This window comes from Perissodus microlepis, chromosome 5 (assembly GCF_051167445.1).
Source record: "Perissodus microlepis isolate ML-2025 ecotype Zambia chromosome 5, ASM5116744v1, whole genome shotgun sequence".
NCBI classification, from domain to species: domain Eukaryota; kingdom Metazoa; phylum Chordata; class Actinopteri; order Cichliformes; family Cichlidae; genus Perissodus; species Perissodus microlepis.
In genome coordinates, this window is record NC_140465.1 from 6,056,335 (window position 1) to 6,200,513 (window position 144,179).

Consider the following 144,179-nt stretch of genomic DNA (forward strand, 5'->3'; position numbering starts at 1 on the left):
TGGATTGGTATTTCATCTTTCTAATGTTAATTTCCTGTTTATATCAAAGATTTCCTGTCACTGACTTTACAGATACCAGAACATTTCCCTGTGATTTTGCCCTGATGATACCAATGTACCCTGTCAAAATGATGCCAAGCAGCCGTGCTATCGAGTCAAACAACACTAACACTGATATGGTAACACGCTGACAGTAAATGACAGCAAATTAATGTTAAGCAGGTATAATATTGAGTGATGTGTGTCCATCTTTGTAATTTATGATAAGCCATGTACAGCATAGCATCCACAGGCTGTATGTGAAGATTGATGCAACCATTGTAATCACCTATTGGTTTTCGAAGGCACAAATTGATTATTTTGACTCTCACAATCTCTGTTGTAAGGGTGGCTGTAGCTCAGGAAGTAGAGCAGGTCATTTACTCGATCCCAGCCTGGTCCAGTCTGCATGGCAAAGTATTAAGTAAGATACTTAACCCCAGATTCCTCTCAATGCAGCACATGAACATGGTTGACTGAGGAATGTTGTATAAAGCAAGACATGGATCTGACGATGTAAACAAGGCTAATACTACTACTGCTAAGGCTACTATGTTAGCAACATGTAAATTTATTTCACTCACAAAATGAGCATCTGTAAGGCTTTAAGGTAGCAACTGAGACCGTAAACCCATCAGGGTTAACTGAGGTCATGGGTGAAGTGGGCAGTTGGGACATTTTCGTGTAGACTTCTATGCAAACAGACTTATTTTTACAGTAACAGGATTCACCCCCTGCTGGAAATACTGCAAGTTTTAGGCACTCCCTTATTGGCTTCGCTTTTCAGATCTGTGTTTATAAGTAAAATTTCATGATTGATCCTTGATGGGTGGCATTATTTTTGATAATAAATCAAAGAATGGACTCTTTACAGGATGTAGGACCTTTTAACATCAGCCTTTTGGCCTCCGCCATGTTGTTTCTTAGAGCTGCAAGTGAATGCTAAGACTAGCTAAGACTAGCATACTAGTGTTAGCTAATCAGCAAACACCAGTAACCAGTAACCTTTCTCTAAAGGACAACAAAAAAAAAAAACCCTCCACACAGTAGAGGTCAAACAAGGCACTTTATGCTGTCTTGCACATTGTCATGTCAGCCAGTCCACGAATACATGTTTCTGTACGACTGGCTGCAAACACAAAGCCGATGCTTTTACATTATTTGGTGGAGAATCCTTGAATGCACGCACACACACACACACACACACACACACACACACACACACACACACACACACACACGGTTTCTATATTTAAAAAGCATGCAGCTCTCTAGTATCTGCCATCACACCATGTAGGTCACTTAATATTTTAACACTTACTGTAATCCTGGCACATTAGCATGAAATATCGATACGGTTTCTGTCTGTGTCAATGGGTGCTCTTCAGAATAAACTGGATGTGAGTAAATCTCAGTTTGAGTCCAAACTGATTTCTCAGTGGTTCATAGTCTAAACCCGAGGCTTGCTAATTCTAAAACACACAGATATCATTGAAGGGCACTGCAGTCACAGAATTAGAAAAGTTGCTATGCAGAATCATAAAAGAGGTTCGGCCTCGTATTGACAGGCTTCCTCCCACCGAGGTTGTAAACTGGTCAGCGTATCAGCCAGCGGAAAAGTGCAGTGAATATCAATCAGTATTCGCTGGGCCAGCAGAATGATAGCTGAACACACACAGAGAGACATAAAGAAAGCGAGACTGATGGGGGTGGATTGAGTTTTTTTTTTAATCGGAAACAGTTTACAATAGAGAACTCAGAGAACTGTGGAGAACTCACAAACTTTCACATTTGATAGTTTGCCATGCACTGTAAAAGTTTTACAGTTTTTTGCTTATACAGCTAAACGCCTACAAACACTTGCAAAGATCTATTAATGTGGAAAGCTGTTATAAATCATTCTCAGCTTTAATTTGCAATCCGATTATGTTGTCATTTAACCGAAAGAGCTCAATTATCTGTGTGTGATATTATGAGATATTTGAAAATATATGCACTAGAGTGTACTTTGTACAGTACGCTGACTGCTGCTTCTGATACTTAAAGCAACACTTACAGAAGAAATGTCAAAAAACAAAAATATTTGAGAAGTTTTATAGTTTTATTTTGCATTATACACCCAGCCTGCTCAGGGGTTTTGCTGCTACAGCTCACACATCCAACACAGCCAGTTTATAAATAATTATTTACATCAGCAAAGCAGTAACAAGTATGCATGATCCAAGTAAACTCATGTTTTTTTCATGTAATCAGTGTTGCTTAAGCCACTACTCTTAATGGAATTGTAATATCTATCACAGCTTTCAGAAGCTATTAGTTTTTCTGTATTAAAATGAGACAATTGAGGTTGAAGTTGCGACAGCATTCATCTGGAGGCTCTTATGCAGGATTTGGTATAATGCTACCTCCGGGAGTATTAAACCGAAGTATAATCTGAATCTCTCAGATTGAGTGATTACATGCAAAATGGATGCAAGTAGTTGATACACAGACTCATCTTAACCCTGGAGCATGAATGAAAGTGAAGACACAACAGCATGAGCTGGAAATGTTTTTGTTTTCTTGTTTTTTGTTTTGCTAAAAAAAATGCTCATTCCAATGCCGTGCTGCTCCGATTTATAAATATACAAAGACACAAAGAAAAATGAGAGAAACTTCAGGAAACTAATAGAAAGATGGCCGCTAACTTTCTGCTTCTTAATTCAGATAAAACTGAGGTTATTGTACTCGGCCCTGAAAATCTTAGAAATATGGTATCTAACCAGATTCTTACTCTGGATGGCATTACCTTGGCCTCCAGTAACGCTGTGAGGAACCTTGGAGTCATTTTTGACCAGGACATGTCCTTCAAAGCACATATTAAACAAATATGTAAGACTGCTTTCTTCCATTTGCGCAACATCTCTAAAATTAGAAATATCCTGTCTCAGAGTGACGCTGAAAAACTAGTTCATGCATTTATTACTTCCAGGCTGGACTACTGTAATTCATTATTATCAGGATGTCCAAAAAACTCACTGAAAAGCCTTCAGCTAATCCAAAATGCTGCAGCAAGAGTCCTGACAGGGACTAGAAGGAGAGAGCATATTTCTCCTGTTTTGGCTTCCCTTCATTGGCTTCCTGTTAAGTCCAGAATTGAATTCAAAATCCTGCTCCTCACATACAAGGTCTTAAATAATCAGGCCCCATCTTATCTTAATGACCTTGTAGTACCATATCACCCTATTAGAGCACTTCGCTCTCGCTCTGCAGGCCTACTTGTTGTTCCTAGAGTATTTAAAAGTAGAATGGGAGGCAGAGCCTTCAGTTTTCAGGCCCCTCTTCTGTGGAACCAGCTTCCAGTTTGGATTCGGGAGACAGAAACTATCTCTACTTTTAAGATTAGGCTTAAAACTTTCCTTTTTGCTAAAGCATATAGTTAGGGCTGGACCAGGTGACCCTGAATCCTCCCTTAGTTATGCTGCAATAGACGTAGGCTGCCGGGGGATTCCCATGATGCATTGAGTTTTTCCTTTCCAGTCACCTTTCTCACTCACTATATATTAATAGACCTCTCTGCATTGAATCATATCTGTTATTAACCTCTGTCTCTCTTCCACAGCATGTCTTTTATCCTGTCTTCCTTCTCTCACCCCAACCGGTCGCAGCAGATGGCCGCCCCTCCCTGAGCCTGGTTCTGCCGGAGGTTTCTTCCTGTTAAAAGGGAGTTTTTCCTTCCCACTGTCGCCAAAGTGCTTGCTCATAGGGGGTCATATGATTGTTGGGTTTTTCTCTGTATCTATGAAGCGCCTTGAGGCGACTTTTGTTGTGATTTGGCGCTATATAAATAAAATTGAATTGAATTGAATTGAATTGAATTGAATTGAATTGAATTGAATTGAATTGAATTGAAAGAACCTGGACTACTCCCGCTTCATGAGATAGATCAAAGCAACCATAAATTATTTTTTACCACCCACACATAAAGAACAGCTTTATCGTAAGGCTAAAGCTTTTCAGGTATCTTCTACAATTTCTCTACTTTGTAAACCTTTAAATTAGGTGAGGTTGTTCCATTATGTACAATGTGAAGGTACAGTGCCTAAGACAGTTGCTGTAGGTTTGAGCTCATCTGGGGCATCGATGTTCCTGCCTGGGTTTCTTCCAAGTGCACTGGTGATTTTGAAGGTGCAGTAGGTGTGCATGGATGTTTGTTTCTTTGTGTGAGGGACTGGTGACCGGCCTCACTCTCTCCAGATGCTGCTGGGATAGGCTCCAGCTCACCCAAAGCCATATGTTGGAAAAGTGGTGCCTCAAGGTGTCCTTCAAACCCTTAAATACCTTTTGAACATCTGTGAGATGGATTTAAAAAGTTGTTTGCCGTAAATTCAAAAGAACTTATTGAAAAAAGGCAACAAAAAAAGTTCAGTAGAACTAACGCAGGGGTAGCAGCCTAAGCCCAGACCTGCCTCTCCCCAGTCATCTTCTTCTACTCTTGTATTTTATGGTGAGAGGCCTGAAATAAATAGCCCCCCTGAAAAAACAGTGTTGCGTTGACCCATTTAGCCACCCCGAGCTCCTCTCTACATTGAATTTATATTTTTGCCATAATCTTTTGCTCTTGTTATAATTTCTGCGACCACCAGAAGATGATGCCATGTGTAACAGGTGCTGTCTTGTGATGGTATGACAGTCTTGAATCATTTGAATTAACTTTTTGTTGTTGTCTGACCACACTGTGGGTGTTGTCAGCTTAATCTTATTAATATATTTGGTAGTAACACAGTCAAAATAGTTGCATTTAGCACAATTCATGAAATATTTCACATTCTGTGTGATAACATGTCATGTGTACCTCAAGTTTAGTCATACTGTTGGAATTTCTACGGTTGCTAAAAAATACATTCCACAGTATTGATAACATCTTGGAGGTTACAGGAATATCATGATAAATTTTCACTTCCCCAATTGCTCGTGCCTTGGCGGGGGCTTGTAAGCAAATGAATGTTTGTCAGATATCAGATATTGTGTTCTGTGAGCTCCGCTGCACTCTATGATGACCTGAGTTGTGCTGATGCAGCGGAGACGAGGGATCCTCAAATCAATGGTTCAGTGTGTTGGGCATAAAAAGAGCAATGTGTCCCAGAGAGAAGGGCTGTCTGTGCCCCAGCGCCATGCAGCTGCGGGACCCGGGCACCCATCCATGCACTCTGCTCCATACGCTGTTAGACCTCCGTCTATGGCCAAAACACTGAGCTTTGGAAATTTTTCAGAAAAGAACCGCATTTTAATTACATCTGCTTCTGCAATGCAACGTCGCATATCTTTGAAAGATGTCCGTAAAACACAAGTTTGAAAGTTACTGACTCATAAGCTTAATGTTGCACTCGTAACCTTGCAAACCGTGCCCACTCCTTTCAAAAATTATCCATGACCGCGTATGACAATTGAATTTAACTTGTGTTTGACTGTTTTTCTGCACAGGCTGCTTGCAAAGGCCCAGCGAAGCAGGAGGAGGTGGGTGGGAGACATAATTTAAAATCTGGGGTTTTTACAGTTGTTTCGTCTGTTTAGCACGTATTTGAAAGTTCACTGATCTCTAAAATCTGTTTTAAGCTTTCACAGAATGTGAGGCAGAGCAGGGGCTTTCTTGTGACCACAGGGCTTCATGCTCAATAGCACACACATTAAGGCCTCTTTATTTCCCTGTAAGGCATGTGTGATTTTAGATATTAGACTCTCTGCTACACCCTATTTATCTCCTGTTGTTGTGCAATGGGGCGGAATTATTTTTCTTAAAAAAGAAACACACCAACTTCATTTTTCCTAGCTGGTGACAAAACAAACACAAACATGGTTACGGGGAGACCACATCCAACTTCTCCACGGCAACACTGGCTTTTTATGTCTATTCCACTGAAAAAACAAAGAATCCAAATGGACTTGATCACATGTTTGATGAGACAAACTTTAAACCAGCCCCAAACCCATAAACTGCACTATTGTACGTTGACTGGCGCTTTATTAGGTATGCCTGATCAAATGCTCATTATTGCAAATATCTAATCAGCCAGTCACATGGTAGCAACTTAAAGCAATTGTGCATGAAGACCTGCTGAAGTTCGAACTGAGCATTAGTTTTAGGACGAAAGATGATTTAAGTGAATTAGAATTTGGCTGGTTTGACTCCCAAAAGGTTGATTGTTCATCTGGACGTAGCGTAACGTTTTCAGTGGGAGAAACGTTTCTTCAGTCTCGGCTGACTGCAGGTTTCCCCAACCTTACAAACAGCACATTTCTCCCACTGAAAAACGTCCAGATGAACAGAAACAGCCTTTTAGGATTTACTTACAATAAGTAGGCGACAGTTATCTGGGCCAAATATGACGTCAGGGGAGACGGGCAGACTGCTTCAAGGTGATGGGAAGACAACAGTAAGAGTCAACAAACCACTTGTTACAACTAAGGTATGCAGAAGAGCGTCTCTGAACACACAACACGCCTTAGTACCAATTGAAAACTGTGGAAACTATGAAATGCCACAAACTTCCACACAAAGTGTTGCTGACCATGCCCATCGCTTTATGACCACAGTGTACCCATCTTTTGATGGTTACTAGGAGAAGCCGCCTTCAAGAGCAGGGCTAAGGTATAACTAATAAACTAGGCAGCTGTTTTAGGTTCTCACAAGCAACAGATAAACAAAATAAAACAAAAATAATGATTTCCATAAAGATAGATTAGTTATGGTTTTTATCATAAGAGGTCAAGCGCCAACATTGCTAGCTCCTTTGTTTCCCTTTATGTTAACATTGGCGGTATTCTTTAACCAAATCTTGCAAGCTTCTTTCCCATAATGAGAGAAACGGATTACTCTTGTATCAACAAGCTGAAACTGACAATGAATGATTTACTTATGAGCACTTTGGTAATGTTTCCCTTTAAACAACGCTTACAAAAAAGAGCTTTACAGTTGTTTCCTTGCTATAGTCGCAATCACTATCATTGGGTTTTGTGGCTTTTTTGCATCTTTTGATGGCTTCAACATTTGTGGTGCATGACAAAGGTAGTCTAGTATATGTGAACGTCTTTTGTTGACTGAAAATCCTGAAACTTAAAGTTGCATCTTTGAAACGGTGGCTGTTGCACTGGCTAACTAGGCTGAACCCTTTTTCTTTTCTAAAATAGAACTGCTTTGACCCAACGGGCGTTTTCCAGAGCTGAACAATGAAGCCAACGAGGAAGTGAGAAAAACCACAGTTCCTCTTTGTGCCACTTGAGGCTGATCTAAAAGAGACACAGTCCCCATGAATCCCATGAATGACCAGCGTTACAACATTAAAATTGTTTTTTCAAGCTGGTACAAACAAACAGCTCTCGCCAGAAGCCACTGAATTTTATAAATAGTTCCTAATAGGTTCACCATAGTAAGATTTTAATTTGACAGAATGTTTGAAAACAGATAAGAAATGCTTAATGCCAGGCTCATCATATTGTCAGCAGAACAGATTTATAAGAGTAAAAACAGTGAAGGGAATAAAATTAGCTTTTACATAATGAAATGCCTTCGCTTCCTTCATACTGTGAGTCAAATGAGAAAGTTACGAATAAACTTTAAATCTGAGGATAATTATGACATATATTACATACAACATTAGCACTGAGTCAGTCTCTGTGGGAGCAAATAGAGAGAGAAGAAGCACTTAGAAGGCTGTGCAGTTCATTTAAGCTTTGCGCAACACTAATTCAACCATAATTCTCTCTTGTGCGTGTGTGCATGCATGCGTGTGTGTGTGTGGACTTACTGGATATGGATTTGCATTTTAGGTTTTTACCAATAACCAAATTATTAGACCACTTATTTTTTATCCATTAGCCACACAGTATATATTATCCTCATCTCTCTGGACTGGCTCACAAGGAGCCGTTCATGCATATACAAATACGATACATTTCTATACTGCGAGTACACATTTTATTGTCATTAACATTAAATATTACATTTGTTCTTGCCTACAAACCTACAAACTACAGTGACAGACTATATTCAACAGTGTGAAATAAGCAATTCTAAAACTCATATTCATATTTATATTTTTTTAGACTTACCACTTTAATTTCAAATGTAAAACAGGAGCTAAAAAAATGATATTTTTTAATAGTAAATATTAATATTTTGTAATCTTAATAGCCTTGAATTTATGCAAAGTGGAGGCTAACTTGCATCATTACTTACCCCACGTAGTAGTTAGCTAATATGAAATTGTGTAATGATAATAATTATGTATTAATAGGTTTCACAGCTGTCTGCTGAAGAAATGTCAGAACATAGTGAGTGAACATCAGATTCTGAATAGAAATAGCCAGAATGGCTAATCATGTTAATTATAGATGAGTTGCTTTTAAAATAAAGGACAAAATTCAGGGAACTAATTTCTATGAATGTTTTTTTCCTCTCCTTTTCTTCTTAAAATTCCAATATGGCTATGGATCAGTAAATGCAGCAAGTTGTGTATGAAGCCTAATGTGCCGCATTATCTTCTTGTCCCAGTGGGAGTTGGTTTTTCCAACTCCCACTGGGATAAGGCACTACTCTGTCATTAAACACCAGCCATTTTATTAGGCGCTCCACCTTAATACTGACATAGACCCTTCTAGACTGCCTTAATTCTTCATAGCACAGATTCAACAAAGTTCTTGAAATATTCCTCAGAGATTTTGCTCCATACATGACAGCATCACAGAGTTGCTGTACATTTGTTGGCTCCACATCCATGATGCATCACACCTGTTCCACCAAGTCCTAAAAGCGCTCTGTTGGGGACTGGGGGACTGTGGAAATCATTTGAGTATTGTCATGTTCAAGAAACTATTTCAGAAGATGTGCACAATGTGGTCATAGAGGGACAGCAGTAATATTCAGGTAGGCTGTGATATGCCAAGAAAATACCCCCACACCATTACAGCACCAGCAGCCTGAACCTGAATCTGTTAAACCTTCAGTCAGTAGTGGCATAGATGCACAATGATCTGCATTGTATGTCAATTGTTGTTGTTTTGATGAACAGAGGTGAAGGAAGATACAGGATGTCATGGTAGGTTTCCTGTGCAGCTGCAAAGGAGCTGTGCTGCCATCTGCAATCATCAGGGCTGTCCAGATGCACATGCATGGTGGAGCATGACAGGCGGGTTCCCGTCTGACCCTCAATGCAGCACAGATAGTAGTAGAAAAAAAACAAAGAGACAGTTTCACCCATAAAACTGCAGATCAGCACCAGATCGCATCATAGTTGTTGAGTTAACTGAATTAAGATGGAGACCTTCAGTGCCGCAGTGAGTAGTTTAGACAAACCATGTTAATTAGACAAAGCTGTACGAGCACCTCCCGACAAAAACAATTTATTCACACACAGTTACATTAATTCCTTGTTTGTATTTGATCTATTTTCGTCTGGCAAATTGCACTTGAAATGTAACCTTTTAAATTTTTCTGTTTTAGAGACAACACACGGCTGCACAGAGAAAAAGGTCGTGTGGTGGTGGAACAAATGAAAAGAAGGAAATAGCCAACTGATAGCAGGGGAGGACGGTGAGGAAAAAGGATCAGATCGAGAAGAGACAGGATGCTGCAGGTCTCCTCTGAGTCTCTTCAAAAACACTGTAAATCACTTGGACGGGGCCACTTTATCATTTCATGCCAGACTTTGTCACACAGGGAGGAAAATTGTTCGGGATGTGACTGGTTTACATAAACAGATGGGCTTAACTGGTAACAGTGAGCATAATAGATAAAGTGGGATATTTTCCCAGGTGCTGTGCAACACACAGCATGTTTATGGGCATTGTTGCACAACTATAGTTCAGGCAAAGTTAATATATGGTAGAAGCTCAGTGGGAAGAACAGAGCATGAAGGACCCAGATTTCATTCCTGGCCTATGTGGACGTCTGCTAAAACAGCTATTACAGTTTTCCTGAAGTGAGCTGGTGGTGAATTGCTCAAAGAAAAAAATGGAAACGTGTAAATGATTTTAGAATTATTTATTACTCTTTTGTTGAGCGTTATCAGCAGACAGGCAGCAGACAGACTGAGGAGAGAGTATTTTATAAAATATAAGTTTTAAATAATTATTTAGAAGATTTAAGATGGCTTCACTTCACTAAATTGGATAAATAAAACATCTTTTTGAAATTATTTCAACTATAAATGTTCAACATGAACATGAAGTTCATACACTGCGCTAAAATAATTTAGAATGACATTTGTTGATGGGTGAGATAGATGAAGGTACGATATAGCCCAGAACATCTAAAACGCTCCGAAGACGCATAATGGAATTATCAAATAATTTATAGATTTTTCCCGATAATTTAATATTGAAGAAAATAATTTATTGTTTAATCTAAAGTAACCTATAGTTAGCCTGATAGATTTTGTGCTACATGAGAGTAAGTAAAACCCAAATCTGTCCAGTGATCATATGCAGGAACTGATGTGTTAGCTAGTTTTAGAAAATTGCTAACTAGCTCTTAGCCAGCAATGTTCTACTCCACATTGTCTTATTGTTTTAGATGTGTTTATATTAGTACATATAACCACAGTTGAAACTACTGCTAGGTATGAGCTGACATCTACTAAAACTAAAGCTAACTCAGTTTTAGCCAAGGTCAGCTATTCATTCAATTTTATCCATGATAGCTAATCATGGTACATGCTAATACCCCTTTGTACTGGCTTTCATTCTAAACACGTGTTTTAGACATCTAACCAATGGACATCAGTTAATGGCTTAAAATGTTACTAAATGTTGTCAGTTAGTGTTTCTTAGCAATAGTCACAGTCGACTGACTGATAAGAAATAGGCTGCTTAGCTGATGCTATAAATAAAAACCAAAAAAGAAAGAAAGGGGGGAAAAGACATGCTAGACATCATTAAGCCTAATGCAATACTTTTGTTTTACTTGTAAGCCCTAGCTTACTGGTTTTGAGTTCCTTGATCTCTACCAGCAGCCAGAGATCAAGGTTCCTTCACCAAATTTTATTTTACCTTTAAACTGTACAAACTGCACTCAGCAAAATCATAATCAATAGGCTGTGTAACTAGCTCATTATAGACTATGCTAACATTTCACTATAACAGAATTCATAGTAGTTTTGAACAGAGCAGATGAGCTGAGATAAGAACTCTACATGAGGTCAAGGTAGATGGATGGGTTGCCAGATCAGAAATCAGACTTTAAAGGAGTCAGCTGTTTGTTTCCTGTTTTAACCTGATGATTTTAATCCTGTGTTCATTATTTAAACTGCGCTGCCTTTTTGTTAGTTTTTATTTCAAACAGATTAAATTTTCAGTAATATTTTTTCATAACATCTTAACCCTCTGGAGTTCTGGAGTCAGACACCTCGGCACGTCCAAATCACGACTGATTTAAGTTGACCTAGTGGCAAGACGGATCCTCGTCTCCGTATCAACCACATTTGAAAGTGCGGACTTCAGACTATATACCAGATTTTTGTATCAGTGCAGTCATGTGGATATTATTGACAGTTTGATGCAAACAAGTCCCACACTAAAAAATAGGCTGACAACAACAAACTAACCATGCTCATTGTCTATGTTGTGGACACATCTTACTACACAGGAGCCTTTTAGATGTTCTATGATGTGACAATGACACTGTTAAACTATTTAAAATAATATATACAGAAATGGCATGAATAACATTTAGTGTCATATTTTAAAATAACCCAACAGATTGGATTTGGGATTCAGGTATTTGTTTGAGTTTGATATTGCAAAGCTTTTCAATGCAATGCTTGGTGCTGCGGGTTAGGGTTAGCACGTATAATGATTTAGACCTCAGAGGGTTAACAGAATGATTTTAACAAAAGGGTCAAAAGGGTAATTATATCTGTAAATAATCTGTAAATATATTAAAAAAAAATGTCTGTTTTATATGACATCATGCATGTTGGTTGTCCTTCTTAAACTAAACGTCTTTCAAAATACAGGATGAGGGTAAGGGGTTAACACCTATGACTTCTACCTCAGAGGGCTCAGAGATCGCTACCTATTACCACGTCTGTGACATGAGTAACAATGAATATTTAATTAAAGTTATCCATTTGGCCAGTGAACACTCTTCCTATTATTTATGCTCTTTTGGTCTGACAGCCCTTTGAAGTTAATTTGAAGACAGTGTATTTCAGGGACTCTTTTAAGTTTGGTTGGAGACTCTACAGTGCTCTGGCTCAGTATGGGCTCGAGCATCTGTCTCTTTGTGTTAATCGTGCAGTGGACTACCTACCTGTGTCTCCCTGCCTTCCATGCAGTGCGTGCTTTGATAAGAAACTTTGCCAGTGGGAAAGGAGAAGCACTTAATGAAATAAATATGATGTTCTTTGCTGTTAAAAACATCACTGGAAGCAGCAGATGCCAGAAACCACGCAGCATCCTTGCTTCACATTGAGTATTCGGCTTGTCTTTGATTAGCAGCCTGCAGCTAACAGCAGATTCCAATAAGAATCCTAAAAGCTTGTCTGTTGGACCTCTCATAGATTATCTATCAGCTCAGATTTTGGGAAATTCTGGCCTACGCTGACTTGGCACTATGATGAGCTGGATTAAAGGTGGAATAACACGGTGGACGTGTAACCGGCGTTTGTGTCGTTTCAGCTGTTTTTCTTGTCCGCAGTGCATGTGCTATCCTGCCAAGTAGATGTTTGCTTGGGGCCAAACAGATCCTGCTTCCATGGAGTCGTAAACCGAGCTAGTTTAAACTAAAGCATCATTTGGATGCAGCAATAGGTCTGCGCCTGCACAATGGAACTCAATTTCTGCCGGTTTCAGTGGTTTCATCATTTCCAAGCGAGTGGGGGAAACAGATCTCTCTCACCTCAGCACAGCGTGAAGTAAAGTGAGTGCTGCATCTTCGGTTTCGGACATTTACTGATAATAGGTGACACAGACACCTTCTATATGAGGCCAAAAGGTGTGCGGGGGCAGGGGGTTCAGGATGCTATTAGACATGCAGCCAGGACAGAGCAGAAATCCAGTTTCAGCTCTAAGACTTAAATATGCTGTTGGCCTCTCACAAGTTTGGTTTCCCAATTTTGGGGAACCCACTGGTAGAATCCAAAAAGGTGATTGCAGTAGGCAGCAATAATACTGAGCTAGGCAATGTGAGATGGATGAGCCAGAGGAACAAATAATTTGCACCAGTTCTCACCAGAATTGCCGTTTTGTTTCCTCACAGCATGTTAGAATAATTGAACTGAGCTTAAAACCCTTTTCATCCCAGGATAGCAATTTAAGCAGGAAAACAATTTCCAGCACTGCCACCGATTTATAAAAAGTACATTTAAAAAACAAATACGCACAAGGTGAACTGAGACAATCTTCTGGTTCTAATGACTTTAAATTAGTCTTGGAAGAAATGTGGAATTAAAATACACGACTGCTAATATAGCCCTAAAAATAATATTTTAGAAAAAATATTCTGGCAGCTTTTTCCACAATTTCAGAGTTTCTCATAAAGATGTTAATGAAAAGCAGATCATTATGATCATCATTACAAAGAATAATTGCTACCTCATGTTTCAAAGGGAACATTAAGGTGATGGTTGAACCTCAACCGGCAGCTCTGACTCATGTTTCTGTGCTTACTCAGCCAGTTTGGATAATTAAATTCTAAGCAAGGGACTGGAGCCCGGGATCAACTTATTAACATTCTGATTGTCTATGAATATGCATTACTGGTGTGCTATGTCCATCCCCGTGTCTGTTCCACTTTCCTCCGAGGCCATCGTCTCACTTCACTCTCTTCTGAAGAGCCATTATGTTTCCCACTGCAGAGGAGATAGATGCTTCATTATTAAACAGGCTGCCTTTGAAGTAGTTCGGATTGATCTGTCCACCCGCAATTTAAACAATCCTGCGTGTGTTAAGCAGAGGCGAGCGGCAAGGATCAATAGCTAAACACTTATAGTAATTTCATTTTTGACTTATAGCTCGGCGCATCGTGCATGCAGATCTGGCCGGCTTGAGCTGGAGTAACGGAGGAACACAGCCACTTAAACCACTCTCAGCCTCAGAATACTTTCACACAGAACACATGCTTGTTTTCAAAGTGCAACAACACTTTTATCTCTCACTGACTTTTAGGCTGTCTCATCTACTATTCAGTTCTCTCAGTGGAAATGTCTTAATGATGCAACTTTGGGAAAAGACGATAAATTTACAGACGGGTTACAAATGAAGAGGAGAAAGCTGAATAAAAAATGGAGAAACATAACACTGGATAAGTACGAACAAGGACCGAGCGTTGCCCCCCCGGTTGCGTGCATCAGAACAAAAACAAGCTTCTAAACCCCTTTGATACTACACAGCACTACATGTACACATTTTTGTACATGAAGTGGTTCAATCTATCGATCAGTATCTTAGAAAACATTTTAAATTATTACAGAATGGCAAACGTAGCATCTTACATTACCTATTACATCACTTTCTAGGTTGTGAAGATGCCAAAACATTGCAGTGATTTTAGCTGTACTACAGCAGGGATTAGGTAACATTTACCAATTATGTCTAACTTTATTTCAATAAAATATTGAAGTGCTTCTGGCTTTGTTTTGTGTTATGGAACAGCTGTGGTGCTATTGGTAACAAACTGTCAAGATCAACACAAATTTTAGCAAATAGCCATTAGCACCCACCTGTTACTTTAGGTACACCTTGCTACTACCAGGCTGGATGCCCCTGTTTCCATTTAGAAGTGCATTCATAGATAGATCACAGTGTTGGAAACATTCCTCGGAGGCTTTGGTCCATATTGACATGATAGCATCGCACGGTTGCTGCAGATTTGTTGGCTGCACATCCATGATGTGAATCATTCATTCCACAAAATCCCAAAGGTGCTCTATCAGATGGATCAATGCTTTCATGGTGTATGCGCCAAATTTCTACCCAACTGTTCAAATACTGCCCCATATTTAGGACCCATCGGACCAGGGAACATTTTTCCAGTTTTCTGTTTCTCTGACGAGGCCATGCAAATTATAGCTTCAGTTTCCTGTTCTTAGCTGACAGGACTGGCCCCCGGTGTGCTCCCATGCTTCAAAGTTGGGAAGGTGTGCATTCAGACGTCGTCTTCTTCATAGCTCGGTTGTATTGAGTTGTTATTTTTGAGCTACGGTTGCCTTCATATCAGCTTGAAGCAGTCTGGCCATTCTCCTCTGACAACTGACATCGTCGAGGCATTTTCTCCCAGAGAACTGCTGCTCACTGGATCTTTTTTTGTGTTTCAGACACAACCCCAGAGATGGTTGTGCAGAAAAATTCCACTAGATCAGCAGCTTCTGAAATACTCTGCCCAGTCCATCTATCACTAACAACCATGCCGTGTTCACCTTTCTTCCCCCATTTTTGATGCTCAGGTTGAAATCCAGCATGCCTGGATGTCTTGAATTGTTGCCATGTAATTGGCTGATTAGATATTTGCATTTGTGGGTTAAAAAAGGGTACTTAATTAAGCGGCCAGTACTCATAAGGGCACCTGCAGTCAAGTTCTAAAGATAATAAGTGTGTAATTACAGTAACCTGTTACTAAATAGCCACGCTCGATACTTTCAAACATTAGAATTTGACTGAATATGCAATAAGGCTGGTGACAAACCATTCCCACTAAGTGAAGTAGAACCATACTGGGAGCACAAATTAATTCTAGCATGTGGAATGACTTTAAACCCCTGAAATGCACTGCTGCTGCTGGAAACAAAGCCCAGCAATACTGCATTAAACAGGTGAATAAAGTCATGTGCAAAGAAAAAACAAAGGTCTTAAATTTAGATTTAGCTCACAGGTCCAAAACATATTCCAAAGTAAGGCAGTGGATTCATTTTAATATGCAGCCCAAACCAAAATTACACATCAAAGTCTTTACAGGTGTAGGGAAGTGGTACACACAGACTACACAGACTGACATATAGTTGCAAGAAATGTCTCGACTCAGTTTGTGCTAATGAAATAATAAAAAAAAAATCTGGGTTTTGGAGTTTGAGTGAGCTTAATCTGTTCCTCTGCTCTGCTTGAGGCTAGCAGCTCAAGGCTTCATTAGCTCCATAACACACAGAAATCCCAGATGGAGCCGTTGGTGGTTAAGTTGTGTTGAGAGTAATGCAGGCATGAGGTTTTTACAGAAAAAAACACATTTATGGTAAATGATTTAGGCTACATGTTCTTTGATACTGACCAGCTTTTTAATGAGACTGTCATGTCCAAGCTGGACTCTTCTCCAGTGCATCGTTTAGAGCTGTTTTGTCAAAGCATGAGGTTTCTCTTCATGTCTGTGCCCTGATGCTCTGAGTTAGCGAGAGGGAACTGTTACTCCTGCTCTTGATGTGTCAGTGAGCATGTTTTTTTAGTGATGCGCAAATCATGAACGAATCGTTCAATACTCGAGAATCACTTTACTGACTCATGAATCATGATTCACAAGCCCAACTGACTCACTGACTCATCCCTGTTGCTGTTAGCAGCAATGTATCTAGCTTATAATTAAAATTGTGGAGAAAAACACAACATCCAGTATCGTAACAAAAAAATTTCTGCTCTGAACTGGAAGAAAAAACCCTGAGTAGAAGCTCACATCAAGAAAATAGCTCCTCGGTTCACAGTAGCATCGCTCTGCTAACATGCTAACAGCACATTTGAGCTACTCACCCCCTCCCTTCCTGTGCTGAATCGTAAGCGTAAGCGAATCACTCAGGACTCACTAACCCCCTCCCTCCTGTGCTGAATCATAGAGCGAACGAATCACTCAGGACTCACTAACCCCCTCCCTCCTGTGCTGAATCGTAAGCGTAAGCGAATCACTCAGGACTCGCTCACCCCCTCCCTCCTGTGCTGAATCGTAAGCGAATCACTCACTCACTCACTCACTCACTCACTCACCCCCTCCCTCCTGGCTCACAGCTTCTTCTTCTTCTTGGTTGGCAACCAATGTTAAGGCGCATTACCGCCCCCTGGCTCACAGCTCAGTGGACATTTAGATGAGAAAATATATATTTAACACATTTAAGGAAAATACTAATAAAAAATAAAATAAAATAAAATAAAATAAAATAAAATAAATGTTTATTAAGCAATTTTGATAGGAAATTGCTTAATTTTAGAAATGTTTTTGCTCTTTTTTGCTCTATAAAATAGTTGTTTTCTTTTAGAATCATTCATCTTAGCAGTAGGATTTACATGAAAAGAGAAACAAATTAAGTTTGAGTGAAAATGTACATTTTTTGCACTCTCTGGTCAACTGACTCAGTGAATCAAATGACTCAAAAAACACGATTCACTTTGGTGAGTGACTCATTAAAACTCGATTCAGTAAAAAGAATCAAATTTACCATCACTAATGTTTATTGTTTGAACGTGCATGTTTTAACCCAAGCCATGACCGTTTAAGTGCAAAAATATAACCAATTAGCACCAAGAGCAAACTTGGCAGTTTTCAGATCAACAGTCTAACCATTTTGTTTTTGGAGCCTAAACCCAAGCAGCGAGTGGGAAAACTCAAAAGGTGAAAAACACAAATGTCCTACTGGGACAGGAACAGCGACCTCCTGGCAAACAAACTGCAACCTTGGTACTAGATTATCTGACTGTAAGAGTTTTTAGGAGTGTGCCTTGCTAGTAACCCTGAAAGTAAATATAGTGTATAGAGTCTCATGGCAATCTTACACACTGTCTGCAAGCTTTCCCAGCATATTGCAGCACTGCAGCCCTGGCTTTCTGAGAACAGGAAAGGATTAATCAAAACAGCCTCAGCAATATCTCATCAGTGATTAATTATATCTAACTCGGGCTCTCAAAATAATAGCCTACCTTGTTAATTTAGCAAGCACAATAGGGAACTGATACCTCCGTATTATTGCTTTTCATGGACACGCTCCCATTATTTTTATTTACAAGAGGGGGCTGAATGAGGATGCCCTGCCCTTTGGGCCAATAAATCCCATCATCTCTGTATGCAAAAAGTGAGGGAGTCAATAGGCTGTGTGCTGTTAGCTGTTGACTTGGTGATGAAATCAGAGAGGGGATTGTGCCATCCTCATCCTGACGACACTACAAGAAATAAGAGCAGCTCCTCGCGCAGTTAGGGTTTATTATATTGGCTTATTATAAGACATATTATATATTTGATTGCACGAGAAGCTGGCTAAAAAAAAGAAAAACATTTAAAAGTGTTTATGTGTCACACTGTCATGGCACACAGGGGTACGTGAACGTAACAGCAGTGATAAGAGATGGTGTCACCTCGCTGCTCCATTTCCCCTGCTTTTTTATTCAGATGTGATCACTTGTTGACAGAGAGGGGCTTAAAAATGTTCTTGCTGGATTGACACCAGCGGTTTTTTCCCTTTTTTTCCTTTCTTTTGCGCACTTCCCCCTCAGCACGCGGACAGTACAGGCTATGTGCCCGAGCGTGTCTTCCTCCCTCCTCCTGCCTGCCTCCCTGCATCTGACAGCGTCCCTCCCTCTTTCTCTCTCCTCCACCTCCCTCTCTCATTACGCCTTTCACCGGCAAAACTCCAACACACACATACACACACACATAAACACACAGACACACACGCCACCTTTCCCTTAAACCGGGAAATAAACACGAAGCGACGGCAGGAGCAGGACCGAACTCCCCCGGCCCGCACCATCCATGGTCCTCCCCTGGATGTCTGTCTGACAGGAGGGTATGTTGACTATCGTCATCTTTTTTTTTTAATTAGCACACTGTTGGTTTTTATTTGAATGTCGCGCTTTGCTGCTTCCTTTCTTTTCCACACGTAATTGTATGATCACGGCTTCTTGTTACGGTCTTTTTGTGCTGCAGTGGGGCGGGAGGGGACGGGGGCTTTTATCCAAGCTGCAGCTACTTCACGTAGAAGCGATCATTGTAGAAGGCGCACGGACTATGCCCGCTTGCCTGCGCCGTCCTCTGCCGAGGGATGAATAGCATTGTGGGAATGGAGCAGGGGCAGGAGCGAGTTGTTTGCGCCCGCTGGTATCAGAGCTGCAAGCCTGCAGCCAGGCAGCCCCTCCCTCCCTCTCTCTCTTATATGTACGTGATGTTTTCATCCTGAAGTTGAAAGTTGCTGCTTTAAGAACAAAATCGCCTTCTGTGTTTGTGTCTCAGCCTGTCAGGGCAAACTGGATCTTCTCTTGTTTAAGTCTGTCCGTTCTCAAATGCACCCATCAGCACTTATGCAACAGCCACCCTGACAAATGCACACACACACACACACACACACACACACACACACACACACACACACACACACACACACACAGAGGAGTTACTTGCACAATGTTGCCTCCCATCAACACCTCTGGTTTGCCCACACAAAGCAGTTATATTTAGCTTCCAAAACAAAGTGGAGGGGGTGTACAGTGCATTTCATGCTGTAAAATCCACAGTGAGTGATTCTGTCAGTGCTGTGGCCTGAAACAGTGACTTTAGTGAAAACTGTGAAGGCAGTTTGGCCGCAGAGGTGAACACTGAGGCTGGTCACGTTATGGAAGTGACCTCACCTTCGCCCCCCTGCCCTCTGGCTTTCACTAGTTATGTGGACTTGGTTGGAGAGTTGGAAGGACTTGCCTTCAGGATGCTTTAGTAGGAATCTTTCAGCATTTGCATGGCTTTCCCAATGACATTTGATAGCTTTGATGTTTCATGCCGATTGAGTTGTTAAGAGCTGATGCAAAGGGACATTTCCAAATGTTTATAACCTCTTCCTATTGATTTTGTCATCCTTAAATTTGTGCAAGTCAGACAGTCCCCTCGGCAGCGTTCTGGCCTGCTCCCTGCCCCCATACAGGTGTGCTTATGGCACTTTGTCAACACATTTCTTCAGGCCGCACATGCACCGTCAGCCTCAGCTGGCAGGCCTGCTGTCACACCGCATCTATGTCGTTAACATCAGACACACTCCTGCTCCTGCTGTGTCAGCCTTGCCTAATCAGCCTGCCAGCCAGCCTCCCTCCGAGCATCACCTGATGCTTCTTCTCCTCCTCCTTCTTCTTCTTTTCCTTCACCAAACACCCCCACGCCTCCTACCTGCAGGGGAGCCATTACCTCATCTCAGCACCAGTTTCTGCACTGCTAGCTCATCATTATTTTTGCATCAAATTGCGATCATACGAAGTTCAGACATGGGAAAGTGCTCCAAACTCAACGATTCTCTGTGGCTTGTCTTTTTTACTGTAGTGTACACACAAAGTTTCGCTACTGATGTGCACACGTTGGTGTTTGTGCGTGATGCCCAAGGGTACTGCTGGGATTTCACAGCCCAGCATGCTGCCTAACAACATTTGCAATTCAAATGAGTTTGTATGAGGCATCTGAAGCAGCCCTCCTCTCCTCTGTGTCTCTTTGGAGGCACTTGCGGATGAACTCAGCCATTTCTTATTTCAGTGTTACGTCTCTGTTGGAAAAAGAGGGCAGTTACTTGCTTCTCAGAGCCACAGAGGAGGAATATTTTAAAGTAGCCATCTTCCTTCAGCCGTGTTTTAGTTTGCATGTCCTTTAGCATTTGGTACAGGAACATGGAATGCTGCATAATTATGCAGGGTCACCCTGATGTTACAAACATTAATAAACAAGGCACCAAGGCTGTGTGGGTCTGTGTGCGTGCGTGCGTGTCCTGCACTCTGGCTGTCATTGCTGTTGGCCTAGCTAAATGTTTTTTGACCCGTCGTGTTTTTGTAGCTTGGCCAGTGTGGTCACGTCTCTTCCTGCCTGCTGAACTCCAGGGACCAATCCCAGACACACACACGCACACAGAAATGTATTTGCACTTCTGTGTTTGTGTAGACTACCCTGACCCCGACCCTACGCGTCTCATCTAAATGCCTCCTTCTCTAACCTTCAGTGTTATAATCTTCACAAGCATGGATGCATCAACCTTCAGTGTAACAGCATCGATATTTGCGGCTGTGATTCTTTGAGCTGTTCAGTGTTTGCATTCTGTAGATGCTTCTCTGTGTAGTTGTTTTCACCAATAGTGGGGCTGCATTCAAATTGCATTTCCCCTCCACAAGGGCGCACAATGTATGCATGCGCAAGACGTGATGTGGAAGACAAAAGTTTGTCTAGTCATAGATTACGGATCTGATCATTAGTTATCATTTTCCAACAATATCTTTATTGCGTTTCAAAATTACATACAGAAATTGGAGTACTTCCACAGCAAAGGAAACATCCAGGGCAGCTAAATCATTGTATAACAGTCAATCGCCCTCCCTTGCAAATCAGACACTTATAAGATGTTAGAGAGCAACATTTAAGTGGAAGTACAAACTATATGACCTGTAAATAATAACTTAGTCAAACAAAGGAAAAGGAAAACACAACCCCCCCCCCCCCAAAAAAAAAACATAATAATAATAATAATAATAATAAGAAGCTTCTCTATTTCCAAGGGTTGCTCAACATCAACTCGGTTACACTATTGTGCATGGTTCAAAGTTACAAACCAAATGTACAATTCACACAGCATTAAAGATCAAGTATAAAAGAGATTAATTTAGGAAACTGCAGAGGACCACCAACATTTACACCCCATCTGCCCCATCCACCATACTGCCAAGATCCATATTTCCCATATATTGCATAAAGGGACCCCAGATGTTTTGAAAAAGTGGTAGTTTCCCCTTGATAATGTAAGTAATTTTTTCCATAGGTAAAGTTGTGGACAATTCCTTAATCCAGTATTAGTTATCATTTAATAATAATAATGAATAATAATAATGGATTGCATTTATATAGCACTTTTCGGGGCCCTCAAAGCGCTTTACAATGCCACTATTCATTCACTCTCACATTCACACACTGGTGGAGGCAGCTACAGTTGTAGCCACAGCTGCCCTGGAGCAGACTGACAGAAGCGAGGCTGCCATATTGCACCATCGGCCCCTCTGGCCAACACCAGTAGGCGGTAGGTGAAGTGTCTTGCCCAAAGCCGGGGCTCGAACCGGCAACCTTCCAGTTACAGGACGAACTGCCAACTCTTTGAGCCATGCTTTACCACAAGCATGACTGTCATTATTAAAAAAAAAAAAAAGCTGCACAAAGAGTCGTCTCAGTCCTCATTTGGAGACATTTGTGCCTTTCTCATTATTTCTCATTATGAAAAGATTTGCTGCACCCACAAGTAAAAGCAAATAAGCTGAGATTGAAATGTAAAAGCATTGCTGTTGTGATTCATTATTACAAAATAATAAAGTTAATGAAAACAAAATATTCAAACCAGAAGCAGCAAATGGAAAGCGGTGCTAACTCTCCTACGTTTTCAGACATGGAGTACGTCAGATAGCTTCATGCTAGTGGTGCTTCCTATCAGTGAGTCTGCAAGGGTTCAAGTGATGCAAATTCCATCATCAGAGGATGTGTAAGATGTTCTATATAGAACCATGATTACAGTGTTTCAAGAGCGATATCGATAGTTAGCGATGTTATTTTTCTTTTACACACAAACATCAAAACACATTTTCCTAGCATTTATTTTGTGTAGTTATTTATTTACTAATTTATGCGCATTTACTGTGCTCGGATCAACTCGTTGTTGTTTGTAGGGAACAGGGAGTGCCCACTGGTGGACAAAATATGCAATGTCAACACTCAGAACATGGTTGAAGGGTGTTTCTTCAGTTTCTTCTTTGCGTTTTACATTTTCATTTATCAGTCACCCAGATCAGCAAATAGCTTTAATCAGATGATAATATCAACACCCCATAAATCAGTTGGGCGATAGTTCTCTTGAAGATTAAGAATGGTGAAAATGCCACGTATCCCTCAGAGTTTTATTAAGTGCAGTTTGATGTTTTCCTGCACAATTTCTGAACGTTGGTCTGACAGTTACTTTGTAACTACTTAGTTCAGAGCAGCTGTCAATCACTGCTGTCAGTCATGACAACATCAGATGCTTTATAATATCAAATAAATGATGCAAAGTAAAATTTGACATGAAGTATATAATAAGAAGCCCTTAATTTGCAGTGTTTTTGATTTGGATTCTATTGTGGAGAAAGTAGTCTGGCAGGAGCTCACGTGCAAGCTACAAATTATTGGTTGAAATGTGCTTTCGAGCAACAATGTTAAATGGGAAATAGTATGTGACAAATATTGAATCAGTAATGCAATCTTCCTCTTCAGTGAGTCTCTGTACTCCAACTCCAAGGTCGTGGACTGCAGCTGCCTCTCAGCGAGTGCACCATAGTGGCACATTAAGCCATTCCCCACCTGCTAGATTGAGTGAGTGGCCATGCAGCTCACAGCTGATCTCCAGGTCAGAGCGACATCTAGCATTCTCACGTCCACGGGTTATCAGACAGGAGAAGGATATCAAGGACCACCTGAATAGGTAAATGGTTAGTAGTGACTGAACTTTCAAAATAAGAGCACACAACTGTCTACTAGTGACTCTATAGTGTTGTTCTTTCAGACAGATGAAAGAAAAAAAGCCTAAAGGCTGCTAAAAAATCCAAGGAGAGCTCTATAATAACGTGAATCTGATATGTAAGAGATCATGTTTGGGGATTTATTTTCTCATGTCTCGTTGGCTCAATAGAGAGAGGTATTTATGACCTATAATACAACCAGCCAAAAGGGGCACAATCAAGATACTTTGGCTTTGCTACTGGGAGGCTGTCATTTTTGTCCAATCTCAAGCCTATGCTGACTAGAATGCTGACTACTTTCACATGCAAATCGAGCATAGCCTACACACCGTGTGTCTAATGCCTGATACCTGATAAGAGATGAGTAGTGCTGTGTTACTGATTGTGGGCTGATACAGCTGTAATTTTAGAGTTTCAGCAGTAGCTGCAGCACTCTGCAGATGTGTGTTTGTTTAGCCAATATGCACAGAGAGGGAATCTTTTCCTGTTTTACACAGTCTTTTGTCAGCTTTATTTGGGGAAAAAAAACAAAAGAGGATAACACAACATTACTGCCACTGAGTCTGACAACATAATTGCAGTGGTTGCGTGATTTGTTTTTTTAATGGGGATCGAATTAAGCCTCATCAGATTGTAGCGTCCACTGCAGTCCTGTCAGAATATTATTAGGGTTCAGACTGGAACATCATTGTTTCACAGTCTGTCTCGGGGTTGCCAGCAGCAATGTCGACACTTATTTGGTCGTCCCCCGTCTTTGTGTCATAGGTCTCATTTTAAGCCAGTTATATCCTGCTGCTGTCTGTCTGATCAAGGCAGCGTTTTTTAGCTTTCTACAGCTTCTAGCGATTTATTTCCTTCTTCCAGTTGCATCATTCTGTTGCCCTCAGATGTGAGAATAGAGAAGGAGGAGCTATTTCATGCTGTAAGACAGTTTTATGTCGCTCTTCTGTTTCCCACCTTCGGTCACATGTGTCCTCCCTCCCCGGCGATGAGAAGCATCACTTTGTCCTTCTAAAGGGGGTGGGGGGGGGGATTCTTAGCTTCACCCTGAGCAGCTGTGGCTCAGCTCGCCTCAGCCTCATGATTACAGTGACTCAGCAGGTTGTCCTTCTTTTTGCTCCTTTTCCTCCTCTTCTTTGCATACCCGCGCTCGTCTCCCTCGATCCCTCTTCGCTGCCGCCTCCCTTGAACAAATCCCCTGCCTCTGAAGGATGAGACTCATCATGTTGTTGTCTGGCTTTGATCTGGCTCACGATATCCCATAATGCTGCTTTTTCTTGCCTCCCCACAGTAAAGGAAAAATATATTTTACAGGCAAAGTTGGTTCATGTGGGGCGGTGAACAGCAGCCGCTTCTTTTCAGGTTGATTATTCCGCCTTCGCTGAGGTCTGCTGTGGAAATACTTTTATCCAGCTATTTTGGCCTCTTCCAAAAAACCAGGCCAGCAGCTATTGTTTCCTTTTGGCCGCTTCACCTAATTAGAGCCGTTGCATTCAACAGTTGTGGAGGAAGGCTAATTCCGCTGTTGATCTTTGTTCATTTCTCCCTGTGATTGCTGAGCGGGATCGTCTGAGTTTTCCATGTAAAAATCCGGTAAAACGAGGAAAAAATAGTCGGTGCCAAGGTCGATCTCTGTGCAAACTGTTAATAAATTCATAAATCAAGACCTAAAAAGAGGATTAGGCGAGATTAGGGTTGCAAAAAGTAAAAAAAGAATCACAACAATAGCCTGCTTACTGCTGCTTAGCAAAATACAGATGAGGCGATTTGCATAAAATAATTTTCGAGCATGATTAAGTTGCACGTTGCAGGTAAAGTAAGGCTGCATTTGGCCCAAGTGCTCAGTGATTAAAATGTTGCTGCTGCTGCTGCGTGGTTAACGAGATATACAGCTCAGCTAAGGACAGTAGGTACACTCTGATGTCTACATTATATTTCACTGGTAATTAAACTGAAGAGGATTGTGCACCAAATGCCTAGTGAAGCAGGTGGGTGTAGTCTGCAGGCAGGCTGTGTTTGGCTGTCTTCTTGCTGGATATCACCCAGTGGTCCTCCATGCTGGAAAATATGTTTACTGAGGGTCTTGCTGCTGCTGTTTGTTGCAGTGGTCTGTGGAGGAGTACAGTAGGCGCACATACGACTCCCACTGCCTTCGGGCCCATTGTGTGGCTTTTAAACTGGTCGGACAGGTCGGAAGGCAGATCCAGGCACAGTCATTACTCTGCACTGTGTACAGTCATGCTTGGTTACAGAGTGTGTGTTTACACTTCTCAGTTTATGCTGCGGAAACACGTGACACACTTGTGTGTGTTTTTCTGAGTTGTTCATACGTTTGTTGCACCGACTTGTTTGTGTTGCTGCGTTTGGAGCTTCGTGAAGGATCAACTGTACTGCGCTTGTACACACAGAGAAAATCTGTGGCAAAGCATGCGAGCTGTGTACTTATTCTTACATCAAATCCTATTCATGACGTCATCTTTTTTTATATCACAACCGAGAAACCTCTTCAGCTTCACATATTTTCTTCTGTCACAAATCCTTTTTTACCTAATGGACTTTTTGTAGAGTCCATTCGGTAGCTGTTTGGACTGTGTCGTGTGATTAATCATGCCAAATTATTGGTATTGGCTCATGTTAGTCCCGTTTAACCTCTCACGTCAATTGTAAACTGGCTAAATGTTTAGAAACGGTATCATGACAAGCTAAAACATTGACAAGCTAAAACTGTTTTTTGGCATGAATGATAAATATGTAACAAAAATATTAGTATCTGAATTGGCTATTGGCCAAATGCACTGCTTAAATGAAATGAAAGGATTTCATTTCATGTCAATCAGAGCCTATCATCAAGTTAGTTAACTTTCTGTGATATTGATCTGGTCAGTTAGCACGTGGCAGACGTGAAAGGAGCCGTGGAGAATGTTATGCTGCCTGTAACATCATTTAGCATGACCGGTGTGGTGTTGGGTCAGTGATGGTCAGGGGAGACCTTTTCAAAGGACAGACAGAGAGAAGTCTACAGTCTAGGCAATGGCACCCTGACTGCCATTAGGTCAGAATTTACACTGGTCCTGGGTTCCTTCTGGTGCACGACAATGCCCAGCCTATTGCAAGAACGTGCAGGCAGCTCTTAGAGGATGAAGGAATTGATACCATTGAATGAATAGACTGTGTAACTTTACTGACTTAGTCTGTGACTGAATCAGCACAATCTAACCCACAAGTAGTAACCTACCTACCAGGAGCCTGCTGGATGCTAAAAGGCTAAACAGCCCAGAATGTGACAATCATACGGTCAGATGGTGAGGTTTTCCTTTTTATTATTTCTTCTTGAACTTTCAATCAGAACTTTGAGCTATTAAACATGAAACTAAAGGCACCGAAGGACTCAGACTACTTGAAATTAGAACATCTTAACTTTCATCTGCAAAGGAAGACTTTGTGATAAAACGGAAAGCTATAAAACAACTCTAAATGGACCGTATGATTAAATTGTTTTGCCATCAGTCATTCTATATTTTACATTATTTTTGTCAGTTTGCTACAAAATGTGTAAACTTTGTATTTACGTTGCAAAGCGTACCATATTTTAAATTACTCAATGCATGAGTCACATCTTCCACGCAGCCGTCAGTAACAGTAACTTATGCACATAATAAAATGATCGGCTTTTAGACCTAAAATGTAGTTACCATGGAGAATCCATCACAGTGAGTTTTGTGACTGTGAGCTTAAGTATGACTGCCTTGTGGCATGCAGTGGGAATAAATGAATAGATAAGTGCAGTTTATATTGGCTGTACTGCGAAGCTGCACTGACGGATGTAGCAGACTCCTAGTAGGAAGTTGTGCAGATCTTCAGAGCAAATCCATTAAGAGTTTTGATTTTTTTTTAAAGCAAGAGTAAACACCATCCTACACTGAGACATGCAGGCACTTCATATGGTCTGTCTACTGCTTTCCTGACACATTTAAACAGGCAAGGATTTTGATCTCTTTGAAAAAAATTGCACAAAAAAGTTGACACACATTTTTTTAGTCACTTAAATACATAAAAAGGCAAAAAGACCAGTAACTACAGCAAAAGACACAAAAAGAAATCTCCAAAAGCCCTAAAACATGCCAGGATCTACATGTAACTCTTGCAGCAGTTGGTATCAAAGTGTAAACGACTGCTCAGATTTGATCTGTGTGGCGAGCCAGCAGTCATAGCTGTTCAAATGAAAGAAATCTCAAAACATAGAGTTGTTTGACCACAGTAATAATAGACTGTGTTTGCACAGAGGAAATACAGCTTTCCAGGAGAAGGAACTCATGATAACTGTGAAACATGGAGGTGGGAGCGGCCCAGTCAAACACTGGGAGCGAGATGCGATGAGCTATGCATCAGATCAGAAAGTGCTTAGACCTTTCAAAAGGAAGTTGATCCAGACCGCACTAACCCGTCGAGGAGTGGCTCTAAAAGAAGAAATGGAAGCTAATGGAAAGGCTCAAAGCCCTGATTAGAATTGATCATTGGGTGGAGACATACAGTAAAACCCTTAAACATCTGTGAACTGATAGAATTATACATGGAAAAAAGTTACAGGTTATGAAAAATTGTAGCTTTTTCTGATAAAGGGGGGTCAAGCGTATTGCTACTTTTTCCACAAAAGAATAAGATATGATATTAATTTGCTGTTGAATGACGTACAGAAAAGGACGTTTTCCTTATGACTGTTTTCAAGCACACCTTTACAGGTAGGTATTGTTTCAAAGAGGATCAAGTGTCTACTTGCACAACTGTGCTGAAAAAGTGGATACATTCTCCTTAAGTGTTGGCAGTGCTTACTTTGAGCTTTTTCTTTATCTCCCACCCACCTTTTTTTATACAGGTGAAACACGTTTCTGCACATACTGTGAGGATTTATGAGTCACAGTGTTCATTTTATGACTGCTTTACCTTCTCTTTGTATTCTGACATTACTTTGTAACCCAGTTGTTGATTAATTCAGTCCAGATGTTTAGTCTGAACTTTATTCTAGATTGTTATGTAACCAACAGAGAACTTAGACAATACCTATATAATAATATTCTGTAATGCCTTTAATATTTTATTCATAACAAGGTAATTGTATAGTTGAACATGTATAAAATTACATGCACTGATGTGAATGAAACAAAAATAAAAAAAGCTGGATGGGGTATTGTTGTCTATCGGGCAGCAGTACTGGAGGAGGAGAGTTAGCATAGCATGGAAAAATGCTAACAGCAAAGATATTTCACCTGTGCTGCACCGGGAGTTCTTCTTTGTCACATTTGATTTTTTTACTTCATCACAAACTGCTGTTTATCTGGTTGCAGCACAATGCCACCCCTCACTGAGCCTAGCGAGGTGTCATTGTGTTAAAAGGGAGTTTTTCCTTCCCACTTTCGCCAAGTGTTTTGCTCACATGGGGTCATCTGATTATTTTAGAATCTTTACCTTACAGTATAAATGCTTTATGGTAACTGTTGTTGTGATTTGGCAGTATATAAATAAAAATTGAATTGAAATTGAGGGCTGACATGCTTTCTCTCATTGTGTTCAATCTTATACTTGTCAGGAAACCTACATTTTTGGTTACAAGAAACGAGGAGGTAGCGTGACTGTAAATATCAGCAATGTGCACTAATGACTGTCACACTAAGCTAAAATGATAAAAGTTCTAATAAGTTTGTTGAATGACATGAATATACTTTTTCTTTATCTTGAGCCTGTTGTCATGTTTTGTGAAAAATTCACTAAAATTATATTCCTGCGTATACTTACATGCTACATTTTTTACTTTTGGTTTGAGTAAAGAAACACGAAACTGATGTCTCCATTCAGTCTCATCATTACAGTATAACTTATTAACACTGGTGTCGTACAGGAACAAGTCAATTTTTACTTAAAGATTCTTTAAGCTCAGGGTTAGCTTAATTAACTACCTAGTTAAGCTAATTTCTAGCTTTGAAGTTTTAGCTCTTAGTGAGGTAACTGTAAACTTCTTCTATTACTTCTGCCTGTCCAACATTGCTGATTGAGTGCATGTTCTTTAATGTAGTTTCCTGTCTTGTTCCTTGGTGTGCTAGTATGGCTCGCACTTCTTTAATATTGTTGTTGATTTATAATCAGCAGGCACTCCAGTCTGTAGCGGGCCCATCTCTGCAGCAGTTATCCGTGTCCGTCGGTGCCAAACTCAGAGTACAGCAACTACTCCTTGTCATTCTGTTCAACAAGCAGCAGCGTTTTGTAAAGGAAATGAAATGTTGTTGTATTTTAGGGTGGTCCACTCCTGCTTGAAACTGCTGTGCGTTGGCTTTTGATCACTCATGCATTTGTATCGTTATCTCTCCCTGCACAGCACTCTCACTTCTCTCCCCCACCTGCATTCATAAAGTTGTAAGGCTGTTCCTCAGTAATGGAAACCTCTCACTGTTTTGGCATCAGCAGCTCCCTCTGTGATAGTCAGAAAGTGTTTTTTATATAACTGGAGGCTTTTCTTTCATTCTTCCACAGTTTCAGAGCTTTTTGTTGTTGTTGTTTTTGCTGGCATAATGCGTTTGACTCTGCACGTACTGATCATTCATGGATTCTTTGTCATCCATCGATTTATTTTCCCTCTGTTGTTTTTATGTTGGCAGCGGTAATGAGGGGCTCGTTTATAATTGATGCTATGTTCTTTGTCCCTTTGGTAGCAGTTTTCATGCTGCAATCTCACCAGGCACTTCTATGCCAACAACACGCACAGCCCTGCCAAAAACTCCGGTGTACAGATTAAGACGATTGGTGTTGGCTTTCAGCTGCCATTTAGCAAACCACACTCTATTGTCTGCAAAGTAGCAGTCTTTAGCAAAAGGATGATTCTGGCTAAAAAAGTTTTAAAGACAAGTCTAAAATGTGTGCCTGTATCTCTGTGCCTGTCCCTGTCTATACTTAAACAAATAGCACTGAGCGCCTTGTTCAGCATCTTTACAAACCTTCTGACACTGACACCAATAACAGAGAGGAGTCCTGTAGTTTCCTTTCAGCCTTAAGACTGATCCTAATAAGGAGATGAATGGCTCTATACAAACAGTAGAGTTGAGCTGGGGACTGGATGTATGCCCACTGGTTCTCGCTTTTTCTGGGTGAAATTCCTTTTTCAGTCCCTGCTGATCTTGTGGCCCTCCACTGAAATGGTCACTGCTCAGTGTAAGTGTGAACAGAGGGGAAAGCTCCCGTAGCACCTGGGCTGGACAAGGTTAACAACCCGAACAGTGCACATGAGGGAGTTGTACGAACAGAGAGGAAGTGCTCAAACAGGTGACCATGGCACAGTATCATCCCTGCAGGTGTTTCTTGCAGATAGACTGATGGGATTGATTGAACAATCATTTTCAGGACTTGTTAAGTTTGTTAAATACAGTATTAGTATTTGTGGCAGTACTTAGAAGTCATCATTGTCCACAGTGTAAAAAATGGGCCATAAGGATCATCTATAATGCTGTTTATTGATCATACAAATTCACTATTGTTAAAATCAAAAATATTCAAATTCACTAATGTGGTTCATTTTTGTACCACAAAAATTATGTATAAAAGAATAAAGAACCCACTTTCCAACAATATTCTTAAATCATTTTCTAAAAGTGATGGGGAATACAATTTAAGGGGGGACATATTTGAAACATCCCTGTATCTGTACAAAACTAAGTTTTTCCATCACATACATATATATACATACCCTTTTTGGAATTGTATATTTAAAGAAAGTATAGTATAGTATACAAATCAATGAACTGTCTTTCTGGATAGCGCAAGATTGTATTAGATAGAATAAAGTTAAGATGAATGCTCGGCTCATGGCAAAGAGAGATGCCAGTTTTGCTGAAAAGCACAAACCACATTGTGTTTGTTTACGTTAGAAAATATATTTTTCAAGTTCTAATGACTCTCTCTTTAGATTACCTAATGTTGCACAGTTCCACAGGGAATATGTAGCATGTCATTTCCTAACGGACTAACACTGCACAGGGATTTGATTTCATGGCTTAAAATTAAAAAGGGTAAAATTAATCAATTAAACCATACCTCCCACTCCTTTGAAAGGTTTGTTTTGCCAGCTGATATCAGTACTGATAACTAACTCTATTTAGAAATGTGAGATAAGAAAGTAAAAATGCTGTTTTTAAATAGTTTTACAGTCTTAAGTAATCTTAAGTAATCCTCCACAGTACAGTTAGTTCTGTGCTTAACCCTCTGCCCCCTGCTTTATCTATCCTGCACTGTATGACACCTTCCCTAAAATTGTTTTTTTGATAAGATCTCCCCTCTTAGAATTAAGGCCACTTTTTGCAATAATGACCCATCCTGTACTGGACCACTCTGAGCCTGTCTCACTTTCAGTCCTAAGTAATATCTTTATAAGTCAACAACTATTACGTATAAATCAGATAAGTTTTCCTCTCATCTGTTTTAACAGGTTTCTACATAAGAGGGTCATCAATTTGAACAATTATAAATACTTGTTTAGTGACAGGGACAGTGCCAGCCTACTCTCTCAACATGCAACAGTCCTCTCATAAGGACAACACATTTTGACCTTATAGAGCCATCATATTTTACCCAGCTCTTTCTTTCTAAAGTACTGGACAAAATCTGGGACTCCCCACCATTTGACCTTAGAACTGAAGAAGCTTCTCGGATGAGAGGTGAAACGTCTTCAAGCAACTTAAAGAAGTCCAGACGCTTTTCTTTGCAAGCTCCTTTTGACTACGATGACCTGGATGACTGAGAACCTTCACAGACATACTGGACAAAATGTTTACCTGCAGCTGCAGACTTTCTTATATAAAAACAATATTTTTGAGATTTTTCAGTCTGGTTTTAAATTTCATCACAGCACAGGATCAACTCTTTTAAGAATTTTCAAAGACCTTGCGTGAGTCATTGACTCTGTTGTCCTCATACTTCTGGATGTCACTTGGTTTATTTAGTACAGTGGAGCACAAATCAGCCTTGAGTGATGTAATTGTATTTCTGCCATTACTTGGTTCAAGTCTTACCTTACTCATGGCTCCTTTTTGTCAGCATTCACATCTACTCTCCTAACAGCACCTTCTCCTTAACCTGCGGTGTACCTCAAGGTTTAATTCTGGGCCAGTTTTGTTTTCACTGTATAAACTATCATTTTGGACTATATTCAAAAAACGTTGTGTTGCTTACAACTTTTATGCTACCTGCCACTTAAACCAGACACCAGCTTCTCAGGCAGGTTGTTAAACTGTTGTTCAGCTGAGGTTAAAACTTGGCTCTCACAATGTATCCTTAACATGTATCAAAACAAAAATGAAGTTTTAGTGATTCAGGTCAGACAGTTAGTTGTACCAAAACTCAAATCTTATTTTTAACATTTTAAACCTCAGGTAAAGAGTATCAGTGTTCTTTTTAATTCCTTTTGAAAAATTTGACTTAAAGATCAAATCAGTTACTACAGTCTTTCAGGTTTTTGTCTGTTAACAACCTTGGAAAAGTCATTCATGCTTTTATTAACTTACTGCAATTTGTTAAATGTTGGACTGAGCAAAGCACTAATATTACGCTTACAGTTGATTCAAAATGCTGAATGGTGCATGGAAGCATGATCATAGTTTGCCTGTACTTAAATCATTACACTGACTCTTTATGAAGTATAGGATCGATTTGAAAATGTTGTTGATCACATGTATGGGCTTGCTCTGGTCTATCCATCATTGTATTCCTATTTTCAGTCCTATGAAAAAAATTCCAGGCATCCTCAGTTGCAGTTCCAAACCTCTGGAATTCCTTCACTCTTCACATTAGGTTATCTACCTTTGCTATCAGTATTCAGAGCCCTCACTGGCCTTTTCAGTTTCTATTTCACTCTCTGTGTCATTTTCCCCAGTGTATTTTTTGTTTCACTTTTAAAATATTTTTTACATTATTACTTTTATTGGTAGTGCATTATTTGTTAAATGATGATGATGATGATGTGCAGCACTTTGGTCAATAACTGTTGTGTTGAATTTTGCTATATAAACACATTTATCGACTTGACAACCACAAAGTACGTAGTTCTCGTAATGGACAGGAATACAATATAGTCCTAGTGGATTTTGTTACAGATTGTCAGTGTAGCAGCAGGGGATTGGCACTGACTGAAATGCTGTTAGTACGAATGAATATTATGTGTGAAGGAAAATAGAGAAGGAAAAAAAAAAATATATATAGGATGTGTAAAGATGCCCCTGAGACAATCCAGCACATAACAGCAGGGTGCAAGATGCTAGCTGGCAGGGCATACATGGAACGCCATAACCAAGTAACCGGCATAGTGTACAGGAACATCTGTGCCGAGTATAACCTGGAAGTCCCAAGGTCAAAATGGGAGACGCCTCCAAGGGTGGTGGAGAATGACCGAGCTAAGATCCTGTGGGTACACAAGATACAGATGGACAACATAATGGTGGACGGCCGTAGTGATCGATGTAGCGGTTCCAAATGACACCAACATCAGGAAGAAGGAACACGAGAAGCTGGAGAAATACCAAGGGCTCAGAGAAGAGCTCGAGAAGATGTGGAGGGTGAAGGTAACGGTGGTCCCCGTGGTAATCGGAGCACTACGTGTAGTGACTCCCAAGCTAGGCGAGTGGCTTGAGCAGATCCCGGGAACAACATCGGAGATCTTTGTCCAGAAGAGCGCAGTCCTAGGAACAGCTAAGATACTGCGCAGGACCCTCAAGCTCCCAGGCCTCTGGTAGAAGCCCCGAGCTTGAAGGATAGACCGCCCGCAGGAGCGAGCGGGAAATTTTATTTTTGTTAATATTTGTTGATTATTTTGCAATTGAAGCCACATTTCAGCTGCAGAGAGAGAAACATTTCAGTGCTTCATTCTCAGACTAAATGGTTCCTCAATCCTCCAGACTAAGTTTGACGCAGGAAAGGAGCATCAGTGTTTTTCAGATAAGGTATGTTTCTTCTACGTTTTTGTTAAAGCTGGCAGGTGTTTTATTCGAACTTCCACTTGCTTGCAAATGTGGAAAAAGATAAGAAGAGAAGAAGAAAAAGAGGAAGCGGTGGAAATTGTTAGTGTAGAGGAATATGAAATTTGAAAACAATAAAAATTCAGAGCAATTTATTGCTCTGAACTGAGTGCTCACTCCACACATGAGTGCTCACTGTGGTTTGCATGTTGCATAACAGATGTGGGAGTGAAGCAGTGCACCGTCACAACATTGCTAGAATTATATGTGTTTTTTTGTTCCTTGGTAGCAGGCGGTGTTGCTTTTTACCAGCATATCCACATATTTAGTCCCTTACTTGTTTACAATGAGAACAAATCAGGCGTGACTTTTTTTCCTCCAAAATATAAAATTACTCTCCCCCACAGGGCAGGCTTTACTCAGAATGAAACTCCTTGGAGCTGATCGGGAAACAGCAGCAAACAACGTAAATCGAGGGTTTAATTCAATCTGACACCTCTTATTAACAGCTTCTTTCAGCTTTGACGGAGCAGCCCAGGCTAATGTTTGTTTAGCGATTTGGACAGCATTTAAGGCTGATAAGTCAGTGCTTCTGGTCACTTACTGTTTTTGGACACTTACTGTTTTGGGAGCTGCTTGATAAGGCTTATTCCGTGTCTGGAGAACTGCTGCTAACCATTAGTCAAGTTAATTCTACTTTGCTTGTTAACAGCGAGTTGACAGCATCCTGATTTGAGCCACTAGCTGTCTGTCAGTGTCACTGATTCGTTTTCAAGCCTGTAGCCTGTAGTTTCAGGAGCTTTTCTCAAGAAGCGGGTCATCATTCACCAGCAGAAGTAGCTTAGTTTCCCAAACCGTGGAATTAGTGTGACAACAAGCTTGGACTATCACTCACACCTCTGAAGAAATACAGAAAAATATGATCAATTTATCTACAAAATGTATTTTTACACTTGTATATCAAGTTTCTTCACCACTAATGGGGGAGGTATGGCAGAAACATCATAAATGTGGAAAGCACAGCAATCTTCCTCAGCTTATTAATACACCAACTACACACATGTGCAAAACCTTTTCCACCAAAGAGCCGTAGTTTCTTCCACCTATAAAAGTATGGGGCTAATCCCGTTGTGCCCTCGTTTAGTATCCTCTCAAACATGAATGCATAACTAAGAGCAAGTTGGATTTATTAGCATAAATGAGGAAATAGTACATCGTGCTCTGTCCAGCTGCAGCATTTTGATTAATTGCCATTAATTATGATTGCTTATGATTAATTACCAATAAATAAAATTACAGTTACAATGAATTACAATTTGGAAGTCAAAAGAATGAGATGAGGTTACTGCCCATTAACTTTTCAGCAATGTGCTTAACGAACTATTAAGCAATTTAAATATCACACCACGGTGTAAAAAAGGATCATATTGTGTCGTTTCCCACAGAATTAGACCGTATTTGTCTCTGCAGTGTGAAAGGAGGGCCTTCAATATTTTCTTGAACAGCCTGCACTTATATATGGAACGCCATAACCAAGTGGCTGGCATAGTATACAGGAACATCTATGCCGAGTTTGGCTTGGAAGTCCGGATGTCAAAATGGGACACAGACACTGGCATGGTTGAGAATGACTGAACTGTGATCCTGTGGGATCTCTACATACAGGCTGACTAACTGGTGATGGCTAACCAACCAGACATAATATTGGTGGACAAGCAGAGGAAGATGGCTGTAGTGATACATGTAGCTATACAAAGCAATAGCAGCATCATGAAGAAGGAAAACATGAAGCTGGAGGAATACCAACGGCTGAGAGAACAGCTTGAGAAGATGTGGAGGGTAAAGGAAACAGTGGTGGACTGGGGGGACTGACCCCGAAACTGGGCAAGTGGCTCCAGCAGATCCCAGGAACAACATCCAAGATCTCTGTCCAGAAGATACAGCGCAGGACCCTCAAGCTCCCAGGTCTCTGATAGAGGACCTGAGCTTCACAGATAGCCGCTAGAAAACATGTTCTCATCCCAACGTGTAACATACCGACGAATGTGATGCGTTTGGAGGCGCGAGATCTGGTTGGAATGAATCTATAAATGTGTCTCACATTCTGATCCTGAATCACTTTGGAAAACACTTTGGTTATGGTTAAGGTTAAGGTTAGGGTTAGGGCTGGAATGTATGGCTGGAGCCTCTGCTCCAAGTGTGTGTTACTGACGTGAGCAGCATTATATGGGATTCAATAAAACCCAGAGTGTTTCATAAGGACGTGGAAGGGTACTTTCTGCATTACTATGAGGCGCCTAGGGGCGTGACAAATCGTCGCTATGTTACGTGTTGGGAATGATAATGCTCTGCGCTAGCAGGGCGAATTGATTATCAAAGATAACCCAAGTAAATACGATGGAGTTTTAAAATAATAATTTAATTTCTTAAGGGAAAAAAGATGATCTAAACCTAGTTGTGAAAAAAATAATTGTCCCCTAAACGCAATACTTATTTGCGCAGTTCTTGTGCCACCCTTGGCAGCAAGAACTACTGTCAAGCTTTTTCTACAGCTAGCACTAGGTCTTGTGTGAATACACACAAACACACACTCACACACACCTATATATTTGGCTGTTACGAAGCTAAATTCTTGCACTAGATTCTTCATGCAGATGCCAGTTTCATCACCTAGTGCTCATATTGCTAAACTCATATATCAGTCTGGGTGTACAGCACAGCAGGCCAGTTGTATTTTCATTTTTGGTTAAAGTTTTACAATATGTGATTAATGAGACATATGTCTTTATCAAATATATGGGGCTGTATATAGTTAAGTGTTTTTTCTTGTAAAATAAGGGTCTAATCCAGGCGTGCGCAATCTCAGTCCACGAGGGCCGGTGTCCCTGCAGGTTTTAGATGTGTCCTGAACCAACACAGCAGATTTAAATGGCTAAATTAGCTCCTCAACATGTCTTGAGGTTCTCCAGAGGCCTGGTAACGAACTAATCATGTGATTCAGGTGTGTTGACCCAAGGTGAGATCTAAAACCTGCAGGGACACCGGCCCTCGTGGACTGAGATTGCCCATCCCTGGTCTAATCTCCAGACGGTGTTGTTGCTGTTCCATCCGCCTCCACATAGTTTTAGCTCAGATTTTCTGTGTTGCTATTAGAATGTTTAAAAAGATAAACAAGTTTCCAAAACAAGGGGGAAAAAGGCAGAGTGCTGTCTGGATGACATTTCAGAGCGATCGATACACCCTCACTGTGGTTGCAGCCACATGCACAATAACAAATGTACATGGGTGGTTATAGCAGGGCAGGGCCATCATCATTCACTCTTCTGTGTTGCTTTGTGTCATCACTTAATCCCTCAGCGCTCTGCCTGAAAACTCGATTCATAATTCATATTTATTACATCAACATTTTGAATATTTCATGTCTCAAGTGCCATTTTTTTCTTTCATTGAAGAAATCTTTCTTGGCTCGAAGTGTTCATATTTAATTTGACTCTTGAAGCATCAGGAAAAATGTACCATCAGAGAGGCTGGATGAAACGGCGACGGATTTTTATCAGGAAGTCTGACAAGGATCTGTGTTTGTGTAACTCTAATTCATATTCACGTCCAGTCATCATGCTGCAGCGGGAATAGATGCGCTAATTCAGAGAATGAGCAGCAAGTTGACTCAACCGGGACATTCAGTCCGATTACAGTGATCGTATACTTTTACTTTTCTTCAACTCACCCTGTTGGCTGCTCTTTTTTCATTTTTCATGCCCTGGTGTCAGAGGTTAATAGAGCCTGTCCTTCTACTGTGTTCTATCATACCAGCTCCTTTACTGCTAGTAAACTGTTCATGTCTCTGCCTGTTGTTGACCAACCTTTTCATTTTCCCCCAGCCGAGATAGTTACACTAAGATTACCTATTTCTTGTGTTTTGAAGAACTTCTATTAAAGTCACAAGCAAAATGATCTACACGTCATTGCATTCAATGCAAGTTTTAAGCATTTATTTGAACAACAGCACAGTATTACACAGTCAGTGCCTGGGACCATGCTCGAAGGTTGGGCCGGCTGATATGATTTGTCTAAGCTTAACACGTTCATGCTGAAGTCCTGAGACTGAGGAGAAACCGCTGGTGGTCCAGCCGAGGACGCTGCTCACAGCAAAGCACGGACGGTGGAAGGTGGAGTCGAACATTTTCTCTCCTGTTCAGTTGATGTTGTGAAAGTTGCAGTTTTTGCACACTTTTTTGAGTTCACAAGGAATTTTCTTTGCTAAACTGAGTCTAACAAGTTCCATGAGCAGTGTTGTATAAATAATAGGTGGGCAAACGGGATGTAGGCATAGCTGTAGCCTTGGGGTAAGGAAAGTACACTTTACCAAATTGAGGCTAGATGCTGGCATCGCTTCTCTCTAAGCTTACTTCTTTTTTTTTTTCTTTTTTTTTTTTGGTATATTATGCTTCAGAAGCAGGAAGACGATGTGTGTGCAGTCTGAGCCATCAGAGTTTATAGTGTATCGTCAAAGACTCACGAACACAGCGAAAAGAAGACGAGAGCAGCAGCTGACTTCAAAGGCTGGCTGTAGGCTGCCCACCGGATCAGAAACAGGAGTTAGGAGAGTATCCCCATGTTTCCATTTGCTGTACTTTTTATTTTGATTGGGTGCAACAGTGACATTTGGATGAGCTGAGACCACCCGTGCCGATAGCTACTTCACTTCTGGATTCAAACCTCTTATCCTTTTAAAGATATGTTCCAACTATCAACATAAAGGCTTTTCTTAATCCTGTAACGCCAAATGTATCATATTTGATTCATGAGTTTTTGTGAGTTTTAGAGACCTCTACATCATTTTTTTTCTGCTGAAGAACAACACACTAGATTTTTTACAACTTATTTTTTATTATTTTGCCAGAAGGTTCAATAAACACTCCAGTTTAAAAAGAAATTAGAATTTTCCGTCAACTCTTTCATGGTTTAGGCTTTACAGGTTAAGCGATCTTTGTCTTTCAGAAAAGAAAAACAAGTTCAAACACACACGATGAGATAACTGTGTTTACAGAAATACAATTGATATTGAGATTTAAAGTTGGCAGTGCTATTGGACTGCATTAACTGGAAATTGCCTAATGCAGGAAGTCAGATAGGATTTTCTTAAAGATTTGGTCATTTCTAGGTGTGGCTACGTTCGAGCTGTTGTAATCCTGATAATTCTTGGCGCAGATATAGCCCACTCTAACCCCACCTTAATATTGGCTATGCATGCAGATTGTGCCTCACCCATCAGCCAGTCTAACCTTTTAGCCCAGTGCGCCTTTTCCACAATTAACATGCAAGAAGCCACACACAAAGTGTCAGAAACGAGCTGTGAAATATTAAACGTTCCACTCAGCCACACCACCCCGTCTAATGCTGATCCAGGTTTGATTCCTGTGAGTTTTGGCTCTGTGTGGTCATTTGAAAGCAAATGGAATCTCTTTGCTGTTGAAAGACCCAACGGGCTTTGTGCCAATGCATCTGTGTGGCCTTTGGCCAGTCGTGGCCCCGTTCAAGATGGCAACATTATGTCATTGAGAATTTGAACAACAAATTAAATGGCTCCAGTCTGATCTGGATGGGCGATGTGGCATTTCACTTGGATCAAAGCAGCTTTCCTCTGGTCACAGCGCCATGGACTGTTTTCAGATGGAACGCTGAAGATGAATGAGCTCAGCGGGGCATCCACCTCTTTGCGTGTTGGCCCATGTACATCATTTATTCCCTTATCATTGCTCGTCATGCCCACATTCATAATTTACACTTATTATACTTTCAGATTTTTCATATTTCATGGTTGAGGGTGATTATCCATTTTTCAACAACCCCTGTCCACCGCAGCTTTGTTGTGTTTGTATGAATATTTAATGTCTAGAGATGGAGAGTACATGGCTGCAGCACATTAAATATTGTCATCAGATGATTGGTGATAGAAGGAAATTGCAGCATTCGATTAGTGCTGATCTGCTCTGCTCCTGCCTTTGAGCGGTGTTCAGTGCAAAATTAAGGATGAGCCATTCATCTAATTCAAATAATTATATCTTCAAATTTCTTGCTTCAGAAGTTCTGCAGAAAGTCTCTCTCCGTGTGTGTGGCTGCAAGAATGTGCCGGCAAAGATTATTGCTCTCCAAAATTGTTTTTCTTTCCCATTTTTTGGAGAACTTGAACTGCCTCTCTTTCAGATTGATAATGATGCAAATTGAAAGAATATATAATTGATTTAAAATTCATTTTCTGAAACCCAAAAGCGAGTAATGGGCTGTGAAAGCTTTTCAGTTCTGGAAATAACTTGAATGTAAAATAGAAAATATTTGAGTTGCTAGGGGTTCACATTATTTAACAACTGAGCTATGATGTCAGGAGGACAAGATTAGCATGTTTTTCATATCTCCTAAATCAGCTTTGATTCTTTGGACCAAGAATCCTCCTCATACCCGCACTTCTCTCTGGCAATATGCCGTCTCTGGCAGGTTTGTAAAATAAATGAAAGTTGACTGAAACTGGACTTGACAGACCTTGACTGACTGTGAGTGCCCCCAACACTTCATTCAATATGTAGCTCATATTATCTTGCCACATCCACTTTAAAGCATCACACCTACTAGGAGTGTAAAGCATATGGAGATACTGACATTAAGGCACTGCTGTCTCAATAAACAAACAGTTAGTCTTCCTAAAGGGAAAAGGAGCAAATAAAGGAGTTATTATATAAGAAGGTGGCTCAATGCCTGACAGCTGTGTATAATATATGTGGTAGGTGGATCTGTTTGCTTGTTATAATAGGGATGTAGGCAAGCATAGTTTTTAACTTTTCTTGGCTTACAGTGAAAAGAGTTTGTATTGCATGTAGTCCTAATTCTTAGGGTTTGTTATGTTAGTATTGCATTATATGGTTGGCTTACCTGCTCAAAGAGTGGGTCTGAGAAGGTAAGCTGACCCAAGGCCATCTAGAAGTTTACTTTTTGTACAGGAGACTACAAGGAACGGAGAAATGAGTGCCATTTATACATATGTTACGGGCCCCAGGAATCGTGCCACAATAACAAAGGTGAAACCACACATTTTGGGTGTGCCACATATTGAGAACATGGGGTAGAAGGATCAGTGACACAGATAACAGTAGCAAAAGCTCAGTAGCGCAAGAGTCCAGTCAGGTAACAAGATCAGGGTTTGCACATAGCAGAGTAAAACAAGGGGTGATTGGCTCTGCCGTGTCAATCTTCTGCACTGGAATGTGCAGATGTGCTGTTCATGTCTCTCTGAAATGAGCATCAGTAAAGCTGTAACGCTGTGAAACAATACACATGTGTTAGTATAACCTGTGTCACAACCCGGCTCAAAGGATGTGACAAGTAAGTAGGAGACCACACAGGTTTTTAAGGCTGAAAGATATTTTAATGAAATATAAAGTAAAGAAACTCAAACACAGGTTAAATGATACAACAGCCATAAATGAACATAACCAAAGGAGCACAATGAGCTCCAGATGAAGAGAGGTTCAGTCAAGGTGGTTTTATATACTGGGACTGGCCTTCTCGGGTGTGCTCTGTCTATAATTGGGTCAGCTCCACCTACCACATACCTGAAAGACACAGGCAACAAGAACGCCGGCCCACTGGCTGTCACACCTGCAAGGGATCAATGACCACTGAAAATCAAGTAATGCAGATCTTTCATTTGTTTATTTAGACAGAGGCATCAGAATAACCTTAAGTTTGCTGCCAAGTTATTTAAAACTTGCTATGGTTGCTATGGAGGGCTTAGTCAGTCGTGTTCATGGAAGTATTATTTCAAGTTGATTTGCAGAAAGAGCTCGACAGCGATTGCCCAGTTTTTTAAGAACTTCGACTCCAGAAGTGAATTTTGTGTTAATTTCTTTTCATTGAATTTTCAGAAGAGTCTTCTATAAAGAGTTTTAAACCTTGAACCGAGCCAACCAGCTACGACGTAAAAGATTTGATGGGGATCAAAAAAAATTAAAGGAAAACAAAATAAGGGCAAAGGTGAGGACAGTATACATCGCAGCAATTCCCTACCTTCTCTAATTAATTCCTTTTTATTATTATAGTGTTGTCTAATAATTCAGTTTCTATTGTGTGTGTGTAGTGAAATATAGCTTATTGTAATTGTCAATTGTACAATGAGAAAAGCCAGTTTTTGTCACATTTATGCTAAGTATACATACACTCTGTATGCCAGTAGCTTCTTTAACAGCCCATGCTGTCTAAACAGTGTGAAAACATTGCCTATGTCATTGTAGGTTTAGGCAAAGGCGTTCAGTATAATTCATCCTGAAACTGAAATGAGCACCAAGCAGGCAAAGAAAACATAGTTTGCCTTCCAAGTAAAAGTTGCATCTTTTGAAACCTGCGGCTTGTTGCAAAATAAACTCACAAACGTCAGTATGAAAGTAGGAAAATACCCCCAGAACTGGCATTTTCCCATTATAAAACTGCAAAGACCATATTTGTCAGTCTGTCCTAATGCAGATGTTGGGTTGATGAACTAGTGAGCAGACTCTCAGGTTCTGTGCCGTCTCAGAGTTTTTGTAGAAGTAAATGAGTTGCGTCTTTGATGTGGCAGTCCATACAATATCATAATACTCGGTCCTTGACAGTTTTCCCTTGGACACCCATTTCGGTTCCCAATTTTGTTTGCGGTAAGGGCTTTTGCAATTTAGCCTGTAATTTACACATTTTTTTGATATTCAAATGAAAGCAGGAGAGCGGGCCAGCTCGCTTGTGGAAGAGGAAATGTGTTCTGGTCCCTCAGCTGAAGCTGTTTATGCAGCACGAGCGGTGAACTGAATCATCAAGAATCAACTTTTAACAAATTTGGTGTCAATGTCCAGCCCTAAATATGACAGACTTCTTAATAAAAAAAAGACTCCTGAAAAGTCAATTTAGTCCTTAAATTAAAGTTACTACCAAATGACTGTGATTTAAAAGGGATCAAGTTGCACTTGATTTGTTTTGAGAATATTCCATCCAGCTTTTGTCTCTCAGCATTCATCCATCCTCTCCTTTTCCCCCCCACGTCATCCATACCCTCTCTGGCCATCATGCCTCTTTAGTTAAAGCTCCAAACTTCCGCGACTCTTGTATTGGTCTTATGTGAGTATCTTGACCAGACTTTCAGGGAGCATTGATTAAAGAGGGTGACAGGTTATTAGCCATCTCTTTTGTTTACTCATCTGAGCAGTCTTCAGCCAAAGTCGAATGTAGGAAGCAGAGCACAGATTAATGTTAGATTTGAAGAGGCTTTTTATCACAGGCTTGTGCCACTGACTCATCCGTCATACTTATTTGATAGAATCTCAATTTAGCCGTCTTCTCAAGGTTATTACAATACCTCTTCAGCGGGTGTGCAAAATTGTCGTCAACATCTAAAACCGCATCAGATTGTCCACGGTGCCATCCTTCATGTGTCAGAGCTGTTTATCGCAGTGAGTCCACTGAGGGTGTGTGACTGATTTTATCTGTCAGCTAAAAAAAAGTTTTGACCCCAAGGATGAATCTGTCCTCTGGATTTGACCCATTCTCAATTCTTAGGAGCAAATACAGGCGGTCTTTACTGGCAGGGGATTGACTCTAATTTAGTGCCCAAGCCAACAGCGATGGCAAGATATTGTTAATATAGGACATGTATGACTTTTTGTGTGGGAGGAAACCAGGCCAGCCAGAGGACACCCACAAATAAACATCAATTTCAGGCCAATTCCACACAAGAGCATGTCTGAAATGTTAACCCAGGCAGCTCTAATAATTTACCGCTTTACCGTGGTGCTGCCAGGCTAATGCATTTAATCTTAGTGTTTCTAAATCTGACAATTGTTACAGCAGATAGATAATAAGAATGATGCAAGGAGATGTAATAACATCATTCTGACTCCACTAACAGCAATGACTGTTAGATCGACAAGACAGTTTTCTGTGATGCCACAAAAGAATAAGGAAACACTGGCACAGGCATTAGCTTTAGCGCTATAGAAGGGCAAACATACGCACTTGGAAAAATTGGTGCATTTTTAATGTGTAAAGTGGATAAAGTGGCTTACATTGGCAAGCCTATCAAAAAGCACTGCCCAGGTCTCCACAGTGTGTTTTGGTTTTACAGTCTGCAAAAACCTTATTTGTGTTCACTCTCAGCAAGTGCTTAGCAGAGTTAGCAATGTTAGCGGCTAGCTGCTAGGCACAATAAAGCTTTTAGCAGCCAACACACAAACAAATTTCTGAAGTGGCTGCAGAAAGCAGTAAGAATATTGGACTTTTCAGATAATCACCATTTGTGAGCTCGCCACAAATATGGAAAAAAAAGGAGGAATGATGTTTTTGAATAATGTGTAAATAGGTGATCTTGTTAGCTAACAAACAAAAGATAAATGCTACAGTACTGTACTACTTCATGCAGTACCTGAGAGCCATATACATAAATATAATAAGATAATATATATATATTATATTTATAAAATATAAACAACATAAAACTTTTAAGGGTTAAAAAAGTAACATAACATTAAATTATTATTAAAATATCAAAAACCGTCGTTTGAAAAAAGTGTTTGCTGTCGTTCTAAAGAGTAAATTACTGGTACTTCTGTGTTTTTGCTTCAGAATTCATTTAGGGTTGTTAACATTTGCGCTAACGAGGGAATGAATAATTGAATATGTGAGTGGATGTTAGATGGCCCTATCATTCAACCTTTCCTATGGTTTTCTGTCTTGCCAGTTAAATTACTTGTGAACTGGAATTTAGTCCAACATGTGGTGGACAGTTATTGATTTCATGTTTTCAGCTCCTTGTCTCTTTTACACATTTACACATTGCACTGCTCAGCCTAGAGCCCGACTGACATCTTCTTTAACCATACATGTCTACACATATTTATCGTGATGTATTGAGATGTGACTTTGAATTAAAGCTTTGCTTTGCAGTGCACTCATTTCTGATTAAAGATGAAGCCTGAAGCCAATCTTGCATTGGGCATTCAGTTAACAAAAGAGCATTTAAATTCTGGTTATTACTTAACTAGAATTCTTTATTTACTTACGTTCTCGTATAGATATAATAGAAAATTTTCTAGGCCAGTAAAACTGTAACAATGTAAACTGCTTTTGAAATTTGTTAGTAAAGGAACAGCACATATTAGAGAGGTTGATATGGGATTTTTAAGGTTGATACTCATATTTTTTCTCTTTCAGACACACAGAACATAAACAGATATCCTTAACACAAGTTCTATGTACTTTTTTATTTGTTCGTTATCTATTTACTTGTTTACCTTCTGCCCAGCAGCTGGTTTCTCTTTATGTGTCATTCCAAACCCAAGTGCTGCAGAGTTGCATAGTTAACCTCTGTTGGACAGACTATTCACCCTCAACAGTCATAACACGGCTGAAGGGTGTTTCTCTCGCTTTCTTTACTTTTTAAATTTTCATTTATCGACCATTAAGAATGCTGGTACAGATATTTTGGCAAATCCAACAGCTAATGTCAGGCAGGCTTTTGCACATACATATTTGAGTATATTATACATAACATTAATACATTAAGGAGTATTATTAACTAATTTGATAGGTCTATGTTTTGAAATAATAACAGTAGCCAACATTATTACTCCACCCCTAATTTATATCCCAGTCATGCAGCTTTGAATCATATTTTTCAGTCACATTGGCAGACGCTGCCTGGAGAAAGGTCTCTAGATTAAGCGTGGTGAGGCAGAAAAAATGTCCACTTAAGTTATTGTATTCTTTTTTTCTCCCAGCTGGACTCAACGGTTCACAACTCAAGGACCCACCACTGAACATTGTTTCGTGTGCACAGAAGTATGTGACTGTGAGTGAGAGTGTCCACTACATTTGGTCCCTCCACGAACAAGGCAGATAGGACAGATAGCCATTTACTTACAGAGTGCTGGGTCAGCACATTCGGCCTCTCTTATTTCAAGGCCTGCCAGCCACCCCATGAAAGGAAGGAGGAGAGAACTGAAAGGTGTTTTTGTTGTGGTCCGCTGCTGCCTCTTCTCACTGTATGACTTCTACTGCTGTATGTTCAGGTGACATACAGTCCGCTTTTGTCCTCGATGCTGCCGCTGCTGTATTCAGTTGGCAGATAGTGATGAGTACTAAGCAGTGAATCCTCTGCAAGGTCACAGACTAAACCAGCATTCATGTGCTTATACAGGAAGCACCTTTTACTCCGATTGTGCTTTTTTTGAAACATTTTTAATCACACTGTCAGAAAAGTACTGTATGGGCAAAACGCAAACTTTAGTGTACTACTTTACACCGAGTCATCCAATATTAATGAGAACCCTCCACTTAACTCTAAATTCAGAAGGGTACAAGTTAAAGTTGGTTTTGGGTTCATTTTTGTGGAAAAGCATTCAGCATTAACCTGAGGGTGAGAGATGATGATGAGGACTAAAAAGCCTATTGCCTACCGTGCTTTAAAAAGCACAATTATTTCAGATTAGGCTATGCATGTACACTTCTTTGGACCCTCTGAGGTCTAAGTCAGCATCAGTGATGAACCCTAACCTGATATTTAGACGGAGGCAAAACGTTTGTTTTGGAAAAAAATGCAAACAGCTTTTAATGTGCGTCAGTTATAAGGATTACTTTCTTTGCGCCAGCACAATTCCAAAACTACTGATAGCACAGTGTTTGTGTGATGACCAATGAAAATGTACTTTCAGCTCCACACTCAAAAAAATATCCTTGCCCAAAATGCTCACTTAAAGTAATTTGATTACATGTAAAATTCCCATGAAGTTTAGTTACATAGGTACAGTGTAAAAATTTAACTTAAATGGAATCTTATTGGGATATATTGAGTCTATTTTCCTAATTATTAATGATTACTTATTTGAATAAGTAAATCTTTGACTTAATATATTTTAGGTGCATTTCACTCAGAATATCATGCATGTTTATCATAGAATCATTTTTATTTTTTTGCATGCATTGCTTGTAGCTGTCATCATCATCTTTGTGTGAAAGTGCTGTGGAATATCTTAGGCCATGTCCACACTAATAAGTTTAAGTTTGAAAACACATCTTTTTCTCTCCGTTATGGCCTTCGGTCCACACTGAGACGGCATTTTTCGTCAAGGAAAATTGAGCTTTTTGAAAACGCTTTCCAAAGTAGATACATTTGAAAACACAGTTTTCGACGATGCATTTTAGTCTTATAATGCAGTCATGTGACCAATTCAACAAAGATGGCGGACGGCATTGTACAGCAGTTGTTTTGTTTGCTCTCAATTTTGACAGCCCTATTGAAAGATTAATACCAGTTTGCACATGCTTCAGATAAAACTCGGCACTTTTCCCCAACATTTTGCCGCGACGTTTCAAAGAGCCGCAAAGTAAATAAACGGCAGACGGAAATGACGCAGGTCAAATCGTCTTACGTTTCACGTATGCGCAATACAGCAACGTAGCGTTTTCAGTGTGGATGAAAACGATTGAAAACAATAGTGTGGACGTGGAGCGTTTTTAGACGAAAACCCCTTTTTCAAATTTATCCAGATTAGTGTAGACGTAGCCTTAGTAACAGTAATTTTATTAGTACTTACATGGGTGGTTTTCACATTTTTACTGACAGTATTTACTTCGTCAGTAACTCTAAACATTTACTGCCTTTATTATAGAAACGTGAGAAAACTACTACCCTTTATCGGTGTTAATTACATAAAACTGTTCAGGTACAAACAGGAAATATTTTAATCCCTCTATACACTTTAGGTGGCAGCAAAAAATCCAATCAGTTGGAAAAATGCATCAAATTTATTAGAATAATTTGTACTGTAGATGTTGCCAAGTTGTGAAATTGGGGGATATACTTGTATGTACTGAATATTATGTATGATGAAAAAAATCCCATTATTAATACCTCTGCGCTCATGCTTGAGGTGCAGCTGGTTTCTTATCTTATCTTATTATCAGCCAATTATGTTTACTATGGATTATATGCCGGATTACCCTCAGGCCAAAGTAGCACCTTTGCACTTGACTTTCTCCTTCTCCGAGCACAATGCTGTAGTATGAGTGTTTTTAGAGTAATTAATCAGAATTTCAGTAGACTGTAGCTTTATCTGAACGCACTCTTTTGATGAAGGCTGAGTCAAAAGAGTGCAAAAAGAGCCTTCTTCTAGCATTAGCCGACTTTCTGTGTCTAACGCTCTTTGGAGGTGTCACGGGGCGGCTCTTCATGTCTTAAGGACGACATAGAAGTTGGCTTTAAGTAGAAGCATGCATTATTCATCCAGTTGCACATGGGAAAAGTAAGGGGGGAATCATAACCAGCAAAGAAGCTCCTGATCTGAGTTTCCTCTGATAGCTCCTCATAAACAGAGCCAAGCATCAGTATGAATGTGGAGCATTTTAGAAAAGGGATTTAAACATCGAGAGTTTGTGTGACATGACAACTTTGTTACGCCAAGTTTTCCCGTAGTTAACTCAGAGCTTTTGACGATGGAGGAGAATCATGGGTAGCGTGCCTGTTCTTCAATTATTCATCCGCTCTGGTTCCAGGTCAGGCCTTGTTTAGCACAGACTGATAGATTTTATAACTGGCAGGTTTTTACTAAAGGTTCCAATTATACTCCAGGCTCAGGACAGGCATATTAAACAGGAGATTATGTGCAATGCCTTCTGCTATCGATCTGTGAGGGTCTCTGAGGTGACAAACAGTGCAGGAGAAGATCTTGGTGAAACACACAAACTGTTGCACACATACGCAGTGCTGTCAAGCCCAGATTTAGGCTGAGGGAGCAGTTTGTGCTGAATTAGAGGCCGTGCGCCGAGCTAGGGCCGACCTTCAGGTCACCCTAATTGAACCGAATGTGAGTTCAGCACAGATTTGTGTGTTTTAGATGTTCTACAGAGCTGCAGCAGAGATATGTGTGTGTATGTGCTTTGGGAGTGTGTGTCAGGTCTCTAATGTGGTGCAATTACCTCATTATCTCCTGATTACCTTTGTTCTATATAAACCTCGCTTTTGATTCACTTTCTCGAATTCCTGATTTGCCGTTCTGTTCGTGTTGCTCTTGTATTTTGAAATTGAATTGAAATTGAATTGAAATTTTTATTTCAGTTAACAACAACAACAACAGATTATAATTTTACATAAAAGTACTCAAACAGAAACCGAAAAAGGAATAGGCTGAAGCCTTATGGCTTATACTTATCCTATCCCTTACCCCCATAGAAATAATCAAATCCTTAACCAAGAAAATAAATAGCATTGATAAATAAGTTGTATAACAGTTTGAAAACAAATCAATGATAAATCAAGAAATTAAATCAACACAAAAAAATTTTAACAAACCAAATTTCTATAACCTTGTATAATACTAATTTTTAAAATCTTCCTGAAGAATGACAAAGAAAAACACATCTTCAGTTCATCATTAAGTCCATTCCATAATTTCACTCCCAAAACTGACACACATCTATACTTAACATTGGTTCTCACTTTAGGCATTTTAAACTTATAAGACCCCCTTAAATCATATTTTCCATCTCTTAGTTGAAACATACTTAAAATACAAATTGGAACATTCTTTTTCATCACACGATATATCATTTCTAAAGTTTTAGAATATATAATGTCCATGAATTTTAACATAGATGATCCTACAAAAAACTGGTTGGTGGACTCCCTATATCCAACTTTATTTATTATTCTAATAGCTCTTTTTTGCAATTTAAATATTGAATCCAAATATGTTTTGTATGTGTTCCCCCAAATTTCTGCACAGTAGGTCATATAAGGCAAACAAAGGGAAGTATACAATAAATAAAGGCAGTTCTTATTCAAAAAATCTCTTGTTTTATAAAGAATAGAAATAGACTTGGATAATTTTCGTTTCACATGTTCTATGTGGGGCTTCCAACAAAGTTTATCATCAATAATTACTCCTAAAAATTTTGTCTCATATACTCTTTCAATTTCAACATTATTTAAATTCAATTTTACTTTAATATTACTTTTACTACCTCCAAATAACATAAATTTTGTTTTACTTTCATTCAGTGATAGTTTATTAAATACAAACCATCTATTTAACTTCATGAGTTCTGTTTCCACTGTTTTCAGTAATTTCTTTATGTCTTTTCCAGAGCAAAATAAGTTTGTATCATCAGCGAACATCACATATTTTAAAGTATCACTGGCTGTACAAATATCATTTATATAAAGTAAAAATAACTTAGGTCCCAAAACAGATCCTTGCGGAACTCCACAAGTTACTTTTCTAAGTTTAGATGTCATGTTAATAATACTCACATATTGGAACCTATTATTCAAGTAACTATTTAACCAAAATTGTACAACACCTCTTAAACCATACCTTTCACACTTCCGTAAAAGTAAAGAATGATCTATCGTATCAAAAGCTTTACGTAAATCAATGAACACACCTATTCCAAACTGTTTTTCATCCACAGCCGTTGCAATATTTTCAATAAATTCCATCACAGCTAGAGATGTTGAGCGATTTCTTCTGAACCCATACTGATGATCATTCAATAAATCATATTTATCAATAAAAGAATCTAGTTTGTTTGCAAATAGTTTTTCAAGAATCTTTGAAAACTGAGGCAGTAAAGATACCGGTCTATAGTTTGACACTATCTGTTTATCACCAGTTTTATATAGTGGGATCACTTTGTCAATTTTCATTTTATCTGGAAAAATTCCAGTTTGAAATGATTTGTTACAAATATATGTTAACGGCTGAAGGACACTATGAAGAACTTCTTTAATTAGTGACATGTCAAGGTCGTCACAATCCATGGATTTTTTACTCTTGAATTTACTCACCACTTCTACAATGTCACTCTCACAGACTCCACCAAGAAACATTGAGTTACATTTACAAGAAGTAGAATCTACTTCATCATTTCCTCCTGGTACAGAAATCTCTTTTGCCAAGTTGGGACCTACATTAACAAAGTAATCATTAAATTCATTAACTATGCTCTCAGTATTCTCAATCACTACATTACCTCTTGTTACAATACGTGTTGGAGAACATATATTATGTTGATTTTTTATTATCCTATTTAATACACTCCAGGTAGCCTTAATATTACTTTTATGTTTTTGAAGCAGCTGTTCATAATATCTTTTCTTTTCATATCGCATAATAGATGTTAATTTATTTTGATATTTCTTATATTTGTCTTCATTTTCCTTTGTTCTATGTGTCAGAAAAATCCTGTATAACCTATTTTTCTTTTTACAGGCTCTTTCCAGACCTTGTGTAAACCATGGTTTTTTCTTTTTATAATTTTTAGAAAACTTTTTAATTGGACAACGGCTGTCATAGATTGACAAAAATATATCCAAAAACGCATTGTATGCATCATTAGTGTCTTCGACATAAACTTTTTGCCAGTCATAATTTTCTAAGTCTGTTTTAAAAGCCGCAATTTGTTCTGGTGTTTTTATTCTACCACTGTAATCCATTTGCTTTTCCTCTTGAAAATGAAGTTGATTGTTCATTTCAAACACTGAAAAGACAGGCAAGTGATCACTTACATCTGTGACTAACAGTCCACTATGTATCTTGCCGTTTATCTTATTGACAAAAATATTGTCGATCAAAGTGGCACTATCCATCATTATTCTGCTCGGCTTTAGAATCAACGGATGGAATCCAAAACTAAACATTGTATCAATAAATTCTGAAGTCTTATTATGGTCGTTTGCCTTCAATAGATCGATGTTAAAATCACCACAAAAAAAAGTCACCTTCTCCTTGTGTTTTTCCAATATTACAGAAATTTCTTTAGTAAACTGATCTATACAGGATGCAGGTGTATGATAAATGCAGCTAACGAATATGTTTTTCGATCTTTCAACCTGAATTTCAATGGTTAAACATTCCATCAAGTTATCAATCACAGCAGTCATGTTGTTAACAACTTTACATTTAAGATGTGAAAAAACAAACATAGCAACACCTCCTCCTCTTCTATTTTTCCTATTTTGCATGTTATAGCATTTGCTTGCTTGCAACCCTTGATCTGATTTTTTGGGTACTGCATTTATGTAGACATTCACACTTTGTAAGCTAACATTTTCATGCATAAAAGTCAAGCACAGCAGTATTATGTACAGTCATGTTTTCAGATATGTAATTATTCACAACTGCAGTGACATACAACAGACAGCAGACACGAGTCAAATGTCATATATGTGGATACAGCAGCAGGCGAAGTGCTCGTCCCTTGAAGTGGATCACGATATGTTGGCTGGACTTACTTTAGATTTAGTCCAAATGATGTTAAGCAAGAAGAAATCACTTGCAATGAATGCAATGCAGCTGACTTATTCTGCGGTTGAATAAGTTCATGACTGCAATTACACTGCAGTTTAATTACAGTTAATTAGATTGCAGTGAAATTAATGAACAAAGGCTAAGAAAAACAGTGTTGCTGATCCACTGTCAACTCAGCAAGCCTGTACAGCACATCCATCCAGCTCACAAAGACTCACTGAAATCCCCAACACAATCTTATTCCATTGGACCAAACACAGTGAGTGACTAAGACTTCAGGAAAATAGTCGACGTGCTGGACAATTGATATCTTATCACCTTGTGCAATTATTTTTCCAAAGTGACAAGCCTACGCTGTCACAGGGGAAATAGAGAGGGAGCTCACATGCCTGCCTAGTACATACAGGTGTAATGAATACATTTCTATTTTGCTTCTTGGAGATGAATAAACATTTTTCTCTACAAAGATAAATTAATTTTAAAAAAGTCAAAAATTCATTGAGTAATCCTGATAAATAATCCTTATCTCGGTATTGGTCAAAATAACTGTTTAATGAGCCCCGCTGAATGATTGCTCTTTTTTAGCATTAGCTTAAAACATCTGAAGCTAGTTAGCTGTAGCAAATTATTGTGACTATCTGAGTTACTATCCATCAAACTCCTGCTTTAGTTATTGTCTAATTGCCTGTGTTGTTAGAAAAGACAAGAGAGACTCTGGTGTTTTAAAAGACCAGCTGATCCGTTAGCTTATTGCATATCGTTTCACACAGCTAGCTTGTAGCAGTTGAGTATACATTTCAAACAGCTTGTGCAAAGTGAACACTAATACAATAAAGGCTGTGTATTATATTACATGATGTGAGCTATCAGCAATATTTTTCCAGTGAAAACAAGTTAGAGCTACTATCCACTTAGGGTTGACTTTGCTTTGAGTGCTGCTGTTATAAAAGAAATTATGTTTTAGGTGGTTCATTTCATACTGAAACCAGTTAGAGATTATGCTCATGTTCAGTTTATGAAATAATTGCAGGTTAAAATTCCAGCATGTTATTTTTGTAATGTGCTTTAAAGTGAGTCTTTTTTATACGCCATGTTTATTATTGCCATCGCAGTACACGAGGTAAAGCATGGTTGCTTGCTGCTTGACAAGAAATGCACCTCTCTGCCCCTTCTAGCGCATGCGGACTGATGCAGCCTCCTTCCTGTGCTGCAGTGGTTCCTGCCATGCCCTCAGTGGGAGGATAGCAAAGATTAGCTGAGCATTCGTGTCTTTGCCTTAATGTGTAATCTGCAGTAACAAGGTCGTGTCAGTCAAAGTGTGTGGGCGGACGCTTATGTTTGTGTGTGTATTTTCCCCTCAAGTGAACAAAGTCGCATTTAAGTTGCTTTAGCCTCAGAGCACGAGCTGTGTGTGTATTCCACGGTGCGTGTGTGCGTCTGTTTGTGATTCCCCCGTGTAATTTCCTGGTAGGAATGTGCGCCCATGCAGGCATGGAGGAGTCTGCCGGGCGTCCCATTTTGAACTCCAGCCGTATTCAGGAGTAACCTCACATAGCATTAATGCATCAGGGGGCTTTTTCTCCCTGTGGCTTTACACTTGGAATGTTGTTGATCTCTCTCCCGAGACTGTAGAGCGCACAACAATAGAGTACTAAAGCGCATGTGTAATAACAAGCGGAGTGAAATATGGTTCTAAACAGGACACGATTATTTGGAAAGAGGCTGGCTGGCACTGTGGCAAAAGTATGAGCCGGGCCTGTCACTGTGGAAAATGCAGGAACGAGCCTTAAGGCGACTTTGAATTCATTCATAAAGGGATTGGTATGTGAATTAGGGGAAACTCTGCCCATTCCGTCTTAACTTGTCAGGCTGGAGCGTCATCTGTGGGGACGTCTAACCCTGTACATCATAGGAGTCAATAAAAGAAGGCTCGCTCCTCTTGCTAAATGTCTCCAGCTTGTTCGGGGATGCCTCTCTTGCTGCAGCAGTGACAATTTAATTCATGGAATTCATGGATACGTCTGGCTTGAAGCAGAACCAAATGAGATTCAAATGCCATCCGAACTGTTAAGTTTCATTGATTCCTCAATTGAATTTGGGCATGGTGGTGCGTGTTTGCAGGGGTGAAATTGGTGTGTGAACTATTTTGAATATGTTTCGAGAACTCTTTTTGATTTCAGTATTAAAGGTTAGATTTAAAACTCAATAAACATGGAAAAAAATATTTGTTGGCATTGGCAAATGCCCTGTTTTGATCCAGCTCGTTTAAGGCAAGAGTCGCTATTGTGTTTTGATATTCTTCACTGGTATGTCTGTGAAGGTTCTCAGTCATCCAGGTCATCGTAGTCAAAGGAGCTTGCAAAGAAAAGCGTCTGGACTTCTTTAAGTTTACTTGAAGACGTTTCACCTCTCATCCGAGAAGCTTCTTCAGTTCTAAGGTCAAATGGTGGAGAGTCCCAGATATAAACCTAGTGGGAGTATCCCCCCACAGAGGGACAAAAGGACCCCCTGATGATCTTCTAATCGCCTGAGCCAAGGTGTGAAACTGGGTGTGGGTCCCAATCAGCCAGAGTTTCGGGTGTGTTCATTGTGAAACCTGGCCCCACCTTATCATGCGAATTCCTGAGGTCAGATGGCCCAGGATGTGAGTGGGCGTTAAGGCGTCTGGGAAGGGATCTCAAAACTGGATTATAGATGGCAGAGAGTTGGTGTCGTAAACCCCCGCCTCTGTTCAAAGATGGTCGCTCACAGTGGACATAGATGGCTTCTTTCACTCCTCTTTCAAACCATCTGTCCTCTCTGTCCAAAATGTGAACATTGGCATCGAGGGAGGATAAGAAGGACAGACGCAACAACATTGTCATCCCCTATGTAGCCGGTGTATCAGAAAAACTTAGGAGAGTTTTCTCCAAGCATGACATCCCGGTGCATTTCAGACCCAGCAACACGCTCAGACAAAAACTGGTTCACCCGAAAGACAAAACGCCAAAACACAGACTTAACAATGTGGTGTATGCTGTACAGTGCAGCGAGGAATGCCCAGACCTCTACATTGGAGAGACCAAACAGCCACTTCACAAGCGCATGGCACAACACAGAAGAGCCACCTCCACAGGACAAGACTCAGCAGTCCATCTGCATCTTAAGGATAAAGGACACTCTTTCGAGGATGCCAATGTTCACATTTTGGACAGAGAGGACAGATGGTTTGAAAGAGGAGTGAAAGAAGCCATCTATGTCCACTGTGAGCGACCATCTTTGAACAGAGGCGGGGGTTTACGACACCAACTCTCTGCCATCTATAATCCAGTTTTGAGATCCCTTCCCAGACGCCTTAACGCCCACTCACATCCTGGGCCATCTGACCTCAGGAATTCGCATGATAAGGTGGGGCCAGGTTTCACAATGAACACACCCGAAACTCTGGCTGATTGGGACCCACACCCAGTTTCACACCTTGGCTCAGGCGATTAGAAGATCATCAGGGGGTCCTTTTGTCCCTCTGTGGGGGGATACTCCCACTAGGTTTATATCTGATTTTTGCAGACAAGCAAAAATCTTAAATCTAAAAAAGAAGAAGCTCGTGTTTTAATAGGAAGGGGTGGAACACTTCTTCACTGTCCCAGCGACTGCACCGTTGTGCCTCCTCCCATCCCTGATGCCCTCTTTGAGCCACACGTCTCTCCTACTGAAAACATTTTGCACCGTTGTGATGAATACCATTTTAACATGCAAACTGAAAACTGTTAAGGGAGTGATTTGTGTGCCAGCAGGCTCGATACATAAGACCCTCTCATACAGAAATCCCTCTTTAAAAGGTGACAAAACAAAGCCTTATTTTCTGTGTGTCTTGATTTAAATAAGCTGCTTCTAATGAGGTCTCCTCAAGTATTTTAGACTTTATTTGAGTCCTGATTTGGGCACTCACAGCTAAATAGGACTCCAGCTTTCTCATCTTGATTAAATAGATCAAGTCAGTAGAAGCCTTGGTGTGGTGATAGTGGGTTTACTAAGAAATCGAAAAAGGCTGAAAACAAAACAGCCTCAGCCTTCTTTCTTTGACAACCATGCTGCATATTCGCAGAAGAAAATGGGTTTTGTTTTCTTGCTTTTTTTTAGTCAATCTCACCTTTAATTTAGGTTTTCAAGTAAAAAGAGATGCGAGGAAGCATCTTAATGAGATGTGGAACAGTCCCCTGGCTGCCCTTCTATACAATGCCCATTGTTTTGCACCTCAGAGTCGGTGCTGAGAAAATTCCAAAATGCACTGGTCAGTCAGCCGTGAAACAAAAACAGAACCTTTTCCTGCAGCAGCAGCAGAAGATCAGCTGAATGACAATTGATTAATTCAATGACTCGTTCATCAAGCCAACAGTCCATTAGCCAAGAGTGAAATCAAGCAAAGACGCCAAGCTTCTTTGCTGCTTCTCCATAAATTAGGATGTTCCATTTCTCATGTTTTTTGTCAGTTTTGTCAGTGTCACTTAATGCAAGCTCAGCAGCCAAGCGCCACATGACTGAACACACACTGTTGTTTTCTTGGAAATGATACAGTTATTCTAACCTATCTCAAAATAACACACGTCAACCACATTTTGCCACACTTTTGTCAGTTGTTCACATTGATTACCTTCATTTAACCCCCAGAGATCCAAATCATCATCATTCGTGACCTCAACCTTAACCCCTGACCCTATGCTATAGAAACAAGGAGAACAGGGTAGGGTTACGGTTATCGATGATCACTTAGACCTCACATGGTTTCCAAGATCTATTCTGGTTTTACCTTCTTATTGTTCCAATGATGGATGCTCATAATAAACATGTTTAAAGTTTGAAATTTTCAACTCAGCTGAAACCTCTGGCTTCAGATAGCAGTTCCCCCCCCCCCTTACTGCTTTTATATTCGCTCTTTAAGTGACTTATGAACCCTGCTCTAAGCAACTCTGTGTTTATTAAGGCTGTTGTGTTTTTAACATGTTTTATTGCTTTGTATCTTGTTCTATTTAATCTCAACAAGTCCCTATAAAAGTCACTTTTGGCCTCTCTCGGTTTTTATTACCACTATTCATTTTAAAGCTCAGTTTTTAAAACCTTACTATGTAACTACAGCCCAGCCCATGCAGCAGTATATTAATGACCAACCTCGTATTTTGGATGGATTATCTCCTGACTGAAGTTTGATCCGTTTACAGCATCCTGCCAAGCGATTGCATTTATCCCTAACCCTCAGGAAGCCTCACGTCAACTTTTATCGAGTGGAAAAAAGTTGGCGTTCATCCTCTAGCTTTACTGTGTTTATGTTATGCTAACATAGCTGTATCGCTAGCCACCACGTAGCGCATTGTTATATACCAGCTAGCCCAACTTCAGTAACCCTACAAACGTCACTGCTATTTACTTTCCTGTCTTCATTTATGTTGGAAGTGATAGCAGAGCTGAATGTTTTAATTTGTTTTAGAAATTCCTCAGTCAGAACATGGTATATTATATTTAGATGGAAACTAACGAGCTAACTTCCTGCTAACTTCTAACTCTGTTAAATTTCATAAATCCTGTTTCTCATGGATCCCTGGATGTTAAACTTAATTGTTACACCTGGTAGAGCAGCCACACAGATCATTTTATGACACATGAAAGAATTTAGACAGTTTTTAACTCTGAGTGATGCCACAGTGGTCGTTTGACTTTGGGACCTGCAGCGGAGTTTGGGGCCAGACACGGCTAATGACGTCAGACTTAAAGACCGGATACCATTAAAGACATTTTGTGAGAACTGAAGCCCCTCCCACTTTTTTTTCAAACAGTCAGTTTATGACGTGTAGCCAATTGAAAGAAAGCTGGCTTAAGGGGGGGTGAAGAAGTAAAACAGCAAGTTGATTTGAGGAGCGCAGTATAAGATAAGTATGGACCATATCAAACTGTGGCTCATGCTCTAGTCCTAGAATAAAACGATGCAGCTGGAAATGAGTATAGTGTTTCATCGTTTGGTGTGAAAATGCACCTTAAAACGTAATTTAACATAAAACAATCTCCCACAGATCATTTAACTCTTGTCATATAAAAAAGTGATACTGCTGCATCAAACTGCCCCTGGCTTGTGTCTCCTGTCCTCTGACTTCACTGTTTGTGTTAACCTTGTGGTATAAAGTCTCCCCTCCACCCGCACTCCCCGCCTGCTGGCAGATTGTACCACAGATGTTGAACAGGGCTGCAGGCAGCCCAAAACCTGCTCTGTTTGTCACTTTCTAAGGCCAAGCAGCAGAGGACACTTTGAGGAGGACAGATCGATGGTGGCGAAGAGTGTGCGGTGGCAAATCTCATACCACAGAGAGCAAACAAACACAAGAGCGACACCCGCGCGCGCAGGGATGTCGCCGCAACTGCTGGTTCTTACTGGGACGAATTCAGTTGTATGCATCATTAGTGAAAAACCATATGCCACTGAAGAATTCATATTCCTCTTCTCTTTACCGATATGGGCGGCTCTGCAGATGATTGGGTGGGCAGCTGCTTCATGTTTCACTGGGATTTGCAGTTTGCAGGCAGTGCATAATAACTTATGCTTTACTTTGCATCGGTTTTAAGCTCACCATGCTATATCCTTTTACTCAAATGCATGCATAATTTGCATAGCACACTGGTTAAACTTCACTTTTAATTCCATGTGTTTCCAAAATAGTTTCCCTTGTGTAATAGTATATCTTTTTTTCAAGAGGCACAGATCAAAAATGTACCTCTAACACGCAGATAGATGTAGAGAGAAATTCCCTATTATGTTATAATACAGCTCTCTCTCTGCAGGCCAGTTTTGTATTTTATAGCTGTTCTTACAGGAGTAAACACAGAGGTCTTACAGACATATGTGAGGTCAGGTTGATTTTGCATTGCCCCCAGGTTACCACGGTAACACGCCACATCAGGCACTCCTTAAGCCACCACTGTGTCATAAATAGACAGAGGAGAAACTGGTGTGTCTGCATACAGTGCAACCAACCTCCGCATGGTTTTAAAATGACAACGTCAGCTAATAGTCATTGCAACTTACAGGTGATCCAGATGAAGGTACTGTTGTCTCACAGGCAGTTTCCTCCCACGGGCCAAAAACAACCCCCATTATTCTAAATGTTGGGAATTGGCCATAGGAGTGGGTGTGAGCTTGTATGGTAGGCAGTCTTTCTGTGTTGGACTGGTCCTTGTGGCTCCAAATCACCACACCCCCCACTTTGTATGAGCAAGGGTGGATGGCCTTACATTTCCTGTGGCTACTTCACACCCTTGTTTCAACTGCATGCGCACTTTTAATATTAAGAAGCAGCAGTATGTTGCAGAGGGTTACATCCAGCCTGCTGGGGGGCAGTTTAGTGCTCTTGCATTTGCATTCAATTAATGCAGCGCTGCAGACTATAAGGCAAACGGAAGGCACATGCGGAGTGTGTAGGTGTAGCTCTTGCTACTTCTGTGTAGACACAGTGGGTGATACAGAGAGATGGGGGAGTTCATCTCCCACTTAAAGCATGAAGAGAGCCAGAGAGCAAAATTAACGCCAAAATGTAAGAGACTGAAATGTAACACCTTCTAATTTCAGAAAATGTGTCTGTTTAGCATGTGGCTAAAACACTGGTCGTGTCCAAATTCATGGGCTGCATCCTCCTGAGGCCGCATTTGTAGACCGATTACGTCACAGCGACGCGCCGAAGGCTGTCCAAATTCGTAGACTCCTCCGAATGCAGCCGACAAATGCGTCCTCCTTTTCCCCGAATTTGAAGGATGGGTCGGGTGTGTCCTTCGTGGCCCACCATATCCCAGAATTCATAGCGCGGCCCAGCCAAACTCCAGTTTCCAACAATGGCGGCCGCTACTAAGTTTTAAAATTACTCTTACTAATCTTTCTGGGTCACAAAATAAACTTTTAACATATTTGCAGGCGAGAAAGTAGCTGTGTAAACATCAAATATCTGCTCTGTTTGTCAAGATATCGCATATTTGCAAAAGTGCTTCGACGTTTTCGGAGACGTCTGCTACCCACCAGCTCGGTAGCTAGTCGGGAGCTCGAGGGTCACTGAAGCCGCCGAGAACGGCACAACTCCCGGTACATCATTTTCAAATCACCGCGGACTTTCGCTACTCAGGTTAAACGTAATATATAAGTCACTTAGACAACCTAAAAATGTTATTGTTGGGCTTTTTTCAGTGTTTTATTTGTTCGTGAGTAAATCGGTTTGGCTGAGATTAAAGTTAATTCAATTCAATTCAATTTTATTTATATAGCGCCAAATCACAACAAAAGTCGCCTCAAGGCGCTTCATAGATACAGAGAAAAACCCAACAATCATATGACCCCCTATGAGCAAGCACTTTGGCGACAGTTTGAAGGAAAAACTCCCTTTTAACAGGAAGAAACCTCTGGCAGAACCAGGCTCAGGGAGGCGCGGCCATCTGCTGCGACCGGTTGGGGTGAGAGAAGGAAGACAGGATAAAAGACATGCTGTGGAAGAGAGACAGAGTTATTAGATTAGATTAGATAAAATAAAACTTTATTAATCCCCCTGGTGGGTTCCTCCTTGGTTTTTACACAGCTGAATAAACATCAAACAGAAAACTGATTAAACAGAAGTATGAGACGGTCGAGAATTTACGCCAGTGTCCTGTTATATTTTAGATAGCAAGGAGCAGACGGCCGAGTTTATTAAACTCCACTGAGATAGCGGTGACGCAAATCAGAAGGCTAGACCGTCCAATTTCCCCAGCCATTTACTTCCGGCCTACCCGACCTTCTGAGGACCCGGCCCACGTAGACCGCGAAGGCCGGGTCCTCAGGAGGATGCAGCCCATGAATTTGGACACGACCACTGTGACTGTGACCTTAAGTCAGTATGGCAAACTGGTGACCTGGAAGTGTGAAGAAGTTAAGGCTTAACAATTGTCTGTTTTTTTGTTACATTTAGTCTGTAAAACTAATTCGTTTAATAACTTAATGTTAATATGTAGGAATTAAGCGTTTAACATAAATTAGCTTGCAGCTGTTGAGCTAGCTGATTCACTGTTAAGTTAGCTAGCTTGGGTGGTCAGCATAAGGCCCACACAGATAAAACTGTGGGTGTGAAAACATCAGTAAGAATAGCACAGACAGTTCAGACAGCAGTTTACTTTCTGTTTTCTTTCAGAGGTTAGTGTTCTCATCTGTCTTCTTATTGTTTTACGTTTTGCTTCTGTTTCCACCTGTGCGGCGGTTGGTACCTTTCCCTATCAGACAGTCTGTTCGTCTCCCTTGTCCTCCTCATGCTCCTTTTTTGCCTTGCTTTCAACCATTGGACTTTGTGGTTGTTGTTTTTTTGTTTGCTCTTGGATAAAGTCTCACTTTTTATTGTTTACTTTGCTTATCACTGCGTCTGGCATTTGATCCCTCTTTCCAACAAAACCATGACGTGGTTTTGTTTACTTGAAACACAAAAGTCCTTCTTCATTCACATTCTGATTTTTAGGTTTAGTAAGTAAAACTGAATGTTCTCTCATAAATTTGATATATTTGATTACTAGCATGTATCTTTATGTAGTTTATGTAGTCCTGTTAAAGGTTGATTCATGCTGCCATTCTAGTGGAGCTAGCTACTCTGTATAGCTTAAAATATAAAGTTTATTATTGTTGTTTTTTTATAGTGATCTCACAGTTCGCTAGGGATGGGTATCGAAACCCGGTTCTTGTTGAGAATCGGTTCCCACTGTTTCAATTCCTTGGAATTGTTTGCCATTTTTGCAAACGATTCCCTTATCGATTCCAGTCGTCCCGAATGACGTCACCACGTTGCGGAGCGTCATTTACCTGGCAGGAAACATGGTACTTAAGCGGCTCAAACACTCAAAAGTTTGGTTATACTTTACGAGAACGGATGAAAACGGGGCTACTTGCAAAGTAGATATTTCATTTAAGGGAGGAAACACTACGAATATGCAAAAGACACGCGATAACCTTAAATGAATGTCGTGTTTTTAATTCCGCTCCGGACTCGTGAATCTCAACCCAGCAGCAGCGGTAACGTTTGCACGTCCTCTCCCGTTAATGCGGCAGGTAAATAATCAACAACAGTGCATACTATGTTAGCGCGATCTGCCTTATCACAAAACCTGTCATTACTGTGCATTTAGGTGACCATGATGAGAGAAACAGACAGAGTCTGGCTGGCTCAGATGCTGGCAGTTCTCGCTGCAGTCTACAGGTAGCGTCTCCTTTCAGGCCAGGATAGACGAATGTCACCGAGCAGTGACTAAGTTTGTGGTAAAAGGCTTGCACCCATTTGCCACAGCAGATGCCCCCGATTTTCAGTAAGTGAATGTGTTTAATTGTAGGCAGGGACATTACTGGATATTCTTGTGTAATTGCTACTGAATAATTTATGTTATACTTTGTTATTGCTACAGAAGAATATTTATTTTATTATTTTACATTTACAATTTTTTTTCCTGGGGACCCTGTGACACCCCATTGAAGAGCCGTAGGCTGTGGATCTCTTAAGATCTCACTGTCGGGTTTGTAAGGCCATGTTACTCCTAAATTTCTATCTTGTTCGAAGAGAAGATATAAAACAAAGTTCTAAGCTGTTCGACCTTAGTGTTCTCCTTTTTTTAAAAAGAATCGATAAGAGAATCGATAAAGAATCGAATCGTTAAACAGAATCGAAAATGGAATCGGAATCGTGAAAATCTTATCAATACCCATCCCTACAGTTCGCTGAGCATCGTGCTCAAGCTTCATTTTAATCAACACCTGCCGTAACTCCCCGTCTCCTGTTTGCTTGCTTTTATAAACTGTTTTGATATTGTTTTTGGTACATTGTTTCTTAATCCGTATTTTTACTCGACTGATTGAGCGTGACTCTCCGGTCGTATCTTTTGTGTGCTGACATTTTGATTTCTGTGAAAAATCACCTCATCAAATGTGTCACATCTGTACCTGGAACATGTGCAAATGCTTATGTACATCTGGCCCATCTACAGAATTTGTTGTCCAAATGTTGCCGTTTAAATTCAGATTAATAATCAAGTCTAACAGATTGATTCATTTAATTTTTACCTGTAATAACGACATAAAAAAGGAAAAGAAAAAGATTGTGCGCTCTGCTTTCCGCCGAACAGATTTTTGTCTTGGCTTAAGTCATAATAGAAGCCATGTGAACTAAAATTCATATCCTTTACTGTATGTGTTTTGGTAACACAGTGAGCGCTTTATCAGCACCACCTTAATGTCAACATTAAACATGCTGAAGCTAAATTCTGAAGTCGATCTTTTGATGATTCTTTTTTTTAAAAGCTCCTCTCTTATGATAATTACGTGTCACCGTGAAAGCTTCCACTGTTATTACCAGGCTATGCTGCGGGGTCACACCTGCTGAGATCTGTGCGGCTTTATCTCCGCGCTGCAACAGAGCTGCTAGCGGATAATGCGCTAACTGCTTATTATTCCAGGCCTATCAGATCACAAAGGGCACCGGGGAGAGGCAGAACGAGAGACAGAGAGAGAGACAGAGTGATAAAATGTTACTCTAACATGCCTCCTTCATCTACAGTCAAGATCATGAGCCGCCATCTGCTCTACGTGTAAAGATAGTTGAGTATTTCTCGGCTGAAAGGCCCTGGCAAAGGTAATGCTGGGTGAAGGGTGTCTTGTGTTAAACCTCCCAGATCACAGAGACGTTAATTAGTCCAGTGGACAGGATTCTTGCTTTAACAGCTCAGCTCTCCCGCAGAGTGCTGCACTCCGCCACATAGAATACCATATGGTGTGGCATGGTGCCACCTTCTCCATCGGGCGCTAGGGACCAAGCTTGAAATGGGCCATGATGGGGACGGTGGGTGATGCTGCAGTCTCTGTTGCCATAGTGTTTTGTGAAACTGTTGGGGATAATAATAACTGATTTATATAGCCTCTTTAATGACAGCAGAGCAATAGCAGAACGTTAGACCACGAATAGAAAGACCGAGAGAAAACAGACAAAAAACGCACACATTGTGAGTATAATTAAAAAATACTAATGAAAGAACAAAAAGAAGAAAGAAATGATGGAAAAATAAGCGAGAACATTTTTAAAAAATAACAGTTCTTTGTTTCTCAGCGTCTCGGGGACCTGAGAGGCCTTCATTGCAAAAGCAGGCACAAGCACGGTCACCTTTACACCACTGGCTTAAGCGACTGGCTACATGTGTGCTGCACACGTCGTCTTTCTCCCCCTCTTTCCCCGTGTGTCCTCTCCTGCGGCATTTTGCATCCATGTGGAGGAGCTTGAGACAGCTACGACCTCTGCCAATTCACATTTTCCCTGGCATGGAAAATGTGAATTGGCCTGTATCCAAAACATTTTGGAGTGTGTGCCACTCATCTCGAATGATGGAAAAGCTCATGCCCAGCGTGTGTGTGTGTGCATAGAAGGACTGGGGATGAAGGCAAACAAACAAGCACTCACAAACTGAGTCGTGCACTCCAGCCTTCTTTGTGTGGTGATGGTCTGCACCTGCACCATGTTGATCCAATGCCCCACAGCCGCTCTGCCCCCTCTCCCCCTCACACTGTAAGCAGTCCATTAGCCAGCAGCAACTGAGGGCTGCCGGAGCTAGCCGGGCAGCAGCAGCGGCAGCAGGAGGATGCATTCAGCTGGCAGAGAGCGGTGCCACTGGGGGCTAGGAGGAGGGTCCATTTGTGCCAAAATAGCACAGAGGCCAGCAAACCTCTTAAGTCTTCTGAATTGTTCCCGGTGGACCACACTGCAGTGTTGTTCTGATGAGGTTTATATGTTTCCATTAACATTCATGGAAGTTCTACGTAGAAGTGTTCTGGAGATGAAAATAGCAGCTTTTATCTTTCTGTTTAATGCATCAAAGGTGAAATAGTTTCCTCGATGCTGTGAATCACTGCGTCTTGCAGTATTTCATTCATTTTAGAAAGGTCGGCATGAAGCGAATTCAACTGTTTAGTGTCCTTGCATGTGGAGTAGTCCCTGCAAATTCCAGGAATTCTGATCACAAATGTAATGGGATTGCAAAAAAAATTAGCTCCAGGCATCCTCCCAAAGGGGAATCCCAACAATTCCTCCTGTGTGCTGCTGGCTGATCCATGTTGATCCCCTGAGTACAGTTCAGATACAGTAAAAAAAAGATTGGGACTATAACTCAAGGCGACCTGTGAAGAGATGAGTCATGCTGTAAGGGGTTCCTGACACCTGGCGTTTCCTGTTGATTTATGGCATTTGCTATGACTTGTAAGGGTGAAAGGAAATTGGAAAAATCATCTTGGAGGGCACTGCTGTGTGCAAACGGCAGCTCAGTGTTAGGAGGCAGCTAGTTGTGTCCTTAGTATCCAGATAACCGAGTCTTGGCTGTGTTGTGTTCTCTGGAGTTATTCCAACAGAGTGCTGCTCTTTCCGATGAACTCTCTTACAAGGACATGCATTTGCAATATGCACTTGAGCGTGACCATTAGCATAATATATGCCAGCTGACACAAGGCTTCGTTGTCACGTTTGTGTGGCATTGCGCTGAAATCCTCCTGAACGTGTAAGTCGTATTTTTGATTGAGAATAAGTGGGGACTCAGATTGACTTTGGATACATCAAAAGTTCATGAAGAAAGGGCCACAAAAGATGAAAGCGCGCCCTTTTTTTACATTAAAAATGGACTGTGCTGAGACACACTCCTCTTCACTGGGTGCTCGGTTTTAAAGAAACCCTGTCTGCAGATCAGTTTTCCATTAAAAAAGAAAACTAATCTGAGCCTTGTGCCAGTCGGGCTAACACTGCAGGAAACAAAGGCGGGTATTGTATCGGTGCTTATAACAGGATCATGAGGCACGACTCACAACTTCCTGGTTGGAAGGGATGGATTTCACAACAGACTTATTTATCTCACTGTTATAGGCTGAAATATCTAAGGAGAGCTTTTTGTAACGTCTCACTAATACTTTAAATTAAAAAATCATCATTGTTATGTGAATTCTCTTTATCGAGGACAGATAGAACTGAAACATTTTCCTTTAGCCCTTTTCAGATAAAGAATATGTAGAATTACTGGTTTCATTTTTCTGCCGTTATCTATCAGACGCTCAGTTCTTGTCCATTAAATAAATGGCTTTTTTAAACCTTACTCTCAGAGAAATGGCACGAGTTCGAGATAAACTGAAAAACATGTTTCAGGAAATAATGATACCAAGTCTGAACTGAATGCTGTGGCATTAAATTAAGCTGCACTTTGGCAACCATTTCCCAAATGACACTAATGTTAAAGTATAGTGGCAAACCCTGCTGGAATATTCATTTTTCACTATTCTGGTTTGACCTTGTAATGCTCTACTTTGCTGGTTAATTAACCAGTCCTCATTCATTTCCAGCCTCCACAAACGGCTGTTTTCTGTGAGAAAAAGCGTCGTTAAAGTCAACAAATACCACTTATCTTACCAAAACAGACAATGGTAGAGAACCAATGCCAGTATCTTCAACTTGACACCAGTAAGTCTTAGTTGAAACATTTGGTAATTTATCTGTAACATTTTACACACCACAAACAATAAAACTTTCATGCCTTGACCTGGTGTTTTCCTAGATAAAACACAGATTTTCTTTGCACTAAAAATTTTACTTTGTATATACACTATTTTCTCTGCCATGCCTTCCACAGCATGTCTTTTATCCTGTCTTCCTTCTCTCTCCCCAACCGGTCACAGCAGATGGCCCCGCCCCTCCCTGAGCCTGGTTATGCCGGAGGTTTCCACCGGTACGAAGGGAGTTTTTCCTTCCCACTGTCGCCAAGTGCTTGCTCATAGGGGGTCATATGATTGTTGGGTTTTTCTCTGTATGTGTCATTGTAGGGTCTACCTTACAATATAAAGCGCCTTGAGACAACTATTGTTGTGATTTGGCGCTGCATAAATAAGATTGAATTGAACTGAATTGCCTTCGCACACATATAAATATGGCTTACATCCTATTCTTAATTCATAGGGTTTCCAGCTATAACAGCTTCAACTCTTCCGGCAAGGTTTTCCACAAGGTTTAGGAATGCATTTATGGGAATTTTTGACCATTATTCCAGAGGTGCATTTGTGAGGCCAAGCATTTATGTTGGACGAGAAGGCCTGGCTCACAGTCTCCGCTCTAATTCATCCAAAATGTGTTCTGTTGGGTTTAAGTCAGGAGTCTGTGCAGGCCAGTCAAGTTCTTCTACACCAAACTACCCAATCCATCTTTATGGACCTTGCTTTGTTCACTGGTGTGCAGTCATGTTGAATGAATGAAGAATTTTAAAGTATTTCAGGCCTGAAAAAAATCTGCCCATAGGGTTATATAAGATAATATTAGCAACATGCACATGCTAACTGCAATTGTTTATTTTTGAGTGCCAAGTTGTTACTTTTCTCTGTAGGAAATTTTTAAATAAACTCAGTAATGTTGTAATTTTACAAGTTGCTTGCTAGTTAGCAAAATGGAGAAGTTAGCCACCGAAGTGGTAGAACAAAGCAGAGGTAAAAGGATGACATACTGAACCTAGGCACACCTTTAACATCAACTGAACCAACATACAGGATGACATACTGAACCGCATGTCACCTTGACATGGAAGCAGCTACCCACATCACCTTTAGAGCACCTTTAGTATCTTGCTGACAGCTCGTTTGCTGCCCTAATTGGCTAAAAAAATAATTTCTATAAAGCTACAGCAGCACCAGACACATGGAGAGTTCAGTCACTTTTTTCTCATATAAAGGTTTCTGTAACTTTTAAGATTGCTTTTTTTTTTTAAAAGAAATAAATCAGTCGTTATTCAGACACGAACCCAACATGAAATTCTCATCACATCTAGGTGGATCTCTGAAAGGGCTTTAAATTGAGGCCTGTGTTGTCAACAAATGCTTCTGCAGTCATCGTCTCCTGTCAGGCTGATTGCAAACTCAAAAAAAATCTATTTTCTACATACAAATATATTATGGCAAGTTACTGTAAAATATGCAGAGGCAAGAATAACTGTAAGCATGTAAAAAGGAATGAAAAGCCATATAAAGATGAGTTGAATACATACGTAGAAAAATAAATTAGCAGATTTAACGCAGAAAGGGCAAATCAAAGAGAAAGTGAGAGAACGCCGGCGTGTGGGAGGACGTGTGTTTGTGCATTTCTTCAAAGGGAAAAGCAAAATGATTGACCAAGTTTGTGTGCTGTGTGGAAGCAAAACTTGAAGCCGTTTGGGTCATCAGACGAATACGATTTGAAATTGTTAACGGAGATGTGGATTTGTGGACAGTGTGATCGCGAAACAGTGGAGCACAAACAGCAGCTTGTTTGAGATTCGAGTGAGAAGGTTGCACAGGTACCTTGTGTTACAGGCTTGAACTTAAAAACTGACGCATGCCAGTGTAAACTACAAAGCTAACAAGTGATGTGTTAATGCTGTCAGCATCTTAACAATGTTTACCCTCGTTTGTGCCCTAGTTTCCTTTAACCCTGCAACATTAAACAGTAAAAATGCTAGTGAGCATAGATTCCTTCAAAGTGACTCTCTGAACTGCACGGACTTGTTTGCTGTTTGCTGTCATCAGCACTTCTCCAAGAGCCAAACAAACCCAACAGCTGCAATTGAGATTCTAAGCAATGGGAAATAATTTTCCTGTTCAGAGATTACAGTGGTTGAGAATCTGGTTTGGGAAGTGCAACCATTGTGACAGTCTCTCATTAACTGTAGCACATTGGAGGCTTCCTGTGGAGACAATTACACATATGGCCTTTGACAATGTGACAGCGCCTTTTCTTTTTCTTTTTCACACAACAACAGACGCACATAGCCTGACATCTAAAATGGCTGCATTTAATTGCCGCTTATACATGTTTTATGCATCTGTTGGGACAAAAGTGGAACAAACTGCACTTTTTCTCTTTTGCTATTACCTGATAAAATTAAGTTATTTACATTTATGAGCTTTAGCCGGGAAATAACAGATATTCACACACAAAGTGGGCAGTGTGAAGAAGCAAACATTGCTGGAGGACTTCTTTTGGAAGCGACTTTGGCTATTATTGTCTGACACTCTCAGGAGACCCAAGGAAATATCTAAAAAAGACGCAGCATTAAAGGCCTCTGCCCTTTAAGAAGCACCGATCAGTGAGTTAGGATTTTGCACAGCTTTGACAGCGCACCGACGAGCCGACAAGCTTCGTCTTGCCACCATGTGTCTCCCTGCCCTTGAGGTTCGTGATGATGCCTCTTCGACCGCCCATGTGTTCCCACGCCCATGTCCTCATTTCCCTGTTTTAAACTCTCATTAGCATGCTCTCAGCCTGCTAGGTTTCACTTTAGTTGCATTGCGTTCGCTTGTTTATCACAATATCAGCTGTGAGCGTGGGGAAAGAGGGAGGAAGTGCAAGGGAGGGGGAAAAAAAACGCTGCATTTGTAGCCCCCGCTGCGAGCATATTCTGGGCACCCACAGAGACTGATCCATCAGAGGTAAGGTCCTCGTGCATGCTCCAGTAGTCTCCGGCCCAGCATCAGAAAGGTCATCTCCCATTAGATACGCTGTGACAGAAGGATGTCTCTGCAGCAATTTATATTAACCTCAACTTCTGGCCCTCTCCATAACTCTGCTCTCTATCTGCAACTTTGTGTGCTGATACTTATCTCTCAGTGAGCTCGTATCTTGATTCACATATTTAGTCTGGAGAGCGACACTCCTGCTAGGCCTGCACTAAGGAAAACACAGCCTGTCTTCCTCTGTGGTGATTCCAGACACACTGTAGGAATGTGGAGCTTCATGCTGCTGTTGTTATTGTTGTTGTTGTGCTGTCTGTCTGGCGAAGCCTCATCTTGTTATTGTACTTCGGTTGATGATCACCCATGATTACTTCACAGAGTAATGAGAGGGCACTCCAGCTACAAGAGGTGCCCCGACGACATTGCTGTTTAGGAAGAGAATATCATTAGAGCGAGTGAGGGCAGCGTCCTTGAGTCTCTCTTCCTTCGCGGTCGGATCGACTTTATGAACTGTCTCTGACACGTAGCTGTGCGCCTCAGATCAGTGGGGCCGAGACATGCTAGCAGCAGCACTGCTGCTTTTTGGGAGGAAGAGCCAGAGTTACTGACAACTTGATGAGGTAGCCTATTGCCCGGCACAGTAGCAGATGCCCAGTGACCTTAGAGTGAGGATAGAAAATGCATGGACCACATTTTATCTTTCAACTCTGCAAAAAAAGTTTAACGTGTGGCCAGTATTAAAAAGTTTCGTACTAGGGGAAAGATGCAGGATTTCACAGCATTTTTCAGTTTTGGTCTCTTGACTTTACCATAACGATGTTGTACAGTTCACATTTGTATTGGCTGAGGTGTGGCCTAGCAGACAATTATGAGCAACTGCCTGTGTCGCCACATCTGTCAGTTACCAAAATCTAAATGGGTGAGTTACACACTGGAAGAACCAGGCTCAATTTGTATAAATTTATCAACACATTAGCTGCAAATTTTGATATTTTCACGAAAACGTGCATCGCCTCTAAACAACTCTCCCATCTAATTGCACTTCGAGTGGCTACTTCATAAATGAAAATAGAAATGAATGAACTCGCAAGTAAAAGTCAAATCAGAGAGCTAAATAACTGATTTGAAACAGCGTTCAGGTAAAACAGTTGTGATAGTACACAGACACTGACAGCACAGTGTGGGGAATAAATATATAATTCATGCTCTGCAGCCCTCTTATTGATATTTTTTTCATCTTCAGGTGCACGGATATTGTGCTGCATTGTAGATGACTGTTTCCAATGTGTATAACATCACAGAAATTACTTTATAGTGACTCCCGCTATTATCACTGGCAATATATTGTATTCTAACACTCACACTTAAATGCCTTGCGTATGGTGTGTACATTGCTACTGCAAACAATCCCACAATGCAGTGTTGCTGAAGTCAAAATGCCCATTGTGAATATGAATATGAGTCACATAACTTTGATATGCAAAATATTCAGAGAACTGTTGCTGCTGGAATGTTTCACAGTCGCTTCTTCGACTTGTTTTTACTGTACTTGAACATCAGCCCTGAAGCAGGGCTGAGCGAAGGCGCCGTGTACCAGGAACCCAAGATATCTCTTTTATCTACATTTTATACCACATATCACTGCTGTTGCTTCATCATCAAACAGTAGGACTCTTTGGACTCTTTCACTTTGGCTGCATTTATCCTACATCTAGCATATAGCCCTTTGCAGCAGCTATTCTGTTCACTTTTTTTACTCTCCGGTGCTCTTTGATTACTCTGAAGCATTGCTAATGGTAAATGAGATTAAGATCACCTATTGTACAATCCAGAGTGGTGGATTGTACAATGGGATTAGCAAAGAGTGGTGAGCACAGGGTTCTCATTGCTCAGCATGTAGGAGAAGGAGGTTAGCAGGAGGTGGCCTGCAGCCTCAATGTCAGTCCCTGTGCGCAGCTCGTCCGACGCAAAATCAGAGGAAAGGCTGCTTGACATTTCCTCTGAGTTGCGGTGCCACATCAGCTTATTTCCTGCCTCTTGTAATTTCTTTTCTTTTCCGTTTATCCTCGATCCCAACCTCTCCACCCCCATCCGCCCGTCTTCCTAGCCGCCTCATCTTTTGGCCTCTCATCTTTCCCTCCTCGTTCGCTCGGTCTTGCTGTTTCTCTGTCACTCCTCTTTGGAGAAACAGAGGAGAGCGGGCGTGAAAGAAAGAAAGAAAAAAAAAAAAGAGGCGCTCTATGCCGTTACCATGGCAACTGCATCTCGGAGCCGAGCCAGTAGTCTTCCACAGACGTGCGTGCTCCCTCCCTCGTTTTCCCTCCACTTGGCTAGCTTAGATGAAAGCTCAGCTCTGATGAGAGTGAAGAGAAAGAGGCAGAAGAAACACGAGGGAAAGGCTGCACTTGTTAGGGAAAAGTAGCGTGTCATAACCCTCTGAGGAAACAATACACCGGTCCCTGTAATGAATTATTATTACTGATGGCAGATATCAAAGGCAGACCTTGTCAGTAAACTGCACCCAGCGTACAACAAAGGAAGCATGCAGCACATTCTGCACTCTCAGATTCTTTCTTCTCCTCCGCAGAGGTCTCGGTGAGAGCGGTGATCGAGACTGTTGTGGGTAATAGTCTGTTGCAGGAAATTAATGCCTTTGCAGAGCTTGACTGCCTCGCTCTGTGACATCAATCTGTGTTAATTTGGTAATTAATCTGATTTCAAGAGATGTCTCAATAAGAGACCCCATCGAGCGCCGAGCCCGCTCCGGATCGTGTGATTTGTATTCTCTCTTACGTGTTACCTGCTTGAACGCGCGTCCTCGACAGGCTTTCTCAGTATCGGCTGGCGTGAATCAAAGATATCCCTTCAAAAGCAACAGTAGCTATCGATCTGAGTATGGTTATAAAATGTGTCACGCTTGGCTGTGGGCTTGCTAACGTGTTTGAAGTGAGAGTGAAAAACGTCCACAGCCGTGAACAGACACTGTTAGAGCGGCGCTGCTCTCAGGTAATTTGTTGCTGTGAACACAGCACAACTGAGACAGATATATTCACAGAAACGGCTGTAGATGAATGCACCGTGTCATGTAGCCCAGATGGATCTTAAACGGTGATGGTGGTGGTGGTGGGGGAGGCACGTCAGCTTCTGTTTCTCTTGGACAGAATGAGAAAGCGCGCACCTGTAAAGCACGCAGGGGAGAGGCTCGGTATTTTCGGCTTGACTGAATTGGACCGGGGGAGGACGCCGGTGTTGTGCTTCCTCCTCGGTCAGAATGCGATACCTGAGCTTTACCTCTTCACTCGGGGAAGTTTACTTGGCAGTCATACCCACGATCCAGCCAGTGACAGAAAATTGATTTGGCACCTCATACCTCAGTACTCAGCTGGATCAGACAGCGAGGAGGAAATGAGGCCCTGAGCAGACATACCAGTCCACGCTTCACTTTTGTCCCCAAGGAGGAGAATTCATTTCTGTCAATTTGCTGTGATTGTAAGTAATGGTGCAGTTGTGATAGAGCTGCAGACCAGGAGGAGGAGGAGGAGTGAGAGGAGGGGTTCACACTCCTTTAAACACGTGCGTGTATGTCAAGACCTCTGGTTGGGAGTCGGGAGGGGACTGTCTTTTCCTCTGAACCAGTGTGAACCGGTTGTGCTGCCCATGCTGGCTGTGATTGCCTACAATCCTCAGGTGCATTATTTTGATGTGATTTGCTGCTTGTGGGGCATAGAGACCTCCAGGGTCATATACAGTATGGATTATATACAGCACAGGCCTTCTGGGGACTTCTGTATAACGCAAGCATTTTTCCTGCTATGCTTACACATCATGTACACTGCCTTCTTTTGATTAAAGGTTAAGGAAGAACGTGTTCCTGGGTCATCTTTTTTTGTTTTAATTCGCCCCTAGACTGAAAAATAATGAGCAGCTTCTTCATTGTTCAGTAAATTGCAAAAATAAAAGCAGGAGCAGGAAGTTTTAACTAGTGTGTATCTGGGCCATTCGCACTAAAATGTTTCACGGCTTCAGAAGCTTCATACTTAAATCGCTGCTCTCCGCTAATGTTCAGCAATCATACAGTGAGAAATCCATTGTTGGCAGGCAGAGCTGCCTGTTCCCTTTTAACAGACGACTAGGCAGTGCACACAGTGTCATTTTTATTTTTGCATCTCGCACGTAAATGTATCTAACCCACGTGGGCTTCCGAGACATTAAACATGAAGCCTCAGCGCTGAAACAAGACTTCTCAGAAGAGAACATAAATTATTACACAGAAAACCTACAATGTGAACAGAATACCTCTCCTGTGATGGCGTTTCTAAGTACTACAAACAAAATCTGAGTCACAAAAAGCTTCCTTGTTTAAAACTGAAAAAAAAATGTAATATGGTGCCAGGAGATGGGGGGGATATTGCAAACAGAAGTCCTTGATGTATCCTCTCCATTAGTCATTTTATACGAGACAGCCTGTTTTGTTGATGCATGTTTGCTCCATACCATATATAACACTGGCTATTTACTGCACATATTGTGACTGTTACACAATAACCTGAACACGCAGGCATTTTAGGGGAAAACCTCTTTCATATCAGCCTGGAAAACTTCTTCCTGAACTGAGCACAAAGCCTAGAAAAAGAGAGAAACAGGCTAAAGCTCACTAATTACCACTCCAGACTCAGAAATGTTGCTAAAGCAAGGTGAAATGCCACATAAACCCTGGAAAACTCCAGCCTAAATTTTCACCTACCTCTGTTTTTGTATAAATTTAATTTGCGAGTATTGTGTGTTGTTTAGTGAGCTGTGGAAGTAAGCCTTTAACGCAGACTTCTCCACTGATGTAGATAAACTAACACATCCTAAGATAATCTAAGACAAGCTAAGCTAATCTAAGCTAAAACAGGCTAAACTAATCTAAGATAAGATATATAAGACTACAGTTTTTATGTAGTTGTATTTTTATTTAGTTTCACTTTTATTTCTTTACTCCACTACAGTTTAGAAGGAAATATTGTGATTTTTACTTTAAAAAAAAAACCTTGTTTAGTCACTAGTTAGATAAAACTGACACAAAAATATGCATCCATGCAAATGCTAACCTACCAGTTTTGCAATGGATGCTTACTGCTCTGATTCCTGATCCAATTAAATAAACTGAACCTTTACTTGTTGCATTAAGTTGGTAGAATAGTAATTCAACAATGCATCTGCTGCAACATTTCTACGCTGTGGTTTCTAACTAGTGCAGAGGTGTCTGTGAGAGTGTCTTAAGTGTTTATCTTCTGGGCCTCTGTTTAGACGTGCTAACAGTACACACCTCTGCAAACCGATATAACTGGCTGCTCTGCTGTGTGACTGCAGTTGCGGTTATTGTTCTATCCACCCACACCTATAATACCCTGCAACTAAAGACAGCAAGCTCCAACGAATATCCAGGAAAATTAACACTTGACTTCAATCGCTGATGATACATAATAAACCTACATAACTGAAACAAAGCGTCTGCTGCTCTCTATGCATTTTTAGATTTATTAGGTAGAATATTTTCTTTATGTGACGAACAATGGACTATTAGGTTTAATAACTTCTGCGCACATATGCACTCAAATCAGACAGACTGAAGAATTACAGGCGTAGCTGCTGATGGATAAGTAATCTCCTACTGTTACCTTTTTTTCTCTTTAACAGCTGGTATTTGAAGCAAATACTGACTATAGCGCTCACAACCTGATTTACTTTTTTCTGGTTTTCGTCGCCTGAGTGTCAGAACTTGCCTTGCTTAAATAGATGATCACTATCTGGCTCAGTGAGGGATTTTATAATTAAAGTAAATGCCCTTGACGGCAGCATGAATTATGTCTTTGCAAGTGGTGTTTTACAAAGAAAGCATAGCTTTTAGAATTTATAATGAAGGCGCCGTTATGGTTTGGGAATACATGCAATTGTGTTTAGAATGTTTCACTTTCTAAAATTTTTCTTTTTCTTTTTTAAAGAGGGGAACGATTAATGACGTCGATATAGCATTGGAACCCCTGCACGCAGTTATTTTTCATTATAAACTTGATATTATATATTTGCAATGCTCCTGTCTCTTCTCAGGTTGGTGTTACTTTGCTGAAGTGACAGAGGAAGGCCTCGAGTCAGAGGTGAAGAACGCAAACAAGGAGTCCTCCCGGACAGCAGGGGGAAGCAGCAGACATGCAGGACTCAGCCTCTGACAGTAAAATAGCGAAACAGGTCAGCATGGATCTCATAGTGCTACTAGGCTACTGTTAATGCTACAGAAATCTAGTTGGTGGAAACACAGTAAAAACACACTGCCATTTGGAAAAACATGATATAATAGCTTTTATATAGTAAGTTTGGAACTGTTCTAAGTAAAAGCTAAACTGAAAAATAGTGGTCCCTCGTTTATCGCGGGACTTACATTCTAAAAATAACCTGCGATAGGTGAAATCCGCGAAGTAGCCAACTTAATTTTTTTTTTACAATTATTATAGATGTTTTAAGGCTGTAAAACCCCTCATTGCACTTTATACACTTTTCTCAGACAGGCATGAACATTTTCACATTTTTCTCTCTTGTTTAAACACCTTTGTAGAAAAATAAGTCCAGTATTATAGAATGAAACCAAAGGCACCTGCGGTGGTGGTGCAAAACATTTCATCGACATTCTTGTGTTTGTTGGGGAGAAAACTGACAGACATACAGTACAGCACTATAGAGTCACACTGCACACTGCTAAATTTGACAAGCTGAACGCATTCTGTACTGTACAGGAGACACGGCACGAGATTGATTGACAATGGTCTACAGCCAATCAAATACGGTGGCCCTGAGAGGCCAAACGGACTGCAACTTCAGAAAACACTTGTAAAAAGAAAAATGCTGCAAAAAGAAAAACACTTGCAAAAAGAAAAACACTTGCAAAAAGAAAAATGCTGCAAAAAGAAAAACGCTGCAAAAAGAAAAATGCTGCAAAAAGAAAAATGCTGCAAAAAGAAAAATGCTGCAAAAGCACACAAAGCACAACGGAAATAGGAAAAAAGACAACGGAAATGTTTCTGGGGAGACAATAACCGGACGGACCAGTTGCACGAACCAAAACATGTATGTATGGCTGTATCCCAATTCAGGGACTGTTTCCCAATTCAGGGTCTGCAGCGTTAAAGTACGCAGCCTTAACGGTCCTCAAGGGCCGCACTCAAAGACCGCTGAGGCCGGAAGTGTGAGGCTTGTAGGCTTGTGAGATGGGACGGTCTAGCCTCCGTTGCGCTGCCCAGGTTGCCTAGCAACCATGATACTAACAGCTGGAAACGTTTCATACAGCTTTGTTTGACAGAAATGAAGGAGAACATATTTTGTACATTTGTTTCTACATGAGCTCTGTGTGATTTGATAAGTATCTGAGGCTGAGACCACAGGACTGTAAAACATGATTTTTGGGCTTCATTTCTGTACTGAACAGTCATTTAAGATTAGCTAGTAAATAACAATTAGCTAATGTTGTTCATGAGACTAAAGTCATCTCACTTTGGTAATGTAAATATAATATGGCCAATATTATATTAATCATTATTAGTTATTACAGCAGTGAACATGAACTCTGTGCCAAACACTGAGCTTCAGTAAAGATTCAAGTTGCATTTATTTATATTTCCTATCACCTTAAATCTTCACTTAAAGACAAGTATCTGTGACAGTGTATATATAGATGTATTATATATAAGAGACAAATATTGTTCTTTTAATATGTTGGCATTACTAAATTTGGCTCAATATGTGTGGAAAAAGCAAATGTACGAGCTGTGATAACTGTTTCTGATAGAATGAAGAGTAGACTGATATATTAAATATTCCTTTATTGGGTGAGAAAATCAGACCATGTCATAACTGCTTTAAGTCATACAGAATAGATATCAGAGCCTTAAACAGGCTGACTTCTGTTAAATGGGTCAAACTGGGCAGAAAGCATCCAAACGCATAACATCCTTATAGAATATGATGTAACACTATAGATCAACTTGCCTCAGAATATACAAAGCATATAAAAAATTACAGCAATATGATGCAACAAACACAGCAGTGCTACTAATCCAAAATACTCAAAGCTTCATAGAACTGAAACAAACATTTATTTTTAGCTCCATTCTGCTGCTGATACATACTTTAGGTTTCTGAATATTAAACTTGTTGCTGCCTTTCATAGTGTGTAACTTGAAGGCCCTGAGTACTTTCTCCCACACTGAAAACACTGGAATGATAAAATTATTTGAACATTACCTAATAAGACTGATTCAGGACAGACAATTAGTTATGTTAAACTTTTCTAGCAGTCCTTCACAAACAGGGAACAGTCTGTCTATTCTCTCCATCTGTCAGCTGCTGCTGGCTCTTCCTCCTCCTCTTCCTCACACACTGCTGAGTTTGTCCTGGTGGATCATCAGGGGTGCAAAGCCTCACAGATGATGTGCAGCAGTGGGTCCCTCAGTCTGTCCTCACTCTGGACACTTGCAGTTGTCACACATGGAAATCAAATGTATGATAAGCTGCAGGATTCAAACACAAGTGTAACTTATAAATGAATGTTCATACTTTTATTCCACAATCAGAGAGAAAGAAACAGAGAGAGAGTGCAGGACAGACAGACAGGTGACAGTCTCAGGTGTATACACTGCTACAAACAGGAGGATTTAGTGTTTGTGTTATTACGAGTGCTAAACAAGAAGAGTTCCCAGATGGTACAGTGGACACATGTGTGACTCCTGTGATTAAAGCATCTTTCTTTCAGCTTAACGAGTGAACCGTCAGCTCGTTCAAACGCACGTTAAAGTCCGTTTGGCTCGACACCACCGAACAGAGGCAGCAATATAACATAGCTAACATTAGCAGTGCAGTGAATCCTGCTTGTGCCGTGATATTCAGGACTGCAAACCGAGCAGCATCACTGACTTTCAGCCTGTTGTGTTTGTGGATATATGACTGACTTTAATTATCCACAAAATCATCAGATTCTCTGTAAGATTAAGGTCGACTATCTAACGGCGTATAAAGTAAAGGCTTTAAAACAAAGTAAATGCTGAAAGTACAAACATCGCTAATGTCACATAACTTTGCCGGCATGTGGCCAACAGTAATGTTTTAATGTTCCTCATTATTAAACATTTGCACATAAATAAGTGACATAATATTCAGAACTTACTTTTGAAAGTTTACTCTTTGGCCGCTCCACTTCTTTGAAGTGTCTCCCAGTCCCAGTGCACTTGTTAGCATGTTTTGGTTCGTGCAACTGGTCCGTCCGGTTATTGTCTCCCCAGAAACATTTCCGTTGTCTTTTTTCCTATTTCCGTTGTGCTTTGTGTGCTTTTGCAGCGTTTTTCTTTTTGCAGCGTTTTTCTTTTTGCAAGTGTTTTTCTTTTTGCAGCATTTTTCTTTTTGCAAGTGTTTTCTGAAGTTGCAGTCCATTTGGCCTCTCAGGGCCACCTTACAATCAGGACGCAAAACACAATGTGCTGTAAAAAAAAGAAAAGCAAACTGTTGCAATGTGCTAGTGAGCAAAGTGACTGCTGTACGGTTGCAATAGGTGACTGAAAGTCTGTAGGTCTGTGTAACTGGAGCTGCAGTAATCATTTTCCCGGGAACTGCCATCAACCTCCTCCAGCCACTTCATACCCGTCTCTAGGCCTGTGTGGTCGGGCTTATTCACTTAATCCTAGATTGTCACCAAGATTGTCACATGTCCAAAATGGTGGAGAAGAAATAAATGTATTTATATGAATTAAACTATTCAGGCAGTCATGCTAACTTAACAAATGTTACTAATGTTCATAACATGACATATTGCAATTTGGGGTATACGAGATTTAAAGTCTTTCCGGTGAACATCATTACTAGACATTATGACGTGTCGAACCATATACTACTTAGAAGTGTAAGAAAGAAGAAGAAAAGTTTTGGCTGTCGGTTTTGTTCGCTAGCAGCAGTTGCTATTTAGTGGGTGTGGTGAGAAATTGTCACCAGCTCACAGGCCTTTTTATAGCCACCACTGTATAATGCAGGTCTGACTACTGATGTTGAAATGTATCTAAATATAACTCAGCTGTTTTATGTTTATGTGTCTGCAAAAATGATTTGTGTTTATGGATTTTTTGTTTTTGTTGTTTTATTGAATATATTTGTGTTTTCTGACAGTTTGGCACTGAAGCTCATAACTCACACAGATTTTTGCAAAATACAACTCTCACACTTAAAAAATAGTTTTTGTCCAGACTGTCTTCTCAGGACAGAGCTTTCATCCACTTATTTTGTCATATTTCAGCACAAGATTCTTTCATGTTGCCATAACTTTATTTCTTGTAGAGCAAAGTGGTTGTATTTCATTTCAGATTGTTGTTTAGCGATTACTTTAATGACTGAAACTCAGGCCCATTTACAGCAGATATATATTATAATGTATTTGTCATTATTGGACTTAGTCTAGCAGTATGCGTGAAACTGCCATTTTAAAGTGTGAAAACATTTGAACAGATTCAAGTGTCTGTTCTGTTTTTGACACTTTTAAATCTGTCATTTCATTTTCTGTATATTCTTTTATATTTACATGTAAAGGACCAGAACAAGCACATGGATGGACACAGAGAAACCGATGACATGTCTGAAAAGACGTCTCCCAACAAGAACCTCAAATCTCCCCAGAAAGGCTCCAAACGGCTTAAAACAGCCCCCTTTAAAGTGACCCTACTGGATTCCTCCGAGTTCGAAGGAGAAACTGAGGTACGCCAGACGGAAAACAATTTGCATTTACACGTTTTCTGGAATTAGGCTTATCGTGCTTTGAGCAAACAGTTGGAAAAAGGGAACATTATGTCTTTCCCTTTGTTGTTGGTTCCCTCTGTGGGCAGTTGTGTGTGTTGTATAGTGTTGCACAAAGCGGATAAAAGGGGCAAAAAGAATAAAAGCGAGGGTGCCATGCTGAGAACTCACCAGAGGGTGAATTCAAAGAAATGTTACACATTTCTGTAATACACACAGAGACAAAAAAAATAATGCAGTTTAAAGTCTTCATTCCACACAAGAGATGTGTCGTCATTACACTACAGAGTGAAACAGGGCATTTGCCGCTTGCTGAGAAGGGAAACTGAATGCATGCATAAGTGAGGACAGAAGCGATAGATGTAAGTCTATTTCCTTAGATAAATACAAGGCGTCGACTTGAACGTGAACTTGGAGTTTTATGACTAGCAGCAGCATGCACCTCAGGCAGAGGAGGCCTATCTTTTTTTGGCTAAAATATCTCTTCAGGATGTGAAAGATGTCGTTATATTCAGTTACTTGACTGTGGAGATGACTGGGCAGCAATATTTCAAGCTATGTGACGTTTTAACTTTTTATCCCACTCAAAAGAAATCTGTGTGGATGTACATCAAAAATCAGGAAGTGAATAGCCTGTCTGGAGCCATCGTGTGTGTACAAAAGCTTAGCGGGCACAGTGTTACAACAGATGGATGTAGCCATTGGTTTCTGGAGTTTCATTTGATGTATTTTGGAGCTAAGACTGACTGTATTTGGATGACACACTCGATTAGCAAACTCCATCCAGAAACTGTTCATTAGCAACAAACTAATGAAATCCTAGAAATTCAAAAAATCTCTGTAATAAAAATAACCATCCATTGTACAGCCATTGTTTTCTAATGGAAAAACTTTAAATCTGAACTGTGAAGAATATTCTAGGGTGGGGTAAAACAGATTTTTGTAACATCTTGTAAACATGCTTTGGAAACCGACAATAGATCAGTTTTTGCCCCTTTAGCGATTCTAAATAGCATTACAGCAGATATTGCTGCAAAGACACAAGTGTTGCACCACATCGCATCACTTTTCTGCTTCCCCCGAACCCTAGCAACCACCGGCACATGCACAGCACATGGACACAGAAGGAATAACTGCGCTCGCGACCAAGAGTCTAATTCAGTTCAGTTCAATTCAGTTTTATCTGGATCAACTGAGGGGTTTTCAGGGAGATTTTAGACTCATCTGATAATTATGAATTATAGTAGTCGAGCCTTCAGCTAGTTTTTCACCATCACTCTTAGACAGGATGTTTCGAACTAGAAATATTGTGCAAATTTAAGAAAACAGCCCCATGTATTTCTTTCATATTTAAGGATATTCCCTGCTCACAAATAACTCCAGGATTCCTCACAGTGTTACTCTAATGCGATCCAAAGAAAGTATCTACACACCACATTTCAAAGAAAACTGTCCTTTGTTACAATTCTGTATTCTTACGCTCCTTATTTTGCAAAGAGGACGGTGGAAAGGCGTTTCTGTGAACATGTTCTTCGTTTACATTAGTAATTCCTCCATGCAGCAGATCCTACTATTTGTTCTCTTTATGTTCACCTTATGGTTACTTGGCAGTGATGCTTACAGGCAGTGTTTTTGAACAGAAACTGAATTTTTTATGGCTGTTTTTAGTTTACAAATCATTTTCAGGTTGCCAGTGGTTAGCATGTCCCTTTAAGCTCCAGTGACACAGTTCAGTAGTATGCTGAAGGCAAATGAAAATAGTAAACTGCAGAACAGGCAGGCGCATTTTGTTGTTTACTGAGTTTAAATAACTTTCATGTATATTAACTATTATAAAGCAACTTAGAGCCTGAAACTCTCTTTATAGCCACCTGGCACTGATATATTGAACTCTCCTGTAAAAGCACTCGTCTTTAAGTTCAAGAATCACATGGTTACATGATCATATTAAATAATTTGGTTAAAATATTGACCAAAATTATAGTGTGATGCTACCCAGTTGTACTGAGTAATTCCCAAAGGTGTCAATAAATTCTGATTTCATTGCATTTTTTAATAAAAAGCCTCCAGCACAGGCTACTAACTGGGTGTAAAGAAATCTATATACCTATTACATGATCGGAGACCCGGTGCAGTCAAGGAGAAAATGGAAGAAAAATATTATCGTGAAGCAACCCTCAGGACACTAACGCACAAGTGCGTGAAACCTTGTGTATGTGGTGTGATGACGGAGGAGGGGGGCTGTTCATTTACAAGAGTGTGTGAAGTAAGACCATCAGCATTGGTGTTCTGGTGCCAACCTCTCCGAGCACTGTGAAAACATCTGGGTTTTATCCACACCTCAACAGACAACAGCATCATGCTTATGAAAGCTTTGGTATTGTAAGTGCACTTCTGGATATTTGTCTACCTACACACGTTTTGTAAAAGTCTAGTTTGCCGACGGTCTCGGACTACAGGCTTGTTCCTGCTAGGATAGAAGTTTTTGAACCTTCCTCATACTTCCAGGAGTAATCATGAGGAACCTGTGAGGAGGCAGGATACACCTTGGGAGCACTTTCACTGGAGGAGGTGGTACTCACGAGTTAAGTAATTCTCTGAGCCTCCCTGCGGCCCTTGAACAGGGAAGGACACACCACACCCTTACCCACTTCTCTCACCCAGCCCCTTCCTTCATGCTTGGTCATGCTGATGTGTTGAATGAGGCCATTTTGGGTGGAATGGCTGGTTAGTTGACATCCAAGATTTCCCCGTCTATTGAGGTGTTTTTTTTTTTTTTTTTAAATTTTACTGTTTAATTGCACCGGAGCAGAGAGCAAATAGACGGGATCACTTCAGTCATGGCTTATTAAGACTCCAGTGATTTGTTTATTTCATTCTTTGTGCCGCCTCCGATGGCAGCGTGCTCTCGTTGTACATAAACAGCGCTGCTGTCGGGGACTCGCTGACTGACAAGATGAGAGCTTAGAAGCACTTCCCAAGTGTTCCTCCACCAACCTCCCTTCACTCATTGTGACGAAAAGGAAAAATACTTTTTCAAGCTCTACCCTTGAGATATTAAGGAAACAGACAGCACAAGGAAAAAACTGCTTCAGTTTCCCTGGCAACTCCTCGCTCAATCTTGTCACCTCTTAAAGTAGGCCTTGTGAAAGGATAAAACTGTGTATGCATACTTATAAAGCGTTTTTCTTGTTCTATATTTACTATGGAGTATAAGCCCATGCACAAATTGTACTCCTAATATTATATTCCCTTTATAATCCGTATATGCAGCCCAGCCCAGTGAAATATGCGCTGCTTGTTTAAAGATATTCGTACATAGTTATATGCCAATTAATATGGTCACAGCCATGACTGTCTGCATTTTTTTGGCAGTCATTCAACATCATTCCTTTGCATCCTGCTAACTGACCTCCTGATTTTTTTATTTATGAGGTTTTGAGGTTTTCATTTTTGGATTTGAGTCAAACGTTCCACTATTTTAGGAATGCAGTGGTACGGATTTCAAAGGAAATGTCAAAATTGTTATGATGGACAAAATTCGGCAAGAGTATACAGCAGCCTACAGTCTTTGATGTTTTGTAGTTTTGCCTCCGTGCATCACCACAGTGAGCTGTAAGTCAGACATGTGATTGAAGTCCAGACTTTCAACTATAATTCAAAGGATTTACAGAATGTTTGTGTAAAATGCAATTTTTATACATAGTGCTTCATTTTCAGAGGTTCAAATTAATGGGATAAACTAACATAAATGTAAAATAAAATAAAAGATTCTTTTTAATAGTTGAATTAAAAAACAAACAAACCAAAAAACTGAACTTTGCAGCCAGTGTGTTCCCTCCTTTGAGTGCTCTTCTAGACCTTTAACCCAAATTGGTGCCTAATCAGTTTTGCAGCTTTTGATCCTGAATCTTCTACATTTCTCCTGCAGATTTATTTTTATTGAACTCCATGCTTGCAGTTTGCATACACCAGAATAAATAGATCTCTACCAAATATGGCTGACTGTGCCTTCAGTAGTGTGACAGAAAATATTTTCTTTTGTTTTGTATTGTGTGTTTGTGGACACACACACACAGAAGCGTGTTTATTTAATGTGACAGGAAATATTACTAAAATTCACCTTGAGTTCTGTCAATAGTAAGTATCAAATCTCTGCCTGTAGTGCAAAGTCTAGTATTCTGCAGCATGTCGCAGTGACTGTATAACTGCACCAAATGAGTTATTAAATTGTGTTTGGGTCCAGAGAACCTTAAAAAGCCCTGCTGCCTAATAAAGTCTGATAGTGTATTAGTAACCCAGTTCTTTCCTGATTAAAAGCTAACTATTACAGTAAAAGGCACTTAGAGTATGCACGTACGATAGTCAAAAATATAGCAGGGACTGTTTCTCTCTCTCTTGACCTTTTTCCACACTTTTATGTCATGTATGTTTGTCTTTGCAGAAACACTCCAAAGGACAGACCCTGATGGACATGGTGTGTGAACACCTTAACTTGCTGGAGAAAGACTACTTTGGTCTGACCTTTGCCGACACAGACAGCCAGAAGGTCAGTGAGTTGTGTACCACAGTTACCTCTCAGTGCATAAACAATGCTCGCTAAACAATCTGTATTCCTCCCAGTTTTTTGCTGGCACTCTCTGGGGTCCATCATTCAGAGAAGAATGGAAAATGGAAATGTCCGTGCTAAAGTCGGGGCCTGGACAAAAGACATTTGAATAAGTTGTACAGTTGAAGAAGAAATGAAAATGCCTCCTCTACTCTTTGCAAGATGCATATATGAAATTTGGTGATAGAAATATTTCTCAGAGGCAGAGCTGCTCCGGAGGTAGAATAATTTCATGGGTTGAGTTAAATATCCACGGGCCCCAGCTAAGAGCACAGTTGAGAAAAAATTGAAGAGCTAAAAAGAAAAGTTAGATCAAAATGACTTCAGTGACTTTGCTGTTTCTTTCATTTATGACTATGGCAAGGTGAAGAGTAATCAGGATGACTTTCTGCTTTTTCTCAGGCAATAGCTAAAGGCAAGTTTTAACTTTTAGGTCGCACAGGCTAATTAGCTAATAAAATTACCTTATTGAGTATTTTTTTTATTTGAAATTAGATAAAGGAGAAAGGTTCTCAGTGTTGGTTGTCTAACCATGCATGGATTTGTTTGACTAGGTTTTTAGAAATGTATTAGGTACGCAGTAATCAGTTAAAAAGATCGATTAGCAGACTGCCCTCATAAACTGCACACATATCTGCTAAATAATGCTAAGCAGCAGATTAATAAATGCTGAACTGAAGCACAACCTTCTTGACAGGCTGTACCACATGGGACCATTTTTCTGTGAGATATTTCTGTTAAAAATGCAACAAAAGACACGAACATCACAAAGAGGGTCTAGAGGTCCAGTTCAGTCAGTTTAATTAGCAGAGGTGAAGTATGGCAGACAGCTATCGGCTACAGCTGCAGGTGTCTCAACACCTGTCAATCACAGCAGCCGTTGCCTTTTATCCAGATGGATGGGTTATAAAATATAGTTAGCAATTAACATAGGAGTCTAACGGCATTAAATCATTTCTAGATGTGCTGAATTTCAAGCCTTGATGTTGCCACTTGGTGCTGCTAAAGATACAAGTAGCTGATTGCTGCGTTTAGTGATCATGTAACATAAACGAAAATGTGAGTTAGAGCAGTAAATATGCACATTAGTTCAGTGCGAACTAAGACGATGAATATAAGGATTCATTTACACAGGCCTAGAGACTGATCAGCTACCTCATGGCAACATCAGTAACTCCAGTAAGGAAAGAAGGTATATTCCAGGCCAGTTGGCTAGTTTTTGCTGGGTGTCACTGGGTGAAATAGGTGAGTGCTAAACGACAAAGCTCCTTGTGATTGCTCTGGTCGCTAGCAGATTGATGTGGTCTTCCACGGTTTGTTTCCTGACAGTTTCACTACCACTTAGTGAGTGTTTGCAGACGAGACAGGCCCTTCCATACAAACTACAGATGAACGCTGCTAGTAACAAACACAATCACATGGAGGGTGTGAGATAGAGCACCACATCTTTGCAACCTATATCACCCAGCAAGCAAGTTTCACTGATGGTTAGCATAGAGTGACTCTATTGCCCAAAGGAAAGAGTAATCAGAAACCACATGTATTAATAATGTTGACTGGATGTATTGTAGTGGTGTAGCCATAACAAAGAGCACTGGCTAAATAAGGCAGTGCTTTTCTTTTAAGATAGCAAGACATGCATAGATCAGACACAAAATTAGCATTTAATTTGATTACATGTTCACTAGATAGTTACTAACTTGTCCATCATTTGGTACCTTAGGGGACTTTTCAAATTATTCATGATGAGCAGCACATCTTTGTTCTCATGTACTCATAATAAGTTAAAATAACTCACAAGTTATTAGAAAAATATTGGTTATTACAGCTGAAACAGCCTCACATAGAGTGAATCTGTGTGTTTACAGTTCTGAACAATATCTCAGTGGAAGTAATCTCTCGGGTGAACTGACCCTTAAGATTTGTGGCATTATCTTGCTTGTTTTTGTGTCACTTGACTTTCGTTTGACTTTGTCAGAATCACTTTTTTCTTTCACTCTTTTTTTCCATCATCTGAAGTTTAATTACTTCCTGATAAATGGGCTCTAACGTTAATCTCCAGTCAGCACACCAACCTTTTTGACATTTTGAAACGAAGGTCTGAATATGTTAGTCACGGATTGTTGTTGCTTTGTTATAAGGTGTGCAGACCAGACTTATCATATAATCGTATAATTAATACGGACCTGATGGGTCCTGGCTGTCAACTCACATGAGAGTGCTGTGTTTGATGTGGGTCTGGGGTTTTCATTGATGTCTTCCCAGAGGGTAGGTATGGGATTGCACAACAGGCTACAGAGGAACCTCCAGTCTTTTAAAGATAGGACAAGACCAAGCCCCCTTTTAACATCTGGTGCGTATCCTCTGCCCCAGTCATTGGCTTGTACACAGTTTGTCAGCTCACATGCTGTGACTCGAGGTGCACAGGATGATCTTGGACCTCACAATATGACAGTCTCATCAAAGACGGCCTTATCAGGGCACAGCGTGAGCTTAGTGTCTGGGGTCAGTGCTGATTGGTAGACCAAACAAGCTTGAGAATTTAAATGTCATTTCAGATGCCCTTTCCCTGTCTCAGTTGGGGGAACAAGAACTCAATCTCCGCTCTCCGAGAGAACATTTATTCTATGTGATTTCTTTAGAAAGTAAAGTTGAAAAACAAAGTGTGAAATAATGAATCAGTGATGAAAAGTTTTTCCTGCTTTTCAGCACCTGACTAGTTCTCTTTACCCTTAGCTGATCGAAGGTGGATTCGTGGTGACAATCGAATGGCTACGGCTCTTTAGTCTTTAGCAGTTCGATTAAACACCAGAGGAGTAACACAGGAGGCAAACTGTCAGAGATACAGTTTGCAGTTTGTCCCCGTTGAGGCCACGGAGTTGCAGTGTAGTGTAACAACCCTTCATGGTTTCACTCTGATTCGTGTAGTACCAGCTGTCAAGACGACGGTCAGCATTAGGAAACAGCTGCTGTGTGGTTTTCAGGTTAGTGCAGATCACTGTCAGCTCTCTGCATCGTGGATTGCTCAAACACCCGTTTTTATGTCTGTAAGCATGAGGGTGGAATTTACATAACAATAGACACCCATTGCAACTCATTTTCTTTAATTAGATTTTTGCTAGTCCACTGACCTTTCCTCTAGCTCCGCTGTCAGCATCACAGTTTTGATTTCTCCTGAAACTTCTTGGTAACTGCTGATTGGTTTAAGTTTAGATGATTCTTATGAATGACTTGAGCAGCATCTTAACTTTGCTTCCACAACATCCACTGTAGACAGACTTGTTATATGTGCTGAATATAAACTTTGGGGGCTGCATCCTCCTGAGGCCGCATTTGTAGGCCGATTACGTCACAGCGACACGACGAAGGCTGCCCAAATTCGCAGACTCCTCCGAATGCGGCCGACAAATGCGTCCTCCTTTTCCCAAGATTTGAAGGATGGGTCGGGTGTATCCTTCGTGGCCATATCCCAGAATTCATAGCGTGGCCCAGCCAATTCCAGTTTCCAACAATAGCAGCAGCTACTTAGTTTTAATATTACTCTTATTAATCTTTCTGGGTCACAAAATTAACTTTTTAAGATATTTTCAGGTGAGAAAGTAGCTGTGTAAACGTCAAATATCTGCTCGGTTTATCAAGACATCACATATTTGCAAAAGTACTCCGACGTTTTCGGAGACACCCATCAGCTTGATAGCTAGCCGGAGGTTCAAGGCTCTCCAGAGGCGGTGAGAACAGCGAACCCCCGGCACATCGTTTTCATTACAGCTGAATAAATGTCAATCGGAAAACTGATTAAACAGAAGTGTGAGATGATCGAGAATTTACGCCAGTGTCCTGTTATATTTTAGATAGAAAGGACCAGACGGCCGAGTTTATTAAACGCCACCGAGATAGCGGTGACGCAAAACTGAAGGCTAGACTGTCCAATTTCACAGCCGTTTACTTCCAGTCTACCCGGCCTTCGGAGGACCTCAGGAGGATGCAGCCTATGAATTTGGACGCGGCATTTATGAGCATTGACAGTGGGAGTGTGCTAGCATGCTGTGACGAAGTTACCGACCAGCAAACATGCCTATAGACTCAGTGTGGTTCATTTTTGCATGTTTGGCAGAAATAGCCGTTTCAGATTATTTTGCATTCCATTAACTGTTTGTGTTGTTAAATAATCTGCTGTTGATATGAAATTCAGTATATTATGGCACAAAAACCTTAAATTAGCCTAAGAACAATGCAGTTGTTCTTTATAATAAAAGTGTTGCTGCAATTTTGATCTGTTGACATCGTAGTATATAAACCAGGAACCAATAAATTCATGTTTACAAAGGATATACTATGTGTTAGCTTATTTTACATCATTTATACAACAGTGGATGCACATAGACAGGGTTCCAAATAAGGAGGTCAGTGTATGTTTAAGTGGGACTGTCTTGGAGACAAAACTCAGGCTTCATACTGCTCTAAGCCAGGATTTACACATACACATCACTTCACTGATTAATGGTGGGCATGCCTGACATTTGGGGACGAGACTGGTACAAACAAGTAATGTACCCGATAAGGCAAGTCAGGGGAGCTTAGTTTAGAAGTTGAGCCAAGCTGGGCACCTTTTACAAACTTTATTTATAAATGACGAAGTGGTTTCTCACCGCAGGGATGAACTTCTTCATTTCAAGGCCAAACAAACTGCACAAGCAATTTTACTGGCTAGCAGCAATACTACTCTTACTCTAAAGTCAAATTTTCGCTTGACTCCGAGGCCTGTGCACCACAAGGTGACAAATGGTTTGTGCCTCTGTGATCCCCCGCACAGAAGCACAAACCTGCTGAAGTCAGGGGCAGCCAGTCAGAAGATAAGCTGGCTTAAAGAGAGAAGCTGCTTATTTTAAATTTAAAAAATATAAATTTTTCAGACTTTTCTGATTAGAGTATGTATCATGTATTAAAATTACAACTATGAGGTTGTCTTGGTTGAATTAAATAATGGAAACAATGCATAAATAACAGTAGTAACTGGATATAAGGTCAGAAAAAGACGTCATCAGAAGCCTTGAGAAAGGTAAAAAAAATAAGAAAACATGACATTGAACACAGAAAACATTGCAAACCCCCAAATGGAACCAAAATCTTCATCACGCAAAGGCAACCAAGTGTTTGGAATAACTGATAGTGAGTCTTTCACACCACTTTTGAAGACTTTATGCCCACACTTTTGCGATCTTATCAAAGCATCACAATCAGATTGAAGAATTTTGGCTTTTTTACTCATTCAGAGGTGGTCTTGCGAGTCTGTTTTGGATCATTGTCCTGCTCTTGAGCTTCAGGGCATGAACCGATGGCCAGATAATCGCCTCCCTGATTGTCTAGTAGAGACAACAAGGTCCTGAAGCAAATCAGCCCCAGATCATGACCATCACCATGCTTGCATGCTGGCATGGTGTTCTTGGTGTTATGCCAGATGTAATGGGACTCAAACCTTCCAAAAGTTTACCTTTTTACTCGGCAGTTCACAGAATACTTTCCCAACAGTCTCTGGAATCAGTGAGATGTTGTCCAGTTGTGTTCTGTTTACTCAGCAGTCCCATTTATGCACAGTGTTGAATCATGAACTCTGACCTCAAGGCGAGTGTGACCTGCAGTTGTTTAGATGTTGTTTTTTGTTCATTTATGACCTCCAAGATGAGTCACCAATGAACTCTTGGAGCAATTTTGGTATTATTATTGTCTAATGTTCAAATTTGTTTCATGTTCTGAAATATTTCGTTGTGACAAATGTGCCAAAAAAAGAACTAAGGAGCAAATACTTTTTCACAGCAGTATACATCGTTTTTTCACACTACGAGTTCTTGTGGGAAATATTGTTACTGTCTTCCCGCTGACATCTGTCTAAACAGCATGATTTACAGCTGCTGTAACAAGTGAATTCACACAAACTCTTCAGCTAATGAAATGCTCCAGCAACCAAATCTGAAATGGTGCCCCTGTTGGTGAACTGGTTCACTGAACAATCCGATGTTATGAGATCACATAGGTAACTGGCTGACAATGAGTTTGTGGCGCAGTGATAAAACACGACTGCTCTGTGCGGGTTTGAATGCCTCAGCAGGGGAGGGCTCAGTCTCTTTGTTTACCATATGGAGAGGCTTTCATAAGGAACACATGCGGCAATTAGAGTAAAATGTGACACCGGGGTGTGCATTAGCCATGTTTCCAGTCTGCTCTGTGTGATTTCTGCCTTCTGTCTTTCAGAATTGGTTGGACCCCTCCAAGGAGATCAAGAAGCAGATGCGCAGTGAGTGCCTTTTCCAAGTAGCTGTAGTGGATTAATATTTTAAAATTCAATTAGCAGAGACATAAAACTAGCTTTGTTGCTCATTGTACTTGGAGTTGTCAGCTAAATTGCTAAGAAGAGCTCCAAAACTGCCTTCTAATGAACACTTTTTCCCGTTATACTGGATGTGTTTAAGCTTCCTGCTCTCAATACTCTTACCAGACTCTCCGTGGCACTTTGCCTTCGCTGTCAAGTTCTACCCTCCTGACCCCTCCCAGCTCATGGAAGATATTACCAGGTAGTGTGCTGACACACACTTCTACTACATCTCCAGTCATAATTCCTCTGGCTGTGCTGTCAGGTGCTCCTCAGAATTATTCAAAGGATAAATCGCTAACACATGTCAGCAGTACAGATAATTTCCTTTTTTATATATTCCCACTGATGGATGTTTACATAAACACATTGTAACAATTCTCATGGCATATTTGCCCCAGTGTCAGAGCAGCCCAAATCCCTCTCTTCTTTTGAAGGATTAGCCCTGGAATGCTACTAACTGCCATGGATTAACTAGGCTGAATACTTGTTGGAGCTTGCATTGGCTCGGGCTTGTTTGACTGCCAACACTCCTTCCTCTCCTCCCCTTTTTCGTCTCATCTGACAGATACTACCTGTGTCTGCAGCTGAGGGATGACATGCTGTCAGGTCGGCTGCCGTGCTCGTTCGTCACTCACGCCCTCCTGGGCTCCTACACCGTTCAGGCCGAGCTGGGAGACTACGACCAGGATGACCACGGCACCGACTACGTCAGCGATTTCCGCTTTGCTCCCAATCAGACGCGCGAGCTGGAGGAGAGGGTGATGGAGCTCCATCGAAACTACAAGTACATGACACGCTGTTGTTTAAATCAGACCTTTGTGTATCCACAAGTGTCTTCGGGTGATCATCTGATGAGTTTTCAGTTGCATCAAAAACACTTCATCGTGCACATTGCTGATAGATGCCGTCTGTCACTGAAATGTACACAGTGTGAATCTTGCCAGTGTGACAATACTTCTCAATTCACATAGCGATGCTGTGGCACTGCTTTTTGGCATTCTCCCAAATGAAGTACTTGATGGGAGGAACTTAGAAGAGAATATATCAAGCATGTTCGAATACTGCTCCCGCTGTTCACCATTCTGGATCTTTTATTTAAGAAAGTCTGCTACAGTATTGTTATTATTCTGCTCTTATTCCAGGGGGATGACTCCAGCAGAGGCTGAAATGAACTTCTTGGAGAACGCAAAGAAATTGTCCATGTACGGAGTCGACCTCCATCATGCTAAGGTTGGCTATTCTGGCGTTTTTTGATTTTCAGGTGTCATGAATGCACTCCTGAATGATTTCTGTCTGTGTTTGCTGCAGGATTCTGAGGGGATTGAAATAATGCTGGGTGTCTGTGCCAATGGCCTGCTGATTTACCGTGACAGGCTGAGGATCAACCGCTTTGCCTGGCCAAAGATCCTTAAGATTTCATACAAGAGGAGCAACTTCTACATCAAGATAAGACCTGGAGAAGTACGCATTATGGTTAAGGACCAGGAGGGTCAAACATAAAGCCTGGGGGCCAGAATTGGCCCGGCGAAAGACTCCAATCCAGCCCTTTCCAGGGCTTTGGAAAAACTTTTTCCAAAGTTTTGCAGCTTTTTCAAATGAAAAATGTCTTTAAACTAACAGAAAGGGAAATTTCACTTCTTTGGCCCACAATCTAAAATGAGTATGAGTATGACATGCCTGAACTAGTCTGTTTATACCACAATCAAAGGAAATGGGGCTCTTGTTTTTTAGGATCTTGGTGCACTCTTAGAACAATAAATCTTCATACAAATGTGTGCATAACCAAAGGGAGATGTGAGCCTCAATTTTAAGAATTTCCTTGCTACATCCACCATTGTGCTAGCTTTAAGTAACACAAGGACTGGAAGTATAGTTTTGTACATTTCCATAGTCTCTACCGGTTGCCTGACCCGCCCCATAAGGCCACTACAGGGCGTTTGTGCACCTGTAGCTTATGAAATAAAGCACTTAAATTCAAGAGCTTTTGAGGTGTTAGTAGATGGACGTGCCTGGCCACAATGGCAGCACCCATTTGTCAGTAAAGTCCCATTGGGTGTCACTATCTTGGTGTTTTAATGAGTGAGGAGGTGATCTGGCTGACATGGCATGCTCAGATGGTAGCAGCTGCTACCCTAGTACTACCATACAGCTTTAATGATGACCAGAATTATTCAAATCTACATGCTGACAACTAGAGATCAAGCCCATAAACTTAGTTATGACCAAGTTTATGGACTATGACTTTATATGACCTAAGTTATGCCCATATTTTATATACAGCATGTATATACAAGATATTTGAAATCAGGCTGGTTATTGTTTCCTTTATGGGAAACAAATATGTATATATATATATATATATATATATATATATATATATGTGTATATAAAGGAGTCATAAAGGAAACAATAACCAGCCTGAACACACACTAAACACAGCCTTATACCTCTATTATAAGGGTCTCTATTTTGGCCCTCGCCATTGTGCTGCAGCTTATCCTCCATGCTGAGCCTCAAAGTGTCAGGCTGTCTGGGCGAGACCCAGTCAAGTGACAGAGCTGCACAGTGAGCCTGTGATAGAGCCAAAGAAAGAAGTCTTTTAACAGAGCTGCTGCAGCTGCAGCCACAGTCAGAACAGAGGGATAAAGAGTGTAAATATAGAGCCATGAAGTTTTCCACTCATTTGCTCCCAGCCTCTGAACACTGGATATTATCCTTGCTGCCTCTGACCTGCTGCCTTCTGTCCAGTCTGCAGAATATATGTAAATAATAAGGTAGCTTATATATTGACATAAGTTTGGTGCCAGCAGTTTTTTGCAAGCACAAAGCAAGGACTGTTTGTATTGATTGGCTCCAGTGATCATTCAGATATGAGATGTTGTATATTTATAGATTTTTAGGACTCTCTCTAAATGTTCGTCCAACAAATTGATGCGCCCTTCAGCAAAACAGACTAAACATACCTGGTGGTGTTCTCAGCTCTCACCTTCTCTGTCTCTCCATATTTTCTCTCCCCTCTAGTATGAACAGTTTGAAAGTACAATTGGTTTTAAGCTCCCCAACCACAGAGCTGCCAAGAGGCTGTGGAAGGTCTGCATCGAGCATCACACCTTCTTCCGGTAAGAATCGATCCGCTCTCATGGTTGGAGGGTTTTTCGTTCGATGGCCATCAAAGCAAACCGAACACTTCCCTGTGTACAGCTTCGCTAGGCACAGTCGCTCGGGCTACTGCCATGGTCACCGTGGCTTTGCTAGTAAACTTAACTTATATACTGATTTAGCATTACAGAGGAGGTCACACATGCATGAACTGCATGATACAGCTCTCTATGTGATAACACGCAGTTACAATTGCATGTACGTATTATAGACTGATAAAGGAGAAGTCAGCTTTACCCTAAAGGTCAAGCTAGTTTACAGTAACAGTCACCACAAGGCACTTTATATTGTAATGTAAGGCCCTGAGATATTAAAGGGAAAACCTCCAAAATTCAACAGTTAAGCAAACACTTGGTGTCTGTGGGAAGAAAGAACTGCTTTTTAACAGGAGAACATCTCTGGCAGGCATCTGCTGTGGCCAGTTGGGTGGAGAGAGGAAAGAAAATAGTAGAACTCTGCCTGGTCAGCAATTGTTGTATTGTAATGGTTTCATAAGAACAGGTAAATATAGATCAACAAATATGGATCAACAATGGAGTTTATGAAAAGTGTGAATAAATCTTTCTGTGAACAAATAAATGGAACCATTTAAATCCATGGGAAGCTTGAATCTGTGAATTTGAAGCTGAAAACATGATGCACATTTATTTAAGTTGGACTTGAAATAATTTATTCAGCTGTTAGTAATCCACATATCTCTGTATTTTGCCTTTGAGAGATCCAGATTGCTTGCTTATCACAGTCTGTTTCACAGGCTGGTATCTCCTGAGCCTCCTCCTAAGGGATTCTTGGTGATGGGTTCAAAGTTTCGATACAGCGGAAGGACGCAGGCTCAAACCAGGCAGGCCAGTGCTCTCATAGACCGGCCTGCTCCTCACTTCGAGCGGTCGACCAGTAAGAGGTATCTGCTTTCCCGGAGCTTGGATGGAGGTGAGCGCTGCAGCATGAAGGCTTCTCAGGGAGAAAAAGCTAGCTTCACTTTGCTCAAAGAGTAGTGTTGTAAATCACACTGTTTTTACCTTTGAACAGCATGTGAAGCTAAACTAAGTTAAGCCAAAGACAGCGTTTTCTCATCATCTGTGGAAGAAAGTAAATTAAGTGTTCTTCCCAGAATATCCAACGCTTCTCATCTGTCTGACCAACAGAGTTCTCACGGCCGGTATCAGCCATGTGCGAGAACCACGACGGCCTTTCTCACCGCAGCATCAGTGAACACCGACGTCTGCACAGCCCCTCCGGGGACGAGCAGGAAACAGAGCTGGAGCCAAGTTTGGAACAGGACGAAGAGGAGAAGGAGCACGAGCAGGGCCGGGAGGCGGAGCAGGACAAAGACCATGACGGCAACGTGACTCCAAGCAGAAAAAAAGAGATCATGGTAATAAAGACCTCCCGATGGAGCTTTAATGAGTTTCCAATGACAGAAGGGCTAAACGCACACTTTTAGTCACCTTGCCCACAACTCTGGCTTTAGTGCAGGGAGGCGATGATGTAAAGAGGTGCAGTGCAAGCGTCTGAGTCCAGCTGAGGTTTATCCAGCAGGGGCATAACGCTGTGGCAGCTTTGCTGGATTTAGCATTCACTAACTCTTCTCCTTTCACTCAGGCTTACATGCTTACTCTGCACTGCTCATAAATCCTGCTAACGGCTTTACAGTTTTTAACCCTTTCTCATTATGCTGACAAATGCAGACCCGAGCCGTGCCTCTGTTTACTAACATGCTTTTTCTATTTTTAAACTCCTGCTGGCGAGAAGGAGGAGGCCGGGTCACCAATTGACAGTAAACAGGAGGTATTTGGTGTCTGGTGATTTGGTCTCTGTCTGTCTGTATGCTGTCTTTATTATAAATACTGTGTCTGTTTAATTGTTCCTCGCCCTCTCTGCATATTTCCCACTGGGTTTTGTCTCTGTACCTGTGGCCGTCATCACTGACAAACAAAAAAAGCTATACTGCATTGCACCACATTAACAAGTGATCCAAAGGCTGTAGTGGCCTTTAAGGAACGGTTAGGCATCCCAGCAAACATTTGAAAGACACTGATTGTCAGAATTAGGTGTAAAGGTTCACTTAAGATTTAGATATGGCTGTAATGCTTATAGTTTTATTAAATGTTCAAAATTTACTGGGATGGCTTTATTTTCTCATTTCAGAATCTGTCTCTGCATGATATGTGTATCTGATAGCTAAATCTTTGCTTTCTGTCTGCCTGCTTGTCCTCTCACTGACTTACCGCCTTGTGTCTGCATCTGACCTTGTTCCTGCACTCTCTTACCCCGCACTCTTCACCTTTGACCCCCTCTCTTGCTCGCCCATTGTCCTGCAACCAACTCAGCTCTCTCAGTTGGACCAGGAGACTACTCCTCGGCACAAACAGGAGGTACAGGTTCTTGGATTTTGGCTCTTGTGCTTCTTGTCGTGTGTGCCTTTAATAGACTGAGGTTTGCCCGCATCTTTTCAGTCAGTTTATATTTGATTTATTTATATATTTTAAAAAGGTATTTGAAACATCCAGCAACAAATCTCTAGCACTGCTTTCAGAGATAGACGTGAGCTTCTCCCCGTCCTTAAGTGCCTGTAATGCAGCATCGGTGCATTCTTCTCTGGGAAAAGCACTCAGATGCTCGACTTAAGTGAACGTGCTGGTACAAGTTCTCCATTTTTAGGTTGTATTACAAGTCCTTCATTCAAAGCTCTACTTTAAGCGCAGTAACATCCACTGAAAACATCAACAACACTTCATATTGTAAAATGCTGCTGTATTCTGACACCTATCAGAACCAGCATGAACTTTTTCAGCAGTATGAGCTATAGTAGCTCATCTGTTGACAGCCTTTGACCCCACGTGCATCGATGAGCCTTAGCCGCCCATCGCCTTTGTTGTTTCACCATCACTTTTGATAAATACTGAGCTCTGTAGGCCAGGAACACCCTACTATAGCTGCGTTTAGACATCCTCTCACGCAGTGGTGTATCCATCACAGTTTAAACGTCATCAAACTTGCTCAGATCCTGACCCTTGCCTGTTTTTCTTGCTTCTAAAGCACCAACTTTGAGGATAAAATGCTAATTTGCTCCCTAAAATATCCCACCCATTAACAGGTGACACGATTAAAAGATAATAAGTGTTATCCACTTCACCTGTTACAGTTTATAATGTTATGATTGGTGCAGTTATATCTGTAGGGGGCATTTCTCAGATAAATATTTACCTGTTATACTGTTAGTGGAACTAAAAAGCTCAAAGAGGGGATGTTGCACTAGAAACAGTATAAGTTCCTGCTCTGAACAGCCGTTTCTTCAGGTGAACTGCAGAATACTGTTTATGCAGGTGAAGGAATATGGGTTTTGTTTTGTTTCCTGTAATAGCTGCTGTCCAATCTTCCAAAAAGAGAGCTTTCTGAGTTTTGATTAGCGAACGGCATTAATTGATTATTCATATTCATTTTGTCTTGCATCCTCTTTGCAGTACGTGCCTTGATTGTTGTGCTCATTCGTGTTTTGAAAGCTAATTCTGTCGTAACTTATTGAAGCCATGCTGTAGCTTCAATAAGCATCTTAAATGTCAGTGAACACCAGCACAAAGGACCAAAATGTTAGCGGAATCTCTAACTGGCATAAATGCGAGCAGTTCACGTGGCCTCCTCTCCCTGTGTACATGAAGTATTACCTCACAACGTTTTCATACATGCCATACAAGTCTCAGGTGTTCATGACAGACTGATGGACTGTTATCTTCTGCTCTTCTCTAGTTTCTGGATAAGTCGCAGGACGTCTTGCTGAAGCACCAGGCCAGCATCAATGAGCTAAAGAGAGCCTTGAGGGAGCCCAACAGCAAGCTGATGAACCGCGAGAAGCGTCTGTCAGCGACCTCCCCAACCGGCACACCAGAGAAGAAGGCTGTGAGTGGGGGATGAGGGTAGGGGAGCTGTGGAGGGCTTTCAGGTCCATTATGGTCAATATCTCAAATCTAGCGACCTCTAAAACTTGACATTCCATTAAAGGCCATCGATATTCCCGTGTGCCAGTGTCCTCTTTCCACTTCTCGCTCTTGTGCTCGTTATGCAGGTTTTTAACTGCTTCATTAGCCTAAAGAGATACTGCACGGTCATATGATTAAAAAAAACATAGTGATTGAGCGTGATTGTTGAAGATAGATTCTGTTTTCCCAGCAGGCATTTCAAACAGGTGTCTCCAATATCGTGGCAGTCGGAAACAAACATACAAATCCCCTGTTTATTTTAGGACAGCCGTGTAATGAATTGCTTTCTACCTTTTCTCTGGAATACCAGGATAATTCTCTAAATATCTCCGAGGTGCTTGAAGATGACTGACAAGTAGCACACAAGGAAACATCTTGATGAGATTAGATCCAAGATGTTTTTGAGATTTTCTCAATGCGAGGCACTCGAGAACTAATCATCAGTCATTTTTTTCTCCCCTGATTGCCTAACAGTTAGATCGTTTTCTTTATGCTAGATCACAAAATCTCTCAAGCTTTGATGGTATTGTGGTAATAGGGCTTTTAAAGATGAGATTGGCCTCTTCAGATAGGATAGTGTTTGCTGGTGTCTAAGTTGCCTTCAGACAATCTCTCATCTGCTGTCTGCCACAATCAGATTATAACCACAGAATGTCAAATGTTGTCTGTGGCAGAAAATGTAATCTGCTGTGTGCTTCATTCCAGAGGTCGGGGTTGTTTCTGTTTGAGTGACATTCGAAAGCTGGGAAAGTCTTGCTGCTCTTTACTGTTTCCAAGAGATTTAGTGAAACTCAGCTCTTTGATGTTGTTGCAGAATAAAAAAAATCTTTTTGCATTGCAAATGCCTCCAGATTTGCTTATGTGGATTTGGTGGCTGTCAGGTACATGGAGCTGCATGATTTTAGTTTGAAGTTCATTAAAAAGTTTCTGCTAGAACAACTCACTTGTGTCCTGTTAACACTGATTCTTTCTGCCTTTTGCTTGAAGTTGTGTCTCACAGAGTTGCTCTAACGGCTGTTCTTCCTTCTCTCTTTTAAACCCTCTGTTCTGCCTCGTCTCGGTCAGTCGGTGGGCCGGGCAATGGGAAAGGAACCTGTTAACAGCCTGTCTGTTGAGGGTTTCGTCCAGAAGACTCTGGTGACTTCACCCGAGGTTGCACATCTCTCACTCTTTCTCTTTCACTAAGCAGTTTACTGTTTGTAGCATTGGCATGGTGCAGTGCAATTCCTATTATGTACTGCTGTCTTTCCCCACCCAGCAAAAACTTGCTGAAAAGATGACTTTGCTATGACGTATGACAAAAAAATTTGTTTTCAATAATAATGTCTGTTACAATTGATATGCATAAAGCCAAAGCAGGAGCACCTTAAAGCTGGATTCTATCTGAAGGCTGCTGGATTATGATAGTTGTAGCTGCAGAAAGACTTGCGGTCCTTTAGAAATAAAAAAGTACCTGTAGTATGAGACCGCATGCTCATTGCATAACGAGCTGTCAATCCCAAGTCAACAGGCAACGAGCATGCGGATTCTTAGTCAGCTCTGCCCCATTCTTCCTAACTGGACTTTGCCAACCAACATCACGGTTGCTACATCTGTCCTTTATACTGTCTGGACTGTAATAGTGCCTAAACATTGTGCCCTAAAACATAGAGCAGGACTGAGGGGCAGTCCACAAAGAAACATTAGACTGGTCTGTAGAGTTAGACGTGTCTTCATTTTACTCACAGATTAGTCTATTGTAAGTTTGACTGTTTCAGAAAAATAAAGACCGAGTCATTTACAGCCACAAAAAACGACCCCCTGTCGGACTCGAGCCTCTTACTGATGTTGCCCTGGTAACAATCACCTGCTCTGACTAGTGGCACTCAAAAAGGAAAGAAGGGCTTATATTTTGTGGAGTACTAATGCTATCATGGTGAGTTGTTAGAGTCTGTAATGACTCACTGGCAATATAAAGCAGTGAGGATACTTTGTTTGCCCTATTCAACTATCCTAGTCTGACTTAGACTTAGCAAAGGCACTGAGCCTTTAGAAGTTATTGTATCCAAGCTATGGTGCGGGTGTTTTATGCTACACTCACTAGAGTTTTGTGTTTCATAAAGTTTTATTTTTAATTATTGCCACACTTCTAAAAACGGCCTTGTTTATGTTAAATTCCTCCAAAGTCCCTCAGTCAGCCATTTTTTTACTCCTTTGAAAAAAGTCTACATTTGCCCAGAATTAGTTGTTAAACATAAAAAAAACGACTAAACTCGTTTGTTCAGCTAATAAATGTGATGTTTTGTAGATTTAGTGGGAGTATATCAAAAGATGAGGCTTTTCAACAGCCTGAAAGACAATTTGTTGCAACATCTGATAAGTTTGTCTTTTTAAATGAATATTATTGTTATTACTTTACATCTTTTCAACAAGTTTTTGCAGTGTCTGATGTGAGTCTATCAGGGTTACATGTGATCCCAATGGGAGATCCATTTTGGACTAAATTTAGACTAAATCAAATTAAACTCAGCGCAATTTCAATGACTGTTTTTGGGTTAAATAAATGTCAAGACCGGCTGACCCGATTCAGCACAAAGGTCTGCCCATGGTGCTCGGGTGGTGATTTGTTTACCGTTTTAAAGAAATGCATATTGAATAGGTAATACCAATGTTCACTATAACTTCAATATGCACATTTTGGGCCCTTTTCTTGGATTGAAGTCCTTGTCTAGATTTGATTGTTTGCAGTAGCTGTGCTTGTCTAACTGTGTTTAATCTATACCAACATGTAGGGCTCTGAGGAGTGGGTATTGATTGAAAAACAAGAACCTTATCAACAAGACCATGACTGGAAGGCAGAAGAAAAGAACAAATCTCTCACACCTGATTCCTCATGGGAGAAAAAGGGTCTGGAAAAAGAGATAGACGTTAGCAAGATGATGCATAAGGAGGTAGCAGGGTATGACAGAAAAGAAATGAAAAGCCATATTGATGAGTTTCCATCAACAAAATCGTCCAGAGAGGCAGATGTATGCTCTGAGCCTCGACGTTTTGTGATCCAATTATCTGAGAATGCCGACTCGTTTCAAGACAAATCTCAAAGCAAACCAGCTCGAGCCTCAGACCCTGAGGCGAACAGCGATGCAGCCCCGGGCTTGCAGCACATGAAGGAGCGCATGGCTTCTAAACCGAGGAAAAAGAGGAGACCCCAGAGCTTAAACCTGGGAATGCCCACAGAGCTCGTCTACAGGAAAGGAGGAAGCGATTCCACCGAAGACGAAAACGAGGGCTCGGACTCAGACAACAACTCAGAAACAGCAACGAAGAGAGGAAATCATTGCGAGTCGCCCCCAGTGGCAACGATGAAAGATGATCAGGGTTTAGAAAAGGATCAGCCGGTCAGGGTCTATAAAGATGGCAAACAAGAGGGTAAATTAGTTGGAGAAAGCAGGGAGGTCTCCACCCAAGGAGCAGAGCAGGTAAAGAAAAAAGTGAGCCTTGTTGGGACAGCAGATGTCGATTTAGGCTCAGTGAATGGACCTGGAAAAATAGAGCATGATAGCTCATTCTCAGGGTCTAAAGGAGAGTGTGTGCTGAAGATGCGAGGGAAAGGCTTCATTGACAACAAAGAGTTAGCAGAGGTTAAACTACGACAGGTCAGGACACATGAACGAAAGGTCAGTAGCTCTGGAGGAGAGGATGTTGAGGGTTTCTTGGGCGACAGAGGTCAGAGGACGTCTCTCCACCGACTGTCAGGCAGCAGCTACCAGTCGGAAATAACCAGGATTGTTCCTCTCAAGCCGGAGCGTTCGAAGAGCGTCACGTCCAAGGACGAAAGGGACCGTACGGGACAGGACGATCCAAGACGGGGGATCAGAAGAGAATACCGGTGGTCGGTTGGCTCTCCGGAGGGATCCTCAGACCTCAGCTGGACCGACGGTTCCAACTTTCATCCAGCGTTCGCGTCAGATCTGGAGGGCGTTGCTAAAATCGAGCATCCAGACGATAGCTTTCAGTGTGGTAGAGTGTTCGCGGAGAGCCAGTCGTTCAGCTCAAAGGTTTCAGGGCTTCCCAAAATGGCCCCTCCAGCGCCGCCGGTGAAAACACAGAAGGCGAGAGAGTCCGTGCTAATACTCCGGAACAGCAGAAACGCCAGCAGGGAGCCGAGCCTGGACGCGGCCAAAAAGAGACACTCGGTAACTCCTCTTGGCATCTGCTATTCAGTCATTGGAAACAAAGCATGAGCTTCAGACAGACTTCAGCATGAGCACGCCATTATTCTTTTTTCTACGTTTTCAATGACTTGAAACACTCATCCATCTTGCCTTGTTCGTGCCTGCATGAAGAGCAGGCGGAGCCGTACCTCTGCTCTGTCTTGTGGCAGTCAAAAAGTGTGGACATTTTCCCATAAGGCAGTCCAGTTTATCCCCCCCTCCCATTGCCTTTTGACATGCACCACACTGTCTGGCAAATCTGTACAGCTCAACACTGGCTGTGAAAGTTTAAACACACACACACACACGCAAAACAAAAGTCATGTTTCGGTGTTTTGGTTCATCTTTTTCAGCTGCTGAACCTGAAATTTCCTCCCAGCTCACATTGTTCTCTGTCAGAGGGCAGCAGACTCACATATTACCGCCGCTCCGATGATTTATCCTCATCTCCATGTCATTTCCAAGCTGGAAATACAAAATAAGCGATTTATTGCATATGAACTTTAGAAATTAAATCACTCATTTGTGAAAGGAGAGGGTGGGGGTGTACTGTCATCCATTACTTTGTTAGAGAGCTAATATCTTCCAAAATTAGAGATAAATGGAGTATAGAATTGGTTTGTGCGCAAAAGATTGAGGAACCACATCAAACTGATAACCCTTAAAAAAACTACTCAGAATTTACAAACTGTCGCTGGATCCGTCACATGGGTGGTAATAAATCAGAAATCATGCGTTGCATTATTTCCATTTACCCTCACCTGGATTGAAAGCCCAGCGGTGTTCTAAACACACCAGTTCCTCCAACTGTGAAAGCCCAGCAGGCAGCAAGCAGACAGACACCACAGCTCAGTGCCTGACACAGTCAGATTTGCTGCTTTCATTTCACTGTTGGTATCATTGGGAGCTTGCACGTGTTTGGCACCGGAATGAAAGGAATTTGGAGTGAATAGAGGTGACAGCTTTCATCATTCCCCACCTTTTCATCTGAGTCAAGCTCTTGCATATATTGGATTAAACAGGCATGAGGAGAGAGGTGTTGCGTAGCTCTCAGTGTGCGAACAGACCTCACTGGCGAGTGACAATCACATTAAGATCTGATTGAAGTGGGAGAGGGGGGGCTGGGAAAATATTAAGGTGCTCCTCCAAACACGTGGACCCACTCTCCCAGTCATTTTGACAGGTTTTGAAATGCATCACGGCACCTTTTTTTAAATTTTTTTAATCAGAAATGTAACAACATCATTTGACTGTATTTGTGTTTAAATTCACGGTGAACCATTGCAACACTTTCTCAGTTAGTGGATGAGTGGCTGCTCTTACTACCAGAAACCTGCTCGTTATACAAAGTGCATGATTTTCTTGCCCTGCCTCTGCTAACTACAACAAATGGCTGTAGATATCGTGGTTGCTTTTCTGTCCTCTAAACTTCTACTGCTGTTTGCTTTTGTCACTGTAGAGCAGTCCTTGAAATTTGTGCTGGTATCCATTCTGAACCTGACTGGATCTGACTGGTCAGAACCAGCGGGCTTGAATTGGGTCTGGCTGAATTTCTCACCTAAACTTGGGTTTGAGTTAATAGCACAAACTTACTAGTGTGTTTGTGTTTTGTATTTACATTTGGACCCTTCAGGATCCCAGTTTAGGTTTACGCTGCAATATTTTGTGCACAGAACCCCACTGGGCTCATATCTTCAGACCCCAGTCAATCACTGCTGTGTCAGTCAGTCCACACTCCACTCCAGCTTGTGCTAACCCTGAGATCCTCTCTCTGCTCTTTCCTCTGCTTCCCTCTGCAGGAGCCTGTCTCTACTCCTGCTATATATGAAGAGCCATTTGCTGACTTCAAGGTTATTCATTTGTATTTGAACCCACCCTTCATATGCTCTGTCCATTTTTCTCTTTTCCTCCCTCGATGCATGTCTTATACCTGACTGCAGCTTTTACTACCTGTTATCAATGTAGGTGATGTTCAAGTTGCTACTTTTACCAAAACGAGAGTGAGTCTGTAAGTGGACTGTCAGAGCTTTGGATACAAGAAAAGTCGTGTGTTTAAATTAGCAGAAGACTAGCTGTTGCATTGCTATTGTTAGTAAGCTAGCTGTTTAAGGAAACATATTGTAGCTAGTTTATTAGGTAGCAAGGTAGTTGTAGCTAGATGGAATATGCACACCACTATGTCTGAAGCCGGGTTGGTTTTTTTGGAGTTAGATCCAGCCCTCATCACATTCACTGTCAAAACGTCAAGGATGCAACGGCAAAAAAAATGTTCCTCTCAGGGTCTTCAACAGGAATTTGCAAACTAATGGATAATGGCTAGCTTGAGTAGCAAGTTGCTTCCATAACATCGATGATTCCCATTTCTTGCCATCTCCATTCAAAACACTGTAGCTGTGCGATGCCAGAGTTTTGATCCTGTGTCTGTACCTGCACCAGAAGGAGTTTGGGGAGAGGAGGCCTCAGCCGAGCATAGCCTCGGAGGAGGAGCAGGAACGAGACACCGTGGCATGCATGAAGGAAACCCACCTGGGCATCGAACGCAAGTGTTCCAGCATGACGGTCAGCTCCACGTCCAGCCTGGAGGCCGAGGTCGACTTCACTGTCATCACTGACCTCCACTCGGGCCTCGAGGACTTTTCTAAGGGTGTGCCCGAACTGGGAGAGAGGGAGCGACAGCCAGAGGTGGGCCGGGAGGACTTTGAGGAGACCTCCAGGTTCTACTCTGCCCGTCTAATGGGCTCCTGGGACAAGTCTCCCATAGAGGAGAGGCTTCCTGAGGAGGGAATGCATCATGAGGTAGACAGATGAACGCATTTATACGTATTCATCGCCATCATCACCCACTGGCTTCACCCTGCCTGGCTGGACTTCAGTAGCCCCCTGCTGTATTTTTTATTTATTTTTGGACCATGATGTGTTCCTTAAATTTTGTTGATTCCTTATTGTGTTCCGTTTTTGTTCTACTCATTCTTATGTATTAATTGTAATTCACCCATTTTATTTTTGTTGGTGTTTCTTTGAATTTATTGCACCTCTTGCACATTGTCATCCAGACTAATAAAAATGCATTTCACAGTTTGTTCCTGTAAGTTAACATCGCTCGGTTGCTTTCTTTTGTTTAATATGCTGCTTACAAGAATGGGCCTGAAGTCTTCAGGCGACTTGCTGTGAGCAAATCACTTGCTGCTCTTTAACTGTATTGTCCTGTTTGTGTTTGATGCAGCCTCCTGTGGCAAAGAAAGACCCCAACGCGGTGAGCGTGGCCCACAAGCTGAAAAGAGCTGACAGCAAGACGGAGACGCACACAAATGGATCAGAAGCCCACGCCAACATCGTTAATGTCTCTCCACAGGTAAACCGAACGCAAAAGCAGTAGAAACAACAGCACTATAGTCTGTGTGAGGTGTCATGTATAATTCTAAAAAACCTAAACATGATCAAACAATTTGATCAAAATTTGTATTCTTGATTATTGTGCGCTCTTTGTGGACCAGATTATCTGTCAACATTGAAGTCTTTTTGAGTTCAGCAAACTGCACCCAATACCGTTAAATTTCTTATACCTCTTAGTAAGAACTTGTACTGGTAATTTTCTATGGGTGTTACAATGCTGTGTGTGTATGTAAGTATACAGGAAAACCTACCTGTAAGTTTAATGTTTCAAGCCTTATTTATTACAACATGGTGTTCATTTTATAAAAGTTACTGGGGTTCACTGAGAGCCACTAGGTGTATGTGACTGGGCTTCAGAAGTCGATTAAACAGTGAATTTCAGCAACTGTTTACTTATTTCTAGCGCCCTGTGATTGATCACCAGCCAGTCACTATGCCAGTGTGACTTTGGCCTAAAACAACACCAAAGCCACAGCCAATAGACTGTTAGCTCATGGTTAGTCCTGACTCTGTACAAAGCAGCATAATCCACCGACCTGCACCTCTAAAGTGTAAAAATCTTTGCTTCAAAATGTACAATTTTAGGGTTTGTTTTTTTTACAAGAACCTCCATGCCAGTCAGCATGGAAGGTGCTGTTGGCTTTACACGTATTTATTTGCACAGCTTTAACTTACAACATGTTAGATACTGCGCTTTGGATGTGCCTGAAAGCTCTAGACTGAGCTTGGCTTGCTATCTATTCCTCTAACTCATCAACAAGATGAAGGTCCTTTTTCCCAAATTGACAAAGTATTTACTTTTTTTTAACTTATTTAGGAAATGTTGAGTTGAATATGATGAGTACTTTAAATACTTATAGGTGAGTGCTAAAGAATTAGGGCTACGGGACTGGCAGAAAGAGGAAATGACGATCAGCTCCAACAGTCGCCATCAAAGTGACTCGCGATTAAGAATTTCTTATTTGTACAGAGCTTGATTAGAGGAAGAAGCGTCTTCTTTGAGCTGCAGTGACATGATGGCCATATTCCCCAGACACGGATGGAATAATAGCATCATTATGAAGTGATTAAAGTATTGACAGTGTATTAATGAGGATGATGAAAGCAGGTGCGAATCCCATTCATCTCCGGAGGCAGAGATTTGAGTGCCGGCTGGCTGTCCCACTGGAGCCTTATTAAAATGTAATCATTGCTGGGCTCTTTTGCCATTCAGCTAATAGTGTGGATGAACTCAGGCGATGATGTAGAGAGGGTGCCTTTGAAGTGCCACATCAGCGTTGAGTCACATTTTCAAAGATGTCAGAGAAAGCCACAGTACAGAGTGTGCATGTATACGTCTCAGGCAAACTGACGTCATTCTTGGGCAGACACAGATCCTCAGCAGTGACACTGCACAGCCAGCAGAGGGAGACATGCTTTGTCTGTTGAGCTTGGGTTCTAAACAAAAGCACAAAGGCTCAGCAGCTGCTCCGTTCCAGCTGTCTGCAAAGCACCTACAGCACACTGTAGGACAATTTATTTTGCTTTCACAAACAATTCATCACGTATAGTCATGAAAATACACCAGCAGCCTCTTTAAAGCAGAACAATAATGGAAATGAATGACACACAAAAACAATTTTAAAAGAATAAAAACAAATCAGTCAAATGCAAAACTTTGGATATAAAGCTATAGTTAGGACACCATCAAAAAGTAAATCTCACATTCCAGTTTAGTACCAATTATTAAACCTTGATGTGACTAAGCTTATCTAATCTGACATTCTCTCTGCTACTGAAGTGCCATAATGACAAAATCTAGAGAAATTGGTTAATTGTGGGTGCCCATGAGTCTCATTAGGGATATAAAAAGATTTAAAATATATATAAATGAATTATTTAAGCGTAAAAAAAAAACTCCTGCTGGTGGGTTATATTTCCATTCCAGTAAATTACACCAAAGAGGAGACTGTTTTCTGAGTAAACTCTTGGTTTATGAGTCTGCTGTTACAAACAGGGTGTATATACACTCACACTTTAATAGGTACACCTCTTCCACTGCTTGCTGATGCATAATAATAAAAAATAATCAGCCAATCACGTAGCAGCAACTACAAATATGACAAGGTTAGCATCTTGACTGTCTAGTAATTTAAGTGACTCTGAATGTGGCATGGTTGTTGAGTATTTCAGAAACTATTGATCTGCTTAGATTTTCCTGCACCACCATCCTTTGGGTTTACAGGGAAAGGTCCAAAAGAGAGTAACTATCCAATAAACGGCAGTTCTCTACACAAAATCCTTCAAAGCAAGGTATGCAGAAGAGTGTCTCTGAATGCACAACACATCAAACCTTGAAGAAGATGGGCTACAGCAGCAGAAAATCACACCAAGCGCCACTCTAATCGGCTAAGAACAGGAAACTACATTTTCCAAAGGCTCAGTAAAACTGGACACTAAAAGAGTGTTGCTGGTCTGCAGGTCTGCAACATTTGCATGGCAGGGTCATAATTGAGTGTAAACCACACGAAAGCATGGATATAACCTGCCTGGTATGAATAGTTACTGGTGGTGGTGTGATGGCTACTGGAGTATTTTTGCTGGCCATGTCCACATCTTCTGATGGCTGCATTTCAGCAGGATAGTGCACCATGCACACCAACATGACTTCATCATGAGTCTGTTGTACTCAAATGGCCTCCACAGTCACATGATCTCAATCCCATGGAACACCTTTGCGATGTGGTGGAACAGGAAATCAAGGACATGCAGCTACTGGATGATGCTGTCATGTAAATCTCTGAGGAATGTTTCTAGCACTTTCTGCAGCACAAAGAATTATTCGACGCGACTGGGAGGTTCCCGGGAAAAATGTGTTTGCTGTTCTTTTTGAACAATCTGCTAGATAAATGAATCAAATTTCAGTTTTTATTTAACCACTTGCTTCTCATGCCATCCAAATATGGTGATGGAAAATATCGTCACTTTGGTGACATCAAGGACTGGGCAGCTAGCATTTAGCTGCTAGCTGATTCATGTCTGCTGGAAGACATTGTAATTTACCTGAGCTGACCTTAAAAAGGAACGAGACCTTTCAGTGAGACAATAATCTTGAACACACTAGCAATTCTACCAAGAGATGCCCTCGAATGAAGAATGAAGGCTCGTATAAAGCTCACTTTGAAGTCCCATTGAACCGTTGTACATTTAATACATTTAATAAAATCCCTCAAATATCTGATTTTGCATAGAAGAGTGAAAAACTTCACCTTTTATACAAAAGTCCTGCACAAAATAGTTATTCTTGCTAAAATGCCAAAGCAATACTTGTTTCTGAGCACAATGCTGTACTTAAATCTATTTTTATATTACCTTTACTGTATCCATATGTACTGTTTGAATACAGGGGTGTACAGGGGTTGGTGTTCTTATTTCTATATATTACCTTATATATCCATGATGAAATGGATGCTGTCAGCACAAACACTGTTGGTTAAAGGTAAAACATGTTGACTTGGATTTGATGGAGCAGTAAATCAGTCCTCGTCACTTTCTTTAAAGTGAGACTTTTTAACGAGTCAGTGTAGTGCGTCACAGAGATAAACAGCAGAACTTCACCAGCAGACACGTGTGATTTGCTTTAGATCGCTTTCACTGTATCTAATGACATAAATAAATAAAGACAGTAAGGCAGCATTAACAGCAGGTCTTTTTGACTCGACAGGAAAAACAGGTGAAACAAATTAGAATAAATTGTCCAAACAGCAGTTACACCATGAAGCAGCTCAGCGACGGTGCTCATTATGTTGTTTATAGCCGCTTGTCCTGTTTGACATGCCAAAATGTCTGTGGTGGAAGTCCAGCCCTGGCATTAACTGAGGAGCAGCCTTAATTCTGGTTTTTGAATATGACCATTATGTTCCTGCTGTAGTGTGTCAGAATGTTCGCTGTGTGAACGGCCTCATTTCATCATATATATGTTGTCTCTATACCAGGGGTGGGCAACTCCAGGCCTCGAGGGCCGGTGTCCTGCAGGTTTTAGATGTGTCCTTGTACCAACACAGCTGATTTAAATGGCTAAAGACCTCATCAACATGTCTTGAGGTTCTCCAGAGGCCTCATAATGAACTAATCATGTGATTCAGGTGTGTTGACCCAGGGTGAGATCTAAAACCTGCAGGACACCGGCCCTCGAGGCCTGGAGTCGCCCACAACTGCTCTATTATATACTAAAAAGATACTTTTTAGCCAAGACTTTGTTGTCTCTTTTTGTTGTTCGACTGGCAGTAGGGTCTCAAAACATCTTAATGAAGCATCCTGGATGCTTCATTAAGATGTCTTTGCAGCAAGAGTACTCCAGACCTTTGTACGAATGTGTTTTACATGACTTTTTTGAAAAGACTCATGATGTGATTAAAAACAACCAAAATAAGTTGCACCCATGCGAGACATCAAACTGATAATCAGAAAAATCTGAATTTCATGTTCAAAATGTAAATGTGAAAAATTGAAATGTAAACTCTATGAAAAAGGAAGTAAAATCAAACTCCTCAAAGTGCAATGTTAAATCCACTAGAATTAGCAGAGAACAAAACCACACTATTCTATTTTAAATATGCACTAATGCTTCTTTGTGCGATCACAGATTGTATTTAAAAAGCTCATTAAAGACTGTTAATAAGGGCCATTTCCTCTTTTTCAGAACTATGGAGTCGTCAGCCCACAGGAGGCTCCTGCTGCCGTCAAAGAAAATGGCTCTCCTGTAAGTATCTTTGATGAGGAGCAAAGGGACAGTGTGTGTGTGTGTGTGTGTGTGTGTGTGTGTGTGCGTGTGAGTCTGTCCACAGTGAGAAACCCTAGCGATTTGTCCACTGATTTCCTCTCTTCTTGCATTGAACTTTCATATCCTGCTGAACGACTGTAGAAATGAATAATGTTGCACGAGGCAGCTGTTTGCAGGACCACATTCAGATATCTTCACGTGTTTTTTGGTAACATAGTCTGTTGATTCCAACATTTACGTTCTACCAGCAGTGATAGCTGTTTTTTTTTTGATGCTCATTATATTTCTGTCCAAGTCAAAGTCCTGAAAATGCTGGACTTAGAGTTTTGCTTGATGTTTTAAATATGTGGCCAAGTACTAAAACAACTACTCAAGGCTGTATGACCAAACAGCATGAAACGAACGTTATGATTATTACATTTAAGCTTTATGCTAAATTGTTTAAACAGACATTTCAAAGATGGCTAAGTTCTGTATTAGGTGTAAATGAAGAGAGACAGACAGTATGTGACACATACACAGATATATTTCAAGCCATGCAAGTATATTGTGCAATCTTTTTGTTCATTGGCGTGAAAAATGTGATCAGTGTACTAGTGACGAATTTTCTGGCTCTTATTTTGAAAGTTCAGTTGTTGCTAATCGGTTACCACTGACACATCCCATCTCGTGCTTTCTTACCTTTCTTAACTTTAACTTCTGCTCTGGAAATCTAATTGCTGGAGTACCTGCAGCAGGTGCAGCGGCGTTGCAGAGCAGAACAAGGACTGCTGTTGCCAACTGTCATTCAACTATGATGAGACTCACTGGTTTATTAGGCGCAAAGCTACAAAGAATGTACTTCTATGGGAAATCATTACCAGAACAGCTGTTAGTGAATTTTGTTTTTTTTTATAACGCAGAGAAAGCAAATTGTTGCTGCACACATCAGCATTGTCAGTGGCTTGTATTATTACCAACAGCTGATAAAGAGAGTTTTGTTGACCAGGGCATCTGGTGCACAAAAACTCTGATAACGGTTAACAGATTTCAGATCTTTGATTTAGATCCCACGAGGCCGAGACCCCCCAAGGCTGGCAGAGTGGTACACGTTGTGTCCGAGCATGTTTTTGCCGTTGGCTCCATCTATTTGTGTATAACTGCTCTCTAATGACTGTGCTGCAGGTAAAAGCCAGCACCCAGGGGAGAGAGTCTGTTGTGTCCCCACTGACCATCACTGCTGAGAACGTTACCTCAGCAACCACGACACAAGTTACCAAGGTAACATTTCATGAGTTCCTATGGTTACAGTTTGATGGCCGAAGCATTAGGTCAGCGCCATCACATCTTTGTCTGTGTTACCCATCCTTATAGATGCATTGGAGTGGAAGATCAAATATATTTTATTTTCCTAACTTCTTAACTTCTTAATTAATAACAGGAAACTGTAATTAATATGTTAACAATATATTTTGATAAGGTGATCGACTCTGATAGGCTTTACATGAATACTAATAATACAAATCATTATTCCCTGCAGCTCTATTAGAACTGAATTACTGTTAGACAACATAATTCAGTGTGTTTCCACGTTATCAAGACTTTTAGTGCATAAAGACACGTTTAGTTTTACAGGACGCCAGTTTCATATCACTTAACAGTTAAAAAAGTCTCACACTAAATAAACTGAATGGATCTGTGTAAATTGGAGAGAGGTTTTTGGAAGGAGGACATGGATAAAATAGACTACAATAACAACACACTGCTGCTTTTTCTTGTGTGTCATTAAATTTCATTCTTTCTTTATTCAACAGACTGTGAAAGGAGGCTACTCAGAGACCAGGATCGAGAAGAGGATTATAATCACAGGAGATGATGATGTGGACCAACATCAGGTGAGAGACACTGTTCACAGAAACCCTCGCAAAGCAATGTTCGGATGAGAGGGTTACGACACACGCGTTGATGGTTTTTATGTCCCCAGGCACTTGCCATGGCAATCCAAGAGGCAAAGCAGCAGCATCCTGACATGCTGGTAACAAAAGCAGTGGTTATCAGGGAAACAGAGTCGCCCACTGAGGAGCTACAACAGAAAGCAGAGGTAAATATCTCTTGTTACAAGAACTCTGTACTTTTTAAGGATTACTTCAAGCACTTGACAGGCGCAGAGCCTATGCTTAGACTCAAGGTTTTTTGTTGGAAAGTCAACCAAATGATTACAAAACACAGAACAAGTACAGAGGGCCACTAAGGTGCAAAGCTAATCCAAAGAAATGCAAAACAATTATAAACAGTTGGGAAATGACTGCCGAGAGAAATAAAGCAACTAGACATCAAAATGAGATACAAAATAACTGCAAAGGAGATAACAGATGATTACAGATGGATGCCAAATGACAATAACTATATATTAAAAAATTAGTGTAAAGATGTAACGGGACTATAGAAGGATGAAAAATTACCTTAAAGAAATGCCAAGTACCTACATAATAATGCAACTAAAAAGAAAGACCAAGAAGATACAAAGTGGTTTAGACTTGCCAAAGATGCACACACATTACAAAGGAGAACTGAAAACAAAATGATGCAAAACTGTTCCAAATTACTATAGAGAATAAAATTCAAAGCACTGTTAAAATAACTAAAAAGAGACGCCAAAACACTACAAACGGAGGCAGGAAGTTAGAAATGTAAGATGCAAATATGACAGAAAGACACATAAAGTGATATGAAGAGTGAAAATGGCTATAATGAGACAGGGCGACGACAAAGCTCTTCTACTGTTGCAGAAAAATCTACCAAAAAATGCAAAAGTACTACAAAGGGATGCAAAATATGCACAAAAAGATATACAAAGACATAAATTGACTGCTAAATGACGTGCATAATAACCATGAGTAACATAGGGATGCAAAATGTCAACCAACAGAAAGAAAGATATTACATACAGATACAAAACATCTACCTATACAATAAATATTAATTGAGAAGAAAAGTGTAATAAACCCGATGCCTACAAAAGATGCAGAACATTATCAAACAAATGGAACTAGAATAGATACAAAAAGAAAGCAAAATAGCTAAAATGAGATGAAAATGTACCTCCAGCCTCTTCCAGGAATCACTGTTATCACCTCTGAGTATGTTAACCCTGGGATGATGGAATCTCAGCTTTTCTGGCTCAGCAAACAGGTCAGAGTACTGAGTCCTAAAACAGATAAGGATTAGAGATTCAAACCAGATCAGCTCCACATCCAGTTGGGCTGTTATTTGCCAGTTCATCCTGTCTGGGTCTGTTTGGATCTCTTCATAGTGGGTTATTCGGTCCCAACATGATCTGTATTCCTTATGGAAAATGGCCCATCCTACGAAAACTATACTAAAATATTGCCTGTCCTGTTTTTTTTTTTGTTGTTGTTGTTGAATTTGATACTATTATTTAACTCTTGGTATTTATGGCTGTGCTATAGAGATGGGAGGCATCATCTATCAGTGAAGGCTGATATTAGATGAAGTTGTAAATGGTTATACTGGGGAACACTAAAGTAGATTATTTTCTGTCAAACTCATAGATTATTTCTGCCATGACTGGATAAAAATACTTAATAAATGCTATGGTGAATCCTGGTATTGCAGCGCCATTGATAATGGTGTTCTTTCTCTACTCACATGGACTGAGGGTGATTGAACTCAGAGCTGATTGAAGTAACACTGATCAGCTGTTCTGGAACCAAAAAAGTCAGTTTGTAAAATGTTCTCCGTGGAAAAAGGGCTCAGCTCTCTGTGGGATGTAGTGAGATACAAAACCATTATAAAGACATCTTAAATGAACAAAAAGGAGAGACGAATCCTACAAAGATGCAAAATTAGTGTATTAATGTAGAGTGACTACACATGGCACAAAAAAATGAGAAGAAAGAGAAGAAAAACAGATTTATACATGCTCACGAGCACGAAACATCTTTTTATGTATGTGTTGTCATGTGGTTGCAGTCCTGATTGAACATGGTGGCTCCTGAGACGGGGGACAGGAGAGGATCCTCCAGCTGTGTGTCTCCGGCCCCGCCCTGCAGTATGCCACCAACCCGATAAGAGGACTTTCTACCCCACTGTGTACACACCAACACGACAACAGACTGCGTTCCAAGAAGCAGTAGACCTCCACTCCTTTCCCTTTAGACGTACCAACTGTGACTGGCCTCTGATCTGACCCGGCCTCCCATCCCGTCCCGGCCGATCCCAGCCCTCCACCCTCTAGTGGAAAGAGGAAAAATCTTCGATTGGAAGATTTCACACATTTCTTCCATATTATTTAATGTAACATGTTTTGGCTCATTTGAACCAGTGAGGTGTCACCTCTCACAGTTTGTGTTTAAGGGTCACACGTCTACCCCGTGCTGCTGTTATTATTAGAGAAAAGGAGGGGTGGGAGAAAGTATGGGGACAATGCTGGTAGCATGGGTAGGGATGGGGAGGTGCCAAGTGGCAAGAGCCAGCCTTTTTTGCTTGTTGGCCATCTCCTAGCCATGCCACCTTCAGTATAATCAACTGCTGTCTTATTAGCTTTTTACATTTTTATCTATAGAGGATCTAATTTATGTTCAGTGTTTGCTTGTTTATGAAATATGTATAATATCAGAAGATTATAATCTGCATGATTCAATTAAAAATAGCAGGGGGAATGAAAACAAAACAAAAATACACACATGAATATGTCCGCCTTTGGAAGCCTGGAGAAGTGGGAATGAGGACCGTTGAGAAAGTGTAAAATACATGAGGCCAATGAGTGGTGGACAGACTGTACTAACTGTTCAGAGGACAGCTGGAACTGGTCCCAGTCTTCAACACACAAGCATCACTGTCCTCGTCCAGCTTCACTGTTATTGTTTTGCTGTCGGCTCACCACCAACACAAAGAGATGCTGGTCACAGTTTTAGGGTTTTCAGAGGAAATTTTAAATATAAATAATATTCTATTTGTTATATATATTTACTTCTTTTTCCTTACTTGCTTTACTGACTTCCATTGGGAAACAGAGTTTGTTTGACACTCTTGTGTTTTTGGACATTTCAGCCTTTATGTGTGAACATGCTGTAAATTCTCCCTGACAGAGCTGTAATCAACTGGCTCCAAACTAAGAGCCGGTTTTCAAGATTGTAAAGTTGGGCTGCAAAATGTCAATGTTGACATCACAGCCACCAGCTGTGATGTACTAATGTTGGCCACGTTTAAAGAGCATAACAAGCCCAAACTACAAAATTGTTACGTTAGCAGTATCGTAATAACTGTGCATAAGCGGTAGCTGGGATATTGAAAAAATATTAATAGCGTTAGCGATGCACATATTATAACAGCATAAATATTCATGTAATTGCTCTTTTTTTGTGTATTTGTACAGTTATAGTTAGACTTTTGTCATCTCTGTACTTTGTACTTTGACTTTCTTTTTTGCAAAAAAATCACTACTCTGACTTAACAGCTATGGTAAAATTTAAACACTAGCATTATTGCTACCATCATTAAATTGTCAAAAACTTTTTTTTACTTATTGAGATAATATTGCTATCAAGATAATTATGATATGGCGACATGACGACAGTCTTATCTGTCTAGTTTCACGTTTAGACATCTGTGATAATGAACTTGTTAGCATTTAAGCAAACAGCCAGATTAGCAAGAATTAGCATTTATTTGTAGCTCTTTTTCTACCAAGCTAATAATTCAATTCCATTCCTTAATCGCTGTCGGCACTCTTATAGTGCTGGTATGATTTGTTTATTTTTTCTTTTTTCTTCAGGGATTTTGTTTTGCTGTAAAATTCTTCACTTTGCTAACTTTGCTAACCTACCTGCAGGCTCATGTTTAGACGGTAGCAGCGCGAGGTTTTATTAAAAGCAGCGTAAACCATGCTGTAAAAAGCTGTAAGAGTGAACCAAAACAGTGAGCTGAAAGGGGCTAACATGCTAAGGAAACTACAGAGTCAGTTTTTTCTTTTGATTAGCTTGTTATGTAAAACCACTGATCATAGCAGCTCTTTAAATAGTGACTGATTCTTGGATTGTGCACGTTTGCAGACACAGCCTGAAGAGTTCAAGACACAAGATTAACAAGGGTACTTTTTCTCTCTCATTTTTTTGTTTTGTTTTCAGGTTAACCTTTTGAAGTTGTGGTTTATGAGTTTGTATTTATAGGAGTGGTCAAAGTGAGCTCCTCCCTGTTTCGCATCACAGACAAAGCGTATAGTATGTCATGCGTTAAGTGGCCTCCACCCACACAGTGTGCTGGTTGTCTCATATTGTATATCCGTCGATTCTGGGTGACCTTTAATACTATACTATGCATCAGCTATCAAACATACAAATCCCTCTAACGGAGCCCGACCCGTGTTAGCCTGTGTCCCCGCTGTCACTATTAACTTTTCGTGCTACTGTTACCTGAAGCAGTGACGCGCACTGCTTGTGAGATTTGCAATAAGCAGACATTCTTCTTATTCTGTGTCCTCTAAAGGGAGAAAACTGTGAACTGTCATGTGTATCAAAGCGTAACCAAAACCAACAACACGGAGTTGTAAAATGACATTCGAAGGAATCTTTCCAACACTTGTGACCATGGCTTTGTTGCCCTCTTCATCTAATCCTCCCTTTGCCCTGATTTGAACCTGTTGACCTGCTGTTGGTGGTGTCTGTGGAAAACAGGAGAAAACTGATGATTTGTATATTCTGTTTTGCTGTTTTATTTTACCTGGTCATATGACACTGGACTGTTGAGAAGGCACTTGCTTGCAATGATTTGCAGCACATGTACTGTAACCTGCTGGGGGGAAAAGCCTGTCTTTGCTGTAGGTTTGGACACACTACTGATGGAAAAGAAACAAATGTAGGCATCGGGAAAAAAGCTGTGTAATGAGGTGGCGAGTTGGAGGATGGAGGACCTGTATTTATATATAAATATCTGTACTTCTGTGTATTAGCCTGTACACTTTGTAGAAACTGACAGGAGCAGAGATGTGTTTTTATGTGAGGGACGAGGCAGTAAGTAGAACCCGAAGGACAGCGGTGCAATAGAAATGTCACACGAATGGGTGCCTTATGTTAAGAGCCGCGGGAGCAATTATCAGTGCGCGCCTGAAAGTGCTCTTAATCACCACGAGGCAGATGGAGGAACGACCTCTCCTCTCCACCCAAGGTGAAGAGGAGCTGTCTCGAAAGCGAATTACTGTCTTGTAAAGAATATGACTTTGAAGGCAGCGAGAAAAGGAGTCTCTCTGAATATGAAATGTTGGTCCTCAATGAGATGACGAACGTTTTTGGCCCCATTAACTTTAGAAAACCAGCACAGTATGGATCACGGATGTGAGGTTTTTTTCCCTCTGTGAAGACCATCAAACTGCTCTGCTGTAAAGCCTCCACCTCCAAGTCTCCACTGCCTTTTGCTCTACATCCCCCTAGTGCTTGGTGGTGTGTATTTGCTGTATTTGCATTCAGTCTAAATGGAAAAAAACATACACGCATAAATAAATGTCTCAGTATGATTCAAACACTGTCTCTGATTCTGTAATGAAGGGAGAGGGATTTCTTTTTGAACTTGAGGAAATGTTTGGTTTGTTTTTCCCCTTCTGTTACTTGAATATTTCCATACATTTACAATTCAGCTTGTGAAATAAAGGGCTTCTTTTGTAACACCAGAGTAGTGAAGGATTCTTGCTGGAGTGAATATGATGGAAACAGCCTTGGTCTGTATTGCCATCTTGTGACCACATTCGGTACATGCAGTAAAAGTGGGCCGCAGTGGGTTTCTGGGTGCTCTTAGTGCCACCTAGTGGATTTCTGAAACCAAAGAAGCATGCTCAACATTTTCACTGAACTTCAAAAATCACTTGGTACTTCACACAGAATACAATCACCTTATATTAGTCTGCGAAACACCTGCAGGATGTCTTCACATTGTTTACAAGTCATAATAGTTTCGCCTTTGCTGGTATGGAAAGCCAATTAAGTCAAAATTCTTCTTTTTTCTGTTCCCCACATACAGTCTCATTGCACAGATTGTTTTTTTCTAATTGCCCATGATGGGTAGATAACTATGGCTGTGTCCCAGTTTTATCATTTGTTTATTTCGCTCTGGCTTTTCCCATACCAGAGTCTGTCACTGCTGCTACAGAAATCCACTTATGTCTTAATTCACCCCCTTGATTTTTTTTACCAGCTTTAATTTAGATTTATATCACCAGCTGGCATTTGCACATTTATAATAAGTTTCCATTGCAGGTCTTGATTAATCAGTACCGTATCACCCCAATAGAGCACGTTGCTGTCAGATTATCGGTGGTTCCTATGGTATTTAAAAGTAGGATGGGAGGCGGACCTTCTACCTTTCAGTGGTTTTTATACACGACTCTGCATTTAATTATTAGTTATTAGTTTCTGGCTCTTTTCTACAGCGTGTCTTTATCCTGTCTTCCTCCTCTAACGCCCAGCTGGTCACAACAGATGGCCGCCCCTCTGCTGGAGGTTTCCTGTTAAAAGGGAATTTTTCTTTCCCACTTTCATCAAGTGCTCGCTCATTACCGCTGTTTGATTGTTGGGGTTTTCACTGTATTATTGGAGGGTATTTACCTTCAATATTTAATATAAAGCAACTTGAGGAGACTTTTTTGTTATTAAGGGCTAATATAATTAGAATTGGAATTGAAGCGACAATAACATGTTGGATGATGGGAATTAAAGGATCTAGGTCTGCACAGTTTACTCAAAATAAATAACGAATGAATAATGGATACCGCTTAGAGCTATGTCAGCGCTGCTAGAAGGTGAAATCAATTTGTCCATGTAAAGTCTGTCAAGAATAACTATTATGCAGTCCTCTACAAAATACATATTTATCTGTCACTGGTATTTGATTGGTGCAGTGGTTAGCAGGAAGGCTCAACAGTCAAGGTCACCTGGTGCCTTTGGGGACTCTGGCTTCCTCCTACAGTCCAAAGTCAAGTTAAGTGATGATTCTGTCCATATGTGTGGATATAATGCACTGATGATCTGACTGAGGCATACTCCACCTCCTGCTCCATGTTTCTGAGCTGGCATCCTTAATATTGGATATGCAGCTAGAGGTAATGGGTTGATAGTGTTTGATAATGCCTGAAAGAATTTCACAAATAAAGTAATTGCTATTCCTATTAGTAATATATCTTATAAAGTAGGTAACACAAAACAGCAGAAGGCACAGCCTTGGCAACTGTGCAACACTGATATAAAAATATTTGAACTAGGAGGAAAAAATAAAATATTTCCAGCATGATTCAGTACATTCATCTATCCAGCTATTTTCACAGCTGCTGGTCCTTCAAGGGTGGCCTGAAACTAACATAAGACAGAATGGGGGTCTTACTCACCCTCCATTACTGGAATAAAAGTCCTAAAATCTGGTATGATCTAAGGCAGTGATACCTTTGTATTCATCACAGATACAGACAATATACGGAAGAATGCACACTGGACCTTTGATGGATCTGTTGTTGACACATCTCTGTAAACGAACAAGACTGGACGCTGAAAAATCCCAACTTTGGATTTCCATCCATGAAACATTTACACAATATTCTAATATTTGATCCACTGAAAATCTTTTCCCCGATCTCTTTGCATATTAACTTTGTCTTTGATGTCTTCAGTTTTGAGATACTGTATATTAATGCACCAAAGCTAGATATTGGACATGTTTGAAATCCTTCACTATGCACAAACCAGATAGTTGATGAATATGAATACTGGAGTACTTATTGTCCAATATGTCACATGAATTTTTGAGATTTATAAATATCTGGAAAAATGTTCCTTATTTAGATTTGCGTGCACTCACCTTCTCAGGAAGACCAGCAAAATCCTGTTTGGATAGGCTGACATCTAAAACACCCAGATTTAATGTGCTGCAATCGTTCAGTTGAACAATTTTGTATATTATACTATTTAAAGGGCCAGGGCCCAATTCACACATACAGTCTACAGTTTGTGTTTCTGGTTATTTCTCCACATGAGATATGATAGAGATATAAAGAGAAGAGGGTTTGGATGGCAGAATTCCTTCATCATTCTTGTTTTTAGACTGTTTGTCCAAGGATATATATAAACACGCATCTGCACGATCTCTGGACACTTTATTAGTTACACTTGCTAGTATCGAGTTAGACCCCCTTTTGCCTTTAGAACTGTCTTAATTCTTTGAACAACAAGTTGCTGGAAACATTCCTCAGAAATTTTGCTCCATCCTGACAGCATCACACAAGTGCTGCAGATTTGTCATTTGTGTAATTGTTTTTGTTATTTAGCAAAAACCTACATTTCTTTCTTCTTCCCCTCCTACCTAGACTGGTTAACATTACAGGGCTATCACAGTTACACATTCATTCATGGCTACACATTCAGCCTTATCACAGTCACCAGTTAAGCTACAGTCACACTGGGGAAAACAGTGGTTGGAGACCATGGCATGACTAAAATTACTGCTGTGCCATGGACACTTTCAGTCAGCTGCTGTCTTCAAAGCAACTTTGATACGTAAAGACGGTGATGACAATAGGATGACTGACTGGTGTCAAGTTGTCAATAACGTGCATTTAGATCGATTTGTGATAATATGATGATTAACTGTGATTAAATCATCAAAAATTGCAGGTCTGGGTGCCCATATATCTCAATGGGTTGAGCGATTGACCCATTTGCCAAAAGATTACTGCAGATTTGAATGTGCACACACCTCCTCCCTCCTTTCCAGTGTCTTCTACTGTCTTGTAAAAATTAATTCTAAATTATTACCCCGCCCCCAAAAAGAGAAAGAAAAAGTCCATCCAGAACCTCATGGATTTATAACAGAAATTCATTCACAAATGGCGATGTGATTGCTGCAGGACAAAGGCTTAACTGCAACCTTGCTTTCATATAAAACTGGAACACAACCAGTTGAATTAAGCCCCATTGCAAAGAGACATGTAGCAGTTGGAGTCGGTCTGAGTCAGACTACAACTGTTTGGAGACAGGTTGCCTCCCACCAGGTGATCTGTGCAGTTGCTTCAAAGTGGTCACCCATAGGTTGAGGGTGTTGCACGGTCAACCTCTGGTCAACCAGTCGGTTACTGCAGGTATTCACAATTGGTTTCCGACTGGAAAAGAATTCAGTGCAATCACTGGACAGCCACTGATTTTACATAGTTGTGAGGAGGTTGCAGTCCTATTCTTACTCTAGTGTGACTGAGCCATCACCTGACATCCACGTCTTTAGCTTGTGGGAGGAAACCAGAGCGAAAAAAAAGTAGAACATGCAAACTCAGGCCCAAGACTTGCAAATAAGCTAAAATAAATAAATTAAGAATAATAGATTAATAAAGAGAATGAAAAAAGACGTCCTGGAGGACAAATTGCAACTTGGGTAGGCAAGGCCGTGGATCATTAAGAGAACAGCTGAGGCCGGGGGGGGAAGTTACCCTGTTCAGATTAATGGAAAGACAAAGTCAATCGTTAATATTTCTGTTACAGTCCAGAGTTTTAAAAATTAGTCTGGGCAGGGATGAAGAGGCAGATAGAGATCCGAGAATATTCAGGCAAAACAAAAAAAATCTGCTTAAAGATAAAAATGCAGCTATTTGCATGGAAGAAGGCACTTCTCAAGAGAAAATCGACAGAGATAAAAACACATTCTGAGCTAAGGAATATCTGAAAAGAGAGACTGATTGCTAAATACGGAGATCTAAAATTCCTGTGCTTCTTCTCCAGACTATTAGTATTAATGAGTGCTATTGGCACATTCTGTCATAGTTGTAGTGGGAAGATGTCCCGAGTCTGACTGCACTACACTGAATGAAGTCCTCCTAGTATTTTACCTGCCTTCAGGGCATGTTGTAATAAAACCTATGAAATGGTGCAGGTGTATCACAGAGTTCAAGAGGGGCACTTTCTTACAATATGTCATGCAGGCCGATATCATATTGATGCACCAGCAGCACTCAGCATTGTTCTATAAATCGGTAATCTTTATTAACACAGTATAAACAACAAACAGCAACAGAAGAAACTCTCCTGTGGCGCGTATATGAGCAGAAGACCCAGCACATCTCAGAGGGGCTGACTGAGACAGAAGCATAGACATTGGGCTGATTGTGGTTCAGTTTTCATGGTACACGCACAGTATACACAAACTTATCAGATGCACGAACCTTGTACGGTCCTTAAGCCATTCAGTCAGTTTTGCAAATGGACGTAAGAGAGGACAAATTACAGTCATGCTGAGCAACAGTTAGCTACAGTATGAAACAGAGTTGATACATAAAAACCAAGTAAATCATCTCTTTAGAAAGGTTCTTTTATATAAATGATCTGAAGTGTACAAAACAGTATATTACACATTTTTCAATGCATGATTCTGAGCAAGACCCAGTAGCCTACAGTACACTTCCCTTCAACGTACTACAAACTACTTAACTGGATTACAAGCTACATACAAACTGCACTGTACTCTGCGTAGCACAGCAGCCCCACATGGCATCAGGAGACGATGGGAAAAAGGAAAAGATCAGCAGCATTGTCTTTTTTATTAAGAATACACACCTATAAAAATGCACCAGGCCTCATATATTGCCAATATCCCATGCGAAACAGCAGAATGCCATTCAAATTCACCTCTGTAACATCAGGAAAAGGATGCTGGCCCCCCTCACAACATACAGTTTTCTATCCACAAAGCTGCATGTAAACATCACCACGGCTGCTTCATAGTCCTATGTTTCTAATGTTTTTGATATACATATGATAAGTTAAGGCTCTTTAAGGACCTGAGGATTTTGAACATATGATGAGGCACACAGAAGGCAAAGAATAGCTCTAGACACAGGGCTAACTTAAAGAATGAGGAGCATGAGACAGCCACAAGGGCCCGGCTCCCATTGCTGTTAAACGGCCATGATAGAGGAACCCAGGGGAGAAGCTCTCAACGATAGCTCGATGTTACATCTGGTTACAAAGTCGGTAATTATCACGTGGATGGCTTTAAGTACTTCATCGACATTTTGGGAGCTGTTGGGTAACCCGACCTCTCAAGGGACTGGCACCAAAAACGTGGCATGCTAATATGCTAATGCTTTAGCATCGAGGATGATGGGATTTAGACTCACGCTATACAAATAAACCAGTTATTGCTCCCTGTGATCATTCCTTCTGTCCGTACCGGCTGTTTAAATTCTCTTCCAAGTGCAATTGCAGTATGATCTGTGGTCCGAGACTGAATTCTAGAGTTCAGCAGAAACATTTTAGCATTCTACAGTTAGCAAAGTCCAGCTATTAGCGTGGAGGTTTGTTCTGTCTTCATAGCAGTAAAACTGCTGCAGCACAGCAAGGCGACACAAACAGGGGAACTGGCACATCAAAAAAACATTTAGTCAGTGCTAGGTTAAGACTATTGGATATTAGCGTGAAAGTACCATGGCCAGAAAGATGTAGCAAGGTTATGAGGCATGTTTTAGCCAGTTGAGTGAATGAGAGCTGACAAAAAACTATTGCTGCATATTGGATAGCTTACAACCAACATGCAAATCCTTCAATGGTCATTTGAGGCTGATTCCAAAAGACAGTACGTTCTAATAGACTTTTGTGTTAAAATGCTCAACTAGAGTGATTCAATTAACTTCTTTACAGCTGCTATTTAAAAAGCTTGGTATATACAGTTTATAAAAATTGTATTTGGGGCGAACTATTTTCATAGCTTACATGTCTGGAGTTTGTTTCTGGATTAAAGTTAGGGATGTGGCCTGGCCAAGCAGCCAGGTAGCCTTCACCTTCACTAATTCAGTCACTGAACTGGATTCCTCAACCATGTTTGAGGTGTTGGTGGGTTTTGAGAGAATTCTGAGTAGGATTATCATTAAAAAAAGGATACAGTTGGGATACAAGCTATAACTTACTTGCTGTGAGGTACAGCTTGTCCAAGTAGTTATAGTTTAATTTTGGTCAGTTTTAGGGGCGTTATACTTGTACACTTTAGGTTTTCTTGCTAATCAAGCTAGCTTTTGCTGATAATTTAGCCCTCCAAATATGTTCTGACTCAGAGAAAAAACAACATATAAGAACATCTGACGTTGGAATCTTTTAACGTGACACACTGAGCATGTTTATTAAAATAATTGTGTGGTCTGAGCACGGCACAGCCAAGACCAGAACCTCATGTTGGACTTTAGCACAAGTGTCGATTAAGCTAACATGAGGCTGCAGTGGAGCTATGCCATCTTTGGACAGGAGGAATGATTGCAACTCATAACGCTTTCACTGTTCACATTTCATGTGACTGCTTTGACAAAACTTTCCAAGCTTAGTGCCTATTAGGATTATCTGATATATCAAGATGACCCAAAGCCACTTTCCTAAAATGATAAAGCATTAACATGTAAAGTCTAATGCTAGTTGTCTCTTTACAAACTGGGATTAATAGCAGCATATGCCAAAGCTGTCGATGCAGTCCTTTGAGACAAGCTTTTTTTTGTTTTTTAAATAGTGCAGAAACAGAAATGAAGAAAAAAAAACTCACTTTGGTCTGCTGGAACCAAAGTCACAAGTAGTATCTTATTTTAGATGACAAAGGGTGATCTGTCAAATCACATTCTTCACCTCCAGACTCGAAAATTTGATGATGTTGCTTGTCATGCAGATGTTCTGACCCAATACGCCCAGACAGACTTTAAATTTATTTAAGAAAAGAAAATCTATAAAAGCTCAACGTGTCATACAAAAAAATGCATATAAGACATTTTTTTCTGATTATTTTTTTCTTATGAAAGCTGCTTTGGTAACAACATAGTCACGACATCGGTCAATCTCCCTTACTTAGCCTGGGCGCTGAAGGGGACCCCTTCCCTGTTATCTCAATGGCGTTTTTTTTTGTCTTTTTTTGTTGTTTTTTCCTTCGGCGTCTTCTTTTTGCTTCTAAAATCTAAATGAATGGATCTAGTTACACCGGAGTGGGCTTTGTTTGCGTTCTGCCGGAGCGCCGTTTTCACATCAGATGCAACGCCTGCTGCGAGACGTTTGTCATAAAGATGTCCGCGCTGTGAAAGACAGTGCTATTGTGCTGAGTGCTGATAGAGTGGAGACCTTGGATGCTGAGCCGACTGCGTTGGGGCCTGGAAAAGGTGTTGAAAAGAACAAGGCTGTTAGTCTATGAGAGAAATGAGTTTTTTTCCCACCTTTTTCTTATTAAAGAGACGTCTCTTCAACCTGCTTTAGCAATTAAGAGCTGATAAAAATATCTAAAACATGTTCTCATCTTACTCCTTGAGCAGCAGAGTGAGGCACAGAAATGACTCTAAATAGAATACTTTACTTTACATACTTTTTTGGTGTCACGTAGAAGCTGTAATTACACAAATGTCAAATGTAGAACATTATTTCCCCAGTCTCTGTCGCTTTGGAGCAGCTAATCTGTTCTGCCAAGACAGCAGCAGGAGAGGGGATTATTCAGCTCAGCCACGAGGGAGACACTAACTAGCTCTCCACTGACCTGGTATCCTTGGGATGGTGATCTGCCTGCTACTGCTGCCTTCCCCTCCCTCACCAAATGGCTTTATCTGGATAATATAATCCTCGTCAGTAGGAAGCGCCAGCTCTACAGAGGTGGTGTTTGTTTCCATGACGCTGGGGCGACTGTGTCGATTCTTCTTGTACAGCACCTGAAGAAGACGAGATCGAATTATGGCAGCGTGGCACGGGACAGAATTTTCTAACAAAACAAGGCGTCTGGATGCTTACTTTGTAACCAGTGACCTCTGACTCGTTCTCCAGGGCTTTGACCTGCTCCCAGTTCAGTATAATCTTGGAGTTCGACGTGTTCCACACCACTTTACCCGGTGGCTGACTGGGTGCTGGGAGAGCAAAAACACATCATTTACCTTAAAATGATAGCTGAGCAGTGGCACACTGATCAGATGGGTGTACTGTGAAGCAACTGTAACATAGCCAGCCTTTGTTTGTGCTAGCTGGTTCTATAAAACCTAAAATCCCAGTAAAGAGTTAATGGGATTCGCACTCTGCACAGGAATGTACTCGAGGTTGGAGATCGAGAAAAACTCTTCTGCAACTTTAAACCAGACAGAAGTATGATGAGGAAAACATGGAAAACGATGATGCATACTGGAAGCACATCTTTTTCTCAGATGAGATGAAACTAACTAATAACTCTGCCGTCTTTTGTACATATGCATACACTCTATGACAGCTGGAACAAGCTCAAACCCCCTGGCAACCATGAACTGCAGTAAGCAGTTGCATAACTGATGCATGCATGGAATGAACAATTTTTTCAATAAAGAAAATACTGATTTCATATTGGCAATACTAAATCAGTGTCCTTTGTGTACCTGGGGTCTCTTCACGATCATTTTGTAAAACAATCAAATGTGGCATGCAAAAAAAACACAAACAAATGTGTTTGCTTGTTGAAATAATGTCGACGGTGATATAGACGTCTACCAGACTTTCACGTCTGAGCCAACATGATCCCAATTTTATGGCTGTGTATCATTTTGATGCATATTTAGACCTCTAATCAGCAGAAAATTGCTCAGTGGGATATTGGTAACCAGTTGAAATAATCTGTATATCCCTAAAAGAGCCTAATGTGCTGATTCTAGCTGATATTTAACTGAAACTCTGAAGATAATCTACTCTGGACTGGCCTATATGATCAGTGAAAGTTACTATAGAGATCTATTCAGGTTAAAATAGGCCACCTTTTATCTGAGTTTAGTCCCAATATAACTCAGGCAGCCATTAATCTCTTGCAGGCTCTAATTTGATCCCATACTTACGTGGCTTTTTGGTGGTAACGTTGACGGTGGTGCTGGGAGGCCCCGTTCCTGCAGTGTTATACGCCCTCACTGAGACGTAATATGCGGTGCTGCCTTTCACCCCGCGGATAATAGTAGATGTTTGATTTCCTACAGTCCTTTGCACGCTGGCCGTGTCTTCCCTTTCACTTCTACTCCAGTACCTCAGCTGAAAAGCAACAAGGTAGAACCGCAGACGTGAATGCAGAAAGCACGATGGACACCTTAAAAGCTTTCTGTTACACCCTGTCAGTGAGGTGCAAACTGGAAACAGGGAGATGTGAACTCAACTGGATGGAAGCTGTGAGCGGTCTGAAAACAAGCTTTAGCAGCATGCCACCTTGTGCGCCTTGTGAACTGTGTTCCTCCGTTGTGCCGGGCAGATGTGTGTTCTGTTTAAGTTTTGTTTGTACAGATTGAGGTCAAATATGCAAAAGTGGGGAAACAAAAAAATAAATAAATAAAAAAAAAGTGAAAGAATCCATAAAAATCCCCTGCCATCAATGTCCACTGATAACAGATTTTCTTTGTCACCCTGCTTGTCAGGGCTGAAACAGCGGGCATGCTTGACAGCACAAATATAATTTGCCTTTCCTCACAGGAATGGTTTGCTGAGGGCCTGCTCCTCTGTTGCTTTTGAGTGGTCAACAATTTATAATTCTGGCATTTTACGCAGTCCAACGATGAAAACGTCTTCGTCCACATCTTGGATTTCAACAGTGAGCAGAATTAAAATGACAAGAACTGACGGAGAAAGTCTGCAGAGCCACTGCTTGCTATGTTGTGTGGATTAGAAGCTAAGCATTCTATCCCTTGGAGTATTGCATCAGCACGCTAATCGGGGTGGTTACAGTACTTAGGTAAGCAACAAGAGAAACACAACCAAACCCACAGGCCTGGGACTCGGCTGGACCATTATGCAGGCAGCGAGCTATTATCTCGTACGCCCAAGGTGCATAAGTCTCGAACACTCATCAATAATAGAAGACAACAAGATTGTACAGCATTAGCTGGCATGTGTGCGCACACACGCATACAAACAGGAAATGCATCCAGGGGAAAACTCACACAAACAAGGTATTTCATCAGAGCTCACCTCGTAGCCCAGCACTCTCTTCTTGTTGGCGTTCCAGGGCAGAGCTTTCCACGAAACTTCAATCTCAGTTGCAGAGAGGCTCTTGGCGCGGACCCTGGTGGGCGCTCGGCCAGGCTCTGGAGTTAATGTGTAAAGACTGGTTTTAGAAGTTGTACTGCGGTTTGATGACCCCTCAAAGAGAGAACATCAAAAAAGTTTCAAAGCGCCTTCTTTTTATTAGAACAACAGAGGGAGGAAAGTATGCTGAAAACGCCTGCGAGTGCTGATAGAAGAAGGCTGCCTGCGAGATCGCTGCTGCCATTTAAAGAAAGGAGGACTGACTCAGTCTTTTAGTGATGAATCACTGCTAGCTAGACATGCAGATCTACTCCAAATCATACACACCTTCCTCAGCAGAGTAGATAGTGGTAACAGGTCCAAATGGCCCTTCTCCCAGGTTGTTGTAAACCCCAACCTTGACTTGGAAAGGGGAGAAGGGCTGAATGCTCTCATTTTTAAAGACGTATCTGGATGCTTCAGCGGAGGGTACGGCTGCCTGCATCCAGCCTGTGGCGCCGTGGGGTCGAAAAGCCACTACATAGCCAAAGCCCGGTCCGTTCTGCAGCTCTTCCGGAACAGGCTGCAGGAAAACAACACTGTGTGAGCACTTGCAAAAGAAAGGAAAATAAACACACTGCAACTCTATGTCTTTATATTTTATTTTTTAACTACAGTTGCCATGTGACGATGCGATGAAATATGGTCAGACACGAGGCTTTCAGTTTTTTAGGCAATGCTTGTCTTCAAATAAAACATGCTGAACACACAAAAACTATAAGTAGACACATCCATTACACAGTACAAAGCACTCAGCATGATAACATAGCCGTAGCCGTGGTCATGCTTCAGATATTTATAGCTCCATTATTCTAGTGAATAAACCAAACCTCTTCACTCTGGTCTACTAAAAGATACATAGAGCACATCTTTTTTTTTTGTCTGGAGAGAAGAAGGGTCTACTGTTTTGATAAAACTTGTTAAAACTGCTAGAATAAGTGTTTATGGTCTCCAGACATTCAGAATGACCACCCAAAGCTTTTAAAGGTTCTTGAAAAAACAAAAAAACAGTACTAATCAGACAGAAACAAACACACTTGAATACGCTGTGGTGTCCCTCAGGGATTTATTCTTGAGCCCTCTTTGTTTTCAACTTTTTGTTATTATTTTACTATTATCATAGCAAAACTGCATCTTCTCTCATGTTTGCTGATTTTTCTCTGCAGTTATTAGAGCTAACCTCTAAATACAACAAATGGTTTTTATATTATGCAGTTTTTCTTACTTCTAAAAAAATGTGAAAAACCTTTTAGAATTTAATTCAGTAAGTAAGGGTTTAGTGAATTTGGCATCGTAACTAATGGTGGGTTCGGGGTCACCTGTAGCAGATATGAAAAAAATGAAACTTTAAACCCTATTCTGTACACAGCGTTTGCTACTGATATTGCCTAAGCATTTGTACATTTATGAGGTGAAAAGTATCAATCCTAGGGTAATGTTTTGTCTTTTAATTAAAAATAAATACATGAGAGTTGCCAAGGTTTGGATGAAGACCCAACTGTGACCCTCAGATGAGAGGAAGTTAATTAAGATGTTTAGAAACAAGCCAGAAACGACCAAAGCTCAAGCCTGCCATGAGCTAGAACCTGCTGAAAGTGTCACTGTCCATTGTGAACTAAGTTTTACATCGCTATGGACTGAGAGGTTGCTCACTAAGAAATAAGTCGAGCTCTAACTGAAATTAACTAAATTGGCTACCAAAAACATCTGGTCAAGGTCCAACTGAAACATTTAAGCAAATATATGTGGGGTCTATGTATATATCTGAAGCTGTATGTATACTTTTGACTCTGCATACTTTAGAGAAAATCCAAGAGAAATTCAAACGTGAGCATCCAATTCTTATTTTGTAAAAATCATTAGTAATACATGCTGCGTTCCACCCTGGAAAAAACAACAGTCCAAAGAAATCATTCAAAGTCTTCTGTTTCATACTAAAGTAAACTAAACTCTTGGCTGACTATGTTGGCTGACCAATATAGAGTTGTGTGTGTCATTGACGCAGACCTTCATTCATATCTTGAGCTATATTCTAGGCCCTGGGTTGCAGCCATGCGAATAGAAATGTCTGCTGTTACCCTGGGGGAGAGACGCCTTTTCTTAATTTCTTAAAGGAATAGTTATGAACAACCTGCTGCCCCTGCTTTTGTGTGAAAACAGAACGGCATAAAGAACTTCAGGGGCTGAGGCAAAACAGGGGCTGAGGCAAAACAGGGGCTGAGGCAAAACAGGGGCTTCGCTTGGCGGAAGTTACCTTTTAACCACACTTGTGCATACTGAAACATCAACAGTGAAATGGTTCACAGCAGGAGCTGATTATTCTGAGCAGCAGCTTGAACAAATATACGTTTTTGGAGCCGGGCTGATATGCGGGGGGCTTTGTAAAAATAAGAAAAGAAAGAGAACGAAAAAGGAAAAATAAAGAAAAGAGGAGAAAAGTGAGAAAATAATCACAGAAAAAAGCCGGAACTTCGAAGGAACAACTGAGTCTAATTATCTTATTGAAACCTCAAAAGCATTTTTCTCTCCCCCAGGGTGACAGCAGCAGTTATTGCCTTTCTGTTCTTAAAAATGAAATGCCATACATTAAGCAGTTCAGCTGTTATTAATGAAACAGAGGCCTACATCCACAGAGAATAATGATATCTGGCTGCCTCCTCCATGGGTGAAGGGGTCTTGAGCAAACTTGCTTACCTCCCATGTGATGACTAATTCGGAGCGACTGCCACCGCCTCCGCTCACATTAGCTGGTGTGACCTTCGGAGCTAAAGGAAGAAGACAGATCAGCTTAGCTGGGTTGACTTCACATGACACTGCAAAGGCACATGTAATAATGCTCCTTCCAGCAAATCCTAAATTGCTAAGAGAGGTAAGTGTGTGACAAGCCTGAACTTCAGCATTCAGATACATCAGCAAAGTTCCCATCTCCGAGTTGAAAAGGGAACACGTAAAGAATCTAAACTTGTTAAACTGCTAAAAGAAGCTTTTAGAGATGTTTTGCAATTTGAATGAGACTTTCATTTTCTTTTGAGGCAGTAATGATATCCAGCACACTGACTGTATATTCAAGGTTTTTGTATTTTATTTTCCTAAGATATTTATCAGCATTTCTAAATTTATTGGACACATGTGTAGAGAGAAGTGTGTAGGGGGAACGAAACGGAGCAAATGTCTTGCCCATTGGGACTCAAGCCGGGAGCTCCTGAGAGCATTTTTTGGTATGCGCTCCACCTATCAGGACAGCCTATTGGTTGACATTTTACAAAATATGCTTATACCCTTTACTTGTCAAAGGTTACTTGAAAAAATGAATCCCAAAAACGGAAAAAAAACTGAACTAAAGACAGAAGTTGTGAAAAAACTCTGTCCAGATGTAAGAAGATCTAACAGAACCAGTCAAGCTGACTAATGAACATATGCTTGACTGAAAACAAAAAGTCCATCGCGGGTGGGAATTACGTGGTGGAAATAAGCAGGAACCAAGGCTGAACATTGAAGCCAACATACTACAAGTAGCAAGAACTGCAGTTCCTCTCATGGCCACTTGAGCCTCCAAAAGCGTGCTCATCCCCATTGACTCCCATGTTGAAATGCCCAACTTAACAGTGTTAAAAAGCATCTTTACAGCCAACCACAAAAAAAGATTCTGACATCTATGGATAGTTTCATAACAAATCTATGGCGGCTGATCACCCATCTGGAAACTGGAGTTGGGGTGTGGCCACTTTGACAGGTGCTGTGACACCAACACATTCTCACTCTCGAGGCGTAATATTTTACGCTAGGTGACAAATCATCAACATATTACGCTTCCGGGCACCCAACACATCCCTAAATGACGAGATCGGAAAAATGAGGAAATATGAGAACGGTTTGGAATCAATCTACACATGTTCGTTCATTTTATTAAAATCGCTTTGGAAAACACTATTTAATGTCATTAAAGTGCTGGTTCAGGTTAGGGATAAGGTTAGGGCTGGAATACATGGCTGGAACGTGTATTACTGCGGGAGCATCATTCTACTATTCAATTCAATTCAATTCAATTCAATTTTATTTATATAGCGCCAAATCACAACAAAAGTCGCCTCAAGGCGCTTCATACTAGATTTTATCCATAACCCGGCGCCTACCATAAGAACACGGACGGTCACCGTTTGCGTTCCTCAGGAATGCCGCGTGACGTGGAGTGATTCCCCCCTTGAGTTTCTCATGCAACCAAGCTTGCTAGTGTTAGCTGATAACTTCACTTATGTATGGACAGAGCAAGGCTAACGGTTTCCCTTCCTCCAGCATTAATAAACATTTTGGGAACAGTATTTCCAAAAAAAGTATTCCCTAAACAATTCAGAAAGTTGGGTAAATGATATGTATACTGGTCAGTTTTTAAAACAGATTCAGTACGTACATGTTCCTTTTGTCCTTGCTTGTTTGGATGGCTTGCTGGGCTCGCCAGTCCCGATGGAGTTGCTCGCAAGGACTCGAAACTCATACTCTACCCAAGGGCTCAGGTCTATTACTGTAGCTGTCAGCCGGGTGCCCCGTACCACCTCAGGAACTGGCAGAAAACACACAGTGCCCTCTTCAGTTTCAACACATGAATGTGTGTGGCTGTGTGTTCTTGGAGTGTCTCAGCTAAGCATCAGTAGCATGCTATCCTCCAGGCTAGCAGACATGGTAGTTACACAGCACACTTCCAATACCACACAAGGACGCATAAGGATAAAAAAAAAAAAAATGCACATAAACACATGCATTGACCATTACATTGCCAATTTGGTGATCTTTGTTGAATTCTTTAATAATGCATGCATGGCACTGTGTAGTTTTTAAGTCAGCTGAAACAAGCAAAACACCAGAATCGCTGTAAGGGACTGAATATTGAAAACAAAAATAATAAAAATGATTCCAGTTAAAAAGGCAAAAACTCATTTTCTTCCTCTGGGTTCTGAGCCCCTACAAGGTCACATTGTATTTCTGTTACAAATCTATGACCCTTGCTTGGCAAATCAATGAAGCTAGTAAAACCATCTTTGATAAAAGTGTCCTAATTCACAAAAATATCAATAGAACGAGATAAAAGCACATTACGCCAATCATGCGTAAATGGTAAGGGTGCCATAAAGGATGTGGGCAAAGATTACACCGATCCCATTACTTAACTGCACTATCAAATTACGGCTGTGGCAAACAAGCTTCATCATCGGGACGAGATCCATGTTTCAGGATTCCCAAGAGAGCGATAAAATGGGAGTCAATGGTCCCACTACAATTGATGCTGGGGTAAAAATTACATCTTCAATATTTTCACAGCCGAGGCATGATGAAGAGTGGCCCCCTCCAGGTGACTGGAGGAGGCCACAGCTGGTTGGAGAGAGCTTACCTGTGGTGACAGCTTGCCACCCGAGGGAAAATGGTGTCCTGGCTTGGATGGTGTATGCCGTAATTGGACTGTGATTATCAGGACCGGGCCTCCAGGACAGAGAGGCTGTGGTATCAGTGATTCCTTCTACATGGATGCTGGTGGGGGGCCCTGGGGGACCTGATAGATGGCATAGCCAAGGCAGGAAAGAGAACAGAAAGATAGAGAGACAGATGGAGGAAGAAGGTAGGGGAGGGAGGGAATGTAAATCAGCAAAAGATGGAACGACGGTAGAGAGTGTGGCGGTGGTTTTAGCACCTGAGGCTACTGCAGCGACGTCAGTTCAGTGTGAAACCTTTGGGAGCTATTGGGTCTAATTAGACAGTAAATTTCCTTTAAACCTTCCAGAGAGAAATTTCCACTCGCCTCAATTTTCTCTCCCTTTATTCCTTCGTCAGTGAAGTGCAACCAGTCTCAGTAAACATGCATCACTGACAAAGCCAGTCTTCTTCAGGTAGATCATGAATTATTTAAATCACAGTTATTATGGTGACTCACCTCTGATGACCAAGTCAACAGCCACGGAAATGCTGTCCACCTTGGTTTGCACGGCACACGTGTACTTCCCGGCATGCCTCAGCTGGACGTTCCGAATCATAATGTCTCCCGCCGAATGCTGCTGTCATTCAACGCATGCACAATCACCCGCAAACACACAAACAAGCAAAGGAGTTTCATAAGCAACCTGCTATTGTGATTCCAATTCAACGCTCACTTTTTCTGTAGCCACGTGGGAACAAACGAAACCAAACAGAAAGCTTATTCTCATATCTTCAAAAAGGAATTCATATTTCCACACTCCCACTTTCCATCTATATTCTAAAGAAGCACAAAGAAATACCTCTCTATACCATGCGCGCACCGTGCATTTGTTTTATCCCTGTGATTACAGAAATGAACTTGCTCTAATGGCTTGATTTGAATTGCAGTATGGAGCCGCTTCAGTTATACAGCGCAGCCTAATGGCTAGTCTAATAGTTAGTTCTTTAAGAGGGCCTTTCATTCCATCTCTAATTGCAATTCCCTCTCCTACATTATCATTTTACCCAGGCAGAGCTGAGCAGGTTCTGTGATAAATTGGACATGGCGGAAATATGTGGCTCTATGGAGTGGCTGGTAGCTTAATCAATATAAGTGTAGACGAACAGCAATTTATTAAGGAGGGGAGACTGTAAATCACGATCCTAGAAACACCTAAATCATAAAGGAAACAGAAAGAAAAAAAACGCCTCTGCATTGGATTTTTTTTCCTCTGTATTGCCTGCAGTTTTTAAAGGAGCCTTGCATTTTTTAGCTATAAGAGAAAAAACCCCTCCAACTCAAAACAGTGCATGGCATGCTGAGGTATAAGCTGCAGACTTTATAAAGTATACAGGAGGTCACTGAGACTGGTTGCATGTATGTAAATTTCTTTTTAAAATAAACCACAGGCAGCAAATTTTTTCTGCCCATAAATTATACACTTGATACAAACATTCCCTCTGCACTGCGGCTGAATTTATTATGACCCCGCTAAGAGAAGAAGTATAATATTGATGTACCAATTAATCTTCAGAGTCACATCTGGACCTTTTATACAATGAAATCTCTGAAGGGAGTTGGGCAATAAATCAATGTCTTTTATGTAGCAGTGGTGCTAATAAAATGAGGATTCTTCCACGAAGCTCAACAAGGTTTGAGTTTTAATTATTCATTATGCGCCTCGGCTTATGTGGAATATATGTTATCAAAGCTGGAGTGTGACAATAAACAGAATTTGAAATGATGCTCTCTCGTGGGAGAAACCCTACAGCTAAGCTATGCCATTGGCCGTTAGCATGCTAGCACATTAGCAAATATTAGCATTCCTGAAATTACACACAACAGTGTTTTGGCGAGGTGGGCACAAACACAGCTGAACACTCCAGTTTGGATGTCATCCGGAACTATTTGTGGACAAGTTCTATTTCTGTTCTCACTTGTTGTTAGGTTAGTTTGTTGTCTCACCAAAAGAGCAATTTTTTAGTAACTGTCCACACAGGAAGCTACTTGGCAACCAGATATAACAGAAAGCTGATGACATACAGAGTCTTAAAGCTACAGTGAGTGAAATAACTGCTGGGAGCACAAAACTTTGTTCAACTCGACTACCAATGACAGTGAAATGTGCTGTTTAATGACAATACATTCAACAGTTACAAAGATAAACCTGGGATGTCTGCTAGCAACTAACTATCAGCTACAGGGTGCTGCATGAATCACTTCCTGTGTGGATGAACTTTTAGTCTTCTGTGTTTATATTGCTGATAGATGTAATTAACTGACATCTATCTGGTACTCTATTTTCATTCAATTTTTTGTTGCATTAATACAAATATAAAACTAAAATTAGGGGGTCTGACTGCATGTGGAAACATCAGTATCTGGCCATTTACGCTGCGGTTATTGCCATCATATCGTGATCGTTTTTTGGGGGGGAAGACAATGGGGGATAACGTCAGCTTGTGCTCCAGGGATAAAGCCTACACTGTTGGTGTGTTTAGAGGCCAATATTAGCTATTTGCCAATTTATTGGTATTTAAACAATATAATAGCAGACTTGGGAGAAACACCCTTCAACCATTTTAGGAGCATTGATGCTGAATAGCTTGGCCAACACCAAGTTGAAATGCCACAAACATGTGACCACAAAACAAGATTACTTTTAAACTGCATTGTCGTATTATCTTAGCAAGGACTCATAAATAGCAACACATAAAAAATGAAACAATGAGAAATTTGTTCATGTTTAGTGTATGAAAAAAACAAACAATCCGATGATATGTTGGATTTTTCAGTCATCAAATATTGATAATTAGTTAGGTATGAAAAAATCCTCAGTCCAGCTCTAGCAGTGTTTACTTTAATATGAGTCTCAGTAATGTAATATGTTAAAAAACAACAACAAGAAAATAACATAAATCTACACAAATGATCACTAATTATCATCCCCGTGGTGGATAAGGAAATATTAAACTGTGTTTTGAAACAGGTGGTGAGTAAACTGCTGTTATGTAATAATGTATTTTATATCTAGAATAAAATCTTTTGATGGAAAAACAGCAGGAGACACAACAAATTGTAACAAACAGCAGAAATGAGTGTATATATATATATATATATATATATATATATATATATAGCTAGGTGATGCACTCTGAAAGCACCACGTTGCACCTTTTCAGTACGCTGTTTTGCTACCGACAATTTGGTACCATAATGAGGGAATCTGATATAACGTTATTATTAAATCATACACTTGTCAGTGGCATTGTATAGCACTTTTCTAGCCTCACTGGCCACTCAAAGCTTTATCTGTCTCCCATCTGTAACAGATGAAGCAGAAAACCAAAGAAAAGTCATCAGCACAGGGAGAACGAAACCAAGGGAAGGTTCAAACCACAGAGCCGGGAAGCCTTCTTTTCATGTTCTCCCTGTGTCTGTCCAAAGACATATATTTTAGGTTAATCTGTGAATCTAAATTGGACGTAGGTATGGATGTGAGAGTGTTTGATTGTCTGTCTTTATGTGTTAGCCTGGTGATTTGTCCTTACTGCTCAAGCAGATAAGAAATTAGATAGAATTAGAGAGTAAAACTAAGTTTTTACCTGATTTCTCTTTTCATTTGGCTGAAAAATATACTTTAAAAAGAAAATAAAGTGTGGCTAAAATCCTCAAACACATACACATAGTTACTGCGTTATTTAATTCTAGGGGGTAAATGTTTTTCGATAATAGCTACTGGGATAGAAATGCACATTTAATGTACCCCCATTTCAAGTTTTGTTGTTTTTAGGCATATTTTGTTTTCTTGGGGATAAAATGTCCAAATACTATATAAGCGCTCATAGCAAAAAGGCTTCCCGGACTGATGCATGAAGGCATCCTGTCTGCACACCTCTCACAACATGACAGCTTGTTTTAAAACCAGAGGCCTGTTAGTCTCGAGGGCTGTCAGAAACCATGAATGATGGAATATTGACTTACGCCTCCCACTTTTTCAAAGAATCCACCGTGGCTCCCGAAGTGGATGAGCTGCTCGTTGAAGAACCAGGTGAACTTGAGTTCCAGAGATGGGTCGTGGCTCACTTGGCAGGGCAGGACCACGCTCTCCCCGACGGTGACGTCCAGCGTGGAGGCCAGCGTGGTGATGACGGTTGGCTCTGAAAAAACACACATTCATATTCACGCACGTCTGATCAAGCACGCTGCACGCCTCTACTCTTTCCAGGCATTATAATTCAGCACAGGAAATGGCTTTGCAAAAAGCCGAGCCCTTCCATCATCCTTATGGATATGTCAGACTCAGTTAATAGAAGGATATACGGGACGGAGCACATAGCAAACTAGGGTGCACAGCTACAATAACTGGTATTAGTTTCGGCCTGAGCTTGTCTCTGTGGGGACTTGGAGGAGACGTGTCTCTCCTGCAGCCCGCGAAGCCTCCATGTGTCACTGTCATCTCAGCCTGCAGACTGGAACTCCCCTCGATCCGGCTGCAATTCCCAAATCGAACTGCTAGGAAAACAGCAAACAGGACTTCTTCCAGTCGTCAGTGCTCTCTTTTCTCTCCTGCAGTGCATTACAGTGGCTGCACATGGGAATAAGACGAGCGTCCCTTATCTACACTTGTATGTTAGCAATGGAGGGGGAAGGTGGAAGGACGTGAGGGAGGGATAGGCTTTATACTCAGAGTGTGCAGCACCTGTCTCCCTCTTGGGGGTGCTGTGATTACTTGGTTGAAATAGCCACTCTGAGCACATGGACTAAATTAACCATGGCAAATGATCCCTGGACAGGCATAGATTCATGTAGAAAGTGCCGGCAGTGCAGTCTTCATCCACAGTGAATTCGATACCTTCATTGTATTGGCTCCCCCCCCTCTCTCTCTCTCTCTCACACACACACACACACACACACACACACACAGATGCTACCGCACGCTCCCAATGTGATTTATCTAGTCGTTTTCTGATTTCAGGCCAGAATGCTATCAGCTGCTGGGTTTTGTCATATACACAATGAAAGTGTGTCTGAGAAGCCCAGTCCTCTATTGCAGGGGCTAAATGGTGAACGATGGCGGTGCAGTAAAGAAAAAAACCCCATAATAACACACAGGAGGTATTCAAGTCTCTGTGTGTGCTCGGTCTGCTTCTGCAGGCTGGCTACACCTTGTAGAACAAGTGCAGGAAGGAACAGAAAAGCTAAAAAATATAAAGCTTAAGAAACACATTTCTCTGAAAAAAAAAAGTGTCAGGTGTGTTCTGCAGTGGTGTTCTTGGAGAGATGGTTACTCCAAATGATGTGAGGAGAAAGAAGGAAATGTGTGGTGGGGGAAAAAAAGGCTTGGGAAGGATCTACACAGGAAATACCCACAGAGATCCACAGTCAACAGAACTGACTCTGTTCGTGTTACCTGTAACACGGAATAAACTATTTTTCTCTTCCTTATTTCTACAGCAGGACTGGTGTGTTCTATCGTCATCTCCTCTCCTTGTGTCGTGTGGTTGTGTGCTGCCTGGTGTCTTACTGCCTCCGGGGGTTTCACAGTGACAATGATGGGGGGGTATGCTGCCTTATTACCGTCCTCTGTCATGATTTGTGACAGATTATACGGACAACCAAGGTTGGTTACACAACCACACACTGGACTCTTGAGCATAATTTGATTGATTTCTATCTTGTATAATGCCTTGTTACCTACTGCCACTGTAAACGGGGAGGACAGTAACGCTCACTTAGCAGGGTCAGTCCGAGACAAGACAGAGAGCGAGCCCGTGTGCTGAGACAGGCTGGGAGGGACCTGGGAACTTTTTCAGGCCCCAGGCCATCATTTGAAATATCCACCTTAAGGAACAGTCAGCATCAGTAAGAAGAAAAACCTCGGGCTCTGTGGACAAGAGACCACGTCTAACTCTGTCGCCCATCCTCGGCTGAAGAAACCCACGGCCTCAGTTTAATCAAAAATGTAAATTAAAGTGAGCTTATGAAAGCAAGCCATTAAATACTGACGCTATGACGGTGTTCTAACAGTGATTGTGGGAGAAAAATCCGACAGGTGAAGGTCCTCCTTCACTTGTTTTGTATACTCTGTATAAATAAACAAGCAGAGTCTGATAGGACTTGCTTACAGCAATGTTACTGTAGATCCCAAGTCAAGTTATGATTAAAAACAATCTGTTGTACAGGCAATGCAAACAGAACTCATACTTAACAACCAGTAAAATAACAAATTCAGTAAAAATGTAATCACATAAAACAGTAATAGACTGAATAAGACTGCTCGCATGATAAAAAGCCAGGATAACTTGCTGACCTAGACCTGAAAGTGAGTGAGAAGAGTTGATTTTTAACAGTGTTTTTAAATGACTGAGTGACTGGAAAGCTGTTATGTGAAAAGGCAGGTTGTCTCTGAAAAGGTTTCTTGTCTCTGTTTTTGAACGTCTCAGATGTCCAAGTGCCCTGGTAGCAGTGCACGACTGTAAAAGTTCCATTAACTAATGAAATTTTAGTCACTGAAACTGAAATTGTTGCTTAAAATTGCTGATTGATTCTAGTTTTCATGATAATCTACTTGGTCAGATCTAAGACCCAAAATTTTAATTGAAGCCAGAAATCACTTGAATACATTTTAACCTATAAGATTTGGGGGAAGCTATAGTAATTATTAGATGGTCACTATCTAAACTATTAATCTGCTTTTCATCAGGTCAGATTCATAGAAATGTGTCAAGTATGAAATGTCAAATTCCAAATGGTCGTGTCCCGCATCCATTGTACTCAGATGCTCGACATGACCTTTGTAGTAGCAGGAAATCTGTAATTCTTCTTCTTCTTTCACAATAAGCTGTTAAACAGTTTTTCGGTGTTTGAGGTGAAATAAATCTGCTATTAGTTGTAAAATTTTGTTTCACTCAAGTCTGGGCTATATAGACCTTTTTTCTGATGTTTTTAATTCTTACATAATATTAAAGGTGAAATATTATAGTGTGAAGTGACCATAAAGTAAACTTACAATTTATGATTCAAACTCTTTAAAACAATGTACAATAGAAGTAAAATATAAACAAATGAACCATCTTGGAAATGTTACTCAGCTATTTTAATTGTCACATCTGGATTTCAAAATCAAACAGAAATAGCACATATTGTGTGATGAAGCTGAGGATGTCTGAAACATTGTTAACCAGTGTAATCAAACAGGGTCAAATGAGCAGATGTACTACAACACCTGATCGGTGCTCAGCTGACCTAGCTCATCCAAGGAGCAGCTAAGATACTGACGTATGATCACAGGTTTTCTAGCACAGCTCAACCATCTGTCTGTCAGCGTCATCTCACCACTTAACCAAGCCTATTAAAACCACTGCGCTCTCTCCCCACCATGCTGCTCGCTTATCGCTCTGACAGAAGAGCAAAGTGCCACTTTGGCTCATTCATTTATCTACATCATTGTTTAACTACATGTTACCATGCAAACCATGTCTTATATAATAAACATGTCATACCAACGTAAAACTTACATTCAAGCATCTGAACATATTTTACATGTGATACATGTAATATGAGCTGTTGCACAGTTAATAATTCAAATAATTCAAAGCATTTAGACATGAGCAACCCCGACTTTACTAAATGCAATCAAGTTTGACAAAATCATACTTTTGTAACTTGTACTACTATGTAAGTTCTTTTTTTGTTGTTTTTACAAACACCTTGTGTAAACTATTAACACTAGCACCACAGGTTTCTGAAACCTCCAAGTCAACACTACGATTCATGCTTTCCCCCAAAAATCTGTTTTAAAAATTAAACACATCTCTTGCTCACTGCTGAATTACCTGTGCAGGAGGTGAAGAGCCTTGAATATCCATGTCCAAAAAAATAGCTGCTATCGTGTGTTGGATTTTTGGTAATTCTTCCCAGACAAATTTGTGTATTTAACACTATATTGTTACTTAGTATATAATTAGTATATTGAATCAACTTGAAATGACTTGGGTGTCAAATCTGATACCATGTTTTTCTAAAAGAACATCCTCCATTGTTTGCATTCATGACTTGATCTGGAATGATACCACAATGAGAAATTCAATGTTTTGGTCATAGAACGGAACTAATTAACAAGTAAAACATGATCTAATTGTGTGCTTTTTTAATGGCTCACTTACACCAGACCTTTAAGACAAACAAATTAGTGGTTGTATTAAATTTTCTTGTTGTCAGAAACTAATTGCAAGTAGTTGTGGTGACCAGTTGGTTATGCAACACTCTAAACCTCTGCTCTTTCACCTGGCTGTAGCTCAGGTGAAAGGCTGGTGGTTCGTGGTAAACATCCTCGGGCGTGATACTAACCCCAAGTTGCTCTCCGATGCATTCATTGGAGTGTGAACGTTAGATAGAAAGCGCTTACATAGAAAGTGCTTGTGGCATGAAGCAAGGGCAATGACGCAAGTTGTGTAAAGTGCTTTCAGTGCTCTGACAGAGTAGAAAAGTGCTTGATAAGAAAAAATATATTAACATTGCAAGGTGATTGGGGATAGACTGCACTCTCAGAGAGGTCTGCAAATAACTACTGTCTAATTTATAAACGCAGACAGATTGTTAACCCGTCTGAGTTAGTCTGCGTCAATGAGTCAAACTACTCTGCGACATGTCTCTCTGAATAGGAGACTCGAGTCAACTGGTTACAAACTGCTTGTATTCTGGTTTTCTTCCTCTATGAAAGCAAGGTTGCCAACCACCTACATCATTTTTTGATAAATCGCCACCAGCAGCAACTACGTCTTTATTTCTAAATGTCTATGAGTTTCTGGCTGGAATCTGAATATAAGTAGTTAATGTGAATTTCTGTGTATATAAAGGGCACAAGATTCACAACAGATGGTAATGATGAAAGAAACAGAGAAGAAAATATCAGATGCAATTTTGGAGCTGATTTGCAAAATAAAAACACCAACAGCAATCAGCATGGCATTCTATTCTAAGGCAAAGCAGCTGAAGGAAGCCTAGGACGCACAGACAGCTAATGAAGCCAAACAAATGATATACAGACCACCGGCACACAGTGGGAACACTCAGAGAAGCTGTATAACAATAACATATGGTTGACCAGAAAACAGAGCTAGCTTACAGTTACCAAATGACCCTGAGCTCCTTTC

General features: G+C 40.8%; 2 protein-coding genes across 5 annotated transcripts in view; one reads left to right on the top strand and one right to left on the bottom strand.

Annotated features, from left to right (window-relative positions):
• Nucleotides 1-18,497: 18,497 nt before the first annotated feature.
• LOC146386461 (band 4.1-like protein 1) lies at nt 18,498-119,065 on the top strand. Of its 3 annotated transcripts, none has more exons than XM_084927520.1 (25): nt 18,498-18,764; nt 76,374-76,511; nt 80,883-81,047; nt 85,531-85,635; nt 91,945-91,987; nt 92,189-92,264; nt 92,631-92,849; nt 93,208-93,295; nt 93,374-93,526; nt 95,087-95,184; nt 95,979-96,154; nt 96,370-96,599; nt 96,974-97,012; nt 97,555-97,599; nt 98,972-99,121; nt 100,267-100,353; nt 101,973-103,376; nt 105,194-105,244; nt 105,831-106,190; nt 106,618-106,746; nt 111,469-111,528; nt 112,714-112,809; nt 113,343-113,423; nt 113,513-113,629; nt 115,522-119,065. In XM_084927520.1, exons 2-25 carry the CDS (start codon nt 76,473-76,475, stop codon nt 115,525-115,527), a joined length of 4,017 nt encoding a protein of 1,338 aa, XP_084783646.1. In that variant the 5' UTR covers nt 18,498-18,764; nt 76,374-76,472; the 3' UTR covers nt 115,528-119,065. The 3 variants fall into 3 exon arrangements, with proteins under 3 accessions (XP_084783646.1, XP_084783647.1, XP_084783648.1); XM_084927521.1 differs by having other exon boundaries at nt 18,499-18,764; nt 96,977-97,012; XM_084927522.1 differs by lacking the exons at nt 100,267-100,353; nt 101,973-103,376 and having other exon boundaries at nt 18,500-18,764.
• Nucleotides 119,066-123,529: 4,464 nt separating this feature from the next.
• The window catches only part of cntn4 (contactin 4), a 184,381-nt gene continuing 163,731 nt past the window's right edge, over nt 123,530-144,179 (bottom strand). Inside the window, exons 13-23 of one of the 2 annotated variants that reach the window (XM_084927524.1) lie at nt 139,006-139,181; nt 135,499-135,616; nt 134,962-135,120; nt 133,987-134,136; nt 132,273-132,343; nt 129,867-130,101; nt 129,483-129,598; nt 128,369-128,555; nt 127,311-127,423; nt 127,063-127,231; nt 123,530-126,685 (exon numbers count right to left, since the gene is read on the bottom strand). In XM_084927524.1, coding sequence (XP_084783650.1) covers nt 126,594-126,685; nt 127,063-127,231; nt 127,311-127,423; nt 128,369-128,555; nt 129,483-129,598; nt 129,867-130,101; nt 132,273-132,343; nt 133,987-134,136; nt 134,962-135,120; nt 135,499-135,616; nt 139,006-139,181 — 1,586 coding nt within the window. In that variant the 3' untranslated portion in view covers nt 123,530-126,593. Of the gene's footprint in view, nt 126,686-127,062; nt 127,232-127,310; nt 127,424-128,368; nt 128,556-129,482; nt 129,599-129,866; nt 130,102-132,272; nt 132,344-133,986; nt 134,137-134,961; nt 135,121-135,498; nt 135,620-139,005; nt 139,182-144,179 lie in introns of both variants that reach the window. The other variant, XM_084927523.1, reaches the window with a different exon arrangement.

Bases quoted from the DNA above. Each gene is read 5' to 3' on its own strand.
- LOC146386461 (XM_084927520.1), top strand. From the start codon at position 76,473: ATGCAGGACTCAGCCTCTGACAGTAAAATAGCGAAACAG. The intron at 92,850-93,207 runs GTACATGACACG...CTCTTATTCCAG, and splicing joins GAGCTCCATCGAAACTACAA to GGGGATGACTCCAGCAGAGG. The intron at 96,600-96,973 runs GTAATAAAGACC...CCTGCTGGCGAG, and splicing joins GCAGAAAAAAAGAGATCATG to AAGGAGGAGGCCGGGTCACC.